General features: G+C 39.1%; 1 protein-coding gene across 1 annotated transcript; it reads left to right on the forward strand.

The window, feature by feature from the left end:
* The first annotated feature begins 58459 nt into the window (after window positions 1-58459).
* TBX20 (T-box transcription factor 20) lies at window positions 58460-104530 on the forward strand. Its single transcript, XM_069588808.1, has 8 exons — window positions 58460-58586; window positions 61955-62213; window positions 63212-63376; window positions 67319-67427; window positions 70850-71008; window positions 80252-80328; window positions 99908-100020; window positions 104138-104530. The coding sequence occupies exons 1-8, from the start codon at window positions 58460-58462 to the stop codon at window positions 104476-104478; spliced, it is 1350 nt and encodes a 449-aa protein (XP_069444909.1). The 3' UTR covers window positions 104479-104530.
* The last annotated feature ends 17366 nt before the right edge of the window (window positions 104531-121896 follow it).

The raw sequence follows: 121896 nt of genomic DNA on the forward strand, positions 1-121896 counted from the left end.
TTAAAATAAATAAATTCATAAAAATAATAAATAAACTTGGGAAATTTTGTTTTTTTTTTTTTTTTTACTTTACAATACTGTATTGGTTTTGCCATACATTGACATGAATCTGTCACAGATGTACATGAGTTCCCAATCCTGAACCCCTCTCCCACCAGCCTCCCCATATCATCTCTCTGGGTCATCCCAGTGCACCAGTCCCAAGCATCCTGTGTCTAACCTAGACTGGCTATTCATTTCTTACATGATAGTATACATGTTTCAATGCCATTCTCCCAAATCATCCCCCCCTCTCCTTCTCCCACAGAATCCAAAAATCTGTTCTATACATCTGTGTCTCTTTTGCTGTCTCGCATACAGGGTTATCATCACCATCTTTCTAAATTCCATATATATGTGTTAGTATACTGTATTGGTGTTTTTCTTTCTGGCTTACTTCACTCTGTATAATCGGCTCCAGGTTCATCCACCTCATTAGAACTAATTCAAATGTATTATTTTTAATGGCTGAGTAATACTCCATTGTGTATATGTACCACAGCTTTCTTATCTATTTATCTGCTGATGGACATCTAGGTTGCTTCCATATCCTGGCTATTATAAACAGTGCTGCGATGAATATTGGGGTACACGTGTCTCTTTCAATTCTGGTTTCCTCGCTGTGTATGCCCAGCAGTGGGATTGCTGGGTCATAAGGCAGTTCTATTTCCAGTTTTTTAAGGAATCTCCACACTGTTCTCCACAGTGGCTGTACTAGTTTGCATTCCCACCAACAGTGTAAGAGGGTTCCCTTTTCTCCACACCCTTTCCAGCATTTATTGCTTGTAGACTTTTTGATAGCAGCCATTCTGACTGGTGTGAAGTGGTACCTCATTGTCATTTTGATTTGCATTTCTCTGATAATGAGTGATGTTGAGCATCTTTTCATGTGTTTGTTTGCCATCTGTATGTCTTCTTTGGAGAAATGTCTATTTAGTTCTTTGGCCCATTTTTTGATTGGGTCATTTATTTTTGTGGAATTGAGCTGCATAAGTTGCTTGTATATTTTTGAGATTAGTTGTTTGTCAGTTGCTTCATTTGCTATTATTTTCTCCTATTCCAAAGGCTGTCTTTTCACCTTGCTTATAGTTTCCTTTGTTGTGCAGAAGCTTTTAATTTTAATTAGATCCCATTTGTTTATTTTTGCTTTTATTTCCAGTATTCTGGGAGGTGGGTCATAGAGGACATGACTGAGCGACTTTCACTTTCACTTCCTTTCAATGATCATAAAAACCAATTGTGAACTGATTCCTCTAGTCAAAGTGGGCAAACACTGATTCATTTCTTCACCACCTGGTTTATTAATTTGTTCTGGGAACTGTTTCAGCTCTTGGACTCAGAGATATACAAGACCTAGTTTCTAATCCACTGCCCCCAACAACCACAAACACACGCACATACACATATAGGATCCTATAGTCAAAAGAGAAGACAGTCATATAAACCAATAATCAAAATGCCAATCTGATAACAGTAGATTTGCCCAAAGTGCTCCAAGATCACAAGATAAAGGATTGTCAACCTATTCAATTAAAGAAGGCTTTGCAGAAAAGGTGAGCTTTCCACTCGTCCTTTAAGCAGCCAATCTGGTTTGCATGTCTAAACACCCACCCAATTAGCCAAGCAAGCAGATAAAAACAATATGCCCAGAAGGAAACTCTTCTATTAGTGTCATAAGAATATGATGACAAAAATAGAGAAAGGAATGAGAAAAAGGAAAACCAGAGAAAATACATTGTCATTCTTAAAGTACTTCCTAAAGTACATTAATGACTCAAACTTCCTTGGAGATACATCAAAAAGGAAAGAAGAATTTATTGATGGATAGAGGAACAGATAGATGTGAGATAAAGCAAACAGAGTTAAATATTAATTGTCCAAACTAAGTGAGTATATGAATGCTTGCTGTACAACTCTTTCAACTTTCCTGTATGTTAAAATTTCACATAATGCTAGGAAAAAGTTATCTTGCATAAAGTTTTCCTGAATGATATGTGCAGTTTTTAGATTTTATTTATCTTCCATTAGTTGTCCATTTCCATTTTAAGTAGTCCATGAAAAAGTGTTTTCAAAGGGCTTTATTCTAGTTTGCTCTCCTATAATCCCCTAGAGACTATTTAGGGCTTAATTGATCTCTAGGGATCCATGAGCCTTAGGATAAGAACTCCTGCTTGGGGGATTTAATTTAGAAACTAAAAGATAATTTAAACTATAATCTACATACTGGTGACAGATTACATTTGCTTTGCCTGTAGAAACTTAACTATGGATCAAAAACAGGGGAAGACTTCCATTTCAATATGGCAGACTCAGTTCAGTTCAGTTCAGTTCAGTCGCTCAGTCGTGTCTGACTCTTTGAAGTAAGGTTGATGTTGTTCATAAAACAAGAATAAGATAAGGTGTTATTTTAAAAGAGGAAGTCAAAGAAAAAGGAAATAACTGCTCAAAAGAAATGTTTTAAATTGAAGTAATTAAAATGGACTACCCAATGGCCAAATTAAAGATCTGGAATACAAAGCAAAGAAATTTTCCAAAAAAGAGAAAAATAAAGAAACTTAAAGCATGACAAAAAAAGACTTAGAGGATATACTTAGAAGATCCATTCAAAATAAAAGGAAGAAAGAGATAGACTGTAGGAGGGAAAAATCAATAAAAAAAAAATACAGGACAATTGAGATGAATAGACTAGAGTCAATAGACATTGATCACTGAGCAAAAATAATGAACAAATGTTTATTTATACATACCCCCAAATTTCTTAACTTACCCTGAAAATAAAGGAATGAATTATTTACGAAGGAACTAGCATTTGGCCACTGTCCAACTTTGTTTTTCAACACAGAATGCTAGAAGATAATGATATTATCATCTAATGTTATGATAAAATAGATGAATCTTCAATATTCAAAAAACATGCAAGGAAATTCTTCAGTAAAACAAAATGGACAAAGAGTAAATCTTAAATAAAATGGTTGATGATAAGCAAAGATAACAGAAATACAAATAAAAGCTAAAGGATTTTAATATGGTTGTGAACTTGATGAAAGTGTTAGAAATGCTGAGGCAAAAACTGGAATTAAAAATGAACAGTGAAACTAAAATTAAATGATTTTAACTAAAATTTGTGGCAGTAGAGAGGGAAAGCAAAATAAACTTAAATATGTTATTCCATATGTATAGTATAGTCATATTATACTGATAATCATACTTACTTGTGCATAATAAATCTGAAAGTATAATATTCATTAATAACTTTTCCAGGGGGTTGGAATGGTCTTTTGCTTTTACTATTAGGACTTCCATGCTACTGTAATTTTATAACAATTATTGTTGTTTTTATAATTCAAAAAATTGATGCATTTCCAGAGATGTTCATGAAAAATTAAAAACAGTCCTTAGAGTAATAAAGCAGTGCTCAACAAAGAAGATACACAGGTGACAAAAAAAAGCACAAGGAAAGATGATCCATATCATGTCACTAGGGAAATGTAAATTAAAATAAGAATGATATAACAATCACACCTATTAGATAGCCAAAATCCAAAACACTGACAACACCAAGTGTTGGCAAAGATGTAAAGTGTCAGGAACTCTCCTTCATTGCTGATAGGAATGCAAAATGGCACAGCCACTTTGGGAGACAGTTGGGCAGTTTCTTACAAAACTAAGCATACTCTTACATGATCCAGCAGTTGTGCTTATTGGTATCTACCCAAATGATGAAAAGTGTTCACAAAGAAATGTACACAAGAATATATAGCAGCTTTATTCATAACTGCCTAAAAGTGGAAGCAGCTAAGATGTCCTTCAGTAGGTGAATGAGTGAATAAACTTTGGTTTATCCAGACAAAAGATTATTATTCAGTGCTAAAAAGAAATGAACTATCAAGCCATGGAAAGACACAGAGGGAGCTTAACTTCATATTACTAAGTTACAGGAGGCAATCTGCAAAGGCTACGTACTGAATGATTCCAACTATATAGCATTCTGAAAAAGGCAAACTTATGGAAACAGTACAAAGATCAGTGGTTGGCAGGGGTTAGAAGCCAGAAGAAAACAAAACTGAAATGATAAATACTTAGCAATAAATTTTAATGAAAACATTGTTTTGATATCTATGAAATGTGACCAAAGAGTATTCATAAGAAACTTAACAGCCATAAAATAAATATACCAAGTGTTCAATGAATGAAACTAAAAAGCTAGAAAAGGAAGAAGTTAATTAATAATAAAAACATAAATTTAAAAAATAGAAAACAAAATACTAAAAAAGATAGTATGAACTGAATATAGAACTGAACTGAACTGATAAATGATTAACTTCATGTGAAGTCTAAGAAATCCTGAACTTATGAGAACAGAATGGTGGTTGCCAGAGATGGGGGTTCAGTTCAGTTCAGTTCAGTCGCTCAGTCGTGTCCAACTCTTTGTGACCCCATGAACTGCAGCATGCCAGGCCTCCCTGTCTAACACCAACTCCCGGAGTTCACTCAGACTCACGTCCATCGAGTCAGTGATGCCATCCAGCCATCTCATCCTCTCTTGTCCCCTTCTCCTCCTGCCCCCAATCCCTCCCAGCATCAGAGTCTTTTTCAGTGAGTCAACTCTTCACATGAGGTGGCCAAAGTGCTGGAGTTTCAGCTTTAGCATCATTCCCTCCAAAGAAATCCCAGGGCTGATCTCCTTCAGAATGGATTGGTTGGATCTCCTTGCAATCCAAGGGACTCTCAAGAGTCTTCTGCAACACCACAGTTCAAAAGCATCAATTCTTCAGTGCTCAGCTTTCTTCATAGTCCAACTCTCACATCCATACATGACTATAGGAAAAACCATAGCCTTGACTAGATGGACCTTAGTCGGCAAAGCAATGTCTCTGCTTTTGAATATGCTATCTAGGTTGGTCACAACTTTTCTTCCAAGGAGTGAGCATCCTTTAATTTCATGGCTGCAATCACCACCTGCAGTGATTTTGGAGCCCCCCAAAATAAAGTCTGACACTGTTTCCACTGTTTCCCCATCTATTTCCCATGAAGTAATGGGACCAGATGCCATGATCTTCATTTTCTGAATGTTGAGCTTTAAGCCAACTTTTTCACTCTCCACTTTCACTTTCATCAAGAGGCTTTTTAGTTCCTCTTCACTTTCTGCCATAAGGGTGGTGTCATCTGCATATCTGAGGTTATTGATATTTCTCCCGGCAATCTTGATTCCAGCTTGTGCTTCTTCCAGCCCAGAGTTTCTCATGATGTACTCTGCATAGAAGTTAAACAAGCAGGGTGACAATATACAGCCTTGATGTACTCCTTTTCCTATTTGGAACCAGTCTGTTGTTCCATGTGCAGTTCTAACTGTTGCTTCCTGGCCTGCATACAGGTTTCTCAAGAGGCAAGTCAGGTGGTCTGGTATTCCTATCTCTTTCAGAATTTTCCACAGTTTATTGTGATCCACACAGTCAAAGGCTTTGGCATAGTCAATAAAGCAGAAATACATGTTTTTCTGGAACTCTCTTGCTTTTTTGATGATCCAGCGGATGTTGGCAATTTGATCTCCGGTTCCTCTGCCTTCTCTAAAACCAGCTTGAACATCTGAAAGTTCACAATTCACATATTGCTGAAGCACAAAACAGATGAAGGTGGTCAAAAGGTACAAACATACAGTTGTAAGATAAATAAGCCCTGGGAAGATAATGTTCAGCATGGTGACTATAATTATTAATAAGGTAAATTTGAAAGTTGCTAAGAGAATAAATTTTAAAAGTTCTCTTCACAAGAAACAAAATTGTAACTGTGTGTGATGACAGATGTTAGTTATTGGGGTAATCATTTAACAGTATTGATATATATCCAACCATTATCTTGTATACCTAAAACTAGTATGATGTTATGTATCAATTATATCTCAATTTTAAGGAAATATCATTTCAAATAGGAAGGAGGTTAAATTTGTTAGTAATACTATGTACAGATACCTTGTGTACTGTTATAGTTATAAAATATAAATTACTAAAATTGTTGTAGGGATTGCAGAGGCACTAGGTAATGCACAGAATTCAAGAACAAATAAAAACTGCATCAATTTGGGAGAGAGGAAGAGATCAAAGTGATTTTTTAGAAATAGAAGTTACAATTGTATACCTAGAATATAAAAAAAACAATTAAAAAGTAATTGGAATTGAAACAAAATTTCAAGTAAGTGACTGGATATAACAGCAAAATGGAAAAATTAGTAGCCTTCCTACATACCAACTCAAAAATGGAGTATTAAAATTTTCATCTCAATAACAAAACCAGACAAAAACATTACAAAACAATATCTCCCATAAACATAGATGCAAATGTTCTCCACAAAACATTAACAAATCAAATCTAGCAATATATAAACAAAATGATACAGTTTGACCAAGAGGAATTCTTTCTAGGAATGCAAGGCTGGTTCAACAATTAGAAACCAATCAATGATTATAATAATAGACTAAATAAGAAGAAACATTGTCATATCAAGGGGCTTCCCCAGTGGCACTAGTGGTAAAGAACCCGCCTGCCAGTGCAGGAGACATAAGAGACACAGGTTGGATCCCTAAGTCGGGAAGAGACCCTGGAGGCATGGCAACCCACTCCAGTATTCTTGCCTGGAAAATCCCATGGACAGAGGAGCCCAGTGGGCTACAGTCCATGGGGTCACAGAGAGTCGGACACAACTGAAGTGACAAAGCACACATGCTCATATCAATAAGGCAAAAAAAAAAAAAAAAAAAGAACCACTGGAAAAAATTCAACATCCATTTACAATAAGAACTCTCAGCAAACTATAAATAGAGGAGAATTTCCTCAACTTGATATAGAGTCTACAAAAATCCTACAAATCATAGCATACTTAAGGATGACAAGTTGAAATGCTTTCTCCCCCAAATTTGAAACAAAGCAAGATGGCCTTCACCACTCTTATTCAATATAAAACAGGAAGTGTTAGCCAGTGTAGTAAGGCAAGAAAAGGAAATAAAAGGCATACAGCTGGAAAGGGAAAAAAAAATAAAACATTCCCTATTCACAGACAACAGGGCTTCCCTGGTGGCCCTGTGGTAAAGAATCTTCCTGCCTATGCAGGAGATGGGGGATTGATCCCTGGGTTGGGATGAGCCCCTGGAGAAGGAGATGGCAATCCACTCCAGTATTCTTGCCTGGAAAATCCCATGGACAGAGGAGCCTGATGGGCTACAGTCCGTGGGGTCTCAAAAGAGTTGAACATGATTAGCGACTAAGCAACAATAACAACAGTTCACAGCCAGAATGATTGACTACTTAGAAAATCCCAAAGATTCTCTGAAAAAAAAAAAAAAAAACTAGAACTGAGCTCAGCAAGTTTGCAGGATACAAATAAAAAAACAAAAATCAACCATGTTTCTATAGTAGTAAAAATGTGAGAAATGAAATTAAAAACATAATACCATATATAAAGTATACAGTCACTCTTCAAAATGAAATGCTTATATATATATCTAACAAAACATGTACCAGCTCTATATGCTGAAAATTACAAACAGCTGATGAAAGAAATCAAAGACCTAAATAATGTACAATTTTCATGGATTGGAGACGCAATATAATAAATGTCAGTTCTCTATAGGTTTAATGCAGTTCTTGCCAAAATCACAGCAAGGTTTCTATAGATATGTGTGTGTGGTCACTTGCGCAGTGTCTGACTCTGTGACCCATGAACTGTAGCCTACCAGGCTCCTCTATCTGTGGAGTTTTCCAGGCAAGAATACTGGAGTGTTTTGCCATTTCCTACTCCAGGGGATCTTCCCAACCCAAGGATCACCTGCACTGGCAGAGAGATTCTTTACCACTAGCCCTGATCCCCTGGAGGAGGGCATGGCAACCCACTCCAGTATTCTTGCCTGGAAAATCCCATGGTCAGAGAAGCCTGACAGCCTGAAGTCTCATAGGGTCACAAAGAGTCAGACATGACTGAAGTGATTTAGCACACACAGTACAGCATCACCTGGGAAGCCCAAAGGTATAGACAAGCTTATTCTAAAATTTATAGACAAGCTTATTCTCAAAAGAATTAAAATAGCTAAAATAATTTTGAAAACAAAGGAAAAGTAGAAGAAATTCCACTTGGAAACTTACTATGTAGTTACAGTAGTCAACAGTCTTATCTCCCTATTAAGACTATTTTGAAGACTATAAAAATAATATATTTATAATAATAATTTAGACAAGTATTATTATCTTACACATAGTAAGTGCTTAACACACGTGAGCTACTAATTAAACATTTTAAGCTCAGGAAGTGATGTTTAAGAAGCATAAAGTAAAATGTCCACATTCATATAGATAAGTCTAGAAGCAAGAATCTGAGCAAAGTCCTACTAATTCCAAGTCCTAGGCAACTTACCGCCATACTATAAACATTATCAAAACGAAATTACCTTTCTAAAGGCCCTCCAACTTTCTGACTCATGGAGTTTCATTTGTCCTTAGAGGATAAAACTCTGAGATCTCTTCAAAATATCAGAGTTCACAAATTTTAGAATCCTTTGTGGCCCCAGTTGGTCTGCCTATGCAAGCTGTTTTATTTGTATTAGTATTTTTCCTTGCCAGGAGGTCAACCCAATAGTTATCCTTGACTTCTTCAGTAATGGGACTCTGATAGATATTTAAGGAACCAAAAGTCCCACTCTGTAAAACATAAGCTGCCTTGTCCCCTTCTTGTAAATGATTCATCACAAGTATTATCCTAACAAGCCTGTGATCGATAGGAACATCTACATTTCTGTGTAAATGACACCAGTCTTCTCGGGCCAGTGAGTTCTCTCACTCCTACACCTGCAGAGACTAAAAGAGATTAAGTGGGTCCTCTCAATACATCCCATGAAATATTGATTAAAGGTCTAGTTGAAATAAGTGTATTAATGTAGACTTAAAGCACTCATGTGAGTAAGAACACCCCAAGGGGAAACATTTCTACAGAGCAAGTGAGACAAAAATTGGATACTTTGGAAATGGTGAGAATGTTCCTGGGTACACAGATCCTTTTTGCAATGTCACACAACAAAGTAGGACTTTTATCAATGATCCCAGTGATAAAAGCCTAGCCCCTAGAGGAAGGGAAAAGGTGGGAGAGGGGAGGGGAAGTTAAAAATGAAATAAATAGGAGGCAAGGAATGACTTTATGAATTAGTATTTCTCATCAAATTCACTTAAAATCAAGCTTTTGCCCTCCCTTTTTAATTTGATTTCCTTCCTATTTCCACCTAGTACAAGTAGAAATGAACCATGGTTTTCTAGGGAAAAGAGATACGAAGGAAAAAGATTCATCATTTCTAGAAGACTGGCAGTGTCTGCAATTCATTGCCTGAGTTTACTTTCTTTGGGGAAAATCATCTAAGACAGCTTTTCCTTTTGGGGTACACTTAGTCTCTTTTGTAGAATCTAAGGAGACCATTCAGTCATATTTTCTTTTACTTAGAAATTATATGCTGAGTGAACCTAAGAACTGAAAGAGATCTAATAATTTCCAGTCCTTTAAGTTTTTAAGATGAGAAAACTAAATGGGCTTATATAGGTTAGGTCCATAAGGTCAAAGCTATAGTTTTTTCAGTAGTCATGTATGGATGTGAGAGTTGGAACATTAAGAAGGCTGAGTGTTGAAGAATTAATGCTTTTGAACTGTGGTGTTGGAGAAGACTCTTGAGAGTCACTTGGACTGCAAGATCAAATCAGTCAATCCCAAAGAATATCAGTCCTGAATAGTCATTGGAAGGACAGATGCTGAAGCTGAAACTCCAATATTTTGGCCACCTGATGCGAAGAAATGACTCATTAGAAAGACCCTGATGCTGGGAAAAGATTGAAGGCAGGAGGAAAAGGGGACAACAGAGGATGAGATGGTTGGATGGCATCATTGACTCGATGAAGATGAATTCGAGAAAGCTCTGGAAGTTGGCGATGGTCAAGGAAGCCTGGCGTGCTGCAGTCCATGAGGTTGCAAAGAGTTGGACATGACTGAGCGACTGAACTGAACTGAACTGAGGTAAAAAAAGAGTTGTCTACAGACTCATAGTATGATAGTAGCAAAGCCCCGTCTAGATTCTGGATTTCTGAACATCTACTAGTAATCGAAAAAGCAAGAGGGTTCCAGAAAAACATCTATTTCTGCTTCATTGACTATGCCAAAGCCTTTGACTGTGTGGATCACAATAAATTGTGGAAAATTCTGAAAGAGATGAGAATATCAGACCACCCGACTTGCCCCTTGAGAAACCTGTATGCAGGTCAGGAAGCAATAGTTAGAACTGGACGTGGAACAACAGACTGATTCCAAATATGGAAAGGAGGATGTCAGGGTTATTTAACTTATATGCAGAGTACATAATGAGAAATGCCGGGCTGGCAAGCTGTTGAACTGGACATGGAACAACAGACTGATTCCAAATATGGAAAGGAGGATGTCAGGGTTATTTAACTTATATGCAGAGTACATAATGAGAAATGCAGGGCTGGCAAGCTGGAATCAAGTTTGCCAGGAGAAATATCAATAACCTCAGACATGCAGATGACACCATACTTACAGCAGAAAGCAAAGAAGAACTAAAGAGTCTCTTGATGAAAGTGAAAGAGGAGAGTGAAAAAGTTGGCTTAAAGCTCAACATTCAGAAAACTAAGATCATGGCATCCGGCCCCATCACTTCATGGCAAATAGATAGGGAAACAGTGTCAGACTTTATTTTTTTGGGCTCCAAAATCACTGCAGATGGTGACTGCAGCCATAGAATTAAAAGATGCTTTCTCCTTTGAGAAAGAAAAGCTATGACCAACCTGACAGCATATTAAAAAGCAGAGACATTACTTTGCCAACAAAGGTCCATCTAGTCAAGGCTATGGTTTTTCCAGTAGTCACGTATGGATGTGAGGGTTGGACTATAAAGAAAGCTGAGTGCCGAAGAATTAATGCTTTTGATCTGTGGTATTGGAGAAGATTATTGAGAGTCCCTTGGACTGCAAGGAGATCCAACCAATCCATCCTAAAGGAAATCAGTCCTGAATATTCATTGGAAGGATTGATGTTGAAGCTGAAACTCCAATACTGTGGCCACCTGATGAAAAGAGCTGACTGATTTGAAAAGACCCTGATGCGGGAAAAGATTGAGGCCGGGAGGAGAAGGGGATGACAGAGGATGAGATGGTTAGATGGCATCACAGACTCAATGGACATGAGTTTGGGAGTTGGTGATGGACAAGGAGGCCTGGTGTGCTGCAGTCTATGGGGTTGCAAAGAGTCAGACATAACTGAGCGAGTGAACTGAACTGAACTGAACTAGTAACCTTCAATGGAGGACAGTATCACTCCACTGGGAGCATTTAGAAGTATGTAGGGGCATATTTGATTGTTATGCAATGATGTGAGGATGTTAGTGTACTGAACACTAGGCTTACTGAATGTCCCACATGGTTCAGGGCATTCCTCTGAAGAACAGTTGTCCTTCCAAAGATGCCAACAGGGTTCCCACGGAAAAATACTGACATTAGTAACCCTCCCTTTACAACTCCATGCCAATTTCTTATGGCTATTTTCTGGGACTATGTACCTGGGTACATTCCTGGGTACTATTGTTTAGCAGTATCATTATCATCCTCCTGCTTCTCTGCAATTCTCTCCTAACATCTCAGTGTCTTCCATCCCAAGAATGAATTCCCCTCCTGGAAGTGGCAAAAGAGAACCAACTCCAAAATAGCTACTGTGGCTCCGATAGCCCGAAATTCATACCAGGTAGGAAGACCTTGAAAATATTCCCAAGGTTTATTCAACAAATGGTAGTTTTTGTACCACCTCTTTCACCTGGACTTATAGCATATAAGAACATTCCAGGTTTATTTTTTACTTTAACTAGAAGATGTGACACCAGCATATATGATACTAGAACTGAGTCCCCAACACCTACATGCCTCCCATTGACTCAAAATTTAGAATGAGTCACTTTCAGTTCAGTTTACTCAGTCGTGTCCGACTCTTTGTGACCCCATGGACTGCAGCATGCCAGGCTTACCTGTCCATCACCAACTCCTGGAGCTTACTCAAACTCATGTCCATGGAGTAGGTGATGCCATCCAACCATCTCATCCTCTGTCATCCCCTTCTCCTCCTGCCTTCAATCTTTTGCCACATCAGGGTCTTTTCCAATGAGTCAGTTCTTTGCATCAGGTAGCCAAAGTATGGGTGTTTCAGCTTCAGCATCAGTCCTTCCAATGAATATTCAGGACTGATTTTCTTTGGGATTGACTGGCTTGATCTCCTTGCAGTCCAAGGGACTCTCAAGAGTCTTCTCCAACACCACAGTTCAAAAGCATCAATTCTTCGGAGCTCAGCTTTCTTTATAGTTCAACTCTCACATCCATACATGACTACTAGAAAAGCCATAGCTTTGACTAGATGGACCTTTGTTGGCAAAGTGATGTTTCTGCTTCTTAATATGCTCTCTATGTTGGTCATAGCTTTTCTTCCAAGGAGTAAGCATCTTTTAAGTTCATGGCTGCAGTCACCATCTGCAGTGATTTTGGAGCCCCAAAACACAGCCTGTCACTGTTTCCATTCTTTCCCTATCTATTTGCCATGAAGCAATGGGACTGGATGCCACTACTTTATTTTTCCGAATGTTGAATTTTAAGCCAACTTTTTCACTCTCCTCTTTCACTTTCATCAAGAGGCTCTTTAGTTCTTTGCGTTCTGCCATAAGTATGGTGTCATCTGTATATCTGAGGTTATTGATATTTCTCCTGGCAATTTTGATTGCAGCTTGTACTTCACCCAGCTTAGTGTTTCTCATGATGTACTCTGCGTATAAGTTAAATAAGCAGGGTGACAATATATAGCCTTGATGTACTCCTTTCCTGATTTGGAACCAGTGAGTTGTTCCATGTCTGGTTCTAGCTGTTGCTTCTTGACCTGCATGCAGATTTCTCAGGAGGCAGGTCAGATGGTCTGGTATTCCCATCTCTTTAAAAATATCCCACAGTTTGTTGCAGTCCACACAGTCAAAGTCTTTGGCATAGTCAATAAAGGAGACCATGAACGTGAAGTCACTCAGTCATGTCCGACTCTTTGCGACCCATGGACTGTAGCCTACCAGGCTCCTCTGTTCATGGGATTTTCCAGGCAATAATACTGGAGTGGATTGCCATTTCCTTTTTTTCTGGAACTCTCTTGCTTTTTCAATGATGCAACGGATGTTGGCAATTTGATCTCTGGTTCCTCTGCCTTTTCTAAATCCAGCTTGGACATCTGGAAGTTCACAGTTCATGCACTCTTGAAGCCTGTCTTGGAGAATTTTGAGCATTACTTTGCTCGCATGTGAGATGAGTACAATTGTGTGGTAGTTTGAGCGTTTTTTGGCATTGCCTTTCTTTGTGATTGGAATTAAAACTGACCTTTTCCAGCCCTTTGGCCACTGGTGGGTTTTCCAAATTTGCTGGAATATTGAGTGTAGCACTTTCACAGCATCATCTTTTAAGATTTGAAATAGCTCAACTGGAATTCCATCACCTCCCCTAGCTTTGTTTGTAGTGATGCTTTCTAAGGTCCACTTGACTTCACATTCCAGGATGTCTGGCTCTAGGTGAGTGATCACACCATTGTGGTTATCTGGGTCATGAAGATCTTTTTTGTATAGTCTTCTGTGTATTCTTGCCACCTCTTCTTAATATCTTCTGCTTCTGTTAGGTCTATAACATTTCTGTCCTTTATTGTGCCCATCTTTGTGAAATGTTCCCTTGCTATCTCTAATTTTCTTGAGGCGAGCTCTAGTCTTTCCCATTCTATTATTTTCCTCTATTTCTTTGCATTGATCAGTGAGGAAGGCTTTCTTATCTCTCCTTGCTATACTTTGGAACTCTGAATTCAAATGGGTATATCTTTCCTTTTCTTCTTTGCCTTTTGTGTCACTTTACAAACCCCAAACAAAATTGCATGATTCCTTTCAAACCACTAGTTAGAAAGAGCCATTGACATCGGTACATTGTGTTCTCAGTAGCTCTTGGTTCTTTGTCAAGTAGCTGTATTCATCTGGGCAGAAGCCTCAATGATTATGTGATGGTTTGAGTTCAAAGGTACACCTCTTCCTTTATAATTTAAATCGTTGTAGAGGATGTTGAGTTTCTTTCATACTCAAAGCAATATTAACCAGTTGTTAGATAGCTTTCAGCATTATTGTAAATGATACAGTCTTTCTTTAAAGTATCTTAAATCTTAAAAAACATGTAGCTCCTCCTTGGCAGAAAGAACCAAGCCCCAAGGGATCAAAGTCCTTGGTAACACCTTCTTCTGCTGAAACCTGAACATCACAGAGAGGGCTGGATTCTAACAAACCAGGCAGGTGTCACACTGTATGATTATTGCCCCTAACTCTTTTCGTGTATGGATGTGAGAGTTGGACTGTGAAGAAAGCTGAGCGTCGAAGAATTGATACTTTTGAACTGTGGTGTTGGAGAAGACTCTTGAGAGTCCCTTGGACTGCAAGGAGATCAAACCAGTCCATTCTAAAGGAGATCAGTCCTGGGTGTTCTTTGGAAGGAATGATGCTAAAGCTGAAACTCCAGTACTTTGGCCACCTCATGCGAGGAGTTGACTCATTGGAAAAGACTCTGATTCTGGGAGGGATTGGGGGCAGGAGGAGAAGGGGACGACAAAGGATGAGATGGCTGGATGGCATCACGGACTTGATGGATGTGAGTCTGAGTGAACTCCGGGAGTTGGTGATGGACAGGGAGGCCTGGCATGCTGCGATTCATGGGGTCGCAGAGTCGGACACGACTGAGCGACTGAACTGAACTGAACTGAACTCTTTTCAGAAGCAAAATACTAAGAACTACTGGAGGAGGAATTTCATGAAAAATAATAATTTGCATTATAAACTGGGGACAAAAAGAAGACACCACTTTGGACTTCAAGTTATATATAAAAATTAAGCATGTCTTAACCTCTCTACAGCAGTAAATTCCCAAAGAAAAGACATGCAAACAAATGTGAAGGAACCTTTTCTCTTGTATCACCGACTTTCTCTAACTCTTCCACATTCCTCAGTAAAACAGCTACTTTAAACATTATTTACTCCCTTTTCACGTCCCCATCATTTTATAGAATGCATAATTTATGCCAGGATATAAAGGAGGCTAGATTTGAATAAGAGGCAGAATTATTCATGGCACTCATGCCCCACGTGCAAGAGACAGATTCAGAGGTGCACTTGAATATAAATAGTATAGTCAGGCGATGGCACCCCACTCCAGTGCTCTTGCCTGGAAAATCCCATGGATGGAGGAGCCTGGTGGGCTGCAATCAATGGGGTCGCTGAGAGTCGGACATGTCTGACGGACTTCACTTTCACTTTTCACTTTCATGCATTGGAGAAGGAAATGGAACCCACCCCAGTGTTCTTGCCTGGAGAATCCCAGGGACGGGGGAGCCTGGTGGGCTGCCATCTGTGGGGTTGCACAGAGTCGGAAATGACTGAGGCAACTTGGCAGCAGCAGCGGTATAGTCAGGACTACATAGGGGGCTCCATTAGCTCCAGGTATCATCTCTATCAGGCTAGAGAATGAAGCACTGAAATCACGTCATCATGATTTGAAATCTGAGATAGAGGGGGAAAAATGCTGTCATCCTTCAGATGGAAATCTACTTAGACAAACACTGAAGGTAGATACACTCCTGTCCCACACCACAGCCCCAGATCTGCACAGAAGGCTGAGAATCTGCACGTGGCCACTTTGCTTCCAGTCACTGAGGATCAGGGAAGGAACGGAACACCCCTCAGGGCATCCTGGATGTCAGGGCAATCTGGCCCTGGCATTTGCCCCTTGCAAGGAGCCAGGGTGGATGGGCCTGAGCTGACTGGCCAGGCAGGTCACTCCTGCTTCCCATCTCATGATCTCATGTACTCTGTCAGATAATATGACTCTCAGGAAAAGGAAAAAAAAATAATGTTTCAGACGACCCTGTCTGTCTTATGACTTGTTTGGGCACCGTCCAGAAACTCAGTAAGGATTTTCTCAGTCAGTAGCTACAATCAAGTCTTACTGTCTACAACCCCAAATCCAAGCTGTTAAATTGGGTCTACATTGTAGTCATAGTACTATATTATACTTCTCACTGCATAAAAGAATGAAATAAATATTAATCATAGACAAAGATTGTGAGACTGGGTTTAGAAAGAAAAACCTATATATGGCATATAAGATGCACATCTAAAACATGAGAAATAAGAAAGACAGAACAGTAAATAATCACATATACATTATATATAATATTTATACATAGCCAGTGAAAGTGACAACCAAATGAAAGCTGACGTGGCTATGCTGATATTAAACTAGTAGACTTTAGGTATAAAATATTTACTGGAGATTAAAAATACAATATATAACAATAAAAGGTTTGTTCACCAGTATATATATACCTAAAATATGCCATCAAAATATATAAAGAGAAGTTCTGACAGAGTTATAAGGAAAAAGACACAAGTCTATAATCATCTCTCTCAGCAACTGATAAGTTACTTGTAATCATGTTGCTGAAATCTTCTGTATCCCTATTGACAGACAAAAGTCAGGAAGAACATAGACAACATCAACAACATGATTATATACTTTAACCAACTGACATATATACAACACAACATATGTATCTTTCAAGTACAAATAGAATATTTTTTAAAATGGTACTTATATTAATACTAGGTCATGAAGAAAATCTCATCAAAATTTCAAGTGACTGAAATCCTGTAAAGAATAACCTCTGACCGCTATGAAATAAACCTAAGAAAGAGATAAAATCAATGGGCTTGGAAATTAATAAATATACTCCTCAATAAATTGTGGGTCAAAGAAGAAATCATAACGTAATTAGAAATCATCTGAATATAATGCTAACCCAAAAATATCTACACTTAAAAATTTGTGGGTTGTAGCCAGAAAAGTTTTTAAGAAGGAAAATTATAGCCCTGAAATGAATATATTAGAAAATAAGAGAGCTCTGTCTTGTTTTTCTTGGTCAGTTTTGCCAGCTTATTTCCTTATCAACTTTAATAGTCTTTTCAAAGAACAAACTTTTGGTCTTTTAGACCCTCTCTATTGTATCTATATTTTTCATTTTATTAATTTCTGTTATCATATGTATTTCCTTCTACTTCATTTGAGTTTATTTTGCTGATCTTTTTCTAACTTCTTCAAACAGATGTTGGTTTAGGTCAAACTGCTTTATAATCTGCCTTGAAAATTATGAGATAATCTCCAAAGGTAGTCAGTTATAATTCATCTATCTGGGGACTGAAAAACATGCCAGTTGGTCAACTCAAGTTAAAGTGTTCATCAAATTCATTTGCATCATTTTATTGGATTCCGCATATAAGTGATATCATATGATGTTTGTCTTTCTCTGTCAAGAATTTTATTTTTTCCCAAAGTTCTATTTTTCTAATAAAGAAGTGTAAAATAAGTGATACAAAAAGACTAAAAGTAAATTATCCTTTATCATAGTCTGAAAAAATTTTAATCAGAAAAACATATTAGAAAAAGTAACAAGGACAGAAAAACATATCTCACAGGAAACGTCACTTGAAAAGCTTATTATTTCCAAGTAAGAAACAGAATTCACCCTTTTCTATTAGCACAATGAGATATAACAGTGAGTCTAATACAGTGGCTATAAAGAGCAAACATTCTCTCCATCTCTCCATGAACATGAAATTGAGATGATTTTCAGGCTCATTTGCAAATATGGAGACAGGCCATCCATAGCTTAATGGAAGCTCCATTTTCTATCAGCAGACCAGAGAGCCAAGTGGAAAATTCCCCACCTAGGGTGTTCATAATCATTTTCTAAGCAAATGATAAGAATAAAAGGAATCATGAAAAGCAGATGAGACCATCTTCCCCAAGCAGATTGAGTCATTTCCCTTGACTCCTGAGAAATTTCCAGAGGTGCCTAAACATTGTTAAGTTCCTCCATGTCTTAAAGACTTCTCTGGTGGCTCAGATGGTAAATTGTCTGTCTACAATGTGAGAGACCTGGGTTCGATTCCTGGTTGGGAAGATTCCCTGGAGAAGGAAATGGCAACCCACTCCAGTACTCTTGCCTTGAAAATCCCATGGACGGAGGAACTTGGTGCAGGCTACTGTCCATGGGGTCGCAAAGAGTCGGGCATGACTGAGTGACTTCACTTCCTTTCTTTCTTTCACTTTCCTTCTTTCTTTCACTTTCCATGTCTTAAAAGCAATGGGAAAAAAAGCACAGTTCATTTCACATTAGACAATTGCCCAACAACCATATCTGAAAGAAAAAAAGTACGTGCTACTATCAGAAAAACTGAGAACTTGTAAGTTTGATCACATCCATAGCTTGTTACTCAGCTTTGCAAAAGTTCAATTTCTTCTCTCCTGGAAGATGTTCAAGAAGAAAAACATTCCTGTGCAGATAAATAATTTCTGCCTAAAGAATGCTATTTAATTGAGAGCAAGGGCAGGATATTATAAATCCTGTTTATAACTTTTTTACCACCAAGTTACACCATTAGTGCATTAGTCAGATAATTTCACTAGTTGCTGTAACAGACAACTCCCCAAATTTTAGTAGCCTAGCACTATAGTTCTCAGCCATGTTATGGTCCAATTGAGTGTCCGGCCTTTAATGTGTTATTTTAGGGAAATCAGTCTTTTCATCATTTGGGCTTCTAGCTTCTAGAAGTTCCTGAGTCCACCACAGCACCCTTTGTGTTTGACTAATAAGTGAGAGAAGAGGATTGTGCTAGGCTTAGAATGGCACACAGCATTCATGCCCACATACCTTGGCTTGTCATATACTTCAAATCTAACATGAGTTTGGTAAATGCAGTCAAAGAAACACGACAGATGAGCTTGTAGGCACTGTGCTATAGTGAGAAAGCACATCACTCAAGCACTCTGGCACTCACTTTATGACGAACTGGTAGAACAAAAGGATCTCTAAGTTCACTCAGTTCTGGCATTCTGTAATTTCAATAAGAGAATATCTCTAGTTTGGGTCCACAGATATGGTTACACATAAGAGAATACTACTCTGCTCTTATCTGAGACTTTTCTTCAATTTCCTGATATGGCATTTGTCTTTAGTGCTTTCAATGATGTCCAAAAAATAAGGAAATGCATGTGATAAAGCCAACTGAGCTATCAACAGTAAATTGGGGCCCTTCTAACCCTAATATTCTATGATCCATTGCAAAGAGGTTGTCCAAGAATTTTCAGGATTGAAAAAACCACAAAGGTGTTTTTCCATGGCTTCTGTAACAGTACTTTTGCACAAGCTGAGCTCCATGGTTATTGCTATAGTGTAAGAGAAATTAAGAGGCTAATGATATTAGGGGACTTAATGTGTGTATGTATATGTGTATTTTCTGAAGATCTCCAAAGCCTGATTATCTCCATGGATGGGAAACACTGCTGATATAAGCATAAATTAATAATCTGTCATTGATGTGTATCTGAGTATTACTATCAAGATTTGAGATAGCATTTAAATTAGTAATAAATTTGAAATAAACTAGTTAACTACCAAATAAATCAGCCTAATGCCATTTCCCCTGGTGTCTTATTTTGTTTGTTTTATTTTACATTATTAAGATAAGAGTTATAGAATATCCATTCTGGTGATTTTTTTGCACTTTATCATAATAATTAGTCTAGCTCTGTTGTTTACATATTCTAAAAGTCAATCCAAAAAAAGTTCGAACCTGCGTCTCCCACATTGCAGACAGACTCTTTATCATCTGAACCACCAGGGAAGTCCTTAGATAAGATACCACTTTTAAATCTAGGATCTTGCAACAAGAACACATTAGGCGTATTCGTTAACTGAGATCAGATGTAGTGTTTTCACAGCCAGAACTGAACCTATCAGAAAAAAGAATTTTTATATATTAATATTTTATTAAGTGGGTTAATAAAGGAGAATTTTCAAAGATAATTGCTAACATATTTTTAATTCCTTTTTCATTGTCTTATTTTATAATTTGGCCTTAAAAAACAACTCTTTTTATAATATTTGTTGTTCCTACACCTAATGTATGTAAAGTGAGATTTGCATGACAATTTTCTTTAGAAGGTTGTCCATATTTCATCAAATTCTATGCATGCATTGCTGAGTATTCCAACAGATTAACAGCTGACTACTGCTATCACCTTGAACCAGAGTTGGGCAGTTTGATCATATAAGGTAACTAAAGTATCCTGGTGTAATTTGATGGGCTATTCAAAATTTTGCTTTGTTTAAAATGTTTATATAATATATACATCTGATTATAGCCAGCTGAGCCTTTGTGGCCCAGCAGTAAAAGAATCTGTCTGCAGTACAGGAGATTCAGGAGACTCCAGTTCGATTCCTGGATTGGGAAGATCTCCTGGAGAAGGGCATGGCAACCCACTCCAGTATTCTTGCCTGGAGAATCCCATGGACAGAGGAGCCTGGCGGGCTACAGTCCACGGGGTCACAAAGAGTCAGACACAACTGAAGTGACAGAACACACACAGATAGTCAGCTGAAAGTCAATAATTATATTCAGTTGAAATTCTGAAATCAATCAACACATACCACAAACCAGTCAATCCTAGAGGAAATGAATCCTGAATATTCACTGGAAGGACTGATGCTGAAGACGAAGCTCCAATACTTTGGCCACCTGATGCAAAGAGTCGGCACATAAGAAAAGACCCTGATGCTGGGAAAGACTGAAGGCAGGGGGAGAAGGGGGTGATAGAGGATGACATGGTTGGGTGGCATCACTGACTCAATGGATATGAGTTTGAGCAAGCTCTGGGAGATGGTGAAGGACAGGGAAGCCTGGCATGCTGCAGTCCTTGGGGTCGCAAAGAGTAGGACATGACTGAGCGACTGAACAACAATAACATATCATGACTAAGTTACCAGTGTCCTAATAGTGTAAGGATAATTTTATCAAATGAATAACAAATGAATAATGTTAAACACTAATAATTCAAAGGCTAAAGGCATATTATTATATCTATAAAAGCCAAAAAGGATTTTGTTAAAAGACAACAGAACTTCTGTTAACAAAAACTCTTTAAAAACTATAAATAAAAGTCTCCAGCAACACAGGAACACTCCCCTGAGCCTCAATATACAGGCAGCTCAAAATTATCCCAAAACCTTTGATGTCTCATAACCCATTACGGGTCACTCCACTGCACTCCAGAGAGAAGAAACCCAGCTCCACCCACCAAAACTCCAACACAAGCCTCCCTAACCAGGAAACCTTGACAAGCCACTGATAGAACCCCACCCAAAGTGAGGAAGCTCCATAATAAAGAGAACTCCACAAATTATCAGAATATAAAAAGGCCACCCCAAACACAGCAATATAACCAAGATGAAGAGACAGAGGAATACTCAGCAGGTAAAGGAACAGGAAAGTTGCCCACCAAACCAAACAAAAGAGGAAGAAGTAGGGAATCTACCGGAGAAGGAATTCCGAATATTGATAGTGAAAATGATCCAAAATCTTGAAATCAAAATGGAAACACAGATAAATAGCCTAGAGACAAGGATTGAGAAGATGCAAGAAAGGTTTAATAAGGACCTAGAAGAAATAAAAAAGAGTCAAAATATAATGAATAACACAATAAATGAGATCAGAAACTCTCTGGAGGCAACAAATAGTAGAATAACGGAGGCAGAAGATAGGATTAGTGAAATAGAAGATAGAATGGTAGAAATAAATGAATCAGAGAGGAAACAAGAAAAACGAATTAAAAGAAACGAGGACAATCTCAGAGACCTCCAGGACAATATGAAACGCTCCAACATTCGAATTATAGGAGTCCCAGAAGAAGAAGACAGAAAGAAAGACCATGAGAAAATCCTTGAGGAGATAATAGTTGAAAACTTCCCTAAAATGGGGAAGGAAATAATCACCCAAGTCCAAGAAACACAGAGAGTCCCAAATAGGATAAACCCAAGGCGAAACACCCCAAGACACATATTAATCAAATTAACAAAGATCAAACACAAAGAACAAATATTAAAAGCAGCAAGGGAAAAACAACAAATAACACACAAGGGGATTCCCATAAGGATAACAGCTGATCTGTCAATAGAAACTCTTCAGGCCAGGAGGGAATGGCAAGACATACTTAAAGTGATGAAAGACAATAACCTACAGCCCAGATTACTGTACCCAGCAAGGATCTCATTCAAATACGAAGGAGAAATCAAAAGCTTTACAGACAAGCAAAAGCTGAGAGAATTCAGCACCACCAAACAAGCTCTCCAACAAATTCTAAAGGATATCCTCTAGACAGGAAACACGAAAAGGGTGTATAAACCCGAACCCAAAACAATAAAGTAAATGGCAACGGGATCATACTTATCAATAATTACCTTAAACGTAAATGGGTTGAACGCCCCAACCAAAAGACAAAGACTGGCCGAATGGATACAAAAACAAGACCCCTCTATATGCTGCTTACAAGAGACCCACCTCAAAACAAGGGACACATACAGACTGAAAGTGAAGGGCTGGAAAAAGATATACCACGCGAATAGAGACCAAAAGAAAGCAGGAGTGGCAATACTCATATCCGATAAAATAGACTTTAAAACAAAGGCTGTGAAAAGAGACAAAGAAGGCCACTACATAATGATCAAAGGAACAATCCAAGAAGAAGATATAACAATTATAAATATATATGCACCCAATATAGGAGCACCACAATATGTAAGACAAATGCTAACAAGTATGAAAGGGGAAATCAACAATAACACAATAATAGTGGGAGACTTTAATACCCCACTCACACCTATGGACAGATCAACTAAACAGAAAATTAACAAAGAAACGCAAACTTTAAATGATACATTAGATCGGTTAGACCTAATTGATATCTATAGGACATTTCACCCCAAAACAACGAATTTCACCTTTTTTTCAAGTGCTCATGGAACCTTCTCCAGGATAGATCACATCCTGGGCCATAAATCTAAACTTGATAAATTCAAGAAAATCGAAATCATTCCAAGCATCTTTTCTGACCATAATGCATTAAGATTAGATCTCAATTACAGGAGAAAAACTATTACAAATTCCAACATATGGAGGTTGAACAACACACTTCTGAATAACCAACAAATCACAGAAGAAATCAAAAAAGAAATCAAAATATGCATAGAAACTAATGAAAATGAAAACACAACAACCCAAAACCTGTGGGACACTATAAAAGCAGTGCTAAGAGGAAAGTTCATAGCAATACAGGCATACCTCAAGAAACAAGAAAAAAGTCAAATAAATAACCTAACTCTACAACTAAAGCAACTAGAAAAGGAAGAGCTGGAGAACCCCAGAGTTAGTAGAAGGAAAGAAATCTTAAAAATTAGGGCAGAAATAAATGCAAAAGAAACAAAAGAGACCATAGCAAAAATCAACAAAGCCAAAAGCTGGTTCTTTGAAAGGATAAATAAAATTGACAAACCATTAGCCAGACTCATCAAGAAGCAAAGAGAGAAAAATCAAATCAATAAAATTAGAAATGAAAATGGAGAGATCACAACAGACAACACAGAAATACAAAGGATCATAAGAGACTACTATCAGCAGTTGTATGCCAATAAAATGGACAACGTGGAAGAAATGGACAAATTCTTAGAAAAGTACAATTTTCCAAAACTGAACCAGGAAGAAATAGAAAATCTTAACAGACCCATCACAAGCACGGAAATTGATACTGTAATCAGAAATCTTCCAGCAAACAAAAGCCCAGGTCCAGATGGCTTCACAGCTGAATTCTACCAAAAATTTCGAGAAGAGCTAACACCTATCCTCCTCAAACTCTTCCAGAAAATTGCAGAGGAAGGTAAACTTCCAAACTCATTCTATGAGGCCACCATCACCCTAATACCAAAACCTGACAAAGATGTCACAAAAAAGGAAAACTACAGGCCAATATCTCTGATGAACATAGATGCAAAAATCCTCAACAAAATTCTAGCAATCAGAATCCAACAACACATTAAAAAGATCATACACCATGACCAAGTGGGCTTTATCCCAGGGATGCAAGGATTCTTCAATATCCGCAAATCAATCAATGTAATTCACCACATTAACAAATTGAAAAATAAAAACCATATGATTATCTCAATAGATGCAGAGAAGGCCTCTGACAAAATTCAACATCCATTTATGATAAAAACTCTCCAGAAAGCAGGAATAGAAGGAACATACCTCAACATAATAAAAGCTATCTATGACAAACCCACAGCAAACATTATCCTCAATGGTGAAAAACTGAAAGCATTTCCCCTAAAGTCAGGAACAAGACAAGGGTGTCCACTTTCACCGCTACTATTCAACATAGTTCTGGAAGTTTTGGCCACAGCAATCAGAGCAGAAAAAGAAATAAAAGGAATCCAAATTGGAAAAGAAGAAGTAAAACTCTCACTGTTTGCAGATGACATGATCCTCTACATGGAAAACCCTAAAGACTCCACCAGAAAATTACTAGAGCTAATCAATGAATATAGTAAAGTTGCAGGATATAAAATCAACACACAGAAATCCCTTGCATTCCTATACATGAATAATGAGAAAGTAGAAAAAGAAATTAAGGAAACAATTCCATTCACCATTGCAACGAAAAGAATAAAATACTTAGGAATATATCTACCTAAAGAAACTAAAGACCTGTATATAGAAAACTATAAAACACTGATGAAAGAAATCAAAGAGGACACTAATAGATGGAGAAATATACCATGTTCATGGATTGGAAGAATCAATATAGTGAAAATGAGTATACTACCCAAAGCAATTTACAAATTCAATGCAATCCCTATCAAGCTACCAGCCACATTTTTCACAGAACTAGAACAAATAATTTCAAGATTTGTATGGAAATACAAAAAACCTCGAATAGCCAAAGCAATCTTGAGAAAGAAGAATGGAACTGGAGGAATCAACTTGCCTGACTTCAGGCTCTACTACAAAGCCACAGTCATCAAGACAGTATGGTACTGGCACAAAGACAGACATATAGATCAGTGGAACAAAATAGAAAGCCCAGAGATAAATCCACACACATATGGACACCTTATCTTTGACAAAGGAGGCAAGAATATACAATGGAGTAAAGACAATCTCTTTAACAAGTGGTGCTGGGAAAACTGGTCAACCACTTGTAAAAGAATGAAACTAGATCACTTTCTAACACCGCACACAAAAATAAACTCAAAATGGATTAAAGATCTAAATGTAAGATCAGAAACTATAAAACTCCTAGAGGAGAACATAGGCAAAACACTCTCAGACATAAATCACAGCAGGATCCTCTATGATCCACCTCCCAGAATTCTGGAAATAAAAGCAAAAATAAACAAATGGGATCTAATTAAAATTAAAAGCTTCTGCACAACAAAGGAAACTATAAGCAAGGTGAAAAGACAGCCTTCTGAATGGGAGAAAATAATAGCAAATGAAGCAACTGACAAACAACTCATCTCAAAAATATACAAGCAACTTATGCAGCTCAATTCCAGAAAAATAAACAACCCAATCAAAAAATGGGCCAAAGAACTAAATAGACATTTCTCCAAAGAAGACATACGGATGGCTAACAAACACATGAAAAGATGCTCAACATCACTCATTATTAGAGAAATGCAAATCAAAACCACAATGAGGTACCACTTCACACCAGTCAGAATGGCTGCGATCCAAAAATCTGCAAGCAATAAATGCTGGAGAGGGTGTGGAGAAAAGGGAACCCTCCTACACTGTTGGTGGGAATGCAAACTAGTACAGCCACTATGGAGAACGGTGTGGAGATTCCTTAAAAAATTGCAAATAGAACTACCTTATGACCCAGCAATCCCACTGCTGGGCATACACAGCGAGGAAACCAGAATTGAAAGAGACACATGTACCCCAATGTTCATTGCAGCACTGTTTATAATAGCCAGGACATGGAAACAACCTAGATGTCCATCAGCAGATGAATGGATAAGAAAGCTGTGGTACATATACACAATGGAGTATTACTCAGCCGTTAAAAAGAATTCATTTGAATCAGTTCTGATGAGATGGATGAAACTGGAGCCGATTATACAGAGTGAAGTAAGCCAGAAAGAAAAACACCAATACAGTATACTAACACATATATATGGAATTTAGGAAGATGGCAATGACGACCCTGTATGCAAGACAGGGAAAGAGACACAGATGTGTATAACGGACTTTTGGACTCAGAGGGAGAGGGAGAGGGTGGGATGATTTGGGAGAATGACATTCTAACATGTATACTATCATGTGAATTGAATCGCCAGTCTATGTCTGACGCAGGATGCAGCATGCTTGGGGCTGGTGCATGGGGATGACCCAGAAAGTTGTTGTGGGGAGGGAGGTGGGAGGGGGGTTCATGTTTGGGAATGCATGTAAGAATTAAAGATTTTAAAATTTAAAAAATAAAAAACTAAAATTAAAAAAAAATAAAAAAAATAAAAACTATAAATAAAAAGATATTTCCTTAACATAGTGAAGAATAGGGTTTTTTTTTGATCGACAGTCAACATCAAATTAATAGTGCAACACTGGAGTGCTTGCATTAAAGTCAAAAACAAGGATTTCCAATATCATCACTATTATTCAACATTGTCTGATGACTTTTTGCTAAAGAAATAAGACAATCAAAAAGAATTAGATTTAAATACTAGAAATAAATAGAAAAATATCAAGCAGGAGAATACAAACCAAATAAATGCCATCTCCTTTCCACCATTTGTTTCTGGTATTAGAACTACCTCTTTGGATCAATGGTTCGTAAGTCACAGGTCTAACCCCTAGACTCTGAAGACTTTGTATTTGGGACATTTTAAAATGTTTTATTTTAAATATTTAAAGTCTTAAGTATTGGAGTCAGAAAACAGAGAGATAAGAAACTTGGACCTGAATGGCTCAGCGTGGTTACTTTGGAACCCACATTAGTATTAAGGACTGTGCTATGGAAATGGTGTTTTGTGGCTAAATAAATAGGTGACTTCTACATAAAACAGGACTTCTCAGAACCTACAACGTGCAGCTCAGTGTTTTGAACACCCAAGAGGGAGTGTAGCGTACAGTGTATAGTATCTCCCCACAGAGACCTCCCCATCTCTCTTCTTCTGAGAAATGTCTCGAGGAACCAGTATTCCATGAAACGTTTTTAGAAACCCTCTTCAAGGTTTATCCTCCATTTCACAGATGAGAAAGCTGATGCCCAGAGGAAGGAAGTGACTTGCTAAAGGCTATTCAGTGATGCCATGGCCAGAAGGGGTTAAAGGCCACGTTTCCTCATCTCAGTTGCATGTCCACTCTTACCTCCGGATGCCTCTCTGAGATCCTCCTGTAGCGGCTTTCTCCCACTACCCTACTCAGTATAATTAGGTTCTGTATTAGTTTGCTAGGGCTGCCATAATAAAACACCACAGACTGGATGGTTTAAATAGCAGAGATTTGTTTTCTCTCAGCTCTGGAGGCTAGAAGACCAAAATCAAGGTGTGAGCAGGTTTGGTTTCTCCTGCAGCCTCTCTCCCTGCCTTATAGATGGCTGTTATCTCCCTGTCTCTTCATATGGTCTCTCCTCTGTGTGTGTACACGTCTGTGGCCAATCTCCTCTTCCTATAAGAGCACTAGTCATATTGGATTAGTAATATGACCATATTTCACTTTAACTACCTCTTAATGACCCAGTCTACAAATGCAGTCACATCTGAGTACTGAGTTCAAACTTCAACATACAAATTTTGAGAGTACACAAATATCCCAAAAGAGGTTTCATTTCTGTGTTTTAAGTGCCCTGTGCTTCTCTGAATTATAGCATGTATCTCACTGAGGTCCGTAAAAACGTAATATATGTCTTACCTACTAATCTGCAGATGATTTGAAAACAGGAACTGCGTTTGCATTACTATCAAACAGCACAGCTCCTAGAATACTTTGGATGCTCAGTGAATGATTGTGGAGTACGTGAATTATGAAGTCAGAAGCCTGACTCCAAGCCTGTGCTCTTTGAGCTACCAGCAGTATGATCACCGAGACAAACAGAGATAATAAGTACCTCCTGTAGTTTGGGTGAGAATTCAATAAAATATGTACCTGGCAAAATGCCTAGCAATGAAAGGAGCTCCATAATTGTTAATTGAATTTGAGGTTGTATCTTCTTCCCAGATATCTATAAAGCACTAATTATAATTGTGATTACAAATGCTTAGTAATTAAACTGCTCTTATAAAAACAATTAATAATGAGGCATGCTAATCTAGGCCATACAGATATATAAAGGATTTGTCATCAACAACAATATTCCACAAATTTTATCTCACAAGTTGAAGCCAATTTCAAATCTAGGTAATTAAAAGCCTTTTAAAAAAGCAAGGGCTTTGTTTCCTCCTGGCCTGCCATGGTGGACACTATGTGACACCTTCCTGGGCAAAATAATGAACAAAATAATGCCTCTAGAGGAATGGAATGTTGAGTTTGTTGCATTTTTAGCAGGACATTCTTAGTCTAGAAGCTACAGTTAGCCAAAAACCTTCAAACATTTTGATGTTATTCAATGAAAAGATTCTCTTCTCATTTTAGTTACAGAGACATGATAGGGTGAAGATAGGCTAAGCTCACAACAAACCAAATGTCTCTAGAGGAACAGAAACCTATTTGTCCTGTGTATGAATGTATTCATTGGAAGAACTGATGCTGATGCTGAAGCTGCAATACTTTGGCCACCTGATATGAAGGGCTAACTCAATAGGAAAGACCTGAGGCTGGGAAAGATTGAAGGTATGAAGAGAAGAGGATGACAGAGGATCAGATGGTTGGATGGCATCACTGACTTAATGGACATGAGTTTAGGCAAGCTCTGGGAGTTGGTGATGGACAGGGAAGCTTGGCATAGTGCAGTCCATGGGGTTGCAAAGAGCAGGACACAACTGAGCGACTGAACTGAACTGATGAGTATAGTGTATCTGTTGCCTCAATAATGTTGGGTAACAAACCAACTTAAGCCATTTGTATTTCCTGCTGTGGGGAGTATAACTGATTAATGGCCCAACTGCTGCCCTCCTGGATCCATCCCCAAGCCAGTAAGCGTATGATTCACACTTCCAATGACTGAACATAATGGGCATGATAATACAGACCCACTCCTGCAAAACATGGGATTCCTTTCACATGGGGTTCCTTTGGCTGAAGAACTTGAACTTGTGGTCAGGCCAGCCAGAATTTTTCTAGCCCTGTGCCCAGCCTGAAGCTCTTAACTACTCAATCTTTTCTTTCCTCTGTCTTCCACAGTTGTCAGACCTGTCTCAGCATGGAGGCTCTCAACTTCTCAGTCTCTCCTCTTTATCTTTCAATAGCATTTAATCCAGTAAATCCTTTCTATCTGTAATTCCAGCTTGGTATCTGCTTCCCAGAGGACTTGAACTAAAACACACTTCAAAGTTAAATCACTGAAAACAATAAGCATTTCATTTTGCTCTAAGTCTACATACAGTTTGGCTGTGTGGTACTTATGATTATGGCCTGAGTCAAGCTGGGTTGATCTCGCTGATTATGAAGCTTGATTATGCTTCAGTCAGGTGGTGGGTCAGCTGGGTGTGGAATGATCTAGGATGGCCCCAGTTGGAATGGTTCAGCTCTGCTTCATATGACCTCTCAGTCTTCCACTAGTGCACAAAGCATTGTCTCAAGAGATAGAGCATCAGGGCTCAGGCCTCTCCAGATCTGGCCTTGATGCTGATATAAACTCACTTCCACCTCACTCAATTGGGCAATGGAAATCAAAAGGCCAGCCCAGATATAAAGGTGGGGCAATAGACCCCAAACTTAGATAGGAGGAACACTGCAAAGGGTATGGCTAGAGGGAGGGGTAAAGAATTGCAGCCATTCTTGCAATCAACCTGTCATAGTTCATTTCCCAATATTATCCCTAAACACATTGCCATGTCTGTGCCAGTAACTGCCTTGGTCGTTGCATAGCTATCCAAGCAGACATGACCAATAAGCGCCTCTGGTTTCTTCACTTGGGCTGAGCTGCTCATCACAGAGGCTTGGGCGCCTAGGCAGAACTCCCAGCTGGTGTGAGCCATGTTAATTGATAAACATAGCCTGGAAAAGCTGCTGCTAGTGGTCCGGTCTTCCAAGTGGGGAACTTGAAAAGGTTTACTCTGAATGCAACGAGAAGTCTCTTTCCCGTCTGTTCCCTGTCACCCCGCATCAGTTTCAGGTCAGGAATGCTAAAAGAAAACAGGGCACATAAGCATTTGAACTCAACCTTACTTTCTGAGGAGCAAACTGACAATTAGGACCAGGACCTGCATCAAAAAAGAGCAACCCAGCATGAAGTCCGTCTAATTAGTCATATGAACGGAGAGCTTCCCCTCTGCTTCCTCTAGAACATACGCTTGTCAGATCTCATAAGGGAGGCTTTGTGGCCTGACATGCTATTGAAAGGAGAATGGGTACAGGTAGTTTCACATTAATACCATGAGCACCCCTCTCCAGGCCACAGAATGTTTCCCTGAACATCACTTTTAGATTTCTTTTTGGCCTCTTGAACTGTTAATAAATTTTTAAAGTGAAGCTTTTGATTTTGATTTTGCTGCAAAGATATACCCATATAGAAAACCAAGCACCCTGGTCTGGTTGAAAACCTCGACCTTTTTAATACCTTGTCTCATGTTAATGGGAAACTGAGCAAGATGAAGAATTCAAGGTGAAGGCTGGACATGGTCTGCTAATCCTGAGAACTGCATTGTTTAGGCTTCTGCACTTTATACTTTTTTTTTCCGTCAAAAAGTTTGTGTGCCACTGAAGGTCACCAGGCTTGTCATCAGAAAAGATTAGAAAAGACGTCCACATAGCACCTTGCTCCAGGCATCACAGAAATGGCTAGCCTATTTTGAGAGGTCATTAAGAGCCAGACCTTGAAGAAGACAAGCCCCGACTGGGTATGATATCTTGTTACTGCCTGGATTCTCACAGTGGGACGGCCTGGTTTTCTACTATGCATCTGCATTTTACTCAAGTGTTAGCGTTTGGGCAAGTCACATCTCTCTCTGCGGGCAGCTCCTGGCCCAAGCACACTGTAACCACATGACTATTAACGTGATTTGAAAGTCATTTATTTTCCTGTTTGGAGTTCATGCCCGTATGTGTAAAATGATTCTCTACTGTAGCCACATGCACACAAGCATGCTTTTATTTTTTTCCTTTAATTGTTACACAAAGATGTGGATGGTGTGTCTCGTAGTATGTGAGGTGGAACCTAAGCACCACTTCCTTTGGCCTCTGCATTTTCCCAACACTCTCTTTTCAATCTAAGAAAGAAACTCTTGCTTCATTAATTCTAACTGGCTTTGTTAGTTAGTTGGGTTATGAACTCCTAACCATCTGTCAACCCACTCCAGTATTCTTGCCTGGAGAATTCCATGGACAGAGAAGCCTGGTGGGCTACAGTCCATGGGGTCACAGACTCGGACATGACTGAACGACTAACACACAACCGTCCTTCAGAGTCTTCTCTAGGAAGCCTTTCCAGGCAACATTCCCACATCACCTCCTCCATGTCTCTTATACATAGTACTTGCTGTGACCATTTTCCTCTCGTGCAAAATTCACCTGTGTGCCCCAGAAGACAGAGCCTCTGTTGAGCCAGCTCTGCAGCCCCAACAACTGGAGACCCTCACTCTACCTTTGCCCAAGGAAGAAAAAGGAGGAAATTGCTACACCTAGATAAAACTTAATCATACTACAAAGGAATAGAGATCATATACCTTGAAGCTTTTCCATAGCTCTGCCCAGTATTTTTAGTAAATGGTAGCCTGAATAGACCTGCCCAAGTCTGAAAGGTTTCCTCTATTGTTTACATCTATATTAGTATGGTACATTTGTCATAAATAATTAAGAAAATTAATTACCTCAGCTGTAAAAAAAAAATGTCAAAACAAATTCTTCAGACTAAAAGACAGTAATCTCTGATGAAAATACCGAACTTCAGGGAAAGAACGAAAGCGTGGAGGCAGCCTGAATGTCCACTTACGGAGGAATGGATAAAGAAGATGTGGTACACACACGTAATAGAATATTACTTAGCTATAAGAAAGAAGGAAACAATGCCACTCGCAGGAGCATGGATCAACCTAGAGGTTATCATACTAAGTGAAGTAAGTCAGACAGACAAAGACAAATATCGCGTGCTTTCAGTTATATGTGGAATCCAAAAATGGTTCAAATGAACTTACTTGCAAAACAGAAAAAGAGTCACAGATGTGAAAAACAAACTCATGGTTATAAAGGGGGAGGGATAAATTGGGAGACTGGGATTGACATATGCATACATACTACTCTGTATAAAATAGATAATAAGGGGCTACTGTAGAGCACAGGGAGCTCTACTCAACACTCTATAATGACCCATATGGGAAAGCGAAAGAAGAGAAAGTGAAGTCGCTCAGTCGTGTCTGACTCTTTGCGACCCCGTGGACTGTAGCCCACCAGGCTCCTCCGTCCATGGGATTCTCCAGGCAAGAATACTGGAGTGGGTTGCCATTTCCTTCTCCAGGGGATCTTCCCAACCCAGGTATCGAACCCAGGTCTCCCTCATTGCAGGCAGACACTTTAACCTCTGAACTACTAGGGAAGCCCCCTATATGGGTAAAGAATCTAAAAAAGAGTGGATATGTGTATATGTATGACTGTTTCACTTTGCTGTACGGCAGAAACTAACACGGCATTGGAAATCAACTATACTCCAGTTAATTTTTTTTTAATAAAAAAAATTATTTTGTCAATAAAAAAGAATGAAAGCACTGGGAAAAGCTAGAAATGCATGGGTAAATTTTTAAAATATTGTTTAAGATAATAACAATAATTGTGCCAATGGAGTTCATAGAATATGTAAAGTAAAACATATGCTAACAATACCATAAAAGGTTGGAAGGGGATTGATGGAGTTAAATAGTTAGGAAGTGTTTGCATTGTTCAGGAAGACCCATTGCTTGTGGGGAATGAATACTGATGATACATAACATACAATGACATCAAGATTACTTCAGTTATTACATGTGGTTGCCTAGGATAAACTGCTGTTTGAAGAAAGGCTTTAAGAGATCAAATAGATGCCTCATCCGATCATTACAGTATTAATAAATAAAGAAAAACTCATGAAATGGGCTGGATATTTCTAATAGTGCTGGGAAACTAACGGAAATAAAATGATAAGCTCAGTGATTTAACTTTCAACTCAAGGCATTTCTGAGAATCAGATATGCTATAGCAGCCTCAAAATAATTAATTTCTTATAGCCTCAGGGCACATATAGTTAATGATCAGATTTGAACTGAATTGTGCTGGGTTACTGAAAGTTGAATATGTAGTATTAGTGAATCTCTTACATGAAGTTTAAGATTATATTTTCCCTGTTTGAAGTTGCTTCCCAGAGAATATTTTTTCTTTGCAAAACCATTCCCCATTTCTCTCATTACCTCCAGACCTACAGAAAAGATCAGATCCCAGCACACCTCAAGAGGAGAATTGTAAAGTCTGTCTGGGAAGATACATAGCTTATATACTGAACATTTTCAATTTATTGATAACTTATATTAGTTAGAACCTGGGCACCAGTGTGGGTATCAATAATTATTAGATCAATATAGCATAGGCTAATTTATGAATATGGGTACACTTATCCAAACTTCTGAATTTAATATGCTAGTTTACTTGGCTGCAAAGGACTCTAACATTTTGCTTGTTTGGATAACTGAACCTATAGACTGATGATTTATATTCAATGAGATCAAGATGCTGGAACTTTTTGTATCATGTGGAAGAAGGAATCTGAAAGCTTACTAAGATGAATATATCACAGTGAATTTATTATGGACAACCTACGCCTGAATTCCTAGGAGGTGTTAGGATATAGTCTATTATGAAATTTAAAAAATGACTGGGGAGGCCGGAATCCAGTGGTAGTGGGAGATATTATCACTGAAATAGGCATGCTGATTTCAGGGGGAATGATGGGATTTCAGACAAGTAGTGGCCAAGTGGCAGCAAGGTGGGTGCCATCATGATAGCATGGCTGAATGGCAACTGGAGTGGGAGTGTTTAAACACATAAGAATTAATGATGTTGGTTAATTGATCATGCGCTTCTAGGAAAGAAAGAGACTGCCTGGCAAAATATTACTTGATTTACATCATCAGAAAACTTGTAGGTTTAGTGAGCATAACTCAGACTTGTATTTGCCATAACATGAAGTAAAGAAATACCTTCCATCTAGTTTCCAAACTTCAGCCACTGGGCAGACCCAGAGTCCTTAATTTTAGCTAAAAGAAGGTCCCATTGCCATAACTGTACATTGTAAATCTTTCTCTACATCTTCCCCAAAGTGGTCTATGACCATATTTTTTTAGCCAGTGCTTTCTTCATTCAGATTTATTTTCTTTCTAATCATCACAATTTTCAACTAAGTAGGTTGCCAAAACACATTATTTCTGATTTATTTATAGTTAGGATATAAAAAAGCATATTAACATCTATAGGCACCAAAACATTTATGAACTTACAATTTTATGGTACAAGAAAAGGGGTACAGATAAAGAAGACAAATAATCTGAAGAGTTACATACAACATTTCCTTTGATTATTTACTAAAATCCACCAGAAAGTGAAAGGAATTCCATAAAGGCTTTATAACATGAACATGGTCTGACAATATTTTCTTTAATTACCTGCTCACATTTCCACAATGCACCAGGAAAAGAAAAAAAAGCCATTAATACCAATCCTTCAGAAGTTATTAGATACTGGCTTTGAGCCTACATTTCACTGTGATGCATTAGATACACTGGGAGGTTTATGGAGGTCTAAGGTGATAAATGGAGTCTGGGTCCTGGTCAGTCCTAGAATGGGCCTACTTCCCTATCCATGTAGCTATTTTCTCAGAGAGAGCATAGTTGGAAAAGACATACTATAAGAGAACGGAAAAAAATATCTTTATTGGCTCCCTGACTTGATGTAAGGGCTACTTTGGCAGGAACCACCAAGTTGAAGACCGTGGAATTATCCCTTACAATCAAAATAATAAACCAAAAAATACACAATGCATCTGGAAGAATTGCAGAGGTTCATGGTAGCATCAAAAGACTTGAAAGATTCAGGGGTGATGACACCTATTCTTAACTAATTTAACCCATTTGTTTTTGACCTGGGCAAAAGTCAGGTAGAGAATGACTCCATTTGGAGGATAGAAATTAGTATTAAATTAATAAACTTGTGTATCAATTGTAATTGGTGTTTCAGATGTATGTATATTTATTGAAAAAATTTAACAAAGCACCAGGTATTTATTAGGCAACTCATGATATGGCAAATGCTTTTCTTTCTGTGTCAGTTAACAGATGAGCTTTCCTGGTGGCTCAACTGGTAAAGAACCCACTTGCCATTGAAAGAAACACAAGAGATGCGGGTTCAGTCCCTGGGTAGGGAAGATCCCCTTAAGAAGGAAATGGCACCCTACTCCAGTAATCTTGCCCAGAAAATTCTATGGACAGAGGAGCCTGGCGAGCTACAGTCCAAGGGGCCACAAAAAGTCAGACACGACAGAATACCCACAATCAAAACAGTAGCTTGTAAGAGCAGTGGTATATCTTCACTGTCTCACTTCAGGGCTCTGTCAGCTCTCCCACTCTTTGTCATATCATCCATTGGGTCCCTGATCATTTAACCTTCCAAGACCATCATGCTGGGCCCACCACATTAATAACATCATGGTGACTGGACCTGGTAAGCAGTAAGGGCAAGTATCTTAGACGCCTTCAGTCAGATCAGTCAGTTCAGTTGCTCAGTCATGTCCAACTCTTTGCCATCCCATGGACTGCAGCATACCAGGCCTCCCTGTCCATCACCAACTCCCAGAGTTTACTCAAACTCATGTCCACTGAGTTGGTAATGCCATCCAACCATTTCATCCTCTGTCATCCCCTTCTCCTCCTGCCTTCAATCTTTCCCAGAATCAGGGTCTTTTCAAATCAGTCAACTCTTTGCATCAGGTGGCCAAAGTATTGGAGTTTCAGCTTCAACATCAGTCCTTCCAATGAATACTCAGGACTGATTTCCTTTAGGGTGGACTGGTTGGATCTCCTTGCATTCCAAGGGACTCTCAAGAGTCTTCTCCAACACCACAGTTCAAAAGCATCAATTCTTTGGAGCTCAGGTTTCTTTATAGTCCAACTCTTCATATTCATACATGACCACTGGAAAAACCATAACCCTGATTAGACAGACCTTTGTTGGCAAAGTAATGTCTCTGCTTTTTAATATGCTGTTTAGGTTAGTCATAACTTTCCTTCTGAGGAGTAAGTGTCTTTTCATTTCACAGCTGCAGTCACCATCTGCAGTGATTCTGGAGCTCAAAAAATAAAATCAGCCACAGTGTCCACTGATTCCCCATCTATTTGCCATAAAGTGATGGGACCAGATGCCATGATCTTAGTTTTCTGAATGTTGAGCTTTAAGCCAACTTTGTCACTCTCCTCTTTTACTTTTATCAAGAGGCTCTTTAGTTCTTCTTCCCTTTCTGCCATAAGGGTGGTGTCATCTGCATATCTCAGGTTATTGATATTTCTCCCGGCAATCTTGATTCCAGCTTGTGCTTCCTCCACCCCAGCGTTTCTCATGATATACTCTGCATAAAAGTTAAATAAGCAGGGTGACAATATACAGCCTTGACGTACTCCTTTTCCTATTTGGAACCAGTCTGTTGGTCCATGTCCAGTTCTAACTATTGCTTCCTGACCTGCATACAGATTTCTCAAGAGGCAGGTCAGGTGGTCTGGTATTCCCATCTCTTTCAGAATTTTCCACAGTTTGTTGTGATCCACACAGTCAAAGGCTTTGCCATAGTCAATAAAGGAGAAGTAGATGTTTATCTGGAACTCTCTTGCTTTTTCCATGATCCAGCGGATGTTGGCAATTTGATCTCTGGTTTCTCTGCCTTTTCTAAAACCAGCTTGAACATCTGGTAGTTCATGGTTCACATATTGTTGAAGCCTGGCTTGGAGAATTTTGAGCATTACTTTCCTAGCGTGTGAGATGCGTGCAATTGTGCGGTAGTTTGAGCATTCTTTGGCATTGCCGTTCTTTGGGATTGGAATGAAAACTGACCTTTTCCAGTCCTATGGCCACTGCTGAGTTTTCCAAATTTGCTGGCATACTGAGTGCAGCACTTTCACAGCATCATCTTTCAGGATTTGAAATAGCTCAATTGGAATTCCATTACCTCCACTAGCTTTGTTTGTAGTGATGCTTCCTAAGGCCCCTTTGACTTTGCATTCCAGGATGTCTGGCTCCAGGTGAGTGAACACACCATTGTGATTATCTGAGTGGTGAAGATCTTTTCTGTATGCCTTAGTAAGATACATATAGTCTAGCAAGCAGAAGGTAATCCCATAAAAAATCATGGACCTGTCACTCAAAAACATTTTTAGATGTTCAGGAACACAGTGGTGAAGGACAAGTGGAACATTTTGATCAAAATGAAAAATGACTTGATTCTCACTTTGGTGGTACAATGCTTGGTGGGCCTCTTACATTTTGAAGACAATAGACTCCTCATTGAAATTTCCTGCTTCAAGTCTTTTACTGAGTTACCTGTAAGATTGTTATCAATAGTTTTCAGAGGCTCTTTATATTCTCCAAGGTATGATACAAGTTCCTCTGTGACTCAGATCTTCTGACCTCACAGACATGTTAGTGCCGGAAGTACCTGTTACAAAGAATGATGCTGTGTGGGCTCTGTGGTAAGCCACAAGAAGAAGATCCTGCACAGATCCCTAAACTGTGGAACCTAGCCCATGTTCCACACTGCTGAAATTTTCCTTTTGAGAATAGCCTCTTACTTACTACTGGCCCTGAAAGAGATTGAACACTTAAATACTATAGAGCCACTCATTGAACTGCAGTGTTATCTGAGCCAGCAAGCCACAAGTTAGGGTGGACAAGAAAATAACCCATTCTCAAGAGGGAATTGAGCAGGCCTGGAAGGCTCAAGTAAAATGCTTGAACAGGTAGTTGACTCTTAGACTATCTGGGTGTTTCCTTCAAGGTACCACCACTTCCCTCAGTCCAATTCTATGGAACTCATGAGGAGTCCCAACTTCTTGTTGAAGGAAGAAAACACTTGGGCCTGGTTTACAAATAAATATGCATGACAAGCTGGTTCTAACAGGGAATGCCAGCTCCCCCACTGAAAGTTACAGTCTAGGGTGGCCTTATAGGCAGGAGAAAAGGGAACTTTCAGTGAAAAAAATCTTCAAGTAGTACATCTGGTTGTCTAGTCTGCCTGGAAGGAGAGATGTCCTAAGGTATGGATCTACTCTTATTCATAGACAAGATTCATGGTTTAACTTGCCCAGGTGATCAAAGGCTTGGAAAGAATGAGGTTGACTACAAGAAAGTATCATATACTTTCAGGATAATTCAGGCCGCTGAATTACCTAGAATGGCTATAGAGTATGAAGATAATTGAGTCCCATATGAATACTCTTCAAAGGGCTTCTACCACAGAGAAGATGCTTGATATTCAGGTGGAAAAGATGACCTATTCAGTGGATGAAATTTATCTTCTTTCCTCAGTTACTTTACTCCCTGCTTGCTTGCTCAGTGGACCCATATGCAAAACTGCCAGGGGTCCATGTACCAAACAGCCATGGTGGTACAAGGAGAGCGTAACCATGGGCTTAACCTTATCCAGTTGATTGGGATACTCCCTGGATGTATATTCTCTGCTAGTGTCCCTGCCAACACCACCACCTGTGGGATTAATTCACCATTACATTTCTAACGAAGGAACTCATTTTATGGTGAGAAAAATCCAGCAATGAAATCACTCTCATAGAACTTACTGATCTCATGATGATGCCCATCATTCATAAGCATCTGGCCTGATAGTAGAATGGCTTACTGCAGATTTATATAGCACTGAGAGATAAACACCCTGAGAGACTGAGGTACTATATTGGTTTTTTGTTTCTTCAGTTAAAAAACCACCACAAACTTAGCGGCTTAAGTAATGCAGTTTTATCATCTTGTCTTCCTGTAGTGCAGGTCCCACTCACGTTACGTCTTTGGTAGGGCTGCGTTCTTTTCCGTAAGGTCTAGGCAGAGTCCGGGAGTGCAGGGTTTCCCGGGCTCTTCTCAGCTTTTAGAGTCTATCCGCATTTCTCGGCTCATGGTTCCCTCCCTCCATCTTCAAAGCAATTAAAGGAGAGTTGACTCCGTGTCATATCTCACTACTCTGACCTTGCTTCTATCATCACATCCGCTCCTCTGTTTCTCTTCTACTTTTAAGCACACTTTTTTATTACACTGGGCCTATCTGGATAATTCAAGCTACTCTTCCTATCTTAAGATGAACTCTAATTCTATCTGTAATGTTAGTTCTATTTTGCTTTGTAGGCTGACATAGCCACAGTTTTCAGAGATTAAGGTACATATGTACATATTCTTGGGAGGTGGGCAGGGTGGGGGGAGTGTGGCATTATTCTACCTATCTGAGATGCTGTTCTTCAGGATAATATACACTCTGAACTACAACTAATGTGCTGCTTTCTCTCCAATAGCCTGGAAGGTGATATCAAGCAGTGAGCCCTCTACACTTAATGACTCCTTAAAGATTGTTAGTTTTCTAGCCCCAACACCTTGGGCTATTTAGAGGTTCCTAGGAGATAAATGCTTTCACTAGGAGACAGTGCAATGATTCTACTAAATTTGGCTCTGAATCTGTCTTCTTCATGGCACAGACCCAACAGGAAGATTAAGGGGTACAATGCCGGTTGAGACATTGGATCTTAATTACAAAGGAGGAATTAGGTTGCTGCTACTTAATGGGAGTGTGGAGAACTCTCTAGAACCAAAACTCACTGGGATACCTCTTATTGCCTCTGTATAAGTTTAATGGAATACTACAGCAATAGCACTATGACCACAGAAAATTCAAGAATGAAATCTTGGTTCTTCTCACCAAATAAAAATCTCTAACTGAGATGCAAGCTGGGGACAAAGGGAACATGAAATGTGGGGTTAAAAAAAGAAAGTGATAAATATCAACGTTAACTTGGCTTGATAATCAGTTATAGAAATGAGAACTATAGTAATGATGCGTATTTTGTAATTCTGTATATATATGACATTATAATTTAATATAATGTGATATGATATAATGAGGAGGGCATGGCAACCTGCTCCAGTATTCTTGCCTAGAAAATTCCATGGGCAGAAGAGCCTGGCAGGCTACAGTTCATGGGGTAACAAAGAGTTGGACACAACTAAAGCAACTTAGCACACATGCATGATATGATATAATATAAACAGAAACAATGGGCTTCCCAGGTGGTTCAGCCAACAAAGAATCTGCCTGCAATATGGGAGACCCAGGTTCAATCCCTGGGTCAGGAAGATGCCCTGGAGAAGTGCATGGCAACCCACTCTAGCATTCTTGCCTGCAGAATCCCATGGACAGAGGAGCTTGGTGGAGTACAGTCCATGGGATAGCAAAGAGTCAGACACTACTGAAGCAACTTAGCAAGCACACTACACAAACAATAACTTTTTTCCTTCTCCTCCTCTATTGTCTTTATAGAAAATTACTTATAAATTACCAGACCACAGGAGTCACATCTGATCCTAAAAGACAGAATTGTATCACCTGGTGATTGTATAACTTGAATGGGTAGAAGTGGACTCTGAAATGACTTGATGAGACTTTGTGTCTCCTCTTCTAAGGAGAGTGAGAGTCTTTATTTGTGTGAATGATAGAGGCATGTGGTTAATAGTGTCTGGGAAATAAAAATGGGTGGGAATATGGAACAGCTGTTGATTAGCAGAAATGGTGGATTGTGCCAGCCATATGCCTGTTTGCTATCAGATCCATTATTCACACCTTCCCTGCTCTGTTTCACAAGGGGGACAACTCTGGCAAACTGTATTTCCAAGGTACTCTTTCTAAATGGATTCTAGTTAGGCTACCGGTTGCGGGGCTGGTGGGTGCTGAAGCCCTGCCAAGGGAGTAAGGCCACAGTGCTTCTCTCTCTCTGTACTTAGCACAGCATTTCTATCCGTGTAGCTTCTTCGCTGTGGTTTCAACTTTGGCCGAGTAGCCCACACTGTTATTCCAGTCCCTGGCACATGACAGCTCCTAATTTCTCCAGTCACAGGGGCGGTAGCAATTTCTTTTTGTTGCTAATCCAAGCTTCCTCTCCATTTTCTGCTAGCCTTCTCAATCTCTGCACCTGGATCCCCATCTCAAATTCTCTCTGCTGAGCTCCCTGGCATGGACTGTTTTCCTGACTAGAGCCTGACTAAGCCACCTTGGTCTCAGTAAATTCCCCTTCTCCCCATGCTGCACAATTGTCTCAAGTGTCTGCTATGATTTGTCAAGGGCAGCATCAATGTCAAAACACACTTTATTTGATTAAATTACTATATCTTGACATTTTACCTCTCAAATCCTTATCAGAGCTAAACTGATGAGTAAGGAAATGTGTCCCCAACAGTCTTTCTTGGTTAAATTCTCTAGTTAAAAGAATTCATCAGATGCATCTCTGACATTTTCTCTTCCTGTTAAAACCTGTATCAGTTATTTATTGCTGCCTAACAAATTACCCCCAAACTTAACATCTTAAAATAACAAATGTTTATTATTTCAGACTCTGTCCAAGGGCAGGGGATATGGGAGCAGATTGTCTGGGTGATTCTAAGTTGAGATGTCTCATGAGGCTGCAGTCAAGCTGCTGGGCAAGACTGAATCATCAAGAAACTTGATGTGGGTTGGAGGATCTGCTTCAAACCTTGGTTGTTGGCAGGAGACTTCAGTTCCTAGGCACATGGGACTCTGTATCAGGCTGCTCATAACATGGCAGCTTGTTCCGCACAGAGAGACAGCTCAGAGGGACAGAAAGAGAAACAGGGACAGGAAACCTTTAGCATTCTATGACCTCATCTTGGAAGTGATGCACCATCACTCACACAGACTAATCTTGGAACAATATAGGAGTGGGCCACTAGAGGATGTGATGCCAAAAGGTGGATTCTTGGGGGGCCATAATGGAGGCTGCCATGTGATCAGCATAAAGAAAAGCCAAGGGAATTCCCTGGCGGTCCAGTGGTTAGGACTCCACACTTTCACTGCCAAGAGAGTGTGTCAGGGAAGTAAGATCCTGCAAGCCATGCAACGTAGCCAAAAGAGAAAAAAAAAGTTTTTTAAAGACCAGTTTTTTAAAAGTTTTTTAAAAACTTTTTAAAGTTTTTTTTTCTTCCCTTCCTAATATCTTATATATAATTTTTACTTTAAGAAAGCTGAGGTTAGGAGAGGAAAGAGGAAAATGGAATATAATTTTATCTTAGTCAGGTAAATGCTTTTACAGCTCAATAAATCTATTCCAACCTTCCAAAATATAGTTTGCTAAAATTCATAATTTTCAAAGGGAAATTTCATATTCTTCTAATTTCAAATGTTCCTCACAAAAGTACCACAATCAACTAATAGAAAAAAAAATACCATGAAGAATGCAGGGCAGATGTTTTTCTCTACCTTTCATAGATGAAAAACTGAGGTTCACAGCATGCTGGGGTTACTCAGAAGGAGTGGAGAGAACACAGGTTTCTGACTCCTGGTCTGGCAGGCTCTTTACTATACTTTGCTGTTTTATCTTTGAAATGTAAACAGATTCCAAATTCATTTGGTTTTTGTTTTAAAACAACACCTTGTGAAGGACCCAAGGTGGTTATTTTCACTGGTGTAAGAACACTAATGTAAAATAAGACTCGTAATTGGTCTTATGGATTCTCTTTCCAAAGCAATAGTTAAAGTGGTTATCTTCCTTTTAAGAGGGCCAGTCTGTGTACTTAGCAAATCCACATAATTTATTCTAAAAGGTCTAAGGGGATTTTCATTTTCAGGTTTCTTTTACTCTGCAGCCTTTTAAGCTAGAAGGTTAATCATTCTGCATTATGGTAGAATCAAGTCAGGAATAGAAAGCTCTCTCTACCCAATTCTGATAAGTTCATTTGTTTTTATTTTTAGTAGGAGAAGGTTGCTTTTCTCTATCAACATGACTTAGTTAAAGAAGTCTAACCATTTAACAACTTTCAAGATAGCCTTTCTAAAAATCATCATTAACTTTCACCTACTCAGTTTTTTCTTTTCCTAAGAAATTCCACTAATTTAAATAAAAATAAAACACCCATCGGGATCCAATATGAAGCAAATAAAACTTAATAATGGATTAATAGTTCTGCAACCTGCCCAACACTTCCCCGCAGGCTTTAAATGGAACATTTACTTCCACCCTCCTCTCCATCCCCCCATCTCCTATCAAGCTCCCACAAGAAGCAGACAGTACTGACAGGCCTGGCTTATATGACCAAGTGCACAGATTGAATTAGGAAGCTGACTTTGGGTCATTAGCAAGTATAAAAGGAAGAAAACGAACAGTGCTTTTCCACTCATGTGACCACAGTGTCATGAATGCTGTTTGAACAGCGTCTGACACATCACACATCACAACACAGATTCTCCACTCAATTAGGGGTGAGAGTGTTCTACTTCCAGAGCTGCTCAGTCTCCATCCTTCAGGGCTCTCAGGTTGGCTGCTCCTAAGTTGTCCTCACATTCTGAAAGCCCCAAATCCCATGTCTGGCAAAGATTCTCCATTTCCCCCCTTTTTTCTTAGCTCTAATATAAAAGCTGCATGTTTTTCGATTGTTAATGCTTGAGAAGTTTACTAATGCTGGAAATTAAAAAATGAAGATGATGGCCATCAAGAAAAGGAAAGAATGGAGGGAAGAAAGAAGGAGAAAGTTAACAAAGAAAGGATTCAATGGGGTTTTACTGAAAATTTACCTTGCTACTACATAAAGAACAGATAAAAACCCAAGCCTTACTCTTTAAACCTATCTGTACATTAATTGGGGTTTCCCAGGTGGTGCAGTGGTAAAGAATCTGCCTGCCAATTCAGGAGATGCAAGAGAAGTGCATTCAATCCCTGGGTCAGTAAGACCCCCTGGAAAAGGAAATGGCAACCTGCTCCAGTATTCTTGCCTGGAGAATCCCATGGGCAGAGGACCCTGACAGGCTACAGTCCACGGGGTCGCAAAGAGCTGGGCATGACTGAGCTTGCACATGTGCATACATTAGCAGGTATGGCAGATCATAAACATGTAACTAAAACAGGGAAAATGTGGGGCATGTGCCAGCCAACCAGCAATTGTATACCTAAATCACTGTCTCTACAGGAAATCAAGATAGTATAAGCAGCGTTCATTCCTTGGAGACTAACCAACAAATAAATAATCTGTGTGCTATAATAAATAAAAATTTTAAAATGTAGTATTAATCCTTGGCTGAACAAATGTCACCAAAATCTCACCAGCTCTGAAGTCAATTGTTAGGCTAATCCTGTCCTTGGTGGATTTGTTACTGAATTTTCATTAAAGCATCTACATTAATCCTTCTCAAAAAGAACCACAGAGTTAGAATCTGTTTATGTAATATGCAGATCCCTAGCCTCCTGAAAAAATGATTTTAATTCAACAAGTGGGTGTGGAATGAGAGAGGAGTTGCTCTCAGCTTTCTGTTATAGGAGGCTTCAAGAAGGATTGAAAAAATCCTCCAAATGTGGGCCACCTCAGAACTTGCTGAAATGTAGACTGACCCAAACTTGCAGAATCAGAATCTGTATTTTAACAAGATCCCCAAGTGTTCTGTATGCAAATTGAAGCATGAAAACTATTACTCTAGAGTAAGCAGCAGCAAAGTTTTTTAATACAACTGGTAAATATTTTAAGCTTCCTAGGCCATGTGGTCTCTGTCACAGCTACTGAGCTCTGCCATTGGCCTAAGGCAGCCAGCAAAATGGGCTTGCAAAGTATGGCCCATGGGCCAAATCTGATCAACCACCTGTTTGGTGGTTGAATAGCCAAGAATACCACTTTCCCAGGTGGCACTAGTGGTAAAGAACCTGCCTGCTAATGCTGGAGATGTTAAGAGATGTGGATTCAATCCCTAGGGAGGGAAGATCCCCTAGAAGAGGGCATGGCAGCCCACTCCAGTATTCTTGCCTGGAGAATCCCATGGACAGAGGAGCCTGGCAGGCTACTACAGTCCATAGGGTCACAAGAAGTTGGACACAACTGAAACAATAGTGCAGCACAGCCAAGAAAGATTTTTACATTTTAACATGGTTGAAAAATATCAATATAAGAAAAATATTTTGTGACAAGTGACCATTTTATGACTTCAAATTTCAGTGTCCGTAAATATAATTTTTATCAGAACACAGCCACATTTGTTTGTTTACATATTGCCTATGGCTGCTATTATTTTACAATGGCAGAGTTGAAATATTGTAACAGACACCATATGGCCTACAAGCCTAAATATTTATTATATGGCCCTTTACAGAAAATGTTTGCTAACCCCTGCAAACGGGTTGTTTGTGGACACTGAAATCTGAGTTTTGTATAATTTTCATATGTCACAAAATACTATTATTCTTTCAATTTTTTAAAACCATTTGAAAATGATAAATTTTATTTTTGTTGTTGGAAAGATGTACAAAACTAGGCAACATCTGAAGCAACCTGGGTTCTCATAAGCTTCCTTTGGGAAACCATACCCAAGTTTCCTGAAAAGCAAAAAAAAAAAAAAAAAAAAAAACCCACAAAAAACCTTTCTTTAGCAAGGTTTCCCAAGTTCATGTTGGCCAATAATAACCTCATTTCTCATTAATGAAGTCACCTCTTTTTTGGTCTCAGTCACATGGTTTGGGAGGACTTCCATTACCCTGAAACTTCAGGGGTTACAAACTCCCAAACAAGCCAATCAGTGAACCCCAATCCTTTGCATCATGGTCTGAGGGGTTCAAGGCACATTATCTTAAACCAGGGCCAATGAGATATAAATGCCATTTTCTGGACTCCTTTGATGACTATTTCCTAATAGGTAGGTACCGAGAAGGAAGAACATAGCCATGAGACCAGCAGACAGCTATCTTGTGATCTCAAAACAAACAAAAAAAAAAAGCCTAAGAAAAATTACCACCAACACCAAGAAGCAGAAATGAGAAAAAGATTTCCTTTGTGCCTTGAATTACACTTTACCTATTTAAATAGATAGGCTGACAAATTCCTTTTATTGTTAAACTAAGTTAAAAAAATCTGCCACTAGCAGTCCATGAGGTCGCAAGGAGTTGGACAAGACTGAGAGACTGAACTGAACAACATAGAATCCTAACCAGTGTACACATTATCCCAACCCCTCCCCCTTCCTTAAAATTGTGTTTCATGTACTTGCATTTTATCTGGCCATATGTAAATCCCTCTCTTCTACTCCTACCCTCCCACCACCCTCAGCAAAATGAGCAAATCAATCCTGTAGGCCTGGCAACCTTAAATCTAAAGATGACTGCTGTACAATACAATCCAGATGACAAGAACTGCTCTAGAAGTGAAACCCTGATGCCAAGGGCAGGACTCTGAGTTTTCTTCTGTGCTCATGCCCAGATGAAGCCTTGCTGCAGAATTCAGATTGGGTCCTTTGGACTTCATGAGCATCACCAAAACCTAATATGTGTGAGCCTTGACTGAAAGAGTGTAGCTACATAAATTAGGAGCAATGATAGCTAATGAGAAGGCTTTCTCACCCCTAAGCAGAGTCCCTGCGAGAGAATCAACATTAATTTGAAGTCAAGCAACCAGGTTCAAGGATATGACCAGCAGCATAAGTGACTCTGGGTGTGTCACTTTATGATCTAGGCTTCAATTTTCCATTTCCTCATCCACAAGATGGGAGAGGCTGAATTTTATTGACCCTGTTGGCCTTTTCAAACATTCCACAATGTCCTGGTCTCTGCTATATAGTAATCCAAGCTAAGGACCTCACAACCCTCTAAGTAACGTGTTTGTATGCGGTGGGGTAGGCTGGGATTGGGGGTAATTGCTGGTGGTTCTTTTTTTTTCAACTTGTGCAGAGTCAGTCATGCTTTTTCTAGTATTTACCCTTAACGGAAACAACGGACATGTCAGAATAAGAAGCCACCCTTTCCTGTTAAAGGTGTGGTGGGAAATCATGAAAGTTGTAAGTTTCAGTGTGGGACATCTTGATTAATCACAGATGGCTTCTCAGAAGTGCTGGGAATTTCTTGTTTCTCACTGGCTCTGGTCAAATACAAAGCTAAATGTGGTCAATAGGAGGACGATAATGCCATGAAAAAGACTGGAATTCAAGAGTCTCTTGGGGTGCTCTGTTAGGCACCAGGGGACCTGAGTCTAGTCACTCTGAGTAGAAGAAAGAAATACACAAAATTCTTAGGTGCTTTGGATTCAGGTAGACTTTGAGCCACACAGTGAAAGATCACTGTCCCCAAAAAGTATTTTTTTCAGAATTTTTCAAGAATAGCCGTTTATAATAACGTCGTATTTTTAAATACTTCCTAATTATGTGATCCATTGGGTCATCACAAAAGCCCTGTGATGTAAAAAATATTTCCTATCAAATAAAATCTATGAAATGTATTTTACAATGAAATGATGTGTATAAAAGCACTTACCACAGACTTTGATACATTAAGTCTAGGTAAATGTTAGTTAGGGCTTTCCTGGTGGCTCAGACAGTAAAGAATCCACCTTGCAATTCGGGAGACCTGGGTTCAGTCCCTGGGTTGGGAAGATCCCCTGGAGAAGGGAACAGTTACCTACTCCAGTATTCAGGCCTGGAGAATTCCATGGACAAAGGAGCCTGGCAAGCTACAGTCCATGTGGTCACAAAGAGTGGGACACAACTAAGCAACTTTCACACACACACAAATGTTATTTATACACTATAACTAGCAGTTATATAAGAAGCATTCAATCATCTTCCGGAAGAATGTACTGTGGCACAAAGGACAAGTGACTGATAAGAAGTCATCCTGACTAGTAAAGGCCTTCAGAATCCTGCCACGAATGGAATCTTCTATCCCTAGGTGCCTTCTTAGAAGCACAGAACTTTCTGAGGTATTTTGTTTGCTTGATTTCTTCCAGATACATTGGTTTTAAACTGTTTTTGGAGTTGCAAAAGAGAAGGGGCTATAAGTGCTGGGAGATGGGGGCACAAGAGAAAGGAATATAAGAATTTAAACCTATAGTCCACCAACATTAGCTGTGTGATTTACAGTAAGTTAAATAACTTCTCTGTGCCTTTGTCCATGAAATTCTACCATCTCCTCATCTGTAAAGTGGGGAAAATGAGATAATACAGGTAAAGTGCTTAGGATATTGCCAAGCACATATAAGCACTTGAAATAACTATTATATGGGCTGTTTACTTCATGTCAGATGAAGAAAGTCAGTTCAAAAGCACCTCTAGGATTTGGGGGAGACCGATGAGGTGAGACCAGTGCTGACTGAAGCTGAACACAGTCCTTAAGTATTGGGCTCTGTGCCCAGCACATCCCACTTAAGAATATTCACAAACATTCACTACTTAGAAGGTCACTTTAATAATTAGTCTTGCTGTGTTAATTGTATTTTACTGATTAGAAACTACTGCTGAGAATACTGGGGTTGCTGAGAGTACTAATTTTTTAGCAGCCATCTGAAAATAACAGTGACTGATTGTGCTATTGGGACTTTTACCTTTAAATGGACCACGTTAATAGGGTATTGTGAAGGGAATGCAAAGAGGCTAGAAGACACAGTTGTATGATTCTCTTTCCTGGCATTTCCAGACCTGACATTCAGCCCTAAACCTGACACCCCCAACCCCAACATGAATATTCCTTAACATCAGGAGACAGTTGCTTCCTTGTAGGAAGATTAAAAACAAACCTAAAGAACATGGTTTGTAAAAACACTTTGTAATAACTAATAACCTGTGCTTAAGGAGACCCTACTCTGTGCTCAGCATTCTGCACGTGCATGTGTTAGTCAGTCCTGTCCAACCTTTTGCGACCCCAGGGACTGTAGCCAGCCAGGCTCCTCTGCCCATAGGATTCCCCAGGTGAGAATACCAGAGTGAGCAGCCATTCCCATCTCCAGAGGATCTTTCCCACCCAGGGATCAAATCCGGGTCTCCTGCATTGCAGGTGGATTCTTTACCATCCGTGCCATCAGGGAAGCCCTGTGCATCATCTTATTTAATGTGCCCAACAGTCTAATAACTAAGGTGGTAGTATTCCATCCCTTTTACAGCTAAGGTAAAGAGGCACTAAGAGACGTGATGTCCGCAAAGTCACACGGAGAGCAAGTGGCAGAGGAGAAATTAGATCCCAGCAAGTCATGAATAAATCCAGCGAGTCCTTAAGTAATCTTTGGACTTCTTTGGTCCCTCTACACTTTTTTTTTTTTAAATTAAACAGGCAGGGGGGGTGTGGGGAATGCTTTTTTAAAAAAAAAAAACACATATAATTCTAGTGTAATAATAGTATTAACACCATTTGTGGTCTGAACCTTCTTAGTTTATCTTAGATGCATCATCTGAGTTTATCTTCAAGAGGACCTTGAGTTAAGTATCTAAGCAGATCCATTTTACAGATGAAAAACTGAGTCTCAAAAAAGTTCAGTGGTTTGCTCCAACGCCAAAGAGCTAGTAAAGGTCGAGTTGGGAGGTAGGAAATAAAAGTCTGATAAACTGTCAGCTTGAGAAGAACTGGTTTGAGACAGCGCTAGCAGCCACCAGACCCCGCGGCTCGGCCTTTCTCAAAGCGCCCCAGAAGCGCTGCAGCTGCGTTGGGACAGACGGAGGTCTGGGGACCCAGCCCCCACCCTGCCCTACGCTAATGGGGGTAAAGCTCGGCCGGCGCCATCCTGCAAGCCCAGTCTGATAATAGCCCTGATTAAATAGCGGGGCAGCCAAGGGAAGGCCCCCGCCGCCGCCAGCGCCACCGTCACCGCGCCGACTAGGCAGGGACTGGCAGCGGCGGGGGCTCTAACTTTAATGTCTGCGTCCCGGCCGCAGGGACTGTGGCGGTTGGAGCTGAGGGTACTCTCTGGGGCCTCGGGTCCTGGGTGGGAGCCGCGTGTGCGGGAGGGTGGCCCGAAGACCGCTAGCAGAGAAGCCGGTTAGCGTCTGCTACTCCACCGTTTGGTCGTTCGCAGGGACCCCCTATGGCGTCGTTTTAGGAAGCATCTTTAGGAATGTGAATCCACCTCTAGCGTCACCAAGTGATGAAACTTGGTGGAGTCGGGCGTACAGTGCGGTTGTCCCCTTCACTCTGGTCTGTCGTTGTCTCTTCAACGTGGAGGTCTGACCCTATGACAGCCGCAAAGGAGAGGGTGGGTTGGAGGGAGAGAACCAGCAGATCCGCGAGGCGACAGTGAGCCTTGCAAGCCCGAGGGCTCGGTGAGTCTGCGCCTCTCTGTTGCGGAGTGTCGGCTTACTGCCATCGCATCTGCATTGCTGGGGCCGCGGCTCAGCCGGCGCCCGGCACTGCGAGAGTCTCTCGCTGCGCGCTAGGGAAACTAAGGCTTAGAGCAGTCCAGATAGCCCAGGGTCATTTGACTAGCCGAGGACAAAGCTGCTTCGAATCTCCAACGCTTGCAGGTCTTCCTCCCATACTTGCGGGGTACCCAGAGGCCAGTCAAGTTGTGCATGATCTCCAAGGCCGCCCCGCCTCCATTCCCCTCGCCGCCTCCTCGAAACCTGTAGATTAATCGGTAATTAACCCCAGAAAAGAAGAAAATTGTGACAACGCGCCTGGACTCGCGGTCTACGTGCGACAACGAAAGACCTTTACTTGGCCCTCCTTCTTTGCGCGTGGGGAGAGTGGACCATGAGCAAGCGAGTTATATCTGCCCACATTTGGAGGATCAACGTTCTCGAGCAGGTGGACCAACAACAAAGACAGGCAGATGTTTACGCGTTTCTGGAGCTGCTATTTACAAACAGATTGAGAAAATTCAGCCCTTTCCTCCGAACTGCCTCTGTTTCCAGAACTGGAAACTAGCCAGGTTAGCGATAGCATTCGATGTGGGTTAGAGGTTAAGATTGTGGAGCCGAAAAACTCGGCTCACACAGTCCAAGATCAACTGCTTTCCCCCGTGAAACTACCTATTCGTGCGCCCAGATCAAGTGAGTTACTTTGCTTTCAGCGTTCGGAGCCTCATTTTCTGCAGCTTTAAAATGCACATGATAATGCTACGCGACTGATATTATTATCAACATTACCTATTTCTTGGAAAGCCTACTGCAGAGACTAACACATATTAGTAGGCAATAGCTCTTTGTAATGCATTGAAAAACTAGCATCCAGGCTTGAAATGTACATAGAACGTCTTCCAATCAGTGAGTTAATGGAAGGAAATGCAGTCCAGAGGCCAACTGTGGACCTTCAAGCCTTTCCAAGGAGGGCATTCACGACAGTGAGGCCAAATGTCTGACCATCCCTAGGGACCTGGCCCCTTCCTAGTGGCAACCTATGGGTTTCTCTTACACCACAGAAACTGAATGAGACCCAGACACTTTCACAGACCCCAGAGAAAAAGCTGTTTCTTACATTCCTTGCAATTCCAATGTGGAAACGGGGGCTCTTGAACACAGTTCTCCATCAGATCTAATCTGTATCCACTACAAATGTGTACATATGTAACTGAAAAGGGGCCTCGCGCAAGTTCAGGAGTTGGCTAATACTAATATCTGTGAAGTCCTTTACCCTCACGAAGACATTAATCTTCACAACACACTTAATGTAGTTTGTTTTTACAGATATGGAAATGGAGGCATTTTCTCCCAACTGATGTTTCTAATGCCAGGCCCTATACCTTCTTCTGCAAGCTTTTTTAATTAAAGTTGTTTAGTCTGCCTTTATGCCCCTACATCTTTCAGTTCAATGTTGAGAAGACTGTAATGTATACTTTTCACAGTGATGCTCTTTTATAATCTCCAGCTAGATTTTGAATCCTTGATAGTCAAGAATCATATGCAAATTATCCAACACCATCCCCACCCCCCCCATAAGCCAGTGCCTTGTCCAGAAGGAAGGAATGTCCATAATCAAAAATAGGTTTAATCAGCAATGATCACTGCTTTTGTTTCCTCAAGTCTTTATCACAAGCTCTATTGTGTGTGTGTGTGTTATGTGTGGTTTTATGTGCTTATTATTGTTGTCTCCCACCACACTGTGAGTTGCATGAGGCAGAAATATTAGGGTTCTGATCAGTGGTTTATTCATCCAACTAAGCACAGTACCCAGCCCAGGGTAAGTACCAGGTAATATCAGATAAATGAACAAATACTCTGCACTCTTTATCTTTTGTGAGATACATACATCTTTGTTCCCTTACATTAATACATGCTTCAAGTCGTCTAGAACATGCTGACATTTGAGAACAGGCACCCAAGTCATTACTGAGTATATTTTGCCCTCCACAGGGAAGAGACTAAGATGAGCTTCAATCAAATTGCTTCTGGGTAGACTTGCAATGGGAGCAGGCTGCAGAGACCCTGCAGGACTACTTCCTGTCCGGGTCTTCCCTGCCTTGAGCTCCCAAACCTCTTGATAAGGACCTGGACAAGTATGTCACCAAACGGCAGGTTCCAGCTCCTGAAAAGCAAAGGCAGAATCTCCTCCAGCAATCACTTAGTTGCTGGAAGGCTGGCTCACCTTCCAAAATGCAGTAACCGCTGTAAGTTTCATTAGGTGATATCTGATATCTGCAAAACTAACGCTGCTTTGCGGGAGGAGGTGCTCGAAAGAGAGCTGTGGTTGCTCTTCTATGGAAGTTGCCTCATTTACTTTCGAGTTTGTTTTTAAACATCTAAGAAACCACAGCTCAGGAAGCACGCTCAGTCGTCCTGTCTGGCTACTGCCTTCCCTATCCACGCAAGCCTCGTGCCTCCACACGGCCGGACCAGGTCACCTGGCCAAGACCTTCATCCTGAAGCAGGGAACCATCCTCTACCCTCTTTCCTCCTCCTAGCGGGAGTTCCCATTGAGCCAGTCCCACGTGCGTGATAATAGCGACGGGGGAGGGGATGCTTTCGAAACTAGAGATTTGCGTGGGAACCTCCGCTCTACTGCTTATTATCAGTATAATTTCGATCAAATTCTTAACTTCCCTAAGCCGGCTGAGACTATGATGAAGCCTAAAAGTTAAGGCTAACAAAAAATAATATTTTAATGCAGTAATTTAAAGAATCAAAATTCATGCAAAAATTCATGATGTACGAAATATCTAAGTGTTAAACACATCACTGGTCAGCAGCCAGGCCTTGAGAGACAGAAGGTGAGGATGTCCCAAAAGGAGGATTGGAAAGGCGGGAGGGAGCACGTGTGGAGGAAGAGGAGGGAGGGTGGAGAAGGGGTGAAAGAGAACAGATCTGGATTCCTAGCTCACAGGATCAGAGATCTTTCTTTGCTGTTCTTGGGATCACGCTGCGAGTTGTGTACCCAATTCTAGCGCACAAGTTCTTCTCTGGTCAGAAGGAGGCCTGCGGCGCTTAGGTCCTGCAGCCTCGAGCTCCTGGGGGATGTACAAGCATGCGAGTGGTCAAGGGAAGGAGCTGGAGGGTCGCAGCCCTGAGGGAACAGTCTGTGAGGAGGCTCTGGGACTCCGCACCTGATCTCCGCGTTTAGGCTCGGTGGCTCAACGCGATGGGAACCTGAGAAGGCCCCGGGAGTGCAAGTTCCAGTAGCCTGGTGGTGGCGCGCACCCACAGTCGAAGGTCTCCTTGAGCCTTAGGATTGCGCGGGGCTCTGGCCTTCGAAGAATTTTTCCCTTCCCTGTCTGAGGGCGTAGTCCCTGGAGATGCGTGCCACCTGCCTTAGGCCCATACGACACCTCTTTCCTCGGTTCCACAGCCGGGCGCCAGAGTGAAGTCCCGGCCGCACGTGAGCGTGCGTGCGAACACCCACCCACCCATATACACCCATCCCCAAACAGGGACCGTCAGATGACACACTCTGGCCTCGCCTCTTGAAGAACTAATCTTTGCCTCGCCCTTAGAAACGGAATTGGGTGGGGTGCCTTGCTTCGCCCGGTCCTGGGGCCTCCGGGGTGGACCGGAGCTCCGACGGCCCGGCCCGTTCTTGCAGCCAAAGCTGGACGGGGGAGCTTCTCACAGACACTTGGATTAAAGAAAACTTAACTCCATCAGGATGTGCTCATGTAACTCCAGAGGAACTCCGCGGTTCCTCTGAGGAAATGTTGGGACCACTCCATTCCTCGCACAATGAAATCCGAGGCCGCATTGCGCGCTTCCTACGCTGTACGAAGACGATGCGCGCTACTCTAGGCGCGCCCCCGGGACGTGTAGCAGCTGCTTTCAAGGGAAGTTGCGGCCGCGCTCCCCACACTACTTCGGGTGGGTTTCCTGTTCGGTAAACCGAATATAGGAATCCAAAGGCACCGAAGCCCATTTCTTTGGCTTTTAAGGCGTTTACCAAAAAGAGCGGAGGACAGGATGCGGACGGGATCTCAGAGTAGAGCTGCCCGGGTGTTGAGAAACCGGTCTTCTTTCTCGCCCTCGGGTACCCGGCGGAGCTCTCGGTCGGGCACCGGGTCCTGCAGCTCCGGCTGTCCGCGGAGGGCTCTGTATTAGCTTCAACAGTCATTTAAGCGAGAAGCCATTGGCCGAAATCGTGAAACCGTTTCTTCCTGCACAGTTCTGAAGTCGACCAACTTTTGAGTTTCGGAGGTTACAGAGGAAAATTTGAAGCGGCGCTGTGTATAAGGAGACATCTTCCGGTCCTCCATAAAATCAAACTCTGTATAACCAATTTCAGGCATATAACCTCAAATTTTAACTCCTGAGTTCCAAAGTTTAGCAAGTTGTAAATAATCGTCCATTATCACCATGAGACCCCAATCCATACACTCCGAAAACTGCACAGATACCTGCATGTGAGCACGCGAAAGAAACATTTCTGAGATCGCAAAACTGCAGTTCAAAAATTAAAGACAATAAAATTCTGTATTTATATTTCATTTGTACTGGAGTAACTGTTCAGGCGCTTTATGCACTTTATCTCGTTTAATTCACAGCGATATTCTAGGTAGAAATAAATTAATTAATTTAAGATGATGAAACTAAGGCTTTAAGAAATTGAGGTAACTTATACCGAGTCTCAGGGAGGGCTAAAGCGGGTTAAAGTCAAGATTCAAAGTCTTCTCCAAGTGCAATGGACTTTCTGGACCCCTCTCTCCCCAGACTCACCCCTACCCCCATCCCCCCTGACGTCAGCCTAAGGACCTTCTGGGAAGTGTTAATGTGATTACTTAGTTCCAACTCCCTCGGTGGCTTTACCTATTAACCCGCGCTAACACGAAGGGACCTCAGAACCGGGCGATCTTCTCTTCGGGTGGGCTTTTAATCACTCTGTGATGGCACCTCCCTGCCAAGTACGGGTTCCCGGCTTTTACAGCATAGTATTGATTTGCAAAGGCAATAAATCTAAGAGCAGGGACAGTGCGCCCCAGATAATTATGTTGCAGTATACATTTTATTGCTGTGGTTTCAACACCAACAAGATGCATTGCTTTTTAGGGATCCCCAAAAGGCTCACCTCTCGAGCCCCGAGTTTGTTTAAAGTGGACTTTTCAGTTCCTCTTATTTGTAGTCTCCCTCCGCGCACTAGCTTAGCCAGCTTAGCTTCCTATTTTGTCTTTAGGATGAACAGTCCAAGTTCGCTGCCCGCCAAAGACCCAGAACAGGACTAAGAGTGAGTGGGCAGTTGGAAAAGTGGAAACTGACCCTGGGCAAAGCATTTTTCCCCTGGTCTGCCAAGTTTTCCAAAACTGTCCCTGTCATGAAATTATTCAAATTCCAGCCTCAACCACTAAGATAATTAAGAAAAGATATGATGCTTTCTTTGTGTAGAAATGCATTTTTTAAAAATAGAGGTATAATTTCACAATAAGTTCTTGAAAACTAAAACCAGCAAATAAGATTTTCGATGCCCAATTGCAGCGTAAAATTCTAGACTAACTATGCCATCGCCATCCCAACAAACAATGCCACACACCCCCTCCACGCCCCCCACCCCATCCCACCCCCCGCCCCTCGCAAAAAAAAGACAACCGCTCTTGACAGAAATCTTCCTTCCGGGCCAAACCCTAAGCATTTGAGACACGACAGGAACAAGCTTGTGTGCCTTACGTTTAAATAAGGGAAATGTCACAGTTGCATTGATTGAGGTGGAGTGTGTTTGCCTGCTGGGGGTAATATTTATTAATCCAAGGGTCTGGGTTGTCCAAAAACAGCAAAGGACCGGATACTCAAGAATAGAAACGAATCTTCAGGCACATGAAGTGGTGCTGCCTCTATTCTTACTAAGGTTTAAGCTGTAAGCATTCTCAACCAGCGTTACTTTACTATGGATCTCCCGTGTGAAGAAACAAGGCTCAGCTGCAGGGCTGGGGTATGATCAAGATCTCTGCCTGGAGTCGATTTTAGGGGAGATGCATCACCCTGCTAGCCAGACTCGATTTCTCACTGTCAAAAGCAAATGGACATGGGCTAGACAGTATAAATCGTTTCCAGCACAAAAATCTATAGTTTTACGAATTTCCCCCAAATTTACACATACACTTTCTGTACACAGAGATATTTCAAAATTATTCCTTAGTCACTGTTATGCAGTTTGTTGTTAGAAACTATTCACCTATGGTGACAAGACAGGCTTAACTCACAAGTCCCCCACCTGTCATCATGTTACTTACATGGCTGATTTCAACTTTTGAGTTTCAGCTTTTTTCCCTCATAAGTTTATTTCAAGGGGTGGAGAATGTCTGTGCCATGGAGAGAGGAAAATGTGGGGGTGAGAAATGGGGGGGGGGGCTGTTTTCCTTCTTCTCTTTCTTTTTTTAAAGACCTACCAAGAGGCTCCTAATCGCCAGACCAACTGGAAAGGGGCGCAAATATTTACATGTACAGCTTGAGTGTGTGTGTCAGCCTGAGTTTACACGGCTCCCAGTGAAGCGGATTACCCCGCGAATTTGGAGAATTTGAGTTATTCAAGCTTAGCAAGGCCAACAAGACGACCCCCACAAGGCCGTGGGAAGTCCGAGCTCGTGAAGACTGACGGCTCGGCGTGCGCCGCGCCCGGGCGCTGTAGGGCTTGCACTCTCCCACTGCGCGTCGCATGGTCCCCGCAGGGTGCCGCGCCACCAGCACGTCGACCGCCCCTCACCTTCCCCTCCGTCAAGGCCCGATTTTCGAGTCCCTTTCGGGAATAGGAACCCCGAATGAGAGGCAGTGTGCAGAAGCAGCGGCGGTTCTGAGAGCATCCTTTGCCAAATGCTTACAGCCCACTCTTAGCGCATCGTTCTCAAGGCTGCTTCTCTCCAGACCCATTGTCTAGCAGTCAGATTCTGAAGCCCATCGGGTCCTGGGATCCAGCCCTTCACGCTGCCCGGCGAGTGGGATCTATCCCATTGGCGCCGACTCTGCGGCGCCAGTTTCTGTCCTACTTCTAGCACTCTCCAACTTTCTTTTGGAACTTTGATTACCAGTAAGAAAAAGAATGGGAAATCAAGAACTCCCCGAGGCTTCCTCTGGTCTAGATTCCTGCAGTGGGCCACTCCTAGGCTCCCAGGGCTTGAGACAAAAATGCCCCCTCCCGACAGCGAGCACCTCCCTCCCACACTGGAACTGCGAGGCCTGACGGGCTGCATCCGCGGTCGCTGCACTAGGCTGGTGGTGGCACCCCATTCCCCTAACGGATGCCAGGTTCCACCGGCACCGGCACCGCGCCCCGGGCGCACCCTCCCCACCCGGCCCGCGGCCCCGCCCCCGGCGGCGGAATCAGGAAGCGGTGACGTGTGGCAGCGCTGACTGGCTGCCTGCCGCCGGGATCGCCGCTGCCATCAAATTAAGGCGCAGGGCTTCGAGCTCCAGGGCGCAGTGTCCTCCGCGCCCCGCCGCGCTCGCACGGCTACGCTCGGGCTCCCGGGCATCCGCCCCCTTTCAGCGACTCTGAGCCGCTCCGACTGTCCCCAGAGTGGGGAGGGAGGAAAGACGTGGAGCGGGTGCTGCAGGACCTCTGGGCTTTGCGCAGCTCATGCTAGTCTCCAGCTTCCGGAGCAGCCTGTGCCCCTGCGGAGCGTCCCTGTACTTGCACACCCAGTTGAGCCCGCAGTTGGTACTCTCTGGCTAGTTCGAAGTCTCAGCGGCTGAAGACTTGCGGTGGGGGAAAGGAGACACCGGTGTGGAGCTCTTGGGAGACTGGGGCTGACTCATCCAGAGTCCCTGGCTCCCGTCTGGCTGCACTTGGAAACTTTGCTCTGTGTTTCGGTCTTTGTCTCTTTTGGGGAAGCTGGACAGCAGTTCGGCAGGCCCGGTCCCTGGCCAGGACCGCACACTGGGGGCCATGGAGTTCACGGCATCGCCCAAGCCCCAGCTTTCTTCCAGGGCCAACGCCTTCTCCATCGCCGCGCTGATGTCGAGCGGCGGCTCCAAAGAGAAGGAAGCTACGGAGAACACCATCAAACCGCTGGGTAAGTCGGGCTGCTAGACTGTCCGGGATGGGCAGGCATGGGGGGGGGGGGGTGCTGCACATTTGTTTGTCCTTCTGTCCCCTAGCTGCACGACGCTCTTGAGGGTGTCCACCTTTTCCGCTCGCGCGGCAGCTCTGACCCGCGGGTCATAGACCATACGTTGCGGGTGGGAAATTTTTTTTTTTCCTCTTAGACCCAGATTCTTTGGGGACTTTACAGTGTTGTTCTAGGCACCCAGTTTCATACCTCATATGTCGCTTTCCTTACCTATTTGTCTAGAATCCTTTTGTCAAGTCGAACATCCGGGGTGTGTGTGTGTGTGTAACATTTTTGGGATAAAGATTTAGGGATTAATACTGATAAAAGCCCCTTTTTAAGACTCGACAGAATTTATGACGCATCTAACACCTGCTTGTGCACTTGCAACCAAGGAGACTGTCACTTCACAAGAAGCTAGTTTAATTTTGTTTTTCCCTGACTTCAATAGATTACACGAACTCAGCTCCTTAAGACCCCTGCAGGTGCTGTAGAATAAGCCAGTTCTACCGGCATGAACCATTTTCTTCAGAGAAGCTCCAGATATATCAGGAAGACATTTCATAGCTGCTGTCAATTTCAGTGGCGGTTGGCAGAAACATTAACCAGTAATCATTTCCCAGATGCCTCAACTTTTAGCTATACTGTTTATTTAACAACCTTTACCATCTATAGAAGACACTGCTCAGAGAAAAGGGAGAAAAGTGACTATGCTCCCCTTAACACGAGTGAACTGTGTGAGAAAGAAACTACCGGAGATGTTTCAAGTCCCTTCACAACTGGGAGAAAGAAGTGTTCTCATCATCACCTTCTGGGTCCCTGGGTAATAATTAGTTCACATCCTGATCATCTGGTAGCTCTAAAACAGTGAAAAGCATCAAGTAAACTTAGGGTAATTTTTTTTAACTTTTTAACTTCAATTTTTTTTCCTTCTCCCTGCCTTTCTCAACATTTTAACATCTCACACCTTGAAACACAATAATAATATGGAAGATGAAATGTTATAGAAGGAAAATAAGGGGCCTCAGCAGAGAGAAGAGAGAGCTAGAATCCCTGCAGAAACTTAGAACCAAGGCAAAGGAAACAGGAAGGTCTGCAGAAAACATGTCAAAAAGTCTCTCCTCCAGGGTTTCTACTCCCTTTCCCTGGTTCTTCCCATCTAACCTCCCGTGTAAATCTAAACCTGCTAAAGAAATGGAAATAACCAATCAGATAAACTCCAACTGTTTAGAAAAAAATTCACCACCAATTTCAAAGTTAACTTTGTGGCCCTTCCCAACATTATCCACTCCTATTTAGGAGGCCTCCAAATTCTTTATAAATAAATGCCCCAAATAAACAAATTTATTTATTTATAAATAAATTGCCAAACAGTAATGTGTTTGGTAGCTAGCAGGAAAAGAGAATTTCAGGTTAAAATTCCTGACAGATGTACAGTAGACTGGGAAACATGTTAGCTTCAGCTCTACTGTCATTTCAACATTGCTTCCTTCTCTACTTTCCTGAGGGGGGGAAAATACCTTCCTCTGCATTCTAAACTATAAAACCATTGGCAGCTCAAAGCACCCCCACTTCATTCCAGTCAGTAAAACGAGCATCCTTCCTCGCCTGGGGCTTTTGAGACAGGCTCTGAAAGAACCTGAAGGCATCTTAGTCCCTTTCTAGGGCCAGTTCAACAGAGCACTATTACTGACTGTGAGCCAAGGACTCCAGCACGTGAAATACCTGTTCAGAGAGAATGCAACACTAAGGAGATGCTAAAGAAGCTGTAGGGTGGGAGTCAGAGGTGTCTCATGATTGCTCATTTAAACACATTAGGTCTATTCAAAAGAACCACCTCAGACAACTAAGTCATAAATTTTTTTTAAATTGAGATATAACTGACATAAAATATTGTGTTAGAACATTTCTATATCATTTCCTTCTTCCATTTCCCAACCCTGACACACTGGTTAGTTTGGAGCTTAGGGAATTTGCCTTTTTCAATTGTCAGAAAAATTTTAAGGCTACTTAATTCTCTATAAAGATGTTATGTGAATATGTTTCTGAAAATTTAGTAGAAAATGTAATTTTGTGACTGCATGATTCTCTTTGAATTTGAAAACAAGAATATGATAATTAATTTGATTATTCTTATTTAAAAATTTTTCCATGAGTTGTATTATTGTAAGAGAAGGTTAAAATTCTCTACCTCTCGCTTGCTGCCCCAAGTCAAAGAGAAATAAAACATTATATATATGTGTGTGTGTGTGTGTGTGTGTGTCCTTAGAACTTGTTTCAATTCCTTGAGGGCACTTAGAACAGAGTTGTTTTGGAGTCCAGTTTCACATTGTCGATTCAAGTAGTTTCTTTTTTAAGGGACGCAAGATAATTGGGCCAATTACAAAACTCCTCCTGTATTCCATCAAAGTGACTGGTGTATTCCCAGGCCCTTATCAGCTGTGGAGGAGAATGTTTGGTTCATAGGCAGTGGTATTCCAGCCTGATGGTTGATGGAAAACTGTTCTTCCCACTTTAACACTCTGCTGGTCTGGGTTTGGGGTTCTTTTCCTCACACAACATTTTTTGAGAGAGAGAAAATACACACATTGTCCCTCAAGTAATTGTTTCAAGCCACGTCCAAAAAATTGGAGAGCGTACTCCCGTGATTTAACAAGCAATATGTTAGTCTTTCATAAGATCTCAGAAGGGGAGGGAAATTATAAAAATGTTCCAATCTAACATCTGAAAGTCTGGGAAACTGAGAACTGGGCAAAGAAGTGAAGTGACCTAATTAAAAAAAAAAACCCACATCCCCAACACCACAGCAAACCACACCGCCTTTTCATTTTCTCTTATGGGGAGAGGGCTTCAGGAGGGAAGGGAGGTTTCTCTCAAAGTGAGGAAGGAGCTGATATTTTCGCTGCTTTGATCTCCGTGGAAAAAGTGTCTCCTCTTTGTCAGAGAGGAAGAACTGGTACCAGGCCCACAAACTGAGAAGAATGTGGAGGGATAACAACAGGAATATTTGTTTTTAATTCTCTATGATCATTGTCGTCCCCACTATCCACTCCTCACATTTTTTCTTCTCCAAAGTGGGGTTTCAAGTAATGGTAACAAGAACTGGTTCTGGAACTCACTGATGTGGTTCAGTAAGCAAGCAAGCAGGAGCCATGCCACTCCACAGGACTCTCAGGCTTGGTTTATATAGTGAATGGTTTGCACTGCCCTCCTGGAGATCCTGAGCATAACTTTTCCAAAGTCAAGTCTAGGTACGTATTTTAGTTGTGCTGCTGTCCTTCTATCCCTGATTGACAGAATTAGCTGTCATTCTCAATTCTTTTTGCCTGCAGAACAATTTGTTGAGAAGTCTTCCTGCGCTCAGCCCCTGGGAGAGCTGACCAGCCTAGATGCTCATGGGGAGTTTGGCGGCAGTGGTGCGGGCGGCAGCAGCCCCTCCTCCTCCTCTCTGTGCACTGAGCCACTGATCCCCACCACCCCCATCATCCCCAGCGAGGAAATGGCCAAAATTGCCTGCAGCCTGGAGACCAAGGAGCTCTGGGACAAATTCCATGAGCTAGGCACGGAGATGATCATCACCAAGTCTGGCAGGTAGCAGGAGGGCCTTGTCGGCTGAGGAGCGGGGAGGAGGGAACGGTGCCCTGTGTGGCATAGGGAGTCTCCAGGAACTGGGTGAAACTGCTAGTACTGAGCTTGAAGAGGAGGCTTTGCTCACGGAGGGTTTCCTTCCACTGACTTGCTTGTGGTAAGATCTACTGAGACAGATGTCCAGGCATTTGCTTTCATGGGATCTGGCTATAGGAAGCCCTACCCCCACCCTAAGGGCAAGAGGGCTCTCTTCCTCCCTGCAGCCCAGTTATGTCTTTTAGGTTCTGAGTTTGCATCTGGAGGGAAGCGGGAACTTGTGCCTGCTGCAGTACAGGGCGGGCTGCTCCGTGTTGTGAGGGAGGCAGGTGGCTTCCTTTTTATCACCTTTTTATCTTCCTTTTATTTGCAGAAGCTCCCATTAAAAACAAAAATTAAAATCAGGGAGATAGAATGAAATTTGAAATGACCACACTCCTGGTAGGAAGGAGCTCCGGTGCCGGGCCCCTAGATGCTGAAGTCCGGGCTGATTCAGGGAAGGCAGGAAGGCAGCTCCTGGGACTGGGGCTAAGGCTCTAGGGATCGGTGGCCCATTGGCGCTCGACTGCTCCAGCTCTCAGGTCTCTGGGATGCACCCTCTCAGAGTCCCCCGAAAAGAAAACCAACCTGAGAACTCCTCTCTGGCTCTCTACTAAGGCAGGGGTGAGTTTTCTCCCTGCAACATAAGGAGGTTACAGGACTCTCTCTGCTCTGGAGACTTCGGTTCAGAGCCTAATGGGCTTGATGATATAGCACAGGATTTTCCCTAATTGCAGACCTTTGGGTATTAATGAGGACTCCTGTAGAGATGACACTTAAGATTATCTAGGCTTGGGAGAAGGTCAGTCTCTGTATTCACATCTCTGTGGCTTTACAGGAAACAAAGAGTTTGGGGGCTGGGTAGAGAGGGAAGGGACCTCTCTTCCTCTCTAATTCTGGTGATTCTCTTTGTCTCACTGTGTCAGGAGGATGTTTCCTACCATCCGTGTGTCCTTTTCCGGTGTGGATTCTGAGGCCAAGTACATAGTCCTGATGGACATCGTCCCTGTGGACAACAAGAGGTACCGCTATGCCTACCACCGGTCCTCCTGGCTGGTGGCTGGCAAAGCGGACCCTCCACTGCCAGCCAGGTTTGTGTCTCCAGATTTTCAGCCAAGCAAAATGTCTCCTGCCCTGGCTGTTTGAATTTTCAGCAGGTCTGTTTTTAAAGCCGTGAGTTCTGGTAAGAAAGCGTTCCAAGCCCAGGCACTCCAGGATTAACTATACAAAATATGGATTAGTCTCTGAGAAAGGCAGAGTTTCTACTCAGAACACTGCCTTTAATTTTATCTTTCTTCATAACTCATTTCAAAGTTTTTCTTAAATTTAAATTGGAATGTTTGTTAGAAATCTGGACCCATTTCATATGACACCCCTCATTTCTATTTGGCTAACACGCAGCAGAATAAACCTACTGATGAAGCCATTTTACAAGTGTGCATTTTAGTACATTCGTAGCTTTTAGTAGATATTTGTTACAGTGTGGTTATAACTTCACATAGTAAACATCATTTTGGTAAATGTGGGTTTGTTTTTTTTTTTTTTACTAATAAAAGGCTCAGAGATGTTTAAGTATGAAAAACAAACTCTTTTTCCCCCCTCTCCATAATTAGTGGATAAATGTAATTCAACATCAGGTTAATATACTTTTACTGAAAAATTATTCAATTACTATGTTAGGTAATGACCCAAAGAAAACATGTCCATTTTTGTGCTAGTCATTGGTAATGTTTTTCCTGGAGAACCCTGTTTAACAAATCACATGCAAACCTTTATTGCTGCTGCTTTGCCCAAATGAGCATTCTGGAGGGAAGAAAATGGTATTTTTACTTTATGTGACTATGACTAGCTGAAGAACAGAAATCTAACAGGCACTCTTTAATACAAACAATGAATCTTTACATTTTACAATTTACATTTACATAGCTGATTATACATTTAGGGCTCTAAAACCAAAACTTACAGCTTTAAAGTTGTTTTATGACTATGTCATTTTTATAATCGATAGGCAATTCATATCAAGGCTAAGAATTTATTTAAATGTACAGGTTTAGGAACTTTGATGTTATGGTTCAAAGTGTGGTTCTTTGTAAGTATATAGTTTGGAGTCTTAAATCAAGGCACAGAATCAAAACAGATAATTTACTCATACAGTTCAATGGAATATTAAGCTTACTTAGTAGTCGATCACATTATTAAGCTTACAGTCTGTTAAATACACTGGAGACGAGATTAAAAGGAGCCTCTCTTGAGTTTTCCATTCCCACAAAAGACTAGGAAGGATCCCAGCCTTTCCAAATCGATATATTAAATAACAATCAGGACTAAAAAAAATTTTAATGACACTCATTTTGAGTGACTATAAATGACAAATTTACAATAGATATTTAAAGAAATATAATTAGTGTTCTCTACTATTTACTATTAACTAGCCAGTTCACACTAATCTAGAGCTTCTTTCCAATATTTACAATTTTTTTTTAAAGGGGAAAAAGAGAAAGGAAGAAAGGAGACAGAAAGCAGAGTAATTTAGCAGATTCCTAACTATTTTTACAAGCAGCCTCTCCCACCCCTTTTCTTTTTTTTTTTTTTTTCCTTTCAGTCTTTCCTCTAAGAAGTTAATCACTCTTATTTAGCATACATTTTCCTCCTATCTAAAGGTATGGGGAACTGGTTTAGGCCAGTTGGGAATATGACATGCCTTGTTTATGTTACTAATCTGTTCTGGCTGGAAAAAGAAAGCATGTACCAATACACTATCTTAACTGAAGCATGTTTAAGCTATTGCTGGAATTTTAAGTCCCATGAGACTTGAGAGAAGCGGGGCTTCCTGTATGCTTTTTCGTTCATCCTAGTTCAGTTTATTTATATTGATATTAGATTAAAATGTTTGTGCCTTATAGGATATAAATATTCTAGATTATACAAGCAACTATTTTTTATTGCTATTAAAACACACTGCTATAATTTGTAGCTACATAAGGGAAAGGTAAAGAATTTGGGAGGTGATCATTTTTGTACTTATGGTAGAAATTCCTTGCAATTCTAGCTCTTTGAAAGACTTTATTTTAGACTAAAATTCATCAGTCAGTTATTTCTAATCAGAAGAAATGATGCTTGACAATATCATTTGGTCATAGTAATGGGCAAGACGTTGTATTAACCTAAATAATGTTTTATTTTAAATAAATTTATGAAATAAATTTCATAGGACATTTCCTTTTTAAAAAAAGTTGATATTTAAATAAATTAATATTTATTAATCTTATTATATGTGGTAAATTGATACATAAAGAGGGACCATCTCACTAACTTTTAGGACTAAATATTTTTAGTCCTTTTTGGAGGAGTGGGTAGGATGTGGTTGTTGTTGCTCAGGCCCTCAGTCCTGTCTGGCTCTTTGTGACCCTATGGACTGCAGCACATCAGGCTTCCCTGTCCTTTAGAGCTTGCTCAAACTCATGTCCATTGAGTCGGTGATGCCATCCAACCATCTCGTCCTCTGTCATCTCCTTCTCCTCCTGCCTTCAAGTTTTCCCAGCATCAGTGTCTTTTCTAATCAGGATGTGGTGCTTATTAGTAAAACAACTGTGTATATAGAGTAATAGCCTTGGAAGGGTGCTATTTGAAAAGCTATTTAATATTATGGTTGTGTCATTGAAGAATACTTCAATTGAAAGGCAATTCTGAGCACTCCTTTAAAAAATTATTCAGACAAATACCTAAAACCTTTAAAGTTCTTGTATGGGTCTGGTAAGAATCTTTAGTACTGTTAGGCTGTTTTTTGCTTAGATCCTGGTGGGCTTTGTGAGTTGCAGCCTGTGATTCCAATTCTTCTATTGTTAGTCCTCTGTGTGACAAACTATAGCACAGACTTCTTATTCTTTACATGAATATTGTTAGGAAAGGTGTTTTTTTTTTTTTAAACTTTTTCCGTTTCCTTTGTTCCCTCCATAATATGTATGTTTAATGGTAGTTACAAAGATTCGATACAAAATATAAATATGAATAACCTGTGGCATGGATAAACGAATTTATCCCATTAAATCAAGGACATTTCCTTCCCCTGTTATTAGTTCTATAATCTCCCATGACTTCAGAAAAGCTTGTGTTAAATGGATATTAGGATTGTGATTTACAAAGAGCTGTACTTAGTTTAAAGCTTTGCAGGTAAAGCAAATGACTTGCATTTAACTGTCAGTAGGTAAAAGCTAGCCAAAAACATAGCAGCTGATCAATAAATGACAAATACCTGATAAGTACATTTCCCCCCCCCCCCCCCATCAAAGCTGTTTTGGGGGGAGAGGGGAGTGCTTAGGCTATTTACAGATAAATACACTAAATAATTTGAAGCTTACACAGCTTGTTTTCACTCTCATTAGCGAGCACTTAACTAGATAATGATGAAAGAAATAATATTAAGGTACCCGGAGAAGCAAATAGACTATGTGATCTATTAAAAGTTCCCAGGGTCACTGTATTAAGCACTGTCATGCTTATAAAGAAAACAAACTTTAAACTGAGCCACCTTCGAGTTTAAATGGATAGCTTCTCTAGAATTGTTTCCTCTTTTAACTTATTTGTCTTCACTGCTTTTTAGCAATGTTTATGCTAGGAGCTCATTATGCAATTAGTATAACCTAGACTTTCCTTTGAAAATATCTACAATTGAATTTTATATTTGACAGAAGCAGACCAGTAGTTGATTAATTAGATGGGGAAAAAAACACCTTTAAAAAAACAACTTGCTCAGCAAATAATATAAAATGTATTAAGTATTATCCCTTGAAAATCAATAATAGAAAATGTATTAAGTATTACCCCTTTAAATTCATTGGTACACAAAGAAACACATTTGTATGTTTTAGCATTATTTTGGCATTGCTGTATTATTAAATTTGAGATTAAATGAGGCAAATAAAAATTCACCATTTATGTGAGATTTTTGTGTTCCTTTAGAATCAGGATATTTTAAAACCCACAGTGAGATTTTTAAAAAATGTCTCAATAAAATTCTGTCATAATTTTCTTAGGTTGTATGTACATCCAGACTCTCCTTTTACTGGCGAGCAGCTACTCAAACAGATGGTGTCTTTTGAAAAGGTGAAACTCACAAACAATGAACTGGATCAACATGGCCATGTAAGTAGTGCTTGGACTACGCAGATTCCCTAGGGTAGAATGGAGAAGCTACGTGAAACCTTCTCTGCTGAAGTCTCTTCCTTTTCTCCCTTTCCCCCTCCAACCTTCCAGCTCTGAGTCATTCTGTGAGAACATTCTTGTGTTCTTTGGGGAACTCTGATACATACAGAGACGCTGTATGCCATTTCTATGTAAGAGGGTCAGGGACCTTTGGCACCGTGGAGTCCCGCTTCTGCAAATGCTTTATCACCTGTGCCAACTAAACAAAGGGAAAGTGCATTTTGGAGGTTACTACAGCCCATTCTTGGATTAAATATTTAATTTCTATCAGTGATAGATAACACAGCATAAAGGGAATGGGGCTGAGTCCTCCAATGGCGGTTTCCCAAAATGTGTTCTGAAGAATACATTCTTGTGAGATACAATGGGACCAAAGGGTTTTACGTACAAATAAATTTGGAAAAGTGCTGTTCGCTTTTTACATATCTCTTCTGTAGTGACTCTTATGAATATTAGAACACAGAGAAGTCTTGCAGTTAAAAACAAAACAATTTGATTTTATATATCAATAAGGAATTCATCAAAATGTGGAGAAAAGAGAAACTGGAATTCTGAGCTCCTATCAACATTTAATAGAACAGCCATTGACACAGGCTTTTACACAATTGCTAGGAATGCTTTTTAAGGAACTACCCGTGATGTTATTTCATGTGCTTAAGTAAAGATTTACATTTTAATAAGTGTTTTAGATTTTATGCTAAGGAAACTTCAGACAGACATGCATGCTTCTTTTTGATGAGGAGAATACTGTTTCCTTTTTTTTTTTTCTTTGCCCTGTTTGCCAGAAAGCAAGTTGGTATTTTCATAATTTCTCTCCTTGGCTTCGATATTATGATATAATTATTCTCTCTCTTATCCCTTTTATTAAGGTTCTTGTTACTTAAGGTTTTAATTTGTATTGGATCTATGCAATTTAGAAGAAGAGTCTCAAAACTTTTCAAAAAAAATGGTTACATATACATAGATAATAAGTTAGAGAGCTCTAGACATGGTTTCAAAAAATTGGATTGAACCTAAAACCAAGTAAATCACTTCAGGCACTGCCACCATCCACATGCCCACAGGAGACCTTGTTTATCCTGACCAAGTCAGAGTAACTAGGTTAACCTACAGCTCAGTTGTCCAGAATTGGTGTGTTTTCCTTCAGCATCAGTTTCATGGGGAGGAATAGCACTAAGCCATACTTCAGGAGCTCTGGGTTCTAGTCTGATTACGCCAAGATCAGACCGTGACAAATTGTTTGCCTAAATCTTAGATGATTGCTAATATCCATTTTGGCTTTAAATTTTTATTATTTAATATAACTCTTTTTCAACAGAAACAGTATGTTCTGAAAACTACCGGGAAATTTTTTAGATCTTGTGTTGTTTAGACAAGTTCTCTGAATCAGCCCTGAAGAAGCCCCCCTTTACAGATACATTTTTGGTTTTATAATAGGAAAATTTCTTATTTCCAGGAATTTATTTCTCCAGTGAAATAAAGTCTACATTTCTATCAGTGTTTCTTAGATCCATGAAAGCCTGAGCAGAGGTTCAAGAAGCCCTGGGGTCTGAGATTCAGTCTGGGGTCTGAGTCTGTCCAATACCCTTTCCTAAAGGAAATTAACCTAGGGCTGGTATAAATAAGGAAGAGGGGACCTTACTTAAACCTTAGGGCTTTTTTCAGTGTGTATGTATGTGTGTGCGCATGTGATTTGAAAACTCTTATCTTCTTAGTAGAACATACAGTGAATGCTCAGGTTCTTCTTATACCAGTTTCAGGAGGCAAATGTTTGGCTTTATCACTTCAAGTTTATTCCAGTTTTAGGACTGAGCGCAGATATCTTGAATTCCTTGGAATAAATGCATTATACAAAGAGATAACTTTTTAAAGTTTATTTTGATTCATTTTAAGCTCTCATTTGATTCAGTAATTCCTATTCAGATTTGGGATCATAAAAAGATGGCATATTCAAAATTCAATGCCAGTTAATGCCCTGTAACTTTGTTGGTGTATATCTCAGTACAGAAACAGATTGATTCTCTATCAGTTATCTCACAGTGACTAGTATTTAACTCTCCTAAAGTCGACCAGCATTAACATTCACCCACATACCCAAGTTAGCCAAGGAGACAAGAGAGCGACAATACTGCATGCTATTGACCCTGGTCCTGCCACAGCATGTATCAAACACCTCCTCTGAGAGCCATGCTCTCTGCTCGGCTCCTGGGGTGAAGGGCATACAATGTGAGCCCTGTTATCCCAAGAAAAACATACTCAATTTTGTATACTTAGGTAGCTGTCTGGGTGTGGCGTTGAGGGAGATGTAGAAAATCTTTAATATCTGAAAGTAGATTTGTTGCTCAAATTTCATAATGGCAATTGTATTTTATTTAAATGATACATGAAAAATAGTGCCTTTGTAAACAAGGGTATGTTTCTGATTTCTAAGTATTGGGCAACTTTTATTAGCTATAGAATGGAAGACAGCTGTCATTATCATTCCTATTTAGTTTGTAACTGGAAGTTGGAATCAATGAAGCTATCAGACATGATGATGATAATACAGTTATATTTACTGAGTACTTCCTATTTGCTATGTGATTTACAAGAGTTACATCATCTGATTCTCACCACAACTCCTGTGAGTTTAAAACTTAAATGCTTTTGCATTTAAGAAAATGGGGTGAGAAAGCTAAGATCACTTGGCCCAAGATTAAAAGAGCGAGAAAGTATCGATTCAGTATTCCAACCAAAGTCTATCTCACACCTCACTACCTTTTAAGTTTTATTTCCCTACCATCCGATCTGCCACCCACCCCAACCCCCAAACCCCCACTGTCCCAAGTAACAATCTGGCTTCCATGAATATGTAATTTCTTACTTTAGAAAATTTAGAGACATACTGCCTTTGGTCTAACCAGACTGAAAAAGAAAAACTATTTTTTTCAAAATAAACCTATCCTGCAGATGACTTTTTCTTCTATAATTTTAGAAAGAACGCTTGAAACAACCTGTGTCATTTGCAGTTGTTTTGGTAAAATGTGATTCACAGTGATGACTCTGCTGTATTATGTAAAAATTACTTGCCTGGAGAATGGAAAGTGTAGATTTTAATCTTAAAACTACATTTGAAACTGTAGATTTTATGATCCTTTCTTTGCCTCATTGTAATTGGGCCTGTTTAGCAATATAAGAAGGAGAAGGAAATGGCAACCCACTCCAGTGTTCTTACCTGGAGAATTCCAGGGACGGGAGAGCCTGGTGGGCTGCTGTCTGTGGGGTCACACAGAGTCGGACATGACTGAAGTGACTTAGCAGCAGCAGCAGCAGCAATATAAAAACCTGAAATTCAGTACTGTACTTTCCATTCTTCATTGTAGATAATTTTGAACTCAATGCATAAGTACCAGCCACGGGTGCACATCATTAAGAAGAAAGACCACACAGCCTCATTACTCAATCTGAAGTCTGAAGAATTCAGAACATTCATCTTTCCAGAAACAGTTTTTACAGCGGTCACTGCCTACCAGAATCAACTGGTGAGTGTACCCTTCACAATTTTTTTTTTTTTTGCCAAAAAAGATGAGGTTTTAGCAGATGCTTTTATCTTCTTGGAGAGAAGGGCCATCCATCCCAGTACTCAAAACAGAAGTTTACTTTGAAGAAAGCTATGGAGAATCAACCTCGGGACCTCCAAGTATGTTGAGTGACTGCAGCTCAGTGTTTTAAAGGTCTGTGTTTCCTAGAACCTTTACCTTCCCAGTCACACTGTTTACTGCCCACTCTCCTGCCAAAACCTATCCCAAACTGACTTCTTACCAGTTTTCTTTACCTCCTCTTGGTAGGACCTCATCATGTACATAACCATATACTCACGACTTCATAAAACTTTAAAGTTCAGTTTTTCTGCTAAATTAGCACACACAGTCTAGCCAACTACCCAAACTATTGATTTGTTAGATATTTTGTGAGACTTATTCAGCTGAAATTCAGGCTAAGATAATTATAGTAGAATGATTTTAAATACCTCTTTAGATAATAAACTGTATTATGTAAACATCAAGATATCTAATTTATAATATTGAGTTTTGTATTTTCTACTCTGTTGCAAATCATATTTAAAATTTATGCATCACTTCAGTACTCTTGCCTGGAAAATCCCATGGACAGAGGAGCCTGGTAGGTTGCAGTCCATGGGGTCCCTAGAGTCAGACACGACTGAGCGACTTCCCTTTCACTTTTCACTTTCATGCATTGGAGAAGGAAATGGCAACCCACTCCAGTGTTCTTGCCTGGAGAATCCCAGGGATGGGGGAGCCTGGTGGACTGCCATCTATGGGGTCGCACAGAGTCGGACACGACTGAAGTGACTTAGCAGCAGCAGCAAGGCTTAGACTAAGTTGGTAAATAATTATCAAAATGTTGCTAAGGACTGGGTGCTATTAAGATTCTTCACAATTTATTCTTCTTTAATGGTCAGCATAAACTTGAAGGCTTTCTATATGACTTTGAGTAGACTTCAGTTCATCACTGTGGCTGCCATTTTCTTTGCCTGTAAACTGGGACTAAGAACTGGACCATCTTAGGGAATTCCTATAAAGCTCAAAGGAGATGCTCTGCATAAACATGCCCTTAGAAACCCTAAGGCACTCTATCAAAAAGGCATGTTGTGACTATTAGACTGTCTCTGTAATGTCCAAAGAGGATTTGTCACCATATGGATTTTTAAAAGTTAATGGCATTTTAAAAAATGAAATAATGTATAAATAATAAAATCAATGTATGAATGTTATCATATTATTTATCTTTAAGTGAAAGCAAAGTACTATAACTTTTTTATTATCCCTAAAATAACACAAGAGTGGCAACTTTCAGAGAATGCCCAAGCTAAAAATTTGGGTATAGACTGAAGCCCACAGAGGCCTAAAACACTAATGCTACTTTTCTTAAGAACACTGACATCAACAATCCCATTTTCAATTTATTTGAGAACACATGTAAGGTAGATATCACAGGTTCAGAAAAGATTCCTGAAACATTCATTCAACTTACACTAACTGAATTAGTAGCTTTTATACTATAAACATTGAAAAAAGAAAGTATTAGTCACTCAGTTGTGTCCAACTCTTTGCGACCCCTTGTACTGCAACCCGCCAGGCTCCTCTGTCCATAGGATTTTCCAGGCAAGGATACTGGAGTGGTTTGCCATTTCCTTCTCCAGGGGATCTTCCCAATCTAGGGATCGAACCCAGGTCTCCTGCATTGCAGGCACATTCTCTACCTACTGAGCCACCAGGGAAACACTCATAACACTCTGTGTGTGTGTGTGTATGTGTGTGTGTGTGTGTGTGTGTGTGTGTGTTAGTTGCTCAGTTGTGTCCAACTCTTTGCAACTGCATGGACTATAGCCCACTAGGCTCCTCTGTCCATAGAATTCTCCAGGCAAGAGTACTGGAGTGGGTTACCATTTCCTTCTCCAAGGGATCTTCCCAACCGAAGGACTGAAGCCAGGATTCTTGCATTGCTGGTGGATGCTTTACCATCTGAGCTATTAGGGAAATACAAGAAACCCTGTTGATGTTTGAAAATGAAACAAAAATTTGTCATGTGAAAACTTCATTGCTTTTATGAAAATTATCTGTGAAAATTATGGACAGAACAAAATTAAGGGAATTTTAAGTATAACATCTGAGATTTTGTCTAATTGGCAAAAGTGCAATCCTTAATATTGGCAGGACCTCTCATATCACAGAAAATGGAACAGGAGGCTATTATCTACATGATTATAATAATAGCTAATATTTGGGTACTTACCATGTGCAAAGCACCATTTAAAGCACATTGTCTTATTTAATCCTCACAATGATATCTTGAGATAGGAACAACAGTATTTTTATGTTGCATTTCATAGCCAAAAGAATTGAGGCATGGAGTTAAATAACTTATCCAATGAGACCTTGCTGCTTCCATCATAGATTTAAATCCAGGTGGTTAGATGTTAAATGTCAGTGTTCTTAACCTCTAAGCTTTAGGTACTTGGTGTCCCCAGCAAAGCAGAACCTCACCTCCTCTCAGCTTGTGACCCTGATGGGTTCAAGACATCCTTTTTAAAGGGTTTTAGTCCTTTATGTTAATTTCTTTTCTTTTCAGCATGTGCTCACTGCTTACCTGCTATGTGCAGGGAGCTCCTCACACTGACAGCAGCCAGTGTAACAAGATGGTAATCATTCTAAATTGACAGAATATCTGCAGGCATTAGCTGTTTCTAATAGGAGCTCTATGCTTTAGTGACATTATCTCACTGAATTCTTTTGTTCCCACTCAACATTTATTTGGAAGATTTTCAAAATCCAAAAGTGAAACAGATAGTAAAGTGAAGCACGTGTACTCTCTAGCCAGATTCAACAATTAACATTTTTCCAGTTTGCTTTACCTTCCCTGCTCCATTTCTCAACCTCTGTTTAGATATCTACTTTTCTCCTTCTCTCAATCATTTGAAACTAAGTTGTATGCATCATGATACTTGTAAGTACTTCTACAAGCCCAGACTGACAATAAGATTATTTTGTAACCACAATATCTTTAACACATTTAAAACTGAGTTCGTATTAAAAATTTCCGTATGGACCAACGAATGTCTTTATAACCCCTAGCCCCTTCCCCTAAACTAGTATCCACCAAAGGTTCATGGTTTGGATGTTACTTTTAACTTAGAAAAAAAAATCTCTGTATATTTTTAATAATATATCACTTAATTCTGATACTAATCCCCTGAATAAGGCCCTATGAGCTCCATTTTGTGGATGAAGAAACTGAGGTTCAGAATGGTTAATACACTAGCCCAAGGTCACAAATCTGGTAAGTGGGATAATTCCTTTTGGGTGTTAATTCCTACTTTTTGAAAGCATCATGCTAGATTGCAGGATTAAGAAAGTGACCACTGACAGTGTAAGGGCTGGGAAACTGAATTTGAAAATACTTAGTTAAAATAGGTTAAGATTCTAATAACCACATATCCCAATACTAGTTACTCCTCTTGAGAAATGTTTATTTCTAGTTAAGATTATAAGTGGGCTCAAAAATCCACCTACCAGTGCCTATCTAGCTTTCACTGCATCATTAAGTGTAGTGATTGATATGATTAGTATATCATTTCATTGCTAAATAACCCACAATAAAAATGACTAAAATCAGAACTGATTTTCTCAATAGATCCTGCCAGGTCTGAGTTTATTTCTATGCTTCTGCCTTTAAAGCCATAATCCCTAGCACAATGCCGCGTGTGTGCACACATGTGTGTGTGTGTGTGTGTGTGTGTGTGTACATCCCCCCTCCCCACACACACACTGGCATTGTGCTAGGGGTTATGGCTTTAAAGGCAGAAGCATAGAAATAAACACTGCTATATCATGCTTGTCTACTGATTTACCTATAATAAACATAAAATAAATATATAGGACCTAAATATGTACCAAGTACAATATAAAATAACTTTTTCATGGCTAAATAACAGAAAATAAAGAGAAGATTAAAAATTTCACACTTAAGATCATATTTATATCTCTTAAACTTTGGATAGACATTACTTTCATATATATTAAAAGCCAAATCAAAGTTTCCAATAGAATTTGTGAAAAAGCTTCTCATTTATGGTGTCTGGTAGTTTTATTTGTAAGAAATGAAAAAGGTACTTTTCCCCCTATTTTTTGCTATTTTTTTCCTCTGGCTTTTGTGAGGAAATGATTGCATTTCTTTACATTATTAGTTTAAAGCTAAATACATTACACTCTCAACAAACTATTTTATAATTTAAGATTTAAAGGTCATACATTGTTTTTGAGCAGGCAAGCCATTGCTGTAGAGTTGAAGTGTAGGTCAGGTTTCATTTTTAAATGCCTTTGGACAGATCTTTTCCTGATAATTGGAGAAATGGTCTCTGAGGGCCAATTTCACCTTGTGGTTGGGAACCCCAGCTCTACTCAGAGTCCAGTGATATCACATGGAATAATAACTATTGGAAAAAGTCCCTTTCTCTTTGGTGCAGCTGGCAGTGTAAAAATCTGCCCTCTATTTATGCATACACTTATCTATAGATAAAGGAGATGTTGAAAAAGTGAACTTTGTGGTTAGGAAATGCATTACGATCCATATTTTCAAGATAATACATGAAAAAAAAAAACGGGTATATGTTTGTTGGAATGGGCTTCCCTGGTGCCTCAAATGGTAAAGTATCTGCCTGCAATGTAGGTGGCTCAGGTTCGATCCCTGGGTCGGGAAGATACCCTGGAGAAGGCAACCCACTCCAGTATTCTTGCCTGGAGAACTCTATGGACAGAGGAACCTGGCGGATTACAGTCCATGGGGTCACAAAGAGTCAGATACACTGAGTGACTGACACTTTCACTTTTCACTTTCAGTCCATGATTTAGGCTGCCGTCTTATGGGGTTGCACAGAGTCGGACACGACTGAAGCAACTTAGCAGCAGCAGCAGCAGATACACTTGAAACTGCAGGATTTCTTAAGCACATACTACTGTCCTTACTTGCTAATTGTTTTTCCTTACAAAATGAAAAACACTGTGTTTTTAAACTTTGTTGTTGAATCATAAAGACATTTCGGTTGTTTCACATGGGTTCTATACATATTATGTTCAGTAATTGACTATTTTGGGATCTTTCTTTTCGTTTTACCTTTGACATGGGTGACGTTGTTCAATGGCATTACAAGCTGCAGGCATTTTATATTATGAAAATGATGTCCAACTGAAATCACTGTATACAACTCAGATCCTTTCTTTCATCAGCTCTCAAATGTATAACTTTTTCAGTTCTCCCAAATTTCATAAAGGGATGTAAAACTATATCTGCAAAAATGAATTTCTGTTAGCTACTGGTTTTTATTTAAATATCTATGGGATAAAATCTGTGCCTAAACTTTTAAAAATGTATGATTAACTAGAATGCTAAAACTTTGCTATTTAAAAATTTCTTTTTCTGAAAATAGAAAACAAAATGAAACACTTTTTATATAAACTTAAAAAGAATTTCACTTAGTCAATAACCGGTAAACATGAAATCATATTTCTGACTGCTTGTTTTTGAAGCAAAGTTCAACAACCATTTCTGGGGAACTTATTGTTGGCACCCTGATAGATTGAGTCTAGTGATACTGCAGTGAGCTCATTAAGAAGTTTAACCCACAGTTCCTGTGTTGCTAATCAGGACTTCATAAAGCCTGTTCAAGACTGTAGTGGTTAGTTCAGGGCCCCCAAACAATTGTAGTAAGAGATCTATTCAGCTTTTATCCTCTAACTTTCAAAAGTAATTATTAGATAACAGGAATTAGGTAATATGGCCCATAGAGAAAGTAAATACTGGGTTAATGTCCTGAGATGCTTCTCTAACTAGCACACTAAAGTTAAATCACTGCTGAACCAATTGGTAAATCTAGCTGTATATACTATTCTTGAAGCTACAGTTTGAAATTATATCCAAATATAAAGTAGAAAAGTTACCATTGATACTCTTGGGGATGATGAAAGAAAGACTATAAAGATACTGGAAAGAGAAAAATTCTAATAAATGAAAGAAAATTCCAAAGAAATCTGAAAACCTGTGTTGAATTGGATTTACTTCTCATTCAAAGTTATAGTGGTAATACTAGATATGGTGACACATTAGCTGACAACACACACTGAAAGTATTTACTCTCTATAGTAACTCCATAATCACCACATTCTAAGCTAATAGTCTTTACCTTTTGGAAATACAAGTAACAACAAATGCAATTCTCAAAATCCTTTTCAGGGACAAAGTGGATAGAAGGTCTTTAGTTATTATATGGATAATATTTTATATTCTTTTAGTTTATGAAGACTCAAAGAAAGCTTGATGTGGTTCACATTTTTAAAAATTGTATTTCATTTATTTATTGCTGCCCTGCACGGCTTGCATGATCTTAGTTCCCTGACCACAGACTGAACCCAGGACCTGGCTGTGAAAGCACTGAATCCTACCCACTGGACTGCCAGGGAATCCCTGAGCTGGTTCACATTTTAGAGGGATGGTTGCATAAGGACTTTGTTGAAAATTGTTTCTCCATCAGATATTATTTGCCTCTGTCTTCAGAAAATTTTATCCACTGGCAAATCCATGCACTTTTTAATCTTATAAATGAGTTTGTAGGAACTAAACTTGAAAGGAGCCTTAACTTTATTCACGTACCTCACAGTTTCAGTTTGAAAATTTTAGGTTTGGTTCACCCCTAACGTCACCAACACTGCAGTGGATGTGGTGCCACCCTCTTTGCTGCTGCTGCTAAGTCGCTTCAGTCGTGTCTGACTCTGTGCGACCCCAGAGACAGCAGCCAGGCTCCCCCATCCCTGGGATTCTCCAGGCAAGAATACTGCAGTGGGTTGCCATTTCCTTCTCCAATGCATGAAAGTGAAAAATGAAAGTGAAGTCGCTCAGCCATGTCCGACTCCTAGCGACCCCATGGACTGCAGCCCACCAGGCTCCTCTGTCCATGGGATTTGCCAGGCAAGAGTATGGAGTGGGGTGCCATTGCCTTCTCCATTACCCTCTTTAGTAACACTTAAATGACTTCCAGTTCTGGTCAGCTGTGTATCACTTTGCCTGTTCATGGGATTTTAGGGACTGCATGTTCTCAGTCTTGTTGATGAAATATTTTGAAAGTGTTTTCATGATCTATAAAGCAATTTAGAAATCTGAAATATTTTCATTTATATATTCAGTAGAAAGAGACAAAAAAATCCTGTCTTTGAGGATTCAAAAATCTTGTTGATAATTTATAATCCTAGAATATATTGATTGCTTGGACTTTATAAGATGTTTATAATTTATTTCAAACAAAATTTTTTGCCTTTGCCCTGAAAATTGCCCTTCAGTACTAAATCCTAGTCTGAAAAGAATGGTTAAAATAGACTTCACCCTTTAGAAATCCATGCCCTTAATTAAAGAGGTGGCTGAGTGTGAGAGAGGTTCTCTACAAACTATTGATGGCCATACATTAGGGACAACCTCAGCAGTTCCTGTATATTTCTTTCAACTTAAAGTCCTGTTGCTGTCCATTAAGAACAGGTTTCTCACTTATCTAGGTTATTTTCTTCACTGTTTACCATTTTCCATTAACTAAGCTAAAAAGGAAATTAGCAATTTTATTTTTGGCTGCTCTAGAGTAAATGTCATAGGCTAAAAATAAGAACTTCTGAGGTACTGCCAAGTGTCCTTAAAAATAAAATTTAAACAAATAAATAAGTAAAATATGCTAGAAAATCAAAATAAATAAATAACTTGTATAAGAAAAAAAAAACTAATATCAAAGAATCAATCTTACAACTTGCCAGTATTAATGATAGAGAAGTAGCACCTCTCTGGCCAGGACAGTGTGGGAAGTTCTATTCTGAGTGACGCATATAGCTTTTTGTAGTTTGCACATTGATTAGTGCATACTGAGAAAACTTGAGAAAGAAAAACAATGATTTTCTTTTGTAATGAATAAAGCAATTCTTCAGGTGTTAATGGTTTAAAGTGAACAGTAGATACATTCTGATCAAAGGAAAAGTATTGGCAAAACAATATTTCAAACTGTTGTTGACTGTTCTGTTTTTAATTGTGTTTACTATTTACTTTGAAAGAGGAAGGCATGCCTCCCTCAATCTGTTAACTTTTTTTTCAGGTTAAGACTATTGTGTGTGTATTTCTCTCTCTTTCCAAAGATGAATGTGGGCTCTCATTTGGACACAGATGAGCTATGATTCTCTTTAAAGGTGTCTGTGGTTCTAACTCAGATACTAACTAGTTGTGTCCTACATTCTCCTCCATGCCTTTTAGCTCTAATACTCAGGAATTTTGCAAGTCAAGTATCTTTTAATTAGTATTTCCTTTATTTACTTATTTTCTTTGTACCTAATATATTTTTCCTGAAACATGAAGTGCATATGTTTTAATGGATCTTTTTACATTAATATTGTGTACTGTGGGAATTATGTCTAGCCCAGCATAGATACTTAATACTTCAGACTTTCCTAATAAGAATCAGACTATGATTCTTATTAGGAAATAAGAATATTTTTTGAAATGCTTTTTTCCATATAAGCATAGAGTCTGTAAGTAACATTCTATGGGAGGGTAACAGGAGACCCATTAATTTGATTCTAATTTAGTCAGATGGAAAGAGGAATGGGGTAAATTTATATGCTGAAAACTTTATATCATGTATTTATGTCATATTTTTCAGTACAGTATTGAACATGAAGCTATTATTGGGGTATCTATTGTGGTATATATAGGTGCCCATGGTATTAACAAATGAGGCTGTCAGGTTGGCATGAGGCAACATTCTTGTTTTTATTCCCCATTACCCACCAATGCTGGCGAGTATTGTCCAATTCTGGACAGCTTCCTCATTCCCTAGTCCAGCTCTAGCCTTTCACTACTCTTAAATACTTCTCACATCAGGCACACTGTTCATAAAAGGCCCCCATTTCTAACTGTCTCTATTTATTGACTTCCAGCCTGTTTTAGGAACAGATACTCTGTCCTCAAATACTTCCTTTTCCTTGATGCGGTCTCTGACCAATTCACCCAAATTTGTGAATTTCTTTAGCAATTTCAACCTTTATCACAATACTGAGTGACATTAAGATATTCTTAGACATTCTTGGGGTGCTATGATGGAAAATGAACAAATTTTTTATTTCTGATGTTGTTTCCTTGACCACAGACATGACACTGTTTTGTTACTCATCTTCCCTTTCCAGATAACCAAGCTGAAAATAGATAGTAACCCTTTTGCCAAAGGATTCCGGGACTCCTCCAGGCTCACGGACATTGAGAGGTAATGAGAATTTTCTGTTTACTTTTTCGCCCAGATAAGATAAAGAAAAGCACTAGTTTGTAAGAGCACACTCCTTGCAACACCAAAGAGACATAACTTTGCTGTATATAGTCTCCAATACTCTGTAGAGTCTCCCGTTCTCTGCCCCACCTTCACTTCCAGTTATAAACCCTACAGATATGCAACTGCTGAAGTTCTGACAGCTGCTGCAGCTGGATCTATTCTATGCTCCATTTCTGAGTGAAGTGGTTTCTTTGAACAGGACATTAATTCAACTGCAAAAAATAGGGCTTGTTTGTTATCAAAAACTCAGTCCTCTTGATGATATTAAGCTTCATGTCTTCAGTGGCAATCCACAGAGAAAATAGAATCTTAATAGCCTTTGCCTTCTGAAGTGGATATATTTGCTAACATAAAGACTATAAAGGTAGCTTGGAATTCTGAAGCAAAAAAAGGCAGTTTAAATCAAGGTGCATATTTTATCTAGAGTGCAGAATGCTTATATTTAATAGGAAAGCTATTGGATATCAGGACCTTTAAGGCAAGTGACAATCATATGCCTGTAATTTACCCTTAATTTTTAATTAAAATGGTTCACACAGTGTGAGGCTGTTTATGTGATCAGTAATGACTATATTGAGATGCATAGTTGCCCAATATGAATGTAAAAAAAGGTTTTTTCCAAAGAAAAGATTTTTTTCCACCTAACTGATTATTTGTACCCCTAAGTGTACTATGCAACCTTCTGCACTTCCTCTGTTTTGTTTTGTTTTTGGTGTACACATTTAAATTCTACTGTCTTTGCAAATTTAAAGTATAAAATAGTCACCATTTTATAATTAAATCATCAGATTTTATAATCAATCTGAGGCCAAACTATGATGGAGGTAATGAAGATATCAATCCACATTTACAAAGACTTTTTGTGACCCCATGGACTGTAGCCTACCAGGCTCCTCTGTCCATGGGATATTCCAAAGAGTGGGTTGCCATTTCCTTCTCCAGGGGAATCTTCCCAACCCAGGGATCAAATCTGGGTCTCCCACATTGTAGGCAGATACTTTACCATCTGAGCCACCAGGAGGTGTTTTAAAAAGGCTACTTCCATTTATGTGTTATCTCTCTCATCTCCTGTTTCTAGAGTGCCAAAGGCACTGATTCACACTAGATTTATGCAAGTGGGATTATACTAAGTGAATTTTTTCTCCTTTCTAATCAGGTATCAGGCAAAAATGAAGACAGTGGTTCAGTGGGGCAGTAGTGATGTGTTTTTATAGGGTGCCTCATATCTTCTGTTTCAGGTCAGGGGTTGAGCATGGTATATGAAGACAAAGCCATGGGTTAGAGTCCCTGCTCTGCCTTTCCCTGGCTGAGTGATCCTAGAGAAGTTACCTAAGTTAAGTAGATCACTTAAGTAAGATCTTAAGTAAGTAAGTAAGTTAAGTTAGATCACTTCTAAGTGATCCTCAGAAGTTACCCTGAGTCTGTTTCCTCATGTAGAAAATGGAGAACATAACACTGCTCACTTTATTATGAGGACCATGTAAGATGACACTTATGAAAGCACTTTCAAAATCTGAAAATGTAAAATAATTATATTTTACTAGATGAGCATCTGGCAGAGGCGTGAGTCGGCAGTAGCCTGCTGCAGGCTTGGAGGCACTGCCTGTAGCAGTGTCTGCATGGGAACTTTTAAAGGAGGTCACCATTATCTTCATTACCTCCATCATAGTTTGGCCTCAGGTCAAACAACAGGGAGGGAACACAGCCCCGCCCATCAACAGAAAATTGGATTAAAGGTTTACTGAGCATGGCCCTGCCCATCAGAACAAGACCCAGTTTCCCCCTCAGTCAGTCTCGCCCATCAGGAAACTTCCATAAGCCTCTTATCCTTCTCCATCAGAGGGCAGACAGACTGAAAACTACAGTCACAGAAAACTAATCAATCTGATCACATGGACCACAGCCTTGTCTAACTCAATGAAACTATGAGCCATGCCATTTAGGGCCACCCAAGATGGATGGGTCATGGTGGAGAGTTCTGACAAAACATGGTCCATGGGAGAAGGGAATGGCAAACCATTTCAGTATTCTTGCCTTGAGAACCCCATGAACAATATGAAAAGGCAAAAATATAGGACACTGAAAGATGAACTCCCCAGGTCAGTAGGTGCCCAATACACTACTGGAGATCAGTGGAGAAATAACCCCAGAATGAATGAAGAGATGGAGCCAAAGCAAAAACAACACCCATTTGTGGATGTCACTGCTGATGGAAGTAAAGTCCGATGCTATAAAGAGCAATATTGCATAGGAACCTGGAATATTAGGTCTGTGAATCAAGGCAAATTGGAAGTGGTCAAACAGGAGATGGCAAGAGTGAACATTGACATTTTAGGAATCAGCAAACTAAAATGGACTGGAATGGGTGAATTTAACTCAGATGACCATTATATCTACTACTGTGGGCAAGAATCTCTTAGAAGAAATGGAGTAGCCATCATAGTCAACAAAAGAGTCCAAAATGCAGTACTTGGCTGCAATCTCAAAAACGACAGGATGGTCTCTGTTCATTTCCAAGGCAAATCATTCATTATCACAGGAATCCAAGTTTATACCCCAACTAGTGATGATGAAAAAGTTGAATGGTTCTATGAAGATCTACAAGACCTTTGAGAACTAACACTCCAAAAAAGGTGTCCTTTTCATTATAGGAGACTGGAATGCAAAAGTAGGGAGTCAAGAAATACCTGGAATAACAGGCAAATTTGGCCTTGAAGTACAGAATGAAGCAGGGCAAAGGCTAATAGAATTCTGTCAAGAGAATGCAGTGGTCATAGCAAAACCCTCTCCAACAACACAAAGGAAGACTCTATACATGGAAATGACCAGATCGTCAATACCAAAATCAGACTGATTATATTCTTTGCAGGCAAAGATGGAGAAGCACTATACAGTCAGCAAAAACAAGACTGGGAGCTGACTTTGACTCAGATCATGAACACCTTATTGCCAAATTCAGACTGAAATTGAAGAAAGTAGGGAAAACCACTAGGCCATTCAGGTATGACCTAAATCAAATCCCTTATGACTATACAGTGGAAGTAAGAAATATATCCAAGGGATTGGCTCTGATAGAGTGCCTGAAGAATTATGGACGGGGGTTTGTGACACTGCACAGGAGGCAGTGATCAAGACCATCCCCAAGAAAAAGAAATGCAAAAAGACAAAATGGTTGTCTGAAGAGGCCTTACAAGTAGCTGTGAAAAGAAGAGAAACAAAAGGCAAAGAAGAAAAGGAAAGATATACCCATTTGAATGCAGAGTTCCAAAGAATAGCGACGAGAGATAAGAAAGCCTTCCTCAGTCATCAGTGCAAAGAAATAGAGGAAAACAACAGAATGGGAAAGACTAGAAATCTCTTCAAGAAAATTTGAGACACCAACTGAATATTTCATGCAAAAATGGGCACAATAAAGGACAGAAATGGTATGAACCTAACAGAAGCAAAAGATATAAGAGGTGGCAAGAATACACAGAAGACTATACAAAAAAGATCTTCATGACCCAGATAATCACAATGACGTGATTACTCACCTAGAGGCCAACATTCTGGAAAGCAAAGTCAAGTGGGCCTTAGGAAACATCACCATGAAGAAAGTTAGTGGAGGTGATGGGATTCCAGTTGAGCTACTTGAAATCCTAAAAGATGATTCTGTGAAAGTGCTGCACTCAATATGCCTGAAAATTTGGAAGACTCAGCAGTGGCCACAGGACTGGAAAAGGTCAGTTTTCATTCCAATCCCAAAGAAAGGCAATGCCAAAGAATGCTCAAACTACCACATAATTTCACTCATCTTACATGCTAGGAAAGTAATGCTTAAAATTCTCCGAGCCAGGCTTCAACAGTACGTGAACCATGAAATTCTAGATGTTCAAGCTGGAGTTAGAGAAGTAGAGGATTAAAGCAGAGATTAAATGGCCAACATCTGTTGGCTCATCAAAAAAGCAAAAGAGTTCCAGAAAAACATCTACTTCTGCTTTATTAACTATGCCAAAGCATTTGACTGTGTGGATCACAACAAACTGTGGAAAATTGAGAAAGAGATTGGAATACCAGACCACCTGACCTGCCTCCTGAGAAATCTGTATGCAGGTCAAGAAGCAACAGTTAGAACTGGACATGCAACAACAGACTGGTTCCAAATTGGGAAAGAAGTACGTCAAGGCTGTATATTGTCACTCTGCTTATTTAACTTGTATGCAGAGTACATCATGAGAAACGCTGGACTGGATGAAGCATAAACTGAAATCAAGATTGCCAGGAGAAATATCAGTAACCTCGGATGTGCAGATGACACCACCCTTATGGCAGAAAGTGAAGAAGAACTAAAGAGCCTCTTGATGAAAGTAAAAGAGGAGAGTGAAAAAGCTGGCTTAAAACTCAACATTCAGAAAACAAAGATCATGGCATCTGGTCCCATCCCTTCATGGCAAATAGATGGGGAAACAATAGAAACAGTGACAAGACTATATTTTTTGGGGCTCCAAAATCACTGCAGATGGTGACTGCAGCCAGGAAATTAAAAGATGCTTGCTCCTTGGAAGAAAAGTTATGACCAACCTAGACAGCATATTAAAAACCAGAGACATTACTTTGCCAAACAAGGTCTGTCTAGTCAAAGGTTTGGTTTTTCCAGTAGTCATGTATGGATGTGAGAGTTGGACTATAAAGAAAGCTGAGCCCTGAAGAATTGATGCTTTTGAACTGTGGTGTTGGAGAAGACTCTTGAGAGTCCCTTGGACTGAAGGAGATCCAACCAGTCCATCCTAAAGGAAATCAGTCCTGAATATTCATTGGAAGGACTGATGTTGAAGCTGAAACTCCAATACTTTGGCCACCTGATGCAAAGAGTTGACACATTTGAAAAGACTGTGATTCTGGGAAAGACTGAAGGCAGGAGGAGAAGGGGATGACAGAGGATGAGATGGTTGGATGGCATCACCAACTCAATGGACATGAGTTTGAATAAATTCTGGGAGTTGGTGATGGACAGGTAACCCTGGTATACTGCAGTCCATGGTGTTGCAACGAATCGGACACGACTGATGACTGAACTGAACTGAATTGAGATGAGCATAGTTTTACTCCATCCAAGTTACTTTCAATAATCTTAATAAAATACTTCTAGAATAAAAAGAGCCCCTTAAGTTTTACTTATGTTTTTGAGAGGCAAGTACCCAGACTGACTGCCATTTAGAGGGACGGACTTGATAATGCATGCAGTCACATTTTCCACTTAACTGAGTAAACATCCTGATGTCGGGAACACTCACATGTACATGAAACTTAGACGCTTTCAGTGGTTTGAGGGCTAAAAGAGCATCTTATGAGACTAGCTGCAAGTTTGCAAGATGACCTAAGTAGTGTGAAATTGGCCAAGGTTTTGGATTTCATTTCCAGGTATTTAAGTCTGAATTTTTCCTAAACAGCCTTTGGGGATGGAACAAATCAGATCAATTGATCTTTGGAGACCTAAAGAAATTAAATTAGTCTGGAGTCAGTTACTGCACTAAACCATCTAGTAATTGAATTGCCCCTTGTAACTGATTGAAAACAGCCCTATTTGTAACAATATAGAGAGCTTTTGTAAAATAAGAGATCTGAGAGAAAAACACATCTTTTTATGACATGATGACAGAAATTGCACTTTTCTAACCTAATTGAATATGGTGTTATAAATATGTGACCTTAATGATTTCAAGTTTCCTGTCCCAGATTTACAGCTACTGTATGGGATACCCAAACAAAAAATGCCTTTAGGACTGGATCTATATGCCTTATACCTCCAAACTCACAGTATTATTCCTTCCACATCTGCACAAGCTTTGTAGATACTCTAAAAGCCATTCTGATTTTCTCACTCTCATTTTATGAAGTTCTAGTGAGATCCCTGAATGTGCCACATTCTTCACACGTAGCCTTACTCCCAGGGACAACATCACCCTCATTTGTAAAAGAAAACTAGTGTCATTAACAAAAGCAGAAGGTATTTTCATTAGATGTTTTGTACATATACCTACAGTGGACAGCTAAGAAGCAAATCAAAAGTCCAAAAGGGTTTCTCAGTATGATCTGATTTATAGCTATTTAGTTCAAGGTGGAGAAGGCAATGGCACCCCACTCCAGTACTCTTGCCTGGAAAATCCCATGGATGGAGCCTGGTAGGCTGCAGTTCATGGGGTCTCGAAGAGTCGGACACGACCGAGCGGCTTCCCTTTCACTTTTCACTTTCATGCACTGGGGAAGGAAATGGCAACCCACTCCAGTGTTCTTGCCTGGAGAGTCCCAGGGACGGGGGAGCCTGGTGGGCTGCCGTCTCTGGGGTCACATAGAGTCGGACACGACTGCAGCGACTTAGCAGCAGTTCACGGAGAGAATTTCCTGCTAGTGCCATATAGTAAATATAACTTACAGATAGTCTGTCAGTTGGTGTTTTCTTTTTATTTCGGGGGAGTGAAGGGACACTTTCTAAGTGAAAGAAAGATAGTAAGGGAAAGCATGGTACTACTTCTGAGAAAGGACAGATGAAGATATTTAAAGATATGAAATATTTAAATGTTCAAAATTAAGTTTCTTCTGTTAGGCTTTTTGTTTTTGTTTTGTACAAATAGAGTAAGTGGGAAAGGAATACGTTAGAAAATATATAGTACTGGATACTGACAGAGAAAGTGGAATAGACATTACCAGGCAACAGGAAAAAAGAGGAGTCAGGTATCTGATATGACAAACTCCAGGTCTTTTTACTTGTCATTTTCAAATTTTCTTGATACTGTTTGACATTTATACTTCCAGTGTTTGGAATCATCTTGTCCAGTCTTCTAAAAAAAAAGTCATTGGAATTTTGACTGGGCTTGTGTTGAACTTGTATAATGATTTGGGGGAGAAAAATTATGTCTTTACAGTACTGAGACTTCTAGGAATACATCATATGTTTGTCTTTTTACTGAAACTTCTTATGTTCTTTAGAAGTTAGGGTATTTTCAAGTCTGTAAGTCCTACACATTTTTTTCCAGGCACATAGCTAGGTTTATTAGAATTAAATTGTCCAGCTTAATAGCCAGTGGCCACAGATGGTTAGTGAAGAAATGTGGCTATTCCATATTGAGAAGTACTATAAGTTCCAAAAAAAACAAAAGCAAAAACCTGACACTGATTTTCAGGATTTAGTGTGAAAAAAGATGGAAAATATCTCAACAATAGTTTTACGATATTGATAACATGCTGAAATAATATTTTGCAGATATATTGGGTTAAATAAATTACTAAAATTAATCTCATCTGCTGTTTAAAACTTTGACAACTAGACTATTTAAAATTACATATAAGGCTCATGATAGCTTTCTTTTGTCTTGCATGTACTAGAAGGTTATTTTAGGGGTGGCTTACTTTTGAAAATAGAATTTTCTAGTCTATAAAAAGTTATTGATTCCTATATGTCATTGGCATCCTGCCATTTTACTGAACTGAAAAAACATTAGTTTTAATAATTTTTCTTTTTAGTCTCTTGAGTTTTCCACTTAGATCTCCATATCAACTGCAAAAATGACAATTTTATCTTTTTCTTTCTAATATTCATGCTTTTTACAATGTCTTTTTCTTGTTATAGTACATTGACTAAAATTTCCAGAACACTATTAAAATGTAATTGTGATAGTTAGCATTTTTCGCTTGTTCTTGACTTATTTAGTAATGCCTCTAGTTTTTTATCATTATATACGGTTTTCATTGGCTTTTGGTTTTGGATTGATGTGCTTATCATATTGAAGTAATACCTTTCCATGCCTAAATTAAGAACTTTTTGCTATTCTGAATGTTACTGAATTTAAATGCTCTTTTAACATGCATGGAGACAATTTTAATCGTTTTTCTACTGTAAATAACAATAGGATTAACTCTAGTCATATTGTCTATGGTGAACCATCTTTCCATCCTTGTATTTCTGGAATACATCCTATCTGGATTCTGTTTTTCTTGTAATGCATTGCTGAATTTAATTTACCCATATTTTGTTAACGCTTAAGATTTTTGTATACGTCTTCATAATAGAGATACATTTTGTTTCTTCTTCCTTCTTTGTCAGCTTTTAGTACCAGGTTTCTGTTAGTCTGAATGAACTGAAATACCTTCCTGCTTTTTATTGCTTGATCAGTTTAAATCCAAAGAAGTGGTCCTTTACAATCTTGTGCATAAATTCATCTGGGGAATTCTTGGGGTGAATTAACTACCTTTAACTACTTTTTTGGTTTGTTCCATAGTTTATCAGTCAGATATGCATTTACTTCCATCCCATTTAATGCCTGTCTTGAGTTCTGCTTTGTCTAACCTTATATTGCTATACCTTAACATTTATTGGTTTTATTTGTCTTTTAATTTTTAAAAATCTTTGTTCTAACAGCAAGAGATCCCTCTTCTCTTGCATCATTAAACAAATATCTTGACATTTCTTCCATCAAGTAAAAAACAGCCTCTCTTGATGCCATGTGTCTCTTGAGTTACTGATTCTCCCAGTTTTCTACTCCTTATAGTGAAGCTCCTTAAGAAGAGTTCTGTGCATTTTCTTCTCAGCTCTTCCCTTCCCTTTGTCTCCTCTACCCTGTCTTTTAGAGTTCCATCTACTCCTCCACCAGTCCACCCGTGTCCAGGTCACCAGTAAACTCCCCGCTGCTACGCTCAGTGGTCACATCTCAGTCCTGTTTCACCTGTTACAGGGGTTTGACATTGTCATTTATTCTCTCCCTTTCCCTCTTTGCTTCCAAGACCTCTCACAATCTCTGGTTTTTATTCTACTCCACTGGCCATTCTTTCTCCAACCACGTCTTGGTTCTTCTCCTTGTCCTCTATCTGTAAGATAGTAATATGGTCCAGGCCTTAGTCCATGGACTTCTTCTCTTCTCAGTCCACATCCCCTTCCTGAGTGATATGAGCAGTTAGTTTCCTGTCTTTAAATGCTGTTATATGCTGACTTCTGTCAAATTTACATCTCTGGTTCTGGTTTCTCTAGAGTCAAAGCTCTGGCTGTCTCTTTTCTTCTTCCCTCTCCCTTAAGGGTGCCTTAAGTTTCACACATCTATGACAGGATGCCCAATCACACTCTTCTACATCTGTGCTTCTCTTACAGTTCCCTTCTCAGCTGCATCCTTCCCATCGCTCAGCCAAAAGACCGGGAGTCACCCTTCCTGGCTTGTCTTTATCTCTCACTTTCCCTTGTGGCTCAGCTGGTAAAGAATCTGCCTGCAATGTGGGAGACCTGGGTTTGATCCCTGGGTTGGAAAGATCCCCTGGAGAAAGGAAAGGTTACCCACTCCAGTATTCTGGTCTGGAGAATTCCATGGACTGTATAATCCATGGGGTCACAAACAGTCAGACACAACTGAGCGACTTTCACTTCTACATACAGTTGACTACTTTTTCAAACTATATCCAGAGAAGTCCAACTACTTCTTACCACTCCTGCTGCTACCACTCTTATCTAGGACACGACCATCTGTTTCCTAGATTGTTAATTTTCTGTTGATTTTTCTATGTCCATTCTTACTGCTCTTAAGTCAGCTTTCAGTTCACCAATCAGAATGATCGTTTAAGAAAAAAAGTCAATCAGATCACATCAGTCTTGCTCAGAACTCTCCAGTGACTCATCTTCCCGTTCACTGTAAACCCAAAGTCCAGACAAGGCCTGGAAGGTTCCATAGAGTCTGATCCCGACCCTCCCAGTTATCTTTCTGAACTCATCTACCTTTGTCTTGCTTGTTTTTTTTCACATAGCCAGGTCCATCTCAGCCCCATTTAGGGCCTTTACACTCAGATATGCAGCCCCTATATCTGATTGGTCCAGTGCTTTGCCTTTTGTTTCTTACTATATCCCCAGAACCTAGAATAGTGCCTGGTACACAGTAAACACTCAAATATTTGTTGAGTAAATAATGATATGTATTTTTATAAAATGTCATATAGAATATCTGTATTTTAAAAAATTTGTCTGAAGGTCTTTGTGTTTTAACAGAAAAATTTTGTCTACCTCCAAGTATTACAACTGCTGATATGTTTGGTTTTGTTTCTTTGTAACTGTTTCTGCTCTTTGTTAAGTTCAGCTATTCATTTTACCTTTTATTTTCTCTTCCTGTCTTTTGTTGAATTTACCAAGTCTTCCCCCTCTTTATTATGGTTAACATTCCATAGTCACCACATGTTACAGGCAGTGGGCTATATAGTTGATACATTTTATTTCAGTTATACTTATAATAAAGAATGATTATCATTCCTAGTCAGCTGAAGCTTAAAGAGATTAATACTCTATGCAAATTCACATAGTGTAATTTGTGACAGCTGAGCCTCACACCCAGGTTGGTTTGTCTGAAACCAAAGTCCTTTCTCTTATTCATTAGATTTCTTTTAAATATGCTTTTAAATTCTGAAAGACTTAATTGTAAAATTGATATTTCTATGTTATTGTTAGGAATGAAACTATATATTTTCTTTTCTTGTAAAATAGATATTTGAAAGTGAAGTGAAAGTGAAAGTCATGTCCGACTCTTTGTGACCCCATGGACTGCAGAATCCATGGAATTCTCCAGGCCAGAATACTGGAGATATTTATTTATGTGATTATTTCCTTGTAGTGCCCCTCCCTCAACCTATAGTTTTGTTTTAAATTATCTGGGACTTAAAATCCAGCTTCTTATTCATGTATCTTCTTCATCTTCTCTTTAAATTCTTTTTCTTAATGTTAAGGTAAGGATCAGAAATCCATCAACTGAAATCATTTAAATTCAATTCTAGTCCTATTCATTTCATCGTTTAATGTTCACTTCTGTTGCACTCATTACTGAAATTGTGTTCAGACTATTCTCAGCTGTTGATAAATGTTGAGTAATTGGTTGAGGAAGGATATATGGGTTATTCTCTTTATTAGTTTCTATATATCTGAGAGGATCTGTTGCCACTATTATAAACCTGACTAGGGTCACAGTTTTTCTCCTCAGAACTCTTTCAACCTTTCTTTGTTGTCTAGTTTTTAAATACTGTAGATAGGGTAAAAGCTGATGCTAAACCCACTGTCTTTCCATTGTGAGAAAATTGCCTTTTTGTTTTCTGTCTGATAAAATATGCTTTTAGAAAGTTTTCTTTGAAATTCAGAAATTTTACCAGTATTTGTTTAGCTGTAATTTTTTTTTTCATTCGTATTTACAATATGATTGAGCCCTTCAATTTGAAAAATCAAGTTGTTGCTCATCTCAAGAAAATGAGATGAGCATTTTTCTCCTCTTCTGGCTTTTAATCTGTCTGCTCTATTCAGACATACTAAAATTCCTATTATATACATGTTACATAAATTCCCTACTTCTCTTATCTATTGTTTGATAATTTTTATCTTTTTAACTGTTTACTCTGATACTGGAAGGATTTCTTATATGAATCTTCTAATTTGTTGAGTCTGTTTTCCACGGCATCAGGTATTTTGTTTACTCTCCTTATTGAGTTCTTTTAAAATGTGGTAATTACTATATTGTCATTTTTCAAGTATACTTTTACATTTCCAAACTCTTTCCTTTTCATGTCTGCCAGTCCCTGCTTTATCAATACAGGGTGTTCTTAAATCTCACTAAAAACTTGAAAGTACAGTTAGAGACTTAAAATACTTCTCCCTGTTTCTTGGAACAAGGCAGTTTCAAAAGAGATTGCTTGTTACATTTTTTAAAATTAGTTTTCTCCTTTTGGATTGCAGAGTATTTTTGTAATGTCCACTTATCTTTCTCTAGCTCATGTATAGAATGGAGTATCTGTTTAGTGTTAGGAGCTGAGATTAATTGTGAATAAAACCATGTGAATCTGTGAAATCTTTCAGGTGCAGACTGAAAAAGAGGTAATAATTTAAATTTATTGTGAGTATGCCCGTGTGGAAATATAATTATTCTGTTCGGGTTAGGAAGTTGTTGCAGGTATGAGGAGATAGCTTTGAAAAAGGGAGTTTTAACTTTGCGTTAACTTTGATTAAATTACCCTGTCTGCCTCAGCAGCTAGAAATCAGCAGCTCCCTCTCCATGCCCAACAAAGCAACCTCATGGCCCCTTTCCAGAGTCCATGGTGGTCACTGGCCCCACACCTTTCAGTGTACCAAAGCCACGGTGTGTGCAGCTGCGTGTGTGCCGGTGTGGGATTCCTCCTCAAAGCCTCCAGCAGTGTGAGAATCTGCTTCTCATCAGCTGCTCAAAGACCTGCCTCTGTCGTTGATCTCTGCTGCTCCAAGGTGGGGTTCAGGTTAAGCTCTGGCAGAGGGCTTTTCATTTCTTCCCCACTGCACCCTCGCTCCCCCAGACCCCCTTCCTCCGTATAGAGCAATGAACCCACGCTGTTTGATGCTCCCTTCATGTCCTTTCCTGTGACTAAATGTCAGTTTGCAGCTGGTACCCCACCGTGTTTTCTCAGTCATGTCAGGGGGCCAAAGAATTAAATATATAGGCTTATCTTACCTTAGTCGTTCAGGATTCATACTGAGAGTCTCTATAAAATATGTTTAAAACTCTCTGGCATTGAACAAAACTTTCAAACACATGAAATTTGTACACAAGCCCAGTGGGAATCAGGTCCTTTTGCTCAGAGCTCAAATACTCTCTATTAGTTTAGTCAAAGAAGAAAACTTCTGGAAACAAGGTTGCAAGTTTGATATTCTGAAAATCTATAGTTTTATCTATATCAGGCAATGGAGCATCAATTATTTTTTGGCAGATCTGCTGAAGAGGTTCACAGGAGATAAGGACTTCTGGTGCCAGAAAGAAAGTAGTGTTGGTTCTAACATAGCTGTAAGCTGGCTTGTGGAGTTTCTGAGGCAGTAAAGTTTTCATAAGAGCTCTGTGGGGTAAGTGGGACCCATCTCTAATATGGTAAATAGCTTAGAGCAGGGGTTGGAAAAACCCTATTGTCTACCACCTGTTTGGTATAGCCCTCAAGCTAAGAATGGTCTTTACATTTTAAATGGGTGAAAAAGTTATAAAAATAACATTTTGTGATATGTAATAATATAAAATTAAAATTCATTGTTTATAAATTTTTATTAAAGGACAATCACATTTTTCAATTTATGTATATGTGGTTGCTTTCAGGCTACAGTGACAGAGCTGAGTATCTATGGCAGAGATCCTAAGGCCTACAAAGCTTAACATATTTCCCATCTGGCCTTTACAGAGAAAATTTGCTGATCCCAGGCTTAGAGCTTTAAGGGTGTGTGGAAATGATGGCAGCAAGGAAAACTCCTACCCAGAAATTTTACCTTCTTAGAATGATTTTTAAAATGAAGAAACTCAGAATTTCATTTTGAGGCCCATGTGGTGATGCTAATTGACAAAGCTGGTGAGATCTGATCTCTGCCAATACTTTATCCTTCCTGTCTTTACAGTGGTAGTTTTTGAGACATGTTCTTAGGGTCATTTTAGCACCTGTAGTGCAAGCCAGCAGACAGACAGCAGAGCAGGATGACAAAGTAACAACCTGGAGATGCATACTTTTAAAAATTATCTATAAATTTTAATATCTATGCCACTTTTATATATCTTCTGTCTTGTGCCTCCGAAATTATGAATAATTGAAAAATAGGTTGTAATTTTTTTTCTCTTTCAGAGTACTAGAAACTTGCAGGGCCTTTAGAAAACAGTATAAAAGGCATTTGGGAAAGTAAGTGTTAGAAAAGCTTCTAAAACACAATCCAGTTTATTATTAAGGAAGTAGAAAATACTTTTCCCAATGTTTCCCAAACTTGCATTATAAAATGGAAAAATAATGATATTTTAAATGTGTAAAAATCCAGTGCTCAAACTTTAAATAAGTCAGATGTGAGTCTCCACCTTTCAAAATCCTCCTCTCCCCAGACAGACTCCGTTCTCACATGAAGGGTACATGTGTGTGTATACCTACATGTACCTTAAAGGTAAAATCCTACTCGAGTTCATACTAATCCTTTCCACTTCTATTCAGAATGATAAGGTTTCTACTGAACCTCTCTGACCTTACACCTATATCTCTTTTCATTCATGCTGAGCCTCTAGTTCTCAGTGACACCAGGAATTATGATAGAGCATTCTGTCATTGCTCCTCTGCTTTTTCCCACAGCATATAGAAGTATAGCAATCTCAGAACATGTATGTCTAGATATCTCCAACAATGTGACAACTAAAAATAGTTAAAAATCTTTTTATGGCTATTTTTGTCCTTAGTGTAGATTCTACTAGAGTGTTTTTTTTTGTTGTTGTTTTTTTTTTGGCCTTTGAATACGCCATGTGCTCTAGATTTGTCTTGCTGCTACTAAGTCGCTTCAGTCGTGTCCAACTCTTTGCGACCCCATAGACAGCAGCCCACCAGGCTCCCCCATCCCTGGGATTCTCCAGGCAAGAACACTGGAGTTGGTTGCCATTTCCTTCTCCAATGCATGAAAGTGAAAAGTGAAAGGGAAGCCACTCAGTCGTGTCCAACTCTCAGCGACCCCGTGGACTGCAGCCCACCAGGCTCCTCTGTCCATGGGATTTTCCAAGCAAGAGTACGGGAGTGGGGTGCCATTACCTTCTCCGAGATTTGTCTTGAAATCATGTAAATTATTTATTAAATCACCATATAAGAAAATTATGCTTTTTTAAATTCCAAAAAATTAAAAATACAATAAAACATGAACTTGAATGTCTGTCATTAGGTTGGTGGTATGACTACCAAAACAGAAACATACAAAACAAAACCACTCTGGTAGAATCTGCACTAAAGACAAAAAGAACCACAAAAAGATTTTCAACTATTCTTGGTTTCCCTGTCATTATACCAATGAGGCAAGTGGGACCTAGAGCGTGACCTGCCAGATCACACAATTCGTCAGTACGAGATTTGGGGTTAGAGCTCAGGGTTCTTTGCAACTAGGACTGGACTTTTTCAAAATGACTCTTGAAAATTTTTACTTCTGTTTATATATTTGGAGGTTCATAAATTGTTAGAGCCATAGTAGATCTCAGAGATCATCTATCCAGCCCCCCATTTCCCTGCCATACCTTCATTTAATGGGAGAAGGCAGAGACCAGATGCAGATAAGGAATCTGATTACACAGCTTCTTATTAGAGAAACTTCTTTTTCATCATCTCCAATGAAGACAGAGTTAGTGTAAGAGACTGTATGTATAAAATGAAAGTTATTTTGTTTGGTAACCAGGTTAAAGCCTGCTTTTAAATAAAATATATTAATGTAATAAATTGAAATAGTCTGATGACAATAACCACAAAAAGGAAGGGATGACTTTTAACAGAATGATAAGCAGTTATAACAAAACTCTTTTAACTAGCAAGCTATGTTCCTGCATTTAAAATGTTACTTATTTATTCACAGCTTCTAAGAGGAAACATTTATATTACAAAACAGTGTCAAACAAACCAGTGAATTTGATAGAGTACCAAAGTTATTCACAGTTGATTCATGGTCATAATTTATCCTCCTTTTTTTCTTGCTTGTGTCTTTCTATCTGTATGAAGGATATTTGTTCCCTGCCTCACAATTTACTAGTTTATTTTTAGAGGCTGCATAATCTGTACTTTGCTTGGGACCTTTGTTCTAGTCACAAAGGTTAGACTTAGGGAACTATTTTTTCCCCCACAATGGTACAGTTTACTTAAGTTGCTAATAATGATATAAAACCAGAAATGCAGATTACTATTGAAAAGAAAAATTAGTAAGATTAAGTCAAATAAATAAAACTGGACTAAAATCTGAGAGAGCTTTTAAAAAGATTAGAGTTACTTTGTTTTTCCAAAATATATTGTGTGTATTTCTGTTCTCAAATTAAAATTAATGATTTATAATACATCTCCAATTATATTATCTAAAGTTTTCATTTATTAAGTTCTTTGTGGAAGCAACAAATATTGATATATTATCTAATGGTAATTTATAACCTTATCTGCATAAATCTTTAGAAAAATATTGTGACAAGCACTTATTTATAAAGGCTCAGTAAGACATGATATAAACATGAGAAAACTGATGAGCAAGGATAACTTTAAATATTTTGTTTCCTATAAATTAGATTTGATTTTAATGAATCTAACATTTTATCCCTGAATGCAGTTTTTTCCAGGTCTATATTTAGAAAGAAAGTTAGAATATAAACTGAAATAACATTTAATTTTTACTTAATTTTCTCTGTGACATATATAAGATGGTTTAAATGAAGTATAGCATGTTATAGCGACTAGAAGTCTCAATTTAATTTAAAATGATTATGATTATGTAGCCAGCTTTAGGAATATCATTTTGATACTTAATAGTAACTTAATTTTACCTATAAACATTTACTCTGCACTTATTATATGCCAAATGCCAATATAAACTCTGTGTGTTTAACTCATTCAATCTTTTTTTTTAAGTTATATTATTTTGTTTATTCTTTGAGTTCAGTCTAGTATTGACTTAATTAAATATACCAAGTCCTTCACATCTCTGTTACAACCCACACAGGTAAAAGATCATTTGCAAGAAGTTTCCAGTGAATAGAAAATGAATTACCTGTACTACTTAACAAAAGTGAAATGAGTAACAAGGATGACTAATGTCTAAAGCCTGTATCACATAATCCTAGTGAGATTTTTTTAAATTTTTTGATTGAAAGATAATTGCTTTACAGAATTTTGTGGTTTTCTGTCATACATCAGTAAGAATCAGCCATAGGCATACCCATGTCCCCTCCCTCCCATTAGAATTAATAATAATTCTAAGACCTAATATCCTCATGTTGCGGATGAGAAAACAGAGCCACAGAGAAGTGAAGTGATTTGCCCAGAGGCACACAAAACAAGCGGCAGGACTGGGACCTGAGCTAAGCAGGTTCCAATAACTACTGCACTAGGGTGGTGGTTCTCCAAGTGTGACCTCCATGTCAGCAGCATCAGTGTTACCTGAAAACACACTGGGAATCATATTCTCAGGCCACACTTTGGACTTACTAAATCAAAAACTCGAGGGTGGGGTCCAAAAATCTGTGTTTTGGCCAGCCCTCTGGGTAATTTTGATGAACACTATCTTAGTCTGGTTGGGCTACTATATAGCAAAAATGCCATAGACTGTGAGTGATTTAAACAACAGACATTTATTTCTCACAGTATTGGAAGCTGGGCAGTCTAAGATCAATGAGCTGGCAGACTTTAGTTTTTCATGAGGACCTGCTTTCTGGTTCATAGACAGCTATCTTCTCACTGTGTCCTCACATGGCTGAGGAAAAGAAAGCTAAAGCAAACTCTCCTTTCTCTTCTTATAAGGGTACTAATCCCTACATGAGGGCTTCAGCCTTAAGACCTAATTGTCTACTAAAGAATGCACATCATCAAATCATCACAGTAGGGATTAAGATTTCCATAAGAATTGGGGGGACATAAACAGATCATGAAACACTAAAGTTTGAGAGCCACTGCCTAGATAAAGCATTGTTCTCTCCCTCAATCAGAGGCCAGCAGTGTAGTGGTAGAGATGATCATGCAAACACATAATTGCCATCCATCTAGTAAATGCATTTAAAGAGGAATATATTAGGTATAGCAGTGGTGCAAAGAAGAGTGTGAAGGAAAGGGAAGACTTTGCTTTTTGAGCATTAAGAAATTTGTACTGAAGTTTCAGAGACAGAGGAAGGGCAGTCACAATACTGATGAGAGTGTGTTGGTTTTGCTTATCTGGAGTTTGAACAAATAGTTCAGATGACTTCCAGTATTTCTGGAGCATTTTTGCAGAATCAACATAATAACTGAAGCTATCCTATTATCTTGCCTACCTTCTGGCTATGATTGTGTCTCTCACATGTATATTAATACTGGAATTAATGCTTACGTATTAGTCAGAAGAGATCTCTTAAAGATACCTAAGATAATGATGTATTCTTTTTGCCAGGAAAAATAAGTTAGTGTTAGATATTTAAAATTCAACCTTCAATAATGTTACTCATTTTATTTATCTATTAAAATCCAAAGTAACTACTGTCTCTTGCTTGGGATATAACAGAACTGAGCATTACAAGGCAGTGTCCTAGCTTGTAATACCTAAATCACTTAATTCATTAAATGAGTCATCCCTTATTTTTCAGAGCACAGTAGTCTAGAAATCCTCACAATAGTCTTCCAGGCTAAACAAATTCTTTGCACTTTCCATCCTACTGGAAACAGGGATTAGACATAAAGTAAACAACATGGGCTGTCTATTCTTTGTAACATCTTCGAAGAGATGGCCCTGATTTGCACCACTGTTTTCAATCACTTAAAAGGCAATAATTTAATTATGCCATCCTTTATATAAGAACTGCCATTGCTTTCAGTTCACTTCCAGGCCTGACACAAATAAATCACTTCAATAAAATCCTTTTTTTTTTCTCCCTCTTAGAGATGAGAATAAGTAATGATACCAGTGATTTTCCAAGGAAAAAATGAATATACTTCTTATAGAGAAGCAAAATATTTCACACAGCCACAATTTATTGTGTTAAACAATTTTTCTTGGGTGTATGTGAAAAAGGTTTAAATAATTTTATATTAGGGCATTTTTAGAGAGGCAGATACTATACTCTGTTTTTGAACTTAAATGCTGAGAGAGAGCAGTCTAAATGCCTAGGATGGGCAGCGGAATACACCTTAGAAATACATCATCCATGATTTCAGCCCACTGATGATCAAGCCTTTTATGACTTTACAGAGAAGATGTCTTCCAGGGCATCTGAAGCAAGTTCTTTTCTCATGTGAAAATAACTAATTCTTTCCTAAATTCATTTTAAATAGTAACAGTGTGACACATGGCTTAGATTAAAAGCTTGAATTAGATTAATCAGATTAGATTAATAAGCTTGAATATTACAGTTGTCATTTTATTAAAGTTTGCACATCTCAATTGACTTTTTTCTTAATGACCCAAGTTACCCAGAAAGACAGTCATGCTCTAATATTATAGTGAATTAAGACCTTGAGTAACTGACTCAGCAATTGTCATATACGCTATGCACTTACTGGTTTTATTAGTAAACACAGAGTCTTTGTATGACTAATGATATTTTGAACTATGGGCCAGTATTTCATCAGATGTTCAATTAGTGCCATTCATACCAGGTGAGTGTTTTGTGTTCATTAGCTGATAAAGTCACAGGACTGCAGCTCCTTGTGGTAAACTCATTATTATTATTTTTAACGTCCTTAATCTCTATATTCCTATGGTTATGTTTTATAACTTCTTGTTCACGTTTGCCCCTAATTTTGTAGAATTTCGGGGGACTGTCCCTATCCTGTCCTACTTGTTTCTTTGTATTTATGAGAAGCAAATACAAAGTTTCTTATATTTATATGCTTGAGGTCATATTTCTGAGCCATCTACAATGAAATGTGCATGTTTTGAATGTTGTCTGCCTCTGAAGTGGTGGGTTTTTGACTGAGAAAATGGTTTTACTGACTAGTAAATCATTTTTAAGACTCCTCTCCTCTGATCACTTAACTTTTTGGTTTACTCACCATGTGTCATTCTCTAACCTAGGGAAAGTGTGGAGAGCCTGATCCAAAAGCATTCCTACGCCCGCTCACCCATCCGTACTTATGGAGGAGAAGAGGATGTGCTAGGGGATGAGCTTCAGACAACACAAAACCGAGGTGAGACTGTTTCCAGGCTATGCAACTGCTAGGAGCAAGCGTGCCCAATGGAGAGCAAAGACAGGGAGGTGATGAGACTCCTAGTCCTCAGAGGAGAGATGGCCCCAAAGTACTTCAGGAGCCTCTTCAGGAAGGGACAGCCTGAGGCTGATCATTATTTCGCCTTTACCTCTTAAGTGACTATGCTGCCTGAAGCTTTCCTGTGGCTTGTTTTCCAGTAAAAGGACATGGAGCCTCTGAGTCAGGGCTCAGGAGTTATTCCTCTGTTATCTACTACCAAAGAACTAGTGGATATGAGGGGTAGTTCCTTAGTCTTTCTGAATCTGTTTTATAATCTGAAAACCAGGGAGTATATCTGTTTTACTTATATTAGAAATATCTTATTGGGATTAATAATCAGAATGGAAAATATTTGAAAAATGAAGATTCTCCTAGTGGAACATTTTGTGTAGAGGTGGTGTCCTGGGTGGTGAGAGTCCGGGAGTATTAAAAATTTCCTCTGTTGCAGATGTTAAGGGAGGAGCTCTTTGCATCTGGGAGTTCAGACAAAAGAGACTAGAGGGTGCCTGGGCACAAGGATGTTTGTATAGGGAAAGTCTTATATGGACATATTTTTATGTCCATGATAAGTAATAGCATAAACAGACAAAACATATGACATCTCTTGTAAATAAATCCAAATGAGCTACTAGTAATTATGCAGTTGGAAAATTCACTGTCAACCTTTGTTTAAACTTCTGGATATTGTGATATAAGAAAAACTTACTCTTACAACTTGTTAATTAGCTAATAAAAAATATGGAAACTAAGCTGTCATTCCCCATAGTCTGTAATGATGTGCACATTTGCTCAGGCTTTGAATGTTTGTTAGTCCCTCAGTCATGTCCAACTCTTTGTGACCCCATGGGTTACATACAGCCCATCAGGCTCCTCTGTCCATGGGATTTTCCAGGCAAGAATACTGGAGTAGGTTGCCATTTCCTACTCCAGGGAATCTTCCCAACGCAGGGATCAAACCCACATTTCTTGTATCTCCTACAATGGCAGACAGATTCTTTATCACTGCATCACCTGGAAGCCCCCCCTACCATATACTAAGTATATAATACAATATGCACATATATTTTATATTGGGATAGTTTGTTATTTTCTATTGATGTGGCTTCTAATCTTGCTCAGTTCAGTTCAGTCGCTCAGTCATGTCCGAGTCTTTGTGACCCCATGAATCACAGCACGCCAGGCCTCCCTGTCCATCACCATCTCCCGGAGTTCACTCAAACTCACATCCATCGAGTCGGTGATGCCATCCAGCCATCTAATCCTCGGTCGTCCCCTTCTTCTCCTGCCCCCAATCCCTCCCAGCATCAGAGTCTTTTCCAATGAGTCAGCTCTTCGCATGAGGTGGCCAAAGTACTGGAGTTTCAGCTTTAGCATCATTCCCTCCAAAGAAATCCCAGGGCTGATCTCCTTCAGAATGGACTGGTTGGATCTCCTTGCAGTCCAAGGGACTCTCAAGAGTCTTTTCCAACACCACAGTTCAAAAGCATCAATTCTTCGGCGCTCAGCCTTCTTCACAGTCCGACTCTCACATCCATACATGACCACAGGAAAAACCATAGCCTTGACTAGACAGACCTTTGTTGGCAAAGTAATGTCTCTGCTTTTGAATATGCTATCTAGGTCGGTCATAACTTTCCTTCCAAGGAGTAAGCGTCTTTTAATTTCCTGGCTGCAATCACCATCTGCAGTGATTTTGGAGCCCAAAAAAATAAAGTCTGACACTGTTTCCACTGTTTCCCCATCTATTTGCCATGAAGTGATGGGACCAGATGCCATGATCTTCGTTTTCTGAATGTCAAGCTTTAAGCCAACTTTTTCACTCTCCTCTTTCACTTTCATCAAGAGGCTTTTTAGTTCCTCTTCACTTTCTGCCATAAGGGTGGTGTCATCTTCATATCTGAGGTGATTGATATTTCTCCTGGCAATCTTGATTCCAGCTTGTGCTTCTTCCAGCTGAGCATTTCTCATGATGTACTCTGCATAGAAGTTAAATAAGCAGGGTGACAATATACAGCCTTGACGTACTCCTTTTCCTATTTGGAACCAGTCTGTTGTTCCATGTCCAGTTCTAACTGTTGCTTCTTGACCTGCATATATAGGTTTCTCAAGAGGCAGGTCAGGTGGTCTGGTATTCCCATCTCTTGAAGAATTTTCCACAGTTTGTTGTGATCCACACAAAGACTTTGGCATAGTCAGTAAAGCAGAAATAGATGCTTTTCTGGAACTCTCTTGCTTTTTTGATGATCCAGCAGATGTTGGCAATTTGATCTCTGGTTCCTCTGCCTTTTCTAAAACCAGCTTGAACATCTGGAAGTTCACAGTTCACGTATTGCTGAAGCCTGGCTTGGAGAATTTTGAGCATTACTTTCCTAGCGTGTGAGATGAGTGCAATTGTGCGGTAGTTTGAGCATTCTTTGGCATTGCCTTTCTTTGGGATTGGAATGAAAACTGCCCTTTTCCAGTCCTGTGGCCACTGCTGAGTTTTCCAAATTTGCTGGCATATTGAGTGCACTTTCACAGCATCATCTTTCAGGATTTGAAATAGCTCAACTGGAATTCCATCACCTCTGCTAGCTTTGTTCGTAGTGATGCTTCCTAAGGCCCACTTGACTTCACATTCCAGGATGTCTGGCTCTAGGTGAGTGATCACACCATCGTGATTATCTTGGTCGTGAAGATCTTTTTTGTACAGTTCTTCTGTGTATTCTTGCCACCTCTTCTTAATATCTTCTGCTTCTGTTAGGTCCATACCATTTCTGTCCTTTATTTAGCCCATCTTTGCATGAAATGTTCCCTTGGTGTCTCTAATTTTCTTGAAGAGATCTGTAGTCTTTCCCATTCTGTTGTTTTCCTCTATTTCTTTGCATTGCTCAGTACTATGCTATTTTCATAAACACAGTATTTTGTTTTTAAAACATGATAGCATGTTTTTATATCTGGTAGGGAAAATCTATGCTTGTTACAATTAAAAATATTTTAATATTCAAAACATTATTTGTCCTGATAATTTTGCAAATTGAATTGACAGTAGAAAAAATTTGGCTTTGAAAGTTAAGGTGTTAGTCACACAGTTGTATTTGACTCTTTGTCACCCTATGGACTGTACCCCACCAGGCTCCTCTGTCCATGGAATTCTCCAGGCAAGAATCCTGGAGTGGGTTGCCATTTCTTTCTCCAGGGCATCTTCCCAACCCAGGGATTGAACTCAGGTCACCTGCATTGCAGACAGATTCTTTACCATCTGAGCCACCAGGGAAGCCATTCATTGGCTTTATACTAAACCAATAAATTAATTTGGGAAGAAATGAATTTTAAAAGGGCATTTTATTTTTCATCCCAGAATATGGCATGTGTCTCCAATTATTAAAACCTTTCCTTCCATCTTTCAGTAGTTTCGTGAAAAACTTCAAGTATCATGCATTTTTTAGAGTAATTTCTAAGTATTTATTGTTTATTTTTGGTGTTTATTACTCCCACATTTCAACATCTGGTATAGCTGGCACATTAAAAGATGTTTGATTTTTGTGTATCTGTCTTAAATATAATCAACATAGTAAATGTTCTCATTATTTCAAAAATAAAAGGGTTATAGAAGCTAAAAAAAAAGAAATTAAAGAAGAAAAGAAAAACACTCTTGTAGGTTTTCACAATGGCTTTAGCAACCAGGTAGCTTTGTTGAGGCTTGTCTGTCCAGCCTTATGTATGGGGATGCTGGAGGTTAAGACAGTGATCAGCTATTTGGAACTTCTTTAAAGGGAATCAGGTCATTATCTTAAGGCGGGGTGCTGGCACCGTAGCCACTCTCAGAGAGTATGCAGGCAATCTAAAGAGTAAGTCTTTCTGTTTATCAAGTTCTCTCTTCCATACATAGTATAAATGATATCCTCTTGTGTGGAAAGGTGGAGATGCCTTCTGATTGAACTGTTCCTCTTTTAAAACTGTAGATCTATATCTATGTTTATATTTTTTAGTTGATGCTTACAGATAACGTAATTCTTGATTTGCATGTTGAAGTAAAGTTTCTGGTCTAATGAGTTTTTTTTTTTTTTCCTTCCAGGATCAGCCTTTACAACATCTGATAATTTGTCTCTTAGCTCCTGGGTATCGTCTTCATCCAGTTTTCCTGCATTTCAGCACCCACAGTCCCTGACTGCTCTTGGCACCAGCACGGCATCCATAGCAACACCCATTCCTCACCCCATACAGGGCTCTCTGCCACCATATAGCCGACTTGGCATGCCTCTGACCCCATCAGCCATTGCCAGCTCCATGCAGGGGAGTGGCCCGACATTCCCCTCATTCCACATGCCCCGGTATCATCACTACTTTCAGCAGGGTCCCTATGCTGCTATCCAAGGACTGCGCCATTCCTCTGCTGTGATGACGCCATTTGTATGACTCTTCTAAAAGGAGAGTCCAGATCCAGAATGTGCAGATGGGTATGGAAATATAGGACAGGGTTGGGTGGGTGGGATGTGGGGTGTTGGAGCAGGGGCTCTCCAGGAGACATGGGACCTATGAAAGAGGAGAGCTGGACTCAACAATAAAACTTACCACTGAGGGAAAGCACCATGGACCAGGCTTCATCTGTAGCTGGGGGACAGCTTTTGAGTTGGAGAGAGGATCAGTGTAAAGTTCTTAGCCAGCCTAAGTCCTGGAACTAAAAGGATATCAATTTACCCAGAAAGTGTAATAATACAAAGCAGATGAATCTTAAGGTGCATTATTCCTAGTGGTTAAAAATGCTGTGTCAATGCAGTAGTGTATAAAGTCAACATGTATAGGTTTTCTTTCCAGTTTCCACAGGTTAAAAGAATCTTCAAAGAGGCAATACTGTATAACATAGTGACCATAATGCGTAATGACTCACTTAAGTCAATTCTGTCTGTGGAAACGAGAGCCAATAGAGAAATATTTATAGTGCTGTAGCTCAAGCATGTTTAGTTTTCCTTTGTGTTAGTTTGCTGGGGAAGGAGCTGAGATAATGCTAATGCATCCCATTTTGTGGATGAGTAGGTGGTAATGACTTCACAAAGTTCTTTCTATAATATTGAAGGGCCAGTACCTGACAAGTTCCTTTTCACAGTCTTGTCTTCTTTCTTCCTAATTCTGTTTCTTGCAATTATTTGCCATTTATGTAGGAAAAATTTTCCATATACAATTGTGCAATTAGAGGCTCTGTATGTTACATTGTAAAACTGAAGTTCTCTTTTTCTAGGCTGCATTGTAAATACACTGCTTACTTATTCACTGAGGGACACTCTAAAGTCTCTACACCTTGACATGTGAGACTTTCTTTCACTTAACAGCTATAATAAAAAGACGGTTGCCCTGTTCTGAAAGGAATTTTTCTGCCATGAGTACCAAAGTCCCCTTCATTTTTGCTTCATCTTTGAGAGACCTTTGTTTGCTGTTGTTTAACCACTAAGTTGTATCTAACTCTTTTATGACCCCCCTTGGCTGTACCCTACCAGGCTCCTCTGTCCATGGGACTCTCCAGGCAAGAATACTGGAGTGGGTTGTCATTTCCTTCTCCAGGGCATCTTCCCAACCCAGGGATCGAATCCGCATCTCCTGCAGTGCAGGCAGATTCTTTTCCACTGAGCCACCAGGGAAGCCCCTTGGAAAACCTTATGGATGTTAAAATGCACCAGATCAAATTCTCATTTTCAATAAATTTGCTTTGTTGTTGATCAGCCACTGCCACTGACTGACAAGGTTTATGAATGACCATTCTCAATGCCCAGATAGCCACTACTTAACCACTTAACCTATGGTCATGAATAGTTATATGTTCATATATCTGATTGGTTCTTTTTTCTCACTGTGTTACATTCAGTGACTCAATCATTCTTCTAGGTCCATAATATGAAATTGTATGTTAACACAATGATATCCTGACTGAAACGCTAAAAGTGCTTATAAGTAAATCTAAAGAATTTATCCACTTTATTTTCAGCTCTTGCTATCTTCTTAAGCCTTATTTTGATATTTATAATAGTTTAACTATATCATAGTTATGCTTGTATTATTTTTGAGCCATATATATGTAGGCATTTACAAGCAGGGTAGTATATTTGGCATTTTGCAACAGTTCATTTCCCTAATAACAGAGGTTTAATGAAGTTTGTGGTCCTTCAGCTATAGATATAATGCACTCTAGATAAAAGATTTAACTTGGCTTCTTCACAAAGCTCCCCAATACTCTTTTTTTTAAATGTAATATCCATTCTACTTTGTTCTAACCATGAAAGTATTGAATCTGTTCAAAGAGATGGGAAATCTTGCTGCTGAGAGTAGAGGTGTATTTGAAAGTAAAATGTAATATATTTATCATATCAAACTCAAGTGGGGTTTTATTTGGTTGTTTTAATGTTAGGCTTTTCCATATCAAATGCCTTTCCTGGGCATTTCCAGCCAATGAAACAAGGTATAATTGGCACAGCCTGTCTAACTGATGCTATTGTTGGACCTTGCAATTGCCTTTCTCCACTGTATCCCAAGGTTTATTTATGAAGCTGCATTAACTAAACATCTCAAAGTCCTATGGCAGACACTGTAAGCTTGTTTCTAACTTCTTGCACGTTATGCTATAGTATTCACAGGTAGTTTGCTTTCAAACATAGCTCAGATGTGCATTTCTTTAAAAAGTTAGTTATGCATAATGTTTAAATATCCACAGAAGTTAGGATAAGGATTTACTATTTAATAGTTGGCCTGTTTGTCAGTGCTTTTAATATAGAGTACTACTACTTAAAGCAGGAATAACAAAAGTAAATACTATTTTATATGATGCTACTTAACACTCTAATAAATGACTGGTCTACTAAAGTGAACCCATATCTGAATTTTCTTTTCAAGGAGAAAGAAAGGATCATTTTAATACTATTTTGACATTTTTCCCAACTGGTGTGTCTCAAAGTAGGTTTGTATATTTTTGTTAAATATTGTTTTATGATAGTAAGTCCTGAATTCATAACTTTATTTTGTAATTAATCAATATAAGACTAAAAATAAGTAGCATACTTAGAAAAAAGCAGAGACAAAGACACCAAAGCATGCTCTTGGAAATTCACACCTGAAATTCTAAATCAGATATTTTTTAAAAAAGTATTTAGCATTATTTGAACAAGAAAGTAAAAGCACAAGTGAAATGGAGCTTAACCTGGTCAGTCACTAGTCATGGGAACTAGGGATGGATGTTTGCCCCACAAGGATCCTTCTGAGCTATTCTATTTGTTTATTATTTAACTCTTTGGGTATTTAACATTTAAAACTCTATAAAGCCTGTTTTATCAAAAGCAATTGCAAGAACTAGATATTTAGTGAGAAAGGCAATGGAATGATAAAGAGCATGATTTATGGTATATCCCCCAGTTATATTACATTATCAAAAAGCTTGGGTAATGGGTAGTGCTACTAAAAAGCAGCTCTACCTGAATGGCTTTATCTAACCCAAAAGAATTAATTCATAACTTAGTAGACCCTATATATGTGATATGTTTTTAAAACCTTTATCAATAATTCTGAGTAAGCTCTTTCTTTCTTTTACTTAGTCAATCTACTCCCTGCCCCTTGCCTACCCTTGGCAGTATAAAGGTAAGCCTATCCAGCCTGTGTCTAACATATCACAAATTATTAAGTAACAAGGTCTACATTAATGAATTTGTATTACACTGTAGATTTATAGGAATGGTATATTGTCTGAAAGGTCAACCATCATTTCTAGTAGGTGGGCACAGAGTAGGAGATATTAAGCTTCCTGATGATGATATATCATCTAGTAAATACCCTGTGCAGGAGTCACACTGACTTGTGAGATATTCCAAAACCATCTCCCTCCACTATTATCTGTATCTTTGTCATTGCACTTCTCTAGTCACAGTACCCATCCTGGGGGGTAAAATGGAAACCCCAAAAGCCCAAGAATAATATGTATCCTTAGTAGCAAAGCAGCTGCCTATTCATAGAGACTAAAAATTTTTCACAGAGATACTAGGATATTTATCCCAGTTCTGAATTTCACATTAGCTTTTCAGGCTGTCCTGCTTATATTTAAGTTGACTAATATTGAGGAAAATGACCTTCAAATAAACAGTGACTTGACCACCCCATTGAAAACACGGTCAAACTCAAACCATGACTTAGTAACTGAAGTTCAAAATGTCAGTTGTAAAAAAAAAAAAAAAACCAACAACAAAATGTCAGTTGTATAATGTGCAGGATCAAGTATTACAAGAAAAACAACATTTTTGCTCAATTTTGCATTGACTAAGGAAAACTTTTCATTATTAAATGTGTATGGAATTGATAATTACTACAAACAAAACAATATCATACTCTACATCTAGACTGGACAGAAATAAAGCACTGGACAGAAAAGAGTTTCAGCTACCTCCCTTAGAGAGCTGGGCTTGGGTGGAGGATGCATTTTATACATTTTTATATTATTTTAGAATAAGGATTTTTATGTAAACAAGCAAAGGGAAGGTGAAAATGTTTAAAATTTCAGGAAATCATAACATCCTTTTGTCACTACTATCCCATGTCAGTTATAAAATATTCCAGTACTTAGCTTTCTTCATCATGCTTAAATATGCAAAGGTTCATTTATAAATATTTGATAGACCATTAAGTATTTTTCGGTCTTTATTTCTCTGCCTCTCCCTTAGGTAATTCTAATCCCCTCTCCCCATAATAAGAAAATAAAAACATTTTGGTGAATAGTACATCTGGACAAAAAATACAACTTGTATTTTACTTCTGGTACTTTAAAATGCTATATTTAGTTGTTGCTTTTCTTAGTTTCAGAAACCTAAAAGAAAATCTTTCATTTCCTAAAGGATAAAATTTGATCTAGCCTCTTTAGTAGACTCTAGCATAGTTCTGTTGTTTGCTGTGTTTATTTGCTTAATGAATTGCGTGAGAACAGTCACTGTGTGTGTTGGGGTGGGGGGCAAGGGCATGGGAAATGTTTTATGAAAAAAGAAGTTATAAGCCTAATACTATGAAGTAACATCTAATGAAGTTCTTTTTAAGTGCAATATATTTATTTCTGCTAGAAATGTATTATCAACATTATGTAATATTTGAAGCATTACATGCTATTTGTAAACAGCTTAAAATTATATATTACTCAAAATTGTACAGAAGTACAAATGTGTGAATATTAATTTCTTTCATTAAATATGGTGTGTTTTTGATATATATGCACACACTTACACCTTTCATTATCTCACACACTTTGCTTTGTGACTTTTGGTACCCTTTCCTCACCTGGAATAAAAAGAGGAAGATTAGGCAAGATTAGGGGTCCCCACTAGACACTCCCAGAACAGACACAACCCACAGGAGTACTACACAGGGTTTTTTTGGTTTTGTCTTTTTGTACTTGAAAGTCTTTAGAGAAGACACTGCTCTCAAGTTGCTACCAGTTCCCATTTTTCCTACACCCAGTTCTTTTCATTCATTCATTCATTCATTCACTCTACCTGATGAACCAGTCTTCGCACTTTTCTGTACTGAATGATACTGAAGACTCCATAAAGTTTAAAGAACTCCCTCCTCTCATTCCAGTCATGAGCTCTTGGATGTGCTATAATGATATTACACAAAGCATACTGACACAAAATAAGATTAGCCAAATTCAAAGTCTTAATACTTCTTCCATGTAACAGTCCCTCAAAATGCTTGACGTTATCAAACCTTGTGCTTTCAGAAGTCTGTTCTATTAACCTTAATATTCTGTGCCTGCCAAACACCAGCCTTTAAAAACAAAATCTTCTATTTGGAATAATTCCAAACTTGCATAAAAGTTACATACAAAAGAAACTGTATACTCTCTACCCAGATTCACCAACTGTTAAGTTTTTGCTCCATTTATCATTTGGATTCATACTGAGTAGCCAGTACATATACACGTACATACAAGTTGGTTTTCTGAACATCTGACAGTAAGCTTCGTGTATCATGCCCCATTATCCCTATAGTAAGCTCGTATATCAGGCCCCATTATCTCCTAAGTAACTCAAAGTATACTTCCTAAAATTGAGATAATTCCATTAAATATCAATACAGAATTAGCGACTTCAGGAATTTTGACCATGGTATGATACTGTGACCTACCATATTACTCCCGTTTTGTCAAATGACACCAGTGATGTCCTCTGTAGCATATTTTTTCCCTCAGTAAGGATCAGATCCTGTTCAGAATCACATATTGCATTTAGCTATTATCTTTCTTTAGTCTCCTCTAATCTGGTACCTACAGATTCTCAGTCTGTCTTTGTTTTTAACAGCAAAATAATTCCCATTTTTCAATGGCTTATAGTTTATTATGACCTTTAGTTATTTTGATGCTCAAAACATCCCAGATTTGGTCATTGGAAGCCCCTTAAGTTGGCTCCTGTGTCCTCTTGACATGTCCTAATTTGCTTTTTTAAAAGTACTTCTTCAGTTTCTGGCATAACACGTTGTTCCAGGTTCATCTTGTACCTTTCCTGCCTTAGCCTTAGAATTAACAATTCCTACCGGAGCCTTGATTCCTTTGTTAGTTTGGGAAACTGTATTAGGAACCAATTATCTGGGTGCCAGATGTACTCACTCTGGTATGTTTCTGGGCTTTTTCAGCTGACAGAGTTAGGAATACATAAGTGTATGTAAGCATACACATTCAAATATATGTATGTGTTTGACTGTGTGTATTAGAAATGTATTAAGAGTTTATGCTGCTATATCCACTCCAATGTACTGCCATAGGGTATTTTTTTCCAGGCTTTGCCCCATTTCATATCTGTATCTGCCTTTTTCCACAGTGAGAATCCTGGCTCTCAACAACATCAACATATTTATTCACTCAATTCTACTATACACTCCAAATAATTTCATATTACTTATTTCTTACAACTACAATAAATCTTCTAAAAAGTTTAGGATTTGTCTGTAGACATTCCCTCCTCACTCAACTAAGGGTATTCAGTCAAATGACATGTTTAGTAGTTAATTAGATTAGTTTTTCTTCCTATATGGTTATGCTATTCATTTGCAATACAACTGGGTTCATTTTTTTCATTTGCTTACAGTTTTAAGGATTTTTCCCTCTCATTCTTACTCAATATATATATATAATATATATAATATTAACATGCTACCAACAAAAACTTAAAAAACAAAGAACAATAAGCAATTATAACAAGGTCATAGGATGCAAGGTCAATAAAAATAATCAAATAATTTCTAATCTACCAGCAATGAACAATTGTAATTTGAAATTAAAAATACAACATAATTTATATCAGCAACAAAATCTAAGAGAAGAAATACTTAGGTATAAATATAATAAGATATGTACAAGATCTATATGAAGAAAATGATGAAATGCTGATGAAAGAAATCAAAGAAGATCTAAATAAATGGAGATATATTCTATGTGTGCATACAGATACTCAAGAGTGAATACCAATTGGCTTTATAGACTCAACACAATTCCAGTCAAAATTCCAGCGAGTTTTGTGCCCATCAACAGACTGATTCTAAAGTTTATATTCAAAAGTCCCAGAACAGCCAACCAAAATATTGAAAAAGAACAAAGCTGGAGGACTGACAGTACTCAACTTCAAAATTTACTATAAAGCTACATTAATAAAGACAGTATCATACTGGTGAAAGAAGGGACAAGTAGATCCATAAAACACAATGGAGAGCCCAGAAAATAAACCCATATGAATACAGTCATCTGACCCCTGACAATGAAGCAAAGGCAATTCAGTGGAGAAACTATAACTTTTTTTTAATATAAAAAATTTTATTTAATTGGAGGCTAATTATTTTACAATATTGTATTGGTTTTGCCATACATTGACATGAATCCGCCACGGGTGTACATGTGTTCCCCATCCTGAATTCCCCTCCCACCTCCCTCCCCATCCCATCTCTCTGGGTCATCCCAGTGCAGTAGCCCTGAGCAGCCTGTATCATGCATCGAACCTGGACTGGCGATTCGTTTCACATATGATAATATACATGTTTCAGTGCCATTCTCCCAAACCAGAAACTATAACTTAAAAAAAATTATGCCAGAACAACTGAATATCCACATGTAAAATAATGGATCTAGACAAAGACTTTTCACCCTTTACAAAAATTAACCCCAGATGGATCACAGATCTCAATGTAAAATGCAAAACTATAAAACTCCTAGAACAGGAGAGAATCTAGGTAATTTTGGATTTTTAGATACAACGTCAAAAGCATGCTCCATTGAAGAAAAAGTTAATGTGATGGGCTATATTACACTTAAAAAAATTGTTCTATGAAAGACATTAGTAGGAGAATGAAAAGATTGGCCACAACTGGGAGAATATATTTGCAAAACACATATCTGATAATGGGCTTGTATTAATACACAAAGACCTATTCAAACTCATCAATCAGAAAACAATCCATATTTTTAACAGGCAAAAGATCTATGTGAATAGACAACATACCAAGAAAATATATAAAGGTAGCAAATAAATATTAAAATATGCTCAACATCACATGTCATTTGGAAAATGCAAATTCAAACAACAATGAGATACCATTACACACCTGTCAGAATGGCTAAAATCCAAAACACCAACAATGCCAAATGCTGATAAGGACAAAGAATAACAGTTATTGCTGGTGAGAATGCAAAATGGTACAGCCATTGTGTATGACATTCTGGAAAAGGCAAAACTATGGACATAGCAGACTTCCCTAGTGGCTCAGATGGTAAAGAAACTGCCTGCAATATGGGAGACCTGGGTTTGATCCCTGGGTTGGGAAGATCCCCTGGAGAAGGGCATGGCAACCCACTCCAGTATTCTTGCCTGGAGAAATCCCCCACGAACAAAGGAGCCTGCTGGACTATAGTCCATGGGGTCTCAAAGAGTCGGACATGACTGAGTGACTAAGCACATGGAGATAGTAAAAAGATCACTGGTTTGCAGAGGTTTGGGAAGAGAGAGGGATGAAAAGGTGAAACATAAGACTTTTTAGGGTGATGAAACTATTCTGATGATATTATAATGGTGGATACATGACATGATGCATTTGTCAAAGCCCAAAGAACCATACAGCTCAAAGAGTGAGCCATAATGCAAACTATAATTACCTAAGTTAATAAAAAAAGTATCATTATTAATTTATCAATTGTAACAAATGTACCAAACTAGCGCAAAATGTTACTAACAGGAAAAACCGTGTGCAACAGTAGAGGGGAAGGGTATATGGGGACATATAGGAATTCTGTACTTCCTGCTCAGTTTTTATGTAATTCTAAAACTATTCTAAGAAATAAAGTCTATTAATTAAAAACAATTAGCCCTTTACCACTGAGCTGCTCAGTGGTAAAGAACCCAGCTGCCAATGCAAGAGATGCAGGTTCAATCCCTGGGTCAGAAAGATCGCCTGGAGAAGGAAATGGCAACCCACTACAGTATTCTTGCTTGGGAAATCCCATGGACAGGAGGAGCTTGGTGGGCTACAGTTCATAGGGTAGCAAAAGAGCAGAACACGACTTAATGACTAAACAACAACAATTTTAAAGAGCCAATGAGCTACCACTTCACACCCACTATGATGGCTATAATCAAAAGATTGAGAGTAACAAGTGTTGGCAAGGATGTAAAGAAATTGGACTCCTTGTACATTGGTGGTGAGAATATAAAACGATATGGCTGGCCACTTTGGAAAGCAGTCTGGTGGTTCATTAAAATGTTAAAGGTAGAGTTACCACATGACCTAGGAGTTCTATGCCTGGTATATATCTAGGAGAAATGAAAACATATGTTTGCATAAAAACTTGTATATATATATTCCTATTATTCATAATATCCATAAAAGTAGAAACAACCCAAATGTCCATTAACTGGTAAACAGATAAATGAAGTTTGTTATATTTATGTAACTAAATATTATTTAGCTATAAGAGGAAATGAAGTACTGATACGTGCTAAACATGGATGAACCTTGAAAACATTATCCTAGGTGAATGAAGCCAGACACAAAAAACAACATATTGTGTGATTCCATTTATATGAAGTGCCCAGTAGAAAGATACTCAGAGAGATAGAAAGCAGACCGCTAGGCGACAGAAGGAAGGAGAAATGGGAATGACAGCTAGCTAGTATGATGTATTTTGGGGGTGCGGGGTAGCAAAAATGTGGAATTAGACAGCAGTGATTGTACCACAACACTGTGAATACACTAAAGTCACTGAATCCTACACTTTAAAAGAGTATATTTCATGCTATGTGAATTATATATCACTAAAGCTGTTACTTTAAAACATAAAAAAAGCTATCCAGAAAATATTTCATTTCCATTTTTTAGGGCCCAACTTGTCAACTTTGAGGACTTCCAGGGGAGTAAATCATGTGTACTTGTGAGTTAAGAGTGAGCAGTCTAAAATCTTCTCCCTGCCTCAAAATTCCTTTTTATCTGTAAAAAGAAGATAATTCTGCCTATTAGATAGCATTGTATGGTTTTAGGCTCTCAATTTAAATTGGGTTATTTTTATCTCCTTTTTTCCCCTCGGAAGAACTGTAGCTGTTTCTTTGGACTCCCTGGAAAAGAAAAAGATGATATAAATAATTCCATTTCCATCTTGAGCCTTGATATGGTAATACTTATTTACTTTTATAAAACACTTACTATATCTATATACTTTATATACATTATCTTACTTAATCTTTGCAACAACTCTTTGAGGTATGTGCTATTATTATTCCCATTTGAGGTATGAGAAAATTGAGGCTTAGACAAATTAAAGAGACCTACAAAGTAAGTGAGATAGCCAGGTTTCAAACCCTGTCTGTATTCACAACTAAGACTCTATGCTAAACCCTATAACAAATATTTCTAGATTTTAGAAAGAAAAATTAAGGCCTACATTGCCTCAACTTTATGTTTCTCTGAATATCCTTCTGATGGGCCTTTCATATACATGGATTTATACAATACATTGTCTTCTGTGTCTCTAGGTACGTAATCTTAATTAAGAAATATAAACACATAACTCAACAATTTTTCTCCTACTGAATTTTACATTGTCACTGATGAGTTTCAAGAAGAGTTTCAGATTGTAGCAATGACAAGAAGGAAATTCTAAACTTCCACATTTACCTTTTAAGAACAGGTTAATATTTATGTGAAAGCAGGACTCTGATGTCCAAAGCAAGAGCTTGGTGGTCTTCATAAAAACACTTATTATTTAGGGATGTTTCCTCTTCCCTTTATATACTAGTTGCCATTTAGGCTTCTAAAGGATGGACGTAATTAGAGAATAGGAACAACGAAGTCAACTGTATCTAAGAGACTGGACATCATATAGAATCAGGAAAGAACCAGAACAGAGTTTAGGGATGCAGTGGAGGCCAGGTTGGGACTGGGCTGAATAGGTAGAGTGAGATAGGCTTAGTTCATCTGAGTTGGCAGTGAGAGGTGTAGCAACCGAAGGACAGGATAGGGAACAAATTGAGGGGTATATTGCAGAGAGTAAGACCATCACGGTTCACGTATTGCTGAAGCCTGGCTTGGAGAATTTTGAGCATTACTTTATGAGCATGTGAGATGAGTGCAATAGCGTGGTAGTTTGAGCATTCTTTGGCATTGCCTTTCTTTGGAATTGGAATGAAAACTGACCTTTTCCAGTCCTGTGACCACTGCTGAGTTTTCCAAACTTGCTGGCATATTGAGTGCAGCACTTTCATAGCATCCATCTTTCAGGATTTGACACAGCTCAACTGGAATTCCATCACCTCCACTAGCTTTGTTCATAGTGATGCTTTCTAAGGCCCACTTGACTTCACATTCCAAGATGTCTGGCTCTAGATTAGTGTTCACATCATCATGATAATCTGGGTCGTGAAGATCTTTTTTGTACAGTTCTTCCATGTATTCTTGCCACCTCTTCTCAATATCTTCTGCTTCTGTTAGGTCCAGACCATTTCTGTCCTTTATTGAGCCCATCTTTGCACGAAATGTTCCCTTGGTATCTCTAATTTTCTTGAAGAGATCTGTAGTCTTTCCCATTCTGTTCTTTGCCTCTGTTTCTTTGCATTGATTGCTGAAGAAGGCTTTCTTATCTCTCCTTGCTATTCTTTGGAACCCTGCATTCAGATGCTTATATCTTTCCTTTTCTCCTTTGCTTTTCACCTCTCTTCTTCTCACAGCTATTTGTAAGGCCTCCCCAGACAGCCATTTTGCTTTTTTGCATTTCTTTTCCATGGGGATGGTCTTGATCCCCGTCTCCTGTACAATGTCACGAACCTCATTCCATAGTTCATCAGGCACTCTATCTATCAGATCTAGTCCCTTAAATCTATTTCTCACTTCCACTGTATAATCATAAGGGATTTGATCTAGGTCATACCTGAATGGTCTAGCGGTTTTCCCTACTTTCTTCAGTTTAAGTCTGAATTTGGCAATAAGCTCTGAGCCACAGTCAGCTCCTGGTCTTGTTTTTGTTGACTGTATAGAGCTTCTCCATCTTTGGCTGCAAAGAATATAATCAATCTGATTTTGGTGTTGACCGTCTGGTGATGTCCATGTGTAGAGTCTTCTCTTGTGTTGTTGGAAGAGGGTGTTTGCTATGACCAGTGCATTTTCTTGGCAAAACTCTATTAGTCTTTGCCTTGCTTCATTCTGCATTCCAAGGCCAAATTTGCCTGTTATTCCAGGTGTTTCTTGACTTCCTACTTTTGCATTCCAGTCCCCTATAATGAAAAGGACATCTTTTTTGGGTGTTAGTTCTAAAAGAAAAGGCAGAGGAACCAGAGATCAAATTGCCAACATCTGCTGTATCATGGAAAAAGCAAGAGAGTTCCAGAAAACCATCTATTTCTGCTTTATTGACTATGCCAAAGCCTTTGACTGTGTGGATCACAATAAACTGTGGAAAATTCTTCAAGAGATGGGAATACCAGACCACCTAACCTGCCTCTTCAGAAATCTGTATGCAGGTCAGGAAGCAATAGTTAGAACTGGACATGGAACAACAGACTGGTTCCAAATAGGAAAAGGAGTACGTCAAGGCTGTATATTGTCACCCTACTTATTTAACTTCTATGCAGAGTACATCATGAGAAATGCTGGACTGGAAGAAACACAAGCTGGAATCAAGATTGCCAGGAGAAATATCAATCACCTCAGATATGCAGATGACACTATCCTTATGGCAGAAAGTGAAGAGGAACTAAAAAGCCTCTTGATGAAAGTGAAAGAGGAGAGTGAAAAAGTTGGCTTAAAGCTCAACATTTAGAAAACGAAGATCATGGCATCTGGTCCCATCACTTCATGGGAAATAGATGGGGAATCAGTAGAAACAGTGACATGCCACGGCCAGCACAAACAAGAGTCGCACCTGCACAGGGAGAGAACGGAGCGTCCCCGCTAAGAAAAATAAGAGAGAGACAAAAGATGGGGTTGAGAGGATCAGCCCAAAATGGCTGATACCTTGCTTTATTGTGCTGCAGTATATATAGGGTAAAGTACGTGACTTATGACATTCACAAGGTTGTTTTTTAATCTCAGGATACAATCACCAGACCCTTACCATTGTATACAGAACACAATCAGATAATCTATCTTCTATGAAGTATACATAATAAGATAATCTATCTTCTATGAAATGTTGCCGAAACCAAACATCTTGGAGCCTTAAGGGCTATAAAAATTCTTGAGGGTGGCGGGACAGGGAGCTTAGGAACATGTCCTAGGGCTCTGCATATCTGCTGAGGAGCTCCCAAGACTTAACCCTTCACGGGTCATCCCCCGCAGTGACAGACTTTATTTTTTGGGGCTCCAAAATCACTGCAGATGGTGACTGCAGCCATGAAATTAAAAGACGCTTACTCCTTGGAAGGAAAGTTATGACCAACCTAGATAGCATATTCAAAAGCAGAGACATTAGTTTGCCAACTAACGTCCGCCTAGTCAAGGCTATGGTTTTTCCAGTGGTCATGTATGGATGTGAGAGTTGGACTGTGAAGAAGGCTGAGCACCGAAGAATTGATGCTTTTGAACTGTGGTATTGGAGAAGACTCTTGAGGGTCCCTTGGACTGCAAGGAGATCCAACCAGTCCATTCTGAAGGAGATCAGCCCTGGGATTTCTTTGGAAGGAATGATGCTAAAGCTGAAACTCCAGTACTTTGGACACATCATGCCAAGAGTTGACTCATTGGAAAAGACTCTGATCCTGGGAGAGATTGGGGGCAGGAGGAGAAGGGGATGACCCAGGATGAGATGGCTGGATGGCATCACGGACTTGATAGATGTGAGTCTGGGTGAACTCCGGGAGTTGGTGATGGACAGGGAGGCCTGGTGTGCTGTGATTCATGGGGTCGCAAAGAGTCGGACATGACTGAGCGACTGAACTGAACTGAACTGAACTGAAGACCATCAAGGTGGAATCTGAACACATAGCTAGAGACAGGTAAGGAGAGAAGAGAAGCATGGTTAACAAGGGAGTTTGGTACAAGGCGTTATATAACTCAACATGTATATTTTTCTAGCTACCTATACATATGTTCAAATACTAACTGGAATCAACTTTAAAAGACTTAAATAAGGCTGTGCATGCATGCTAAGTGGCTTCAGTTATGTCTGATTCTTTGCAACCCCATAAACTGTAGCCTGCCAGGCTCCTTTGTCCATGGGATTCTCCAGGCAAGAATACTGGAGTGGGTTGCCATGCCCTCCTCCAGGGGATCTTCCCAACCCAGGGATTGAACCTGTGTCTCTTAATGTCTCCTGCACTGGCAAGTGGGTTCTTACCACTAGGGCCACTTAGGAAGCCCTTTAATAAGGCTATGTAGTCCAAAGTCTTTATTTCATAGTTGAAGAAATCAGAGTTGGTGAAGTAAACTACCAAGACATACTGGCTAATATCCCACTGATATTTCTTTACCACTATGTCATAATCAAAGTTAAATCTTAAGTCAATCTAAAATGAGATATAAAACATAGCACACATGTGTCTTATGTTTCACTTCTTTTTTTGCTATATTTTGCATCTAACCTGCTCATACATAAGCAACAGTCCATTCTTTAATATGGTCTAAGACTTTTGCTTATTTGTAGTAGTTCTTGTATTAGTTACTTTGGTTATAAAAAATTTTAAAATCCATATGTTGAAAGTTATTCAAGGAACTATCATCATTGGGTTCATGGAAAAATGGACTTTGGGGGTATGACATAAATTCATGCCCGTGGTTATGTATGTATTAGTTAAGTCATTTAAAAATGATTACCGAGTACCCTTCTGCTCAAATCAGTGTGTACATATTATGCGATCAGGTGGTCTCTCTGTGGGGGAAGTGAAGGAATTCTCCCAATTAATTAATGGATTATCTTCCTTCCTCTGAATGAAATATTTCTATATAAGGCTGTTTAAGGTCAAGCAGATCTCATTTCATCTGATATAGGCCTGGGAACTAACCAGTATGGGTGGTTGAGAGACAGTTTTAAAAGGAGAATAGGACCTTCACAGACACAGAAGGACTAGAACTTCCAGAAATTTCAACTTATTACAAGATATCTTTTCTCCTGTGGATGAAAAGGCAGTGTTTACACAAAGTGTCACATACAGATGTATTTACATTCAAGCTGTATGCTTCACTGCAATTTGATGACTTTCCATTTTCTTCTATGAACAAGCACCTGCATAAAACTGGAATCGAAACAGGCTCTATAAAGTAATTCATAGCAGCAAATGCACTATGTAAAAATGAATCAATGCAAGGTATGTAATGTTTTTAGACTGAAGCTGTTGTTTCATAAAACATACATGTGCAAAGACATTTCTTTTAGTGGAAGTAACTTGCTGCAGATGAATTTGAAAGGACCTTTTAACATATATGAAACAGACCAATTAGAAAATAAACAGCCACCAAGAAAACTGAGTCTATGGTTATTCTGTTTTTGAAGCAAATACAGAGATACATGAATAAACAGAATTTTTTTTATCTTTGTGAATTCATAGGAAGTCTTACAAAAGTACAGAAAATGAATCTCATTCAGTTCCTCTTTTAAAAACTTAATTGAAATGAATAAAATCACTAAATCTAAATGCTCTGAAAAAATCTTGGATATGTGGCTCAATAATAGTTAACATAATCATGAGAGCCTAAGAATTCTGCTCTCATCTTTCGAACTAGTTAATGATGACAGACTAGAGGTAAACACTTTGATGCCAATTCCAATTCTTTGTTCCATAAAGGGGGGGGGGGGAAGTAATGTATAAGAAACTGTGAAATAGCACAAATAAAACCTCATTTTGTATGCATATTATTAAAGTGAAATTAGTATTTTAAATTATCAACTTGTATAACATTTTCAAAGCAATATTCACTTAATTATCTCAATCTTTCCAGATCCATATAACTAAGCTAGATATAGATGTAACTCAACTATCAACTTAAATTTATATCTATATATTTGTGCAAAGTTAAAACACTTAAACTTGATTAAAAATATCTGATTCAATGAAAGCAAAATCATTATTATTTATGAAAACTGAACACTGGCCATGATGAATATCTTAATTATTTTGATATATGAAATACACAATGTAATATCTTTATGATGGATTAATTTCAAATTTCCCTACATTTCCTAGTTAACTGATGTACAGTAACTGATTTTTTCACATTTAAAAAAATCAACTTTGTTAATTTTTAAAATCCTTATTTACAAGTCATTACTGCCATCTGCTGGTTTTACAGTTTCACTGCATTTTGGCATAAAGAAAAGCAATTGCTTTACTAAAAGAAAATTGAGACAAGTTTTAGACATAGATAACTGGAAAATCTCTATGTGAGGGAAACAATTTACTAAATCACGTATTACCTTCATTTCAAAGAGATAGAAATAATTTGAGAATATACTGCATTATATAAAATTATAATGCACTGTTAGTTCAGCAGAAAATAAGTATTAGGAATACTGATTTAAGTCATTGTCATTAACAAGCATGTAGCTAAATATGACTGCAACAACTGTGTCCAAAATAGCTAGCTCAAAATAAATGAACACTGTTAGGGAAGTTATACAAGATGAAAACATGCCATGATTCTGTTCAACAGAATAAAACTAAGTGTCATGTTTCCCCTCACATACACAATCTATCCCTCCGCTTACTGAGAGAATGCAAATTCATTTAGGCAACTCTCAGTTTTCTCAGTTAACTAGTGAACACAGAATTCTTATTACTGTTTAACCATAGAACTAACATAAAACTAATGACAAAAATATAGGTGAGCAAAACACTAATTGGAAATAATACTCATCAGTATATTCTAAATATGGTCACTGTAGAGCACTTTATCTTATTTTTTGGTCACAGTGTACAACGTGTATGATCTTAGTTCCCTGACCAAGAATCAAAGCCCTGCCCCTTGCAGTGGGAGCTTGGAGTCTTAACCATTGGACCACCAGGTAAGTCCCCAAGATATAGTAACAGTTTTAAAAGTAAGCATGTACTCTTTTAGATGCTTTACTATGCTTTCAGTGCTTCAGCATTTTTCAGATCAGGAGATAAGTATTAGAGTGACTTAGTTACTAACTAAAGGTCACAACACTAGTAATTTTCCATATATGAGTCTTCTATGTAAAAGATTTAGAGGGGAGTATGTAAAGTCACTCAATTTGTATCTGACTCTTTGCAACCCCATGGACTGTAGGCCTATGGGGTTAACTCCTATGTATGGGGTTACTTCTATGTTAAACCTACGTTCGCTCCTCCGTCCATGGGATTTTCCAGGCAAAAGCACTGGAGTAGGTTGCCATTTCCT

Source organism: Ovis canadensis, chromosome 4 (assembly GCF_042477335.2).
Source record: "Ovis canadensis isolate MfBH-ARS-UI-01 breed Bighorn chromosome 4, ARS-UI_OviCan_v2, whole genome shotgun sequence".
Classification (NCBI taxonomy): Eukaryota; Metazoa; Chordata; class Mammalia; order Artiodactyla; family Bovidae; genus Ovis; species Ovis canadensis.

Excerpts from the sequence above, each read along its gene's own strand:
- TBX20 (XM_069588808.1), top strand. The coding sequence starts at position 58,460 with ATGGAGTTCACGGCATCGCCCAAGCCCCAGCTTTCTTCCAGGGCCAAC. Across the intron at positions 62,214-63,211 it reads ATCATCACCAAGTCTGGCAG|GAGGATGTTTCCTACCATCC; the intron begins GTAGCAGGAGGG and ends TCACTGTGTCAG. Across the intron at positions 100,021-104,137 it reads TCAGACAACACAAAACCGAG|GATCAGCCTTTACAACATCT; the intron begins GTGAGACTGTTT and ends TTTTCCTTCCAG.